The 143,571-nt window shown below is 44.7% G+C and overlaps 2 protein-coding genes across 3 annotated transcripts; both read right to left on the bottom strand.

Annotated features, from left to right (window-relative positions):
- Positions 1–49,350: 49,350 nt before the first annotated feature.
- CHAF1B (chromatin assembly factor 1 subunit B) lies at positions 49,351–78,853 on the bottom strand. 2 transcript variants are annotated; one of them, XM_007967630.3, is made up of 14 exons: positions 78,775–78,853; positions 77,964–78,163; positions 76,504–76,636; positions 72,532–72,649; positions 71,080–71,183; positions 68,216–68,312; positions 66,127–66,211; positions 62,971–63,064; positions 57,329–57,398; positions 56,705–56,796; positions 54,567–54,708; positions 52,856–53,287; positions 50,798–50,892; positions 49,351–49,903 (listed from the first exon to the last, which is right to left on the bottom strand). In XM_007967630.3, exons 2-14 carry the CDS (start codon positions 78,087–78,089, stop codon positions 49,812–49,814), a joined length of 1,680 nt encoding a protein of 559 aa, XP_007965821.2. In that variant the 5' UTR covers positions 78,090–78,163; positions 78,775–78,853; the 3' UTR covers positions 49,351–49,811. The 2 variants fall into 2 exon arrangements, with proteins under 2 accessions (XP_007965821.2, XP_037840705.2); XM_037984777.2 differs by lacking the exons at positions 56,705–56,796; positions 57,329–57,398.
- An 8,681-nt stretch (positions 78,854–87,534) lies between these two features.
- On the bottom strand, positions 87,535–142,466 carry MORC3 (MORC family CW-type zinc finger 3). Its single transcript, XM_007967611.3, has 17 exons — positions 142,339–142,466; positions 129,688–129,760; positions 126,019–126,151; positions 125,074–125,288; positions 124,107–124,254; positions 121,855–122,002; positions 119,692–119,820; positions 119,367–119,486; positions 115,090–115,187; positions 108,116–108,220; positions 104,715–104,837; positions 104,536–104,610; positions 102,586–102,631; positions 100,504–100,670; positions 94,887–95,775; positions 91,620–91,777; positions 87,535–89,030 (listed from the first exon to the last, which is right to left on the bottom strand). Exons 1-17 carry the CDS (start codon positions 142,375–142,377, stop codon positions 88,877–88,879), a joined length of 2,820 nt encoding a protein of 939 aa, XP_007965802.1. The 5' UTR covers positions 142,378–142,466; the 3' UTR covers positions 87,535–88,876.
- Between the last annotated feature and the right edge of the window lie 1,105 nt (positions 142,467–143,571).

The raw sequence follows: 143,571 nt of genomic DNA, 5'->3' as shown, positions 1-143,571 counted from the left end.
CCTCAGTCTCCCAAGTAGCTGAGACTACAGGTGCACGCCACCCCACCTGGCTAATTTTTGTATTTTTAATCGAGATGGGGTTTCACCATGATGTTGGCCAGGCTGGTCTTGAACCCCTGACCTCAAATGATCCTCCTGCCTCAGTCTCCCAAAGTGCTGGGATTACCGGCGTGAGTCACTGCTTCTGGCTTCTTGTCTGTTTTGTATGAACCTCTAGACCCCAGGCAACAGATGATTCTTCTGGAAGGAGTGGGTGCCACACATCTCGGCCTTTATCTGACCACAGAGAAGCTGACGAGGCTGGGATCTGCCATGCTATTTAGGCCAGGCATCGAGATCTGAGAGGTCCTTATTTATTTAGGATAAAACAAGCAGTTGTCATCTATTCTTTAAGTTATAAAAAAGGAATAAATCTGAATCCACAAAGAGGAGAAAAACAATTTTCTACCAGCAGAATGATACTGTCAGTGTTTGCTTGATGGGCACAATCCAGACAGCATTTTATGAAGTTATTCTAGTTAATAGACCTGTTACAAATGAAAGAAAAAATACCTTTTCTTTTTGTTTTGAGATGGAGTCTCGCTCTGTCACCCAGGCTGGAGTACGGTGGTGCAATCTTGGCCCACTGCAACCTCCACCTCCCAGGTTCAAGGCATCCTCCCAGTTCAGCCTCCTGAGTAGCTGAGTTTACAGGCGCCTACCATCATGCCTGGCTAATTTTTGTATTTTTAGTAGAGATGGGGTTTCACCGTGTTGGCCAGGCTGGTTTCAAACTCCTGGCCTCAAGTGATCCAACTGCCTCGGCCTCCCAAAGTGCTGGGATTACAAGAGTGAGCCACCACACCCAGCCATGAAAAAATAACTTTTTCAAACTCTTTCTGAATTCTGTCACTACTAAAATAAAATATGGCTCTCTCTCCTCCTCAGGTGAAAGTCTAGTAATAATGATTACAATTTATTATCACTTACTGTGTATCAGGCATAGTTTTCTTTTCATCTACTAATTTGATCCAATGTGAGATAATTTTTTTTTTTTTTTTTTAGTTTTCTGTTTTGTTTTGGTTTTTTGAGATAGGGTCTTGCTCTGTCACCCAAGCTGGAGTTCAGTGACTCAATCACAGTTCACTGCAGTCCAACCTTCTGAGCTCAAGCAATCCTCCCATCTCAGCCTCCTGAGTAGCTGGGACCACAGGTGTCCACCACCACACACCTGACTTTTTTTTTTTTTTTTTTTTTTTTTTTTTTAGAGACAGAGTCTCACTGTTTTGCCCAGGCTGATCTCCCACTCCTTGGCTGGCTCAAGCAATCCTCCTGCCTCAGCCTCCCAAAGTGCTGGGATTGTAAAGGTGAACCACCGCACTAGCTAAATATTATTCTTAACCTCATTTTACAAAGGAGAAAACTAAAGCACAAAGAAATTAAGTTACTTGCCACAGGGCGAGTGAGTAAAAGACCCAGGATTTGAACCCAGACAGGTAGGCAAGGGGTGAATACATTAACTCAAGAAGACACATGACCTATAGCCTAAGCACATTTATGTCCAGACTATATCCAAATAACACAGGGAATTGCTTCATGGCCATATTCGGCTCTTTGCAGAACCATCACTCGACAGGGCTTGTGTTAACTGGGTCCTCGGTGGATTGGATGAAAGATGCTGTCAGACCCAGAGGTCCAAGATGGAATCCCATGGGAAACAGGAAGTGGCACACAGGAGGGGATTTGCGTGGCTCCATCATCCGAAAGCTGGCCAGCTCAGATAGGAAGTTGATCTTCCTAAGACCTTGGTTCCCACCCTCAGGAAGAAGGTGTAAGAATGCAGCACCCAGCTCTCCCTTCTCTCTGGCTCTCGCCATTCCTCAGGTCCTCTGAGCCCCTCTTAGCCACATTACAACCTTGGCCATGAGAGATGCCTGTATCCACCCAAATCTTTGGGACTAGGATTTCTTAACCAAGGTTGTTTCAACAAAAGCATGTTCTCCTTGTGGAGGTACAATGCACAACCCCACATTTCAGACTGAAAAGAGAACATGAGCCTGACTCGTGTGTTCCAGAAAACCGTTGTTATAGGCAAAAATTTACAGCATGACCCTTATAGATTAAGAAATGCTGCATTTCTTTATTTCTCTAAATCACATCAAATTTGGCTCCAATTTAGAGACATCTAAAGTCATTATGGGGAAAAAATGTATATTAAAGTCAAGCATGTTTTCTGGTCCCCTCTGCCTGCATTGAGGGGGTCTCAGGGGCCCAGCACTAAGGGAGGCCCTAGACTTAGAAGGGATGCGGGGCTCAATCTTCAGTCCTTGGGGTCGCCCTGGTTTCCCACTGATTGCCAGGCCTGATGCCTTCACAGCCTAGGAGCTCCCGGTGCTCCTCATCCCTCCCTTTAAATAGGCACTGGAATCTTCCACCCTGTAGAAGCCTGGAGCAAAAGTAACCTTTTTCCCAGGCAGTCTCTGGGAAGCTGTTTCCTGAGATGGAGCCGCCCCCTCCTACACTGAAAGTACCTGTTTCCCCTCTTGGACAACACGGCCTAATTGGTTTCATGAATTAAGCCTTTTGAAATCAAAGGCTTCTGAAACGTCCCAGAAATCCCACTTTCATGTCAAGCACTGTGGACCTAAACGGAAATAATTTGAAAACGACAGCACAATTTGAAATGTGTATAACAACAATCAATTTCTTGATAGTAATAAACCAAAGATGGCACCAGAATTTGCACCCAAAAATCCTGGCCCCAAAGCCCCACACTTGGCCACAATGCCATCCTGCCTCCCTGCCTTGGTCCCCATGTCCCTCACTGCCAGGCAGAAGGAGCGGCATGGATGGTGATAATGCAGGCACGTAGACTCCATGTGGGTCTGGACTAGGCGGTGGCAGTGGAGAGGTGGGAAGAGGTGGGGATGGGCCTGCCGTAGAGCTGATAGGGTTTCCTGATGGCTGAGCAGGCAGAGTGAAAAAAAAAAATGCTTTAAAGGTGATGCCAAGACTTGGGACTGGATCGACTGGAAGAAGAGCATTACCATTTTCTGAAATGAAGAAGATTCCAGAAAGAATGGTTGTTGATGAGATAGATCAAGTTTGCTTTCATCTATTTGGTCTGAGCTGCCTCGAGTGGAGAAGTTGAGTGGGTACTTAGGTATATAAATCTGGAGTTCAGGGACAGCCCTGAGCTGGGGAGATTGGCCCAGAGATGGAATTTAAACCATGCAGCTTGAAAAGATCACACTGGAAGTGAATATAGATGAGGAACTCAAGAGACTGGGCCGAGCCCCAGAGAGAGTGGCATACAGAAGGTAGCAGAGGCGGGGGATTCAGCACAGGAACCAGGTGAGAAGCGCCCAGGGGGCGAGGGTAACCAAAAGAGGAGCATCCTGGAAGCCAAGGGCAAAGCCCGTTTGGAGGAGGAAGGAACAATCAAGAGCACGGATTTACCACCTTTAATCTTCACAGCCACACGAGAAGTCAGCACTATCCTCACCTTCCTTCCACAGACATTTGCTCACGTGACTTGAAGATGCACGTAAAGCCCCTTCACCATGAGAAAACTTTCATGCAACTGGAAGTTCAAATTTCCTGCTGCATGTAAGCGACGGTTTCGTTCCTAAGAGCTACATGGAGACCCAATAGGACTTCATGTGTGTGGGTCTCAGGGGAGGAGAGGGCAGCAGAACAGGAGGGTGGAGTTGAGCACCTTTCCTGAGGCCAGCAAGCACCTGAGCCCATCTTTCATTCTCAGAGTGAGCCTTCCCCTATTTGTCCTAGAATACAATGCTAAGTTGGCCGTGGTTTTTCATCTGTGCACTGTAAGGGCCATCTCAGTGCCTTGAAGGGAATGAATTGCAATTCCCCCAAAGGCAGTTTTTCCATCTCTGACAAACAGAATGGGTGGCTCCTCACCTGGCATTAGATGCCCCTGGCAGGGCAGGGACCACGGATGTCTTTGCGTGCTCCGCAGACTGGAGACTGAGTTCCTGGGGGAGGCCTTGCTAAACCGATAGGCCAAGCTCAAAGGCAAGCCAACAGCACATTTCTTCTGCCAGAAGCACCAATTTTAGGCAAACAAAATTAGAATTGGCAATGCTCTGTGGCTTAAGGTCACGGCGAGAGGAAGGAGGAGAAAGCAGAGAAGCCCCAGAGAGAGTGACAAATTAGTTTAAGAAGAATTAACTAAGACTTCCACGATTGAAAGAAAAGCCATCTTACATCTCCTAGGGTGAGGACCCGTTTCTTACCTGAGACACAGGGGGATGTGTGTGTGTGTGTGTGTGTGTGTGTGTGTGTGTGTACGAGAGAGACAGACAGTGAGACAAAGACAGAGAGAGACAAACAGAAATATTGAAGCTTAAGATCCTGCATATTTTAAGCCATTTTTTAAAAAATAAAACACACAAAGCCAGTTACTGGGCAACTATCCAAACGAAAACACAGAAATTTCATTCTAGTAAATTATTTTAAAATACTACCAACTGGCTTTCACAGGTGTGTGGCGGGGGAAGGCATTAGTAAACAGCCCATTTCCTGCCTGGGAAAGGCCAGTGGGGGTCACCCCATAAATCAGGGAGGGCCCAGCCCCTGGGGGGCTAATCACCTGCCTCTTCCTCGCCCCACCTCTTGCTCTGCCAGCTTCACCCCAGGAAAGCCCAGCACAATACACACTTTAATTCCTTTCTCCTGAGGGCTTTCTATTTAAAAGCTCACCACCTTCCCCATGCCTGCTGGGTAAATGATTGACTGGCTCAAGCTCTCCCTCCTGCTGGGAGCCCACCAGCCCCTGCCGGGAGCCTCCAAGGCCTCCAGCTCTGGGGAGGTCTCGGATTTGTTTTCTGTCATCCCAGGCATTTTTCCAAAATAAAGCATTTGTGTAGGTTCCCATCCGGCATAAGACAAAGACAGAAGGTAAGACTGAACAGTCCGGAAAATATAGGAGAGCTTTGGTCTAGTGGCCTCGACAGGTATCTGGGGAAGCTGAGGCCTGCCTTAGGTAGGAGCTCATCATGATCTTGCTGACGTGAGTTGGAGGCAGTGAAGGCCCAGGATGGGGAAGAAGTTGTGACAATGGGAACATCCAGTGCTAGACTTGGATGACCTTGAACCTGGATGGCACGTGATTCCCAGGCCCCTCCTGATATGTGTGCACAGTGGTGACATCCCAGACAACCCTCTGAGTGGAAGGGGTATCCTTTTTTTCCATCTATAGCCCCTTAGATACATCTGTTATAAAATTTAGTATTCTGGCCGGGCATGGTGGCTCACGCCTGGAATCCCAGCACTTTGGGAGGCCGAGGCAGGCTGATCATTTGAGGTCAGGAGTTTGAGACCAGCCTGGCCAACATAGTGAAACCCCTTTCCTACTAAAAATACAAAACTTAACTGCGTGTGATGGCGCATGCCTATAATCCCAGCTACTCAGGAGGCTGAAGCAGGAGAATCTCTTGAACCCGGGAGGTGGAGTTTGCAGTGAGCTGAGATCGCGTCACTGCACTCCAGCTTGGGCAACAAGAACAAAACTCCATCTCAAAAAAAAAAAAAAAAAAAAATAGCATTCACCTTGGTAATGACTACAAATTGCTCCACAGTACCCAGGCAGAAGAACATTTCATGCTTTTATTTTTCCAAAATCAAATCTGGTTCCCATTAAAATTACAATGAGCTAGGCACAGTGGCCTGTAATCCCAGCACTTTGGGAGGCCGAAGTGAGAGGATTGCTTGAACCTAGGAGTTCAAGCCCAGCCTGGGCAATGAAACAAGACCTCAGTCTCTACAAATAAAACAATTAGCTGGGCATAGGGGATGTTCATCTACGGTCCCAGCTACTCAGGAGGCTGAGGTGGGAGGACTGCTTGAGCTCAGGAGTTCGAGACTAGTCTGGGCAACATGGCAAAACTCCATCTCTACAAAAAAAAAAAAAAGAAAAAGAAAAAAGAAAAAAGAAAAAAAATTAGCAGGGCATGGTGGAGTGCACTTGTAGTCCCAGCTACTCAGGAGGCCGAAGTGGAAAGATTGCTTGAGCCTGGGAGAGTGAGGCTACAGTAAGCCAAGAGCAGACCACTGCATCCCAGCCTGGGTGACAGAGTGAGACCCTGTCTCAAAACAAACAAACAAACAAACCACACATACACAATGAGATATCACAATACCACCTACCAGAATGGTTAAATAGACTGACAATATCAAGTGCTGGCAAGAAGGTGGAACAACTGTGATAAGGTTTGGCTCTGTGTCCCCACCCAAATCTCATCTTGAATTGTAGCTCCCATAATTCCCACATGTTGTAGGAGGGACCCGCTGGGAGATAACTGAATCATGGTGGGGAGGTGGTGTCCCCCATACTGGTCTCATGATAGAGAATAAATCTCATGGGATCTATTGTTTTTATAAGGGGTTTTTGCTTTCCCTTGGCTCTCATCCTCTCTTGCTGCTGCCACGTAAGAAGTGTCTTTCACCTTCCACCATGATTGTGAGGCCTCCCCAGCCACGTGGAACTGTGAGTCCAATAAACCTCTTTTTCTTCCCAGTCTCAGATATGTCTTTATCAGCAGCATGAAAATGGACTAATACAAACTGCAACTTACATTGCTGGGGAGTGTAAACTGGTAAAATTACATACTTTGGTAGCTGGGACGGAGCATGAGGTAGAGGCAGCTTCTAGGCTGGTGATGTTCCCTCTTTTGACCTGGGAAGTAGTTACACAGGCATATTCATTCTGTGATCATTTATCCAGGTGGACACTTATAATTGGGATTTTTTATTTGTTTTTGTTTTCTTTTTTTTTTGAGAGAGAGAGTGAGTCTCAGTTTGTCTCTCAGGCTGGAGTGCAGTGGTATGATCTCGGCTCACCACAACCTCCACCTCCCGGGTTCAAGCAATTCTCCTGCCTCAGCCTCCCCAGTAGCTGGGATTACAGGTGCCCACCACCATGCCCGGCTAATTTTTGAATTTTTATTAGAGACGGGGTTTTGCCATGTTAACCAGGCTGGTCTCGAACTCCTGACCTCAAGTGATCTGCCTGCCTTGGCCTCCCAAAGTGCTGGGATTACAAGCGTGAGCCACCGCACCGGGCTTGTTTTTGTTTTCTTTACAAGTCACCTGTGCTCATCTTTTACCCCACTGGATTGTGAACGTTGCTGTCCTAGTCACTTCTTTATCCCCATGTATGTGGATGTAGTAGTTGCTGAACAAGTGATGGGTGGCTGAATGCATGGCTCTGTGCTTTACAAATGATTGCCATCATTAAATACCTTCAGATATGTGACTCCTCTAATATATTTGACATATGATTTAATATAACTTAAAAATCCATTTGCACAGAACTTTCCAGGACCATATTGTGTGGAGAACAAGGTCTCTTGGCACCATAGTGGCTGCCACTCCACTGCGAAAAGAAGAAAGAAAAGAAAAGAAAAGAAAAGGGTAAGGCCTTGACCAAAGCTGAAAGAGAAGAAAAAGATGTAAGAGAATGCATTTTGTGCAGGACCCAAGAGCCCATGCCTTTTCCTAAATGGAGGCTGAACCCAGTTTCATCATGAGAGTCAATAATAAATAGCAGAGACAGACACATTCTTCCACCATGCCCAAATATGGTCAAAGCTACAGTCAAATCAGGGTCTTTTGGGAGAAGCTCTGAAGTGTGACATTCAGTGCTGTAAAACAGCACCATCTGATCTTTTGTGCACGAAATTCTTTTAATGAAGGCAAAGCCTTTCTATTCACATTTAAATAAAATAGGACGGGTACAGTGACTCACGCCTGTAATACCAGCACTTGGGGAGGCTGAGGTGGGCAGAGATTGAGACTATTTTGGCCAACGTGGTGAAACCCGGTCTCTGCTAAAAATATAAAAATTAGCTGGGCATGGTGGCACGCACCTGTAGTCCCAGGTACTCAGGAGGCTGAGGTAGGAGAATCACTTGAACCCAGGAGGCAGAGATTGCAGCGAGCTGAGATCGTGCCACTGCACTTCAGCCTGGCAACAAAGCTAGACTCCATCTCAAAAAAAAAAAAAGAAAGAAAGAAAGAAAATAATCTTCCTGCTTCTTATCTCCAAATCCTCAAACTTACTTGTTTCTGTTCCCATCCGCTGCTTCCTTTCTGCTCCTCTCCCAAGTCAAAAGCCAGTCTTTCACACAAAGATGTGTCCCTGCTCTTCCAGACTTCTTCAGACTGCCTCCTTGGCAATTTCTCTCTCTCCTGTGTTGTTTGATTCTTTGGTATCCACCCTGCATTTTTTCCCTTTTTTTCTTAGAGACAGGGTCTTGCTCTATCACCCAAGCTGGAGTACAATGGCATAATCATAGTTCACTGTAACCTCAAACTCCTGGGCTGAAGCAAGTGATCCTTCCACCTCAGCCTCACAAAGTGCTTGGATCACAGGCATGAGCCACTGCTCCCAGTCAAAAATACAATGTTTTTGATACAAATACAAAAATACAGGGTAGCAGGAGGCACAGCTAGGGGTATAAACCTGGAGTACAAGTGGAGAGTCTGCAATTGAGTTAACTAACCTGACAGGCAGACCCTGAGGGGAAGTGGAGCTGAAAATGCAAAATGCCGGGCAACCAGGTATTTACTTGTGTATTGCCTCCCCCTCCCACACATCCCACCACACACATATAGAATATTCTTTTAAAACAACTAAATAGGGCAGGCATGGTGGCTCACACCTGTAATCCCAGCACTTTGGGAGGCCGAGGCAGGCGGATCACCTGAGGTCAGGAGTTCGAGACCAGCCTGGCCAACGTGGTGAAAACCCATCTCTACTAAAAAAAAAAAAACCCAAAAAAAACAAAAAAAAATTAGCCAGGCATGGTTGTGGGCCCCTGTAATGCCAGCTACTTGGGAGGCTGAGGCAGGAGAATCGCTTGAACCTGGGAGGTGGAGGTTGCAGTGAGCCGAGATCACGCCATTGCACTCCAGCCTGCGCAACAGAGCAAGACTCCGTTTCTAAACCAAACAAAAAACAAAACAGAAAAACAAACCATTTGGAAAGAAACTTATGAGGTGGGTAGTACAAGTGCTGGCACCTCCCCATGAAGCTCTCTACTTCTGTCATTTGAGAAGTCCTTGCGGGTAAACCCAGTTTCTCTGGTTAAAGGGAAGCCTCCCTTTTGACAAACCTTGCTTACGTAAGCAACACTCCCCGCCAGCCTCTGTATTGCCTCACATGCCAAAGAGTCATCAGACATTTGAAGAAATACTGCATCACGAAAGGGAGAGAAAAGAACAACAAAGAGAAAACACCTGACACCAGAGGAAACCGCTCATTCAGGGAAGAAAATCTCAATTTAGGCCAGGTGTGATGGTGCATGCCCGTAATCCCAACACTTTGGAAGGCCAAGTTGGGAGTATTGCTTTAAGCCAGGAGTTCCAGACCAGCCTGGGCAATATAGCAAGACCCTCGTCTATACAAAAAATAAATTACTCAGGAGTAGTGACTTGCGCCTGTAGTCCCAGCTACTTGGGATCTGAGGAGGAAGGATCTCTTGAGCCCAGGAGGTCGAGGCTGCAGTGAGCCATGATTGCACTACTGCACTCCAGCCCAAGTGACAGAGACCTTGTCTCAAAAAAAAAAAAAAAAAAAAAAATTCTCTATTCTCAGAAAAATTCAAGTTCACATTTTGTCTGTAAGAATAGAATGCTATGTAATCCCAGCACTTGGGGAGGCCGAGGCAGGCAGATCACTTAAGGCCAGGAGTTTGAGAGCAGCCTGGCCAACATAGCAAAACCCCATTGTTACTAAAAATATAAAAATTAGCCAGGCGTGGTGGCTGTAATCCCAGCTATTTGGGAGGCTGAGGTGGGAGAATTGCTTGAACCTGGGAGGTGGAGGTTGCAGTGAGCTATGAAAAGGTTAGAAAATGGAAACGTCTCTTAAATTTAAAAAATTTAAATAAAATATTTAAAAGTTTAAAATAAAACAAATACATTTTAAAAAAGTAAACAAAAGGGTTGGAATATACAGCAGAGAAAACATTCTAGAGCATAACAGAGATTACAACACAAATAAAAGGGAACCATGCACCAGAAGATGAAGGACACAGAAGTTCTCCGTAGGAAGTCAAGCATCTGACAAGTAGGAGTCCCTGAAAGAAAAGAATACAGAGGCTGGGCGCAGTGGCTCAAGCCTGTAATCCCAGCACTTTAGGAGGCAGAGACGGGCGGATCACGAGGTCAGGAGATCGAGACCATCCTGGCTAACACGGTGAAACCCCGTCTCTACTAAAAATACAAAAAAAAATACAAAAAATTAGCCGGGCGTGGTGGCGGGCACCTGTAGTCCCAGCTACTTGGGAGGCTGAGGCAGGAGAGTGGCATAAACCCGGGAGGCGGAGCTTGCAGTGAGCTGAGATCCGGCCACTGTACTCTAACCTGGGCGACAGAGCGAGACTCCATCTCAAAAAAAAAAAAAAAAAAAGAATACAGAAAACAGATGAGCGAAAATTATCTTTAAAAATGTTGAAATAGGCCAGGTGCAATGACTCACACCTGTAATCCCAGCACTTTGGGAAGCCAAGGCACGTGGATCACCTGAGGTTAGGAGTTCGAGACCAGCCTGACCAACATGGTAAAACCCCATCTCTACCAAAAATACAAAAGTTAGCCAGGCATGGTGGTGCACGCCTATAGTCCCAGCTACTTGGGAGGCTGAGGCAAGAGAATTGCTTGAACCCGGGAGGCAGAGGTTGCAGCGAACTGAGATCACACCACTGCACTCCAGCCTGGGCAATAAGAGCGAGACTCCATCTCAAAAACAACAACAACAAAAAAATTTGAAATAAATTTTCCAGAACTAAAAGGGGACCTGAACTTCCAAATTGAAAGGGCTTAAAAAGCATCAGATAGAATGAATGAACAAAGATCTACATTAAGAACTAAGATACATCCTGGCCAGGCATAGTGGCTCACGCCTGTAATCCCAGCACTTTGAGAGGCCGAGGCGGGCAGATCATGAGGTCAGGAGACAGAGACCATCCTGGCTAACACGTTGAAACCCTGTCTCTACTAAAAGTACAAAAAATTAGCTGGGCGTGGTGGCAGGCATCTGTAGTCCCAGCTACTCGGGAGGCTGAGGCAGGAGAATGGCGTGAACCCGGGAGGCAGAGCTTGCAGTGAGCCACTGACTTGAGCCACTGCACTCCAGCCTGGGCGACAGAGCAAGACTCCGTCTCAAAAAAATAATAATAATAAAATAAAATAAAAGAACTAAGATACATCTTCATGAAATTTCTGAACATAAAAGAAAAAGGACCCGAAAAAGCTCCAGAAGGAAGGATTAAATCCAGATCGTATAGAAGGAGTGACTGGCTCCTTCTCACCCAAAGCAGCCCCCACATCCCTGCGAGTCATTATCTCAGCACACTGTTCATTTCCCACACAGTTTTTCTCAGAATAAAACAATTACATTTTTTTTTATTAATTGGAACACACATTTTTCTGAATCTTCCATTAGACTCTAGGGTCTGAGTTCAGAGACTATGTCCATGTCATTCGTTATTCTACGTGCAGGACGAGACACAGCCCCAGCTAAATTTCAGGTCTGGTTTTTTTTTTTGGTATGTGTGTATGTGTGTGTGTGAGACTGAGTCTCGCTCTGTCGCCCAGGCTGGAGTGCAGGGGTACAATCTTGACTCACTGCAACCTCCACCTCCCTGGCTCAAGCAATTCTCCTGCCTCAGCCTCCTGAGTAGCTGGGACTACAGGCGCCTGCCACCACGCCCAGCTAATTTTTTGTATTTTTAATAGAGACGGGGTTTCATCATGTTGGCCAGGATGGTCTCGGACTTCTGGCCTCAAGCAGTCCACCCACCTCAGCCTCTCAAATGTTGGGATTACAGGCCTGAGCCACTGTACCCGGCCCAGGTCTGAATTTTAATTGGAGGGGGGATGCAAGGAAGGCAGGAGGCAGGAGTTGCTCCTTGGAAAGCTAGCAAACCAGCTTTGACTCCCACTAAGGTATAAAGCCTGTTGCCTCAGCAAGCTCAGGTACCTGAGGGTGGAGGGAAAGGGCACCAAAAGGGACAACCAGGGGCAGGCTCGGAGATGGACTTGAGTCTAGCACCATCTGGCAGCCTACACAACACAAGAACCTTCTTGGGAGAGGCCTCAGCCCAGAAGCTGCCTTTGGAGGTTGGGTTAACTACAAAATGAATCTGGTTTCCTAGAGCATGAAGTCTGGAGGAGGGAGAATGGAGCACAGGGGTGGGGGCAATGGGACCAGAAGGACACTTCGGGTGCCCCAGGAGCAGTGGGCTCCTTAGCTGCCTTGTCCATCTATAATAGACTGCACTCTCTCGCAGGCTCAAGTTCACGCTCTGATTAGCAGCGGACACTCTCATCAGACTCCTCTGCCTGACCCAAGGGCCACAGGTGGTAGCACTGGCCCTCCTTCCCTCACAGGGCTGCTCCGGGTCACTGGTCTTGCAGCAATGACTGATTCTGCTGGCAAAGGAGGGTCCAATGGTAGCTAAAGAATGGCAGCTTTGGCCAAGCGCAGTGGCTCACTCCTGTAATCCCGGCACTTTGGGAGACCAAGGTGGGTGGATTGCCTGAGCTCAGGAATTCGAGACCAGCCTGGGCAACACAGTGAAACCCCATCTCTACTAAAATACAAAAAATTAGCTGGGTGTGGTGGCAGGCACCTATAATCCCAGCTATTCGGGAGGCTGAGGCAGGAGAATCACTTGAACCTGGGAGGCAGAGGTTGCAGCGCGCCCGGATCACACCATTGCACTGCAGCCTGGGCGACAAAGTAGGACTCCATTTAAAAAAAATAAAATAAAGAATGACAGCTTCATCCCATCTCTGTCACCTTCCCCCTTGGCCCCACCACAGCAGCAGAGCACTCTTCCTTTTTTATTGACTCTCTCTATTTCAGTGCAGACCCAGAGCAGTGTGTGAGAGGTCAAGGCCTTCACAACACGCACCTTGGAGTCCATGAGTGGTTCTACGGGAGGCCCTCAGGTAGGTGAAACTAGAGAATTCAGAAAATGTGAAATGATGGACAGGAATCCTTAAAAAGCCACAGACAATGATGCCACCAACACATTTCAGAGGGTAGAGAGTCCTTCTAACTAAAATGCAATAATGACCCTACAATTCCACTCCTAGGAATATATCCAAAACAGGAGAAAGCAGCAGGGACTCAACAAACACTTGTACACAAATGTTCATAGCGGCATTACCCACAATAGCCCAAAGGAAGAAACAACTCAAATGTCCATCAATAGAACAATGGAGGAACACAATGTGGTCTAGCTATACAGAGATAGTATACGCGCCACGTGCATTCTGATACATGCTGCAGTGTGGCTGGACCTCCAAGAAAACACTGTGTTAAACGAAAAAACAACAGATACAAAAGGCCACAAAGTATGTGACTGCATTTATAGGAAGTTGCATAATGTCTAAGATTCATTCATGTCACAGCTCATATCCAAATTACATTTTTTGGTGGGGCTCGGTGGCTAACGCCTGTAAGCCCAGCGCTTTGCGGGGCCGAGGTGGGTGGATCACCTGAGGTCAGCAGGTCGTGACCAGCCTGGCCAATATGGCGAAACCCTGTCTCTACTAAAAATACAAAAAAATTAGCCAGGCCTGGTGGTGGCCACCTGTAATCCCAGCTACTCAGGAGGCTGAGGCAGGAGAAATGCTTGAACCTGGGAGGTAGAGGTTGCAGTGAGCCGAGATCATGCCACTGCACTCCACAAGACTCCATCTCAAAAATGGAGTCTTTTTTTTTTTTTTTTTTTTTTTTGAGACAGGGTCTCACTATGTCACACAGGCTGGAGTACGGTGGCGAGATACGGCTCACTGCAGCCTGGACCTCCCAGGCTCAAGCGATCCTCCCACCCCAGCCCCCCAGGTAGCTGGGACCACAGGCATGCACCACATACTTGGCTGATTTTTTAATTTTTTTGTAGAGATGGGTTCTTTCTATGTTGCTCAGGCTAGTCTCAAACTCCCAGCCTCAAGTGAGTCTCCTTTCTTGGCCTCCCAAAGTGCTGGGATTACAAGCCTGAACGACAGCACTTGGCCCATTTTTTAAACGGTTGAATAATAGTCCAATGTACAGATGTCCCCATGTGCCATGTGTGTGTCCCACTGTATCAGCCCAGTCCCACTGGTGGTTGCCAGGGGCTGCGAGGAGAGGAACAGGCAGTGAATTCCTAATGAAGTATGGCATTTTCTTTGGGGATAATTAAGACATTTTTCAAGAGTAAAATATTTTTCACTAGATAGATGTGGTGATTGTGCAACATTGTGTATGTACTAAATGCTACTGAATTGTACACTATTATGCATTTATTTAGTTTTGAGACCAAGTCTCACTCTGTTGCCCAGGCTGGAGTACAGTCACATGATGTTGGCTCACTGCAACCTCTGCCTCCTGGGTTCAAGCGATTCTCCCACCTCAGCCTCCCAAGTAGCTGGGACTACAGGCGTGCACCACCACACCTGGCTGATTTTTTATATTTCTAGTAGAGACATGGTTTCACTGTGTTGGATGGCTGAATTGTACACTTTTAAATGGTTAATTTTATGTTATGTGAATTTCACTTCAATTTTTTAAACACGTAATAGGAGATGATTTCCCAAGCTGTGACCAGGGAGGAAGACAGGAGCTCCCAGCCCGAGGCTGCAGCCGGGAAGAAGGAGGCAGCAGCCATGTGGGAGGGACACGGACAGCCCCACACTCCTCTCTGACCACTCGCAGAGTGAGAGCGATCTCTAAGGGGTGGCACCCACTGAGGGGTAACCTAGGGGTAACCCACAGAGCAGCATCAAAGGAGGATTTTCCATTGTTTGCGATCGAGTACAAGATGCAACTCCCTGCTGTCTCCATACTAAATCTTCAGTAAAATTTGTGAAACCACAAATGCCTTTGAGCAACTGGAAATGTTTGGAGGGAAACTGCGGAAACATTGAGTTCCACGACTGGGCTGGCACAGCATGGAACACACACATGGAGACTCAGGAGCAAAAGGACAAAGGGACGATGGATAACTGAGTTCCATGAGAAAGAAAAGTCCATTTCATCTGCAAATATGAAGAGCTTCGGCCTCTTGTCATAAACATCAAAGGCCACTGGCTGGGTGTAAGTGAGAAAGGACACACCAGGGACACACACAGACATCGGATTGCGAGCATGGCGAGGGTTGTCACAGGAAGAGAAGGAAGTTCTGAAGGGCTCCCCACAACCCCGAAACCCTGCTGGCCTAGAAGAGCTAAAGGCATGAGTGGGTTCTTTCGAACACTCTTCCCGCCGTAGACCAGCAAGGCGGGAGGAAGAGGCTCCTGGCCAAGCAGCATCAAGCCCCGCAGCCCAGGGCTTCCTTATCTGCTGTTCCCTCTCCCTGAAAAGCTCTTCCCCACAATCTCCAAATGGCTCTTCCCTTTCCTTCATTCAAGTTTCTCCTCAAATGTTGACTCCTCAGAGAGGCCCTCCCTTCCCAACCGGGAAGGTCTGGAGACACACACACTTCACAGCTGCAGACAAGCAGCGACTGTTGGATAAAAATAAGCGCTCACACACAGAAGTCTCCAGGCCAGGCTGCAAGGCACCACTCCAGCTCAAATTCTCAGTGAAGTGACTGCCTCATACCAATGCAGAAAAACAAACTGAAATCCAAAGGTTACCCCCCCATGCACAGAACAGCCAGTTTCCCATGGAGTCAACACATTCAGAGAGAAGCCACAGGGCTGGAGTTTCCAGAAACCACAGCCTCCGTCCTCCTCCCAAACGCTAAGGCAACCACTCAAGCAACTAACGATCTAAAGAGAGAAGAGACGGTGAGATCCCACTTCGCAGAGTAAATGCTAAGGGGAGGATTCCAGCTGTGCTTAGGAAGACAGGAAAGGGAAATTTCTCCCATATTATTTTTGACAATTAAGATAAAGATTTCTATCACCCACAAGCTTAGGCAGTCTCTCCCTCTCTCCACCCCATCCTCAGGTAACTACCAGATGGTTCCATTTACATAAAACTCTATACTTTGTGACTTCCTATGTTTATGTCTTTTCCTTACCTTTGCCGTGTCTGTAACCTCCAGAACCATGGGGAATAGACGTGTTGAAAGTGAGCGGACTTACTGCCAACCTCAGGGGAACACAACCCGCTCTTTCATCATGTGATATGATGCTAGCTGTAGTCAGGTACATTTTAAGGAAGACTGAATGAATGACATAGTTCATAGATTCCTGGCCGTATAATATCTTTCTGTGGACTTGTCACATGAATGACAACTTGGCTGGGTGTGGAAAACTGGGTCATACAACACCCCTCAAACATAGGCCTCAGTAGGCATTACTCCATCTTCTTCTTTCATTTAAAATTGCCAAGAAGGCAAGGCACAGTGGCTCATGCTTGTAATCCCAGCATTTTGGGAGGCTGAGGTAGGAGGCTCACTTGAGCCCAGGAGGTCGAGGCTGCAGTGAGCCAAGATGGTACCACTGTACTCTAGCCTGGGTGACAGACTGAGACCCTGCCTTGAAAAGAAAAGAAAAGAAAAGAAGAAATCTGAGTTAGACTACTTTTCTTGGCATATAACTTTATTTTTGCCATATTCTTTTTAACCTTGTCTTTCAATAATTTCTCTCAGAGTTTATAGTTCTTTATTATAATGAAGGACTTCTTTGATGTGAATATTTATGTCTTCCTTCATTTCAGGGAATTCCATTTTTATTATGCTTTTAATTTTTTTCTGTTCAATTTGTTCTATTGTATTGTTAGGTCTATAAAATTAGTGGTACATTAGATATTTGGGTTGTCCATCCTCCATATAGAGCATTGCTTTTCCTCAGATGGAAATGCCTGTTCTCTTTATTGCAGTGATAGTTTCACAGGTATGTGTGAACCTAAACTGATCCAATTGTACATTTTAGATGCATGCAATTTAGTATACTGCAAGTATACCTCAATAAGATTGAAAAAATCTACTTGAAGACACAATCTATGTTAAAGACAAGATTAAAATAATTAACTTAGGCTGGGTAAGGTTCATGACTGTAATCCCAGCACTCTGGGAGGCTGAGTCAGGAGGGTCGCTTGAGCCTGAGAGTTCAAGACCAGCCTGGGTCTGAGGGCAAGGCAAGGCCTTGTCTCTCTTTTAAAAATAAATAAATAGCCAGGTGCGGTAGCTCATATCTGTAATCCCAGCACTTTGGGAGGCTGAGGTGGGCGGATCACGAGGTCAGGAGATCAAGACCATCCTGGCTAACACGGTGAAATCCCGTCTCTACTAAAAATACAAAAAATTAGCTGGGCGTGGTGGCAGGCGCCTGTAGTCCCAGCTACTCAGGAGGCTGAAGCAGGAGAATGGTGTGAACCCGGGAGGCGGAGCTTGCAGTGAGTGGAGATGGCGCCACTGCACTCCAGCCTGGGCGACAGAGCGAGACTCAAAAAATAAAATAAATAAATAAATAAATAAATAACTCAGAAATGAGGAAGTCATATGATTAAAAATCAGCATGGAGCACTGAATCTATTAACTATAAATTACATCCAAGTAATGCAGAAGCTCTAATTACAAGAATATTATTGCAATTCCTGGGAAAAAAAGGCCTATTTCATTATTTTCAACAGAAAATGGTATAAAGTAGGACAAACACTCCAGAACAAGTACATAAAATTAGGAAATGGAGAAATAGATGCTCCAAGAGTACATTTTCTTCCTCTCTCTCTCTCTCTTTTCTTTTTTTTCTTTTCTTTGAGACAGCCTCTTGCTCTGTCACCTAGGCTGGAGTACAGTGGTGCAATCATAGATGACCGCACCCTTGAGCCCCGGGGCTTAAACGATCCTCCTGCCCCCGCCTCCCAAAGTGCTGGGATTACAGGCGTGAGCCACTGCGCCTGGCCTCACATTACATTTGAAAAGATAACTCTAAATATATGCTGATATATTAAAATAAGGTGGTTCAGAAGAGCTGAAAGTCAAATTACAAGCAAAATAATATGATGGTACCTAAATAAATGATGGTGCCTGAATAAAAAGAAAGCAAGGGAAATGTATAATAGTCATATCTGAGAAAGCTGAATGCAAGGAAAACTCAGTAAGTTATACAAAAAGGTCACTTGATTATGATGAACCTCATGGTCCACAGTGAAAAGATATTTCTGGATCTGCAACAAAGGACAGCAACATATTAGTGTAGGATATTTTAACTCACTTCTCTCAGTCGCCATCATCAAGTAAGGGGGTAAAAAAGATGCAGAGGGTCTGAATAACAAGATGGACAAGGCTGATCTTACACTGTACATGTATATCTAATTCTTTGTCCTGAAAGGAAAGCGAAAATAGAATACACTGTCTTTTCAAAAACAATAGGAGACTTATACAATTTTACAATATATTAGATCACAAAGAAAACCTCAATACATTCTAAGAAGTGAAATAGAAACCACCTTCTCAAGCTACAATAAAACTAAAAATAATAAGGTTGAAGCAAAAAGAAAATTAATACTCAACCTATCGGAAATGTAAAAAAAAAAAAAAATCTTGTTTTTCCTCATTTTAAAGAGGAAATCAAACTACAACTGCAGCCTATCTAGGAAATTACAATAATGAGGATATTATATATCAAAACCTCATGGGACAGGGTCAAAGCCGAAGGCAAAATGATATTTATATTCTTAAATACTTCATGGAAAGCAAAAGTGAATCGAGTATTCCGCAGGGAGGAGGGACTTAGAAACATTAACACAAAACTTAAAGGAGACAGAAGGGGGAAACAGAAGAATTGTTAGCAAATTCGTGATTTATCACTGAGCGCAGTGGCTCACTCCTGAAATCTCAGCACTTTGGGAGGCCAACGCGGACGGATCACCCGAGGTCAGGAGTTCAAGACCAGCCTGGTCAACATGGCGAAACCCCATCTCTACTAAAAACACAAAAATTAGCTTGGTGTGGTGGTGGGCGCCTGCAGTCCCAGCTACTCAGGAGACTGAGGCATGAGAATCGTTTGAACCTGGGAGGCAGAGGTTGCAGTGAGCAGAGATTGTGCCATTGCACTCCAGCCCGGACAACAAGAGTGAAACTCCGTCTCCAAAAAAAAAAAAAAAAAATCACGATTTAGTTCTCTTTGAAAAACAAAGTAGAAAGATCACAAACTCATTTGATCTTTTTTTTAAAGGCAGGGGTCGGGGAACACAAGTAATAAAATTAGGATCAAGTAAGGGAAATAATTACAAGACAATATTTAGGCAATTCTGTGCTAGTTAGTGGTCTTCTAGGAAAGTACGTCTTACTAAAATTGACCAAAGGAAAGATGGAAAGGGTTACTTAGTAATTTTGGAAAATGGAAGAAGTTGTCAATGAACGATTCCCCTACAAAAACTTCACATTCAGATGGTTTCATGGCAATTCTGCCAACTTTTTGTTTTTAATTTCCAACTTTTACTTTAAGTTCCGGGCTACATGTGCGGGATGCAGGTTTGTTACACAGGTAAACGTGTGCCATGGTCGTTTGCTGCACAGATCATCCCATCACCCAGGTATTAAGCCCAACATCCATTAGCTACTCTTCCTGGCCCTCTCCTACCTCTCACCCCTCACCCTCCAACAGGCCCAGTGTTTGCTGTCCCCACCCCCACCCCCACCAGCCCCCGCCATGTGTCCACGTGTTCTCATCATTTAGCTCCCACTTACGAGTGAGAACATGTAGTATTTGGTTTTCTGTTCCTATGTTAGTTTGCTAAGGATAACAGCCTCCAGCTCCATCCATATCCCTGCAAAGGACATGATCTCATTCCTTTTTATGGCTGCATAGTATTCCATGGCGTAAATGTACCACATTTTCTTTATCTAGCATCTATAAGGAATTTAAATAAATTTACAAGAAAAAACAACCCCATTAAAAAGTGGGCAAAGGGCCAGGCATGGTGGCTCACGGCTATAATCCCAGCACTTTGGGAGGCCAAGGTGAGAGGATCATTTGATGGAGTTCGTGACCATCCTGGGCAACATGATGAAACCTCATCTCTACTAAAAATACAAAAATTAGCAGGCATAATGGCGCATGCCTGTAATCCCGGCTACTGAGGAGGCTGAGACAAGAGAATCGCTGGAACCTAGGAGGCAGAGGTTGCAGTGAGCCAAGATCATGAAACTGCACTCCAGCCTGGGTGACAGAGCAAGACCCTGTCTCAAAAAAAAATAAATAAATGTTGAACAAATGCTTAATAAAACATTAGAAAATAGAACCCATAAAGATAAATGTACACCATAAATGAGTTTATTCAAAATCCATCCCAGAGGACTCAGTAGTTCAAAGGAGAAAAATAATACAAGCATCACAAGATGAGCCATTGAGACATTTGATAAACTTCCATTGCCTTTTCTAATCAGAAGGAGAAGGCAATCATGAAGAAGTTCTCACCTTCTACTCCGGTGACACACCCACTTTATCTTCCTGGCACCTTCTATTCCGGTGACACCTACTTTCCCTTCGTGGCACCCGTTTCCCTCTCAGCCCAAGTACTTTGGGTGAAGCTAACTCCACTCTGGCATTGACTCAGGCCTGCCCCAGGATGGGCCTGTGACCCCATTAATGCCAACAGGAACCAGTGGGGTTAACAAAGCACCCAAAGAGAGGCAGTTGGACTTGAACCTGGGAAGAGACAGGCTCTGGCCTAGGTTGGGAACAAGGTTGAGTGACAGCAGTTACAAGTTCTTTATGCTTATACTTGTATAAAGTATCTCTGGAAAGACACACCAGAAACTGGTAAGATTGGCTGCCTCAGGGAAGAAGAGCAGAGGATGACGGTGGGAAGGAGACATTTTATTTATTTTTATTTATTTATTTAATTTTTGAGGCAGGGTAAAACTTTGTCACCCAGGCTAGAGTGCAATGGTACAATCTCAGCTCATCGCACCCTTGACCTCCTGGGCTCAGTGATCTTCCCACCTCAGTTTTTTGAGTAACTCATACTGCAGGCGTGCGCCACCACCCTCAGCTAATTTTATTTTTTGTAGACATGAGGTCTCACTATATTGTCCAGGCTGGTCTCAAACTCCTGGGCTCAAGTGATCCTCCCACTTTGGCCTCCCAGAGTGCTGGGATTATAGGCATGAGCCACCTTGCCTAGCCAGGATTTTTTATATTATACCTTCTTATTATAGCCTTTTGTACCTTCTGAATTCTGAACCACAGGAATGTGTTACATATTCAAAAAAGTTTTTAAAAATTGAGTAAAAAATAAAAATTTTCTAAAAACTAGAAAGATACTTTTTAGTAAACTATGTTTGGGTTAAGATTTCTTTAAAATGGTGATATATTTTATGGACACATGTGGGCACGTTACAACACATGTTAGGAAGGGCACCCACTGCCTCCATTATTGACCATTATTTAGGAAGCATTGTACTATAAAATGGAACAAGAGAGTCAATAAGATAAAAAAAAATGGTCGAAAATAAGAGAAAAAATTATATTTATTTCCTGATAATATAGTTATATGTCTGGAAAATCTAGTTCAATAAGATGACTAGTTACAGGATTAGACAGATAGATGATTGATAGACAGATAGATGGATAGATAGATATAGAGAGATGGTTTTAAAAGTTTCATGTAGCACGCAATGACTATAGTATCAAGATGAAAATCTCCTTCAATAAGATGACTAGTTACAGGATTAGACATAGACAGATAGATAGATAGATAGATAGATAGATAGATAGATAGATAGACAGACAGACAGATAGATAGAGATGGATAGAGAGAGAGAGAGAGAGATGGTTTTAAACGTTTCATGTAACATGCAATAACCATAGTATCAATAGGACCTAGTTAGGAACACAGAAACTACCATAAGAGAGAGTAGTTAATATAAGGAGTTGGTTAAACAGGCATTGGAGAAGTGAAAAGGGAACTGTGGTGGACAAAAGAAAGACCCCCAAAGATGCCCATAGGGCAATGCTCAGAGCCCGTAAATACGTGAAGTTACAGAGTACAGGGGGCTGAGGCGGCAGGCAAAGTTGCAGTTGCTAGTTCCCTGACCTTAAAACAAGCAGGTGCCCCTAGATTATCCAAGGAGGCCCCATGTCTTCACAAGGGTCCTTATAAGTGGAGGAAGGAGGCAGGAGCCAGAGAACCAGACAGATGGCAGCGTGAGAAGGACTTGGGCCAATGTGACTGGCTTTAAGGAGGGGGCGACAAACCGAGGATTGCAGGTGAAACTGGTATACAGGAAATGGATTCTCCTCCAGACCGTCCAGAAAAAACACAGCCTGCCAACACCTTGGTTGGAGCCCAGTGAGATAAATGTTGAACTTCATTTACTTATTTATTTATTTTGACAAGGTCTCCCTCTGTTGCCCAGGTTGGAGTGTGGTAGCACAATCATGGCTCACTGCAGCCTCAACCTCCTGTGCTCAAGCGATCCTCCCGCCTCAGCCTCTTGAGTAGCTGGGATTACAGTTGCATGCTACTACACTTGGCTAATTTTTGTATTTTTAGTAGAGACAGGGTTTCACCATTTTGGCCAGGCTGGTCTCAAACTCCTGACCTCAAGTGATCCGCCTGCCCCGGCCTCCCAAAGTGCTGGGATTACAGGAGTGAGCCACTGCACCCAGCCAGGATCTCTTGAGTCCAAGAGGTTGAGGCTGCAGTGAGCCGAGATCACACCATTGCACTACAGCCTGGGCAACAGAGCAAGGCCTTGTCAAAAAAAAAAAAAAAAGAAAGAAAAGAAAAAAAAAAGGAAAAGAAAAAGAAATAGACTATCAAATAGTCTATTTCTAAGACGAAGAAATAGACAAAGACAGGAAGAAATCTTGCATGCTTATTGCTCAGTGAAAGCAGTTATCTGAAGAGGCTACGTAGTACATAATTCCAACTATGGGACATTTTGGAAAACACAAAAACTATGAAGAAGTAAAATAATCAGTGGTTGCAAGGGGCTCAGAGGAAGGAAGGGAGAGAGGGAGAGAGAGAGGGAGGGTGGGATAAAGGGACCCTGGCATTTCTAGGGCAGTGAAACTGCTCTGTATGATACTGGAAGGATGGATAACTGACATTATACATGTGTCAAAACTTTGAATGCACAGCACAAACAGTGAATCCTACTATAAACTAGAGACTTTAGGTAATAATAATGCATCAATATTGGGGCATGGAATGGTGGCTCAAGCCTGTAATCCCAGCACCTTGAGAGGCCAGACTTGGGCTCAGGAGTTCCAGACCAGCCTGGCCAACAGGGCAAAACCTCATCTCTATTTAAACAAACAAACAAGGTATCAATATTGGCTCATTAATTACAACAAACGTAGCACTTATGCAAGATGTTAATAACAAGGGAGATTGGGTGGAGAGCGGGGCAGAGTGGGAGGTACACAGGAACACTCTGAACTTTCTGCTTAATTTTTCTGTAAACTCAAAACTGTTCAAAAAAATAAAGCCTCTTCATTAAAAAACAAAAAGCCCCAGTAATGAATTTGAGAGAGATGTGGAACCCATATGAAGATTTTAAAGCTCTCCTGAGAGTAATTAAGGAAGACTTGAGGAAATCAAGACATAGCCCATGTGTTTGAATAGGATGACTCAATACACTCAGTACCGTAAGTGCATCCTTTTCCCTGAGAACAGTCTATAAATCCAATGCAATCGAATATAAACTTTCATTTTTCTCTTTTAGAACTTGAAAAAAATTATTTTCTGAATTCAAATATAAGAATTAACACATGAGAAGCCAGGCACGGTGGCTCACATCTGTAATCCCAGCACTTTGGGAGGCCGAGGTGGGCGGATCAGCTGAGGTCAGGAGTTCAAGACCAGCCTGGCCAACATGGTGAAACCCTGTCTCTACTAAAATACAAAAATTAGCCAGGTGTGATGGCAGGCACCTATAATCCCAGCTACTTGGGAGGCTGAGGCAGGAGAATCGCTTGAACCCAGGAGGTGGAGGTTGCAGTGAGCCAAGATTGTGCCACTGCACTATAGCCTGGACAACAAAAGTGAAACTCCACCTCAAAAAAAAAAAAAAAAAAAAAATTTATCACATGAGAATAGCCAGGGAATTTCTGCAAATGAGAAGAAACAAGGTCTGCATGGGGACCAACAGTGATTTACAAATGGAAGACATCCTTTGGTCTCACTGCCCAGCCCCTACTGGCTCTTACCTTCCATTCTGGTGACACTTTCCCTGCGTGGGACCCCATTTTCCCTCTCAGCCCAAGTACTTTGGGTGAAGCTGACTCCACCCTGGCATTGACTCAGGCCTGCCCCAGCATGTGCCTGTGATCCCATTAATGCCAATAAGAGCCAACAGGGCTTGTGCAGCAGCCAGAGAGAGGCAGCTGGACTTGAACCTTCAAAGAGACGGGCTCTGGCCTAGTTTGGGAGCAAAGTCAAGTGACAGAAAAAGAAAGGGTCCTGGTGACTTTCAGCACTCCCAGTCTTTTCATTTATTTGAGCTAATATATTGCCCTGTGTTTAAACCAGTTTAAGATGGATTTTCCAGCACTGGCAACAGAAAGGCTTCCTAACTGACACATAAAGCTACAGCGATTAAAACAGTATGGTACTGATACAACAGCAGACAAATTCATAGGTAGACTCATGGAACAAAAAATAATTCAGAAATAGAGCCACCAATATGTAGAAATTCATTGAATAAGAAGAGTGGCATTTTAAATTGATTGGAGAAAAATAAATTGTTCAAGAAATGGTGTTGAAACAGCTGGCCAACCACTTGGGAAATAAAGCTTGGCTTTCATCCTCTCTTCTGACACCAAAATAATTCTATAAAGATCAAAGCTTCAATCTTAAAAAGAAACTATAAAACATAGAAGAAAATGAATATTTTTATAATATTGGGGTGATGAAGGCGTTTCTAAGCAAAAAAGAACAAAACTGACAAATTTAACTATGTAATAAATACAGAATTTAAAGTTGGCAAGAAAAAACACTTAAAAACCAAACGGTAACCATAAACTGGAAAAAAATTATATATATATTGTGTGTATATATAAATATATGTATATATTATACACATACACACACATTTATATATATATATGCGCTCTGATGAATAAACAAGAAAAAAGAGCCCAGTGTCGTGGCTCACACCTGTAATCCCAGCACTTTGGGAGGCTGAGGCAGGCAGATCACGAGGTCAAGAGATCCAGACCATGCTGGACAACATAGTGAAACCCTGTCTCTACTGAAAAGACAAAAATTACCCGGGCGTGGTGGCACACACCTGTAGTCCCAGCTACTTGGGAGGCTGAGGCAGGAGAATTGCTTGAACTCGGCAGGCGGAGGTTGTAGCGAGCTGAGATGATGCCATTGCACTCCAGCCTGATGAAAGAGTGAGATTTCGTCTCAAAAAAAAAAAAAAAAAAGAAAAGAAAAAAGAATAACTGAAAAAGAAACATGAGGAAAAACAGGGATGCAAATATCCAATGGAAAAAAAAAGAAGTTCAAATGAAATTAACAAGAGTTTTCAACTACCAGATTAGCGAAGATTTAATTTTGTGTTAAACTAAAACTCAAAAACACTGCTGATAGGAATGTAAATCGGTATAACCATTTAGTAGACATCTGACGATGTGGATTACAATTTAACATATGCATACCTTTTGACTCAATGGTTTCTAGACCTTATCCAAAAGAAATATTTTCACAGGTTTGCAAACATATGTGCACAAGACACTCATTGTAGCATTGTCTTCATTAGCAAAAAAGCAGAGAAAAAAGATACAACTCTCAGTCCTATGGGATCTGGGCGTGAAAAAAAGAGAGAGACAAGCCAAGTGTGCATCATTAAGGGAGGGGCTACATCCACCAGCCAGAGAGTAAAAGTTCTTATCAAGGACACGAAGGGCCCGTATTTTGCCAAAACCACCAGTTGGTTTTCTGTCCTCATCTTACTCACAGTCTCAGCAGTCAAGTCAGATATTTGACCACTTTTTCACCTTGGAAACCTTCCTCCTGGGGCTTTGGGAACACTGCAGGTTCTGGTGCAACCTCTTCGTTTGCTCTTCCTCCCTCCAGACCCAGGTCTCTGTACTGTTTTTTTTTTTTTTTTTTTTTTTTTTTTTTTTTTTTTTTTTGAGACAGAGTTTCACTATTATGGCCCAGGCTGGAGTGCAATGGTGTGATCTTGGCTCACTGCAACCTCCATCTCCCAGGTTCAAGTAGCTGGGATTACAAGTAGCTGGGATTACAGGCGCCTGCCACCACGCCCGACTAATTTTTGTATTTTTAGTAGAACCAGAGTTTCGCCATGTTGGTTAGGCTGGTCTCGAACTCCTGACCTCAGGTGATCTGCCCACCTCTGCCTCTCAAAGTGCTGGGATTACAGGCATGAACCACTGCATCCAGCCTGTCCTGGACTGTCTCCTCTCCTCTGCCTGGTGATGTCATCTAGTCCGTAGTTTTAAAATTTCATTCATATGCTGTGCTCTCAAATCTGTATATCCTGGAGCTCCAGGTACGCATGTTCCACTGTCTCCTTGATTTCTCTACTCAGAAATCTCACAGGCATCTCAAACTGAATGTGGCTAAAAGAGAAGTATTGATTCCCCAACCTTATGTTTTCCAAATCAGTAGACAGTGTTATTGGCTTCCCAGTCCCTGAGGCCCAGAGCCCAGATATCATTCTTGTTTCTCTCTTCCCCCAACATCTTACAACAATTAGTCAGTGAGACACTGGGCAGATGCTACTAGTTGTATACTATTATCCCTTCTATCATTTTTTCTTTAAAAAACTCCAGTATTGTTTGGGGTGAGCAAGGTACCCAGATAAAGACATTCATTTTTCCCAATCTCCCTTACAGCTAGATCTTGGCCAGTGAAATATAATTGGAAATTACCAAGGCTTCCAGGAACTCATTTTAGCAGCTTTTTAACAAAGCCTAAAACACATATGTGATGCTGGAGGTGAGCAGCCACATTGTGACCATGAGGCAACAGACATGAAGTAGTTTATGTTTATGTTTACATCTTTCAAGTATCTGGTATTCATATATATATACACACACACACACACACACACACACACACACACATATAGTGGGGTGCCATTTTTAAGCCACAACTTAAAGTTTACTTGATCAATTATTATTTGTCCAGGAGACCAATATTAGCTATCTTCACATTATTGCATTCTAGGTCTAGCTTCTGGCTCCTTCTAATTTTTTTTTTTTTTTTTTTTGACAGTCTTGTTCTGTTGTCTAGGCTGGAGTGCAGTGAGATGACGTTGGCTCACTGCAATCTCCACCTCCCTGGTTCAAGCATTTCTCCTGCCTCAGCCTCCTAACTATGTGGGATTACAGGCATGTGCCACCATACCCAGCTAATGTTTTTTGTATTTTTAGTAGAACAGGGTTTCATCGTGTTGGCCAGGCTGGTCTTGAACTCCTGACCTCAGGTGATCCACCGGCCTTGACCTCCCAAAGTGCCGGGAAAATTAGCAGCAAACAGATTTATAGATGTCCCCAAAGCTCAGCAAGCTGTGAGATCCTCTCCTGTTCCCGTAACCTGTCTGAATTGCTGGTCTGGCAAAGAATTATTTTTTTTTTTTGAGACAGAATCTCATTCTGTTGCCCAGGCTGGAGTACAGTAGTGCCATCTTGGCTCTCAGGTCGCTGCAACCTCCACCTCCTGGGTTCAGGCGATTCTTATGCCTCAGCCTCTCAAGTAGCTGGGACTACAGGTGTGCACCACCATGCCCAGATAATTTTTGTATTTTAGTAGAGATGGGGTTTCACCATGTTGGCCAGGTTGGTCTCGAACTCCTGACCTTTCATGTGATCTGCCCACCTTGGCCTCCCAAAGTGTTGGGACAACAGGTATGAGCCACCACACCTGCCAAGAATGACTTTTAAAAGAAAAATCTTTTTTTTTTTTTTTTTTTTGAGATGGATTCCTGCTCTGTCGCACAGGCTGGAGTGCAGTGGCACAATCTCGGCTCACTGCAACCTCTGCCTCCCAGGTTCAAGCGATTCTCATGTCTCAGCCTCCCGAGTAGCTGGGAATACAGGCACCTGCCACCTCGCCCGGCTAATTTTTGTATTTTTAGTAGAGACAGGGTTTCACCATGTTGGCCAGGCTGGTCTGGAACTCCTGACCTCAGGTGATCCACCCATCTTGGCCTCCCAAAGTGCTGGGATTACAGGTACGAGCCACAGTGCCCGACTGAAAATTCATAATTCTGCATTGCCCCAACCCTCCAACAGATGATACCACCTCTGATCCCCAGGCTAGAAAACGGGGGGCCAACAGCAGATGCATGCAGAAGTCTCAGCTGCAGCTGGCCGGGAAATACAGACACACACACCAGGCCGGGGCGTCTGCCTTCAGAACATCACTGCAGATGGGGCTGCTTGTAAAGACACTTCTCCCTTTGAGCATTAGCACTGCGGCGAGGGGAGTCTCAGTCAATCCATTACGAGAGAACCAAAGAAGAACCCTTTCAAATAGGCATTTTATTGGCTTTTTTTTTTTTTCTTCCTTGAGACAGAGTCTCGCTCTGTTGCCCAGGCTGGAGTGCAATGTTGTGACTTCAGCTCACCATAACCTCTGCCTTCCAGGTTCAAGCAATTCTCCCACCTCAGTCTCCAGAGTAACTGGGATTACAGGCGCCCCCCACCACGCCTGGCTGATTTTTGTATTTTTAGTGGAGACCGGGTTTCACCATGTTGGCCAGGCTGGTATTGAACTCCTGACCTCAAGTGTCCTGCCTGCCTCGGCCTCCCAAAGTGCTGGGATTGCAGGCATGAGTCACCGCGCCTGGCCACATTTTATTGACTTTTAACACATGCTGGCCACTGCCTTTTGTTTTTTTCTGTATTCCCACTGTTATTTCCTCTCTTTACCCCACCTTTTGTCTCCAAAGGTACAGTTTTTCTAAATGGACTAAATAAATAAGTCCGTCAAAAGCCGAATCCATAGCAGAATATGGGGGACTTGGCAGGGTGGCGGGGGCGGAAAATGTACTTGCAGGGCTTTGATAATCTCTCTTTTGAGGTGTGCTTTTGAATTTGGGAAAGTCTGGATTTGTCAGGCAGGAGAAATAACATTCAGAGGCCCCAGTGCTCTGCAGGATGCTTTGGTGCAGGCACAAGTCTCAACAGGACAGCCTAGAAGGTGTGAGTGATACGCGGAGAGGCTGCAGGGAGAGCCCAGGGTTATACATCACGCTCAATTACTGAGGCTGGCCGGGCCCTTAAACCACCTGGCTGATTCTCAGCAACCTCCCTTCCTCGAACTAGGGCTCTGGCTTCCGTCTGACTGCAGACTTTTCCAGAAGGGGCTCTCCAGGGATAAGATAAGCAGTGCAGATTATAACCCCAGACAGCACTGGCGTGACTTCTTCAATAGATGTTAGCACCCTTGTGTTTAAGACACAAAGAATTCCCTAGTCTGTAGCAAGCGTTTAAAATTTTAAGACACAAAGACAGTAACCCTGTTTACTACAGCTAAATGGCATGCAGGCATGGTGATCTCCCAAAGACTATGGAGTCAGAGAAGGGGACATCCCATAAAACAGAATCGCATCCTCTCTGAGGCTATGCTTGGCCTGGCAGGTCCCCCAGAGACTCTGGCTGGACACTGGTAACAGTAGCCCCTGGCCCAGGCTTCCTCCTCTGCAAAGGAGGGATTGGCTGGAGCTGAAGGCCCTGGCAACACTCAACATTCTCAATATGACTCCAAACACTTTCTCTTTCATCTTCTGGTGGCAAGAAAGAAGCAAGGGCTGGCTGGGCATGGTGGCTCATGCCTGTAATCCCGGCACTTTGGGAGGCCAAGGCAGGCAGATCACAAGGTCAGGAGTTTGAGACCAGCCTGACCAACATGACAAAACCCCTACTAAAAATAAAAAAATTAGCTGGGCATGGTGTCGCATGCCTGTAATACCAGCTACTCAGGAGGCTGAGGCGGGAGAATCGCTTGAACACCGGAGGCGGAGGTTACAGTGAGCCAAGATCAAGTTGCGGCACTCCAGCCTGGGTGACAGATTGAGACTCCGTCTCAAAAAAAAAAAAAAAAAAAAGAAGCAAGGGCTGCGTGTGAGAGCAGCGGCGGCCTCGAGGCCCTTTCTGACGCCTTACGACTCTCCCCTTGGGCGGGAGATTGTCAAGCACAAACCACTGGGTCCAGGCAGATACATGCACAGGCTGATCTTTGCAATAACAAAGCCTGCCTCTGTGGCTGGGCCTTCCTGTGTCCCCAAATCACCAGGTCTGGACGGAAATCTCAGTTATCTCTCCTCACTGCTTTATTCACATATAACCTTCATCTTTGGACACTTTGAAAGGGAGCTCCCCTAAGTCAACCACTCCCCCCACTGGTAATACTCAGCCTCCCGTGGGGCCACGCAGCCATGGCCCAGCGCCAGGGATGGGTGGGTGTGTGCTGGCTTCGTGGGTGCTGGAGGGGATGGGAGGTTAGATGGTAGGCAGATGGTGCATGGATGTTGGTTGGAATGGTGGCTGGGTGGGTGGATGCATAGGTGTTAGGTGGATTGTGGGGGTGGCAGTGAATGGTGGGGGGGAGTTGGGGAGATGAATAACTACAAGAAAGAAGTCAGGAGCTGTAAAAACCCATTCTCACAACAGCTTAAGGGAGAAACACCATTGACAATGATTCCAACCCATCCTCTGGTTGAAGTACAATTTGAGAGCCAAACATTCCTCATTGGTTTAATATTTTCCAGCTTGCAAGTCTGCTCTTCGCAGAATGTGGATCTTCAGACAAGTGTTATCAGTTCCCAGCTGTCATCTGTATAGCCACACGACAGTGCCTTTCTTACCATTATGAATAGCTCATTCCTTCAACAGCTATTGATTTGTCATCTAACTTTTGTCAGGCACTGGGCAACATGCTGGTTCCATTCCGTTTCAAACAAAAAACAAATACAGTCTAGAGTAAGCAGACAGAAAGCAGGTAAGCAATGAATTGATCATCTTGAATTCTGATCCATGCTATGAAAAAAATAGGCAAGGAGTAGTGAGAGGGTGACAGGGTAGGTCTCCCCTAGACAGGCATGTTGGCAGAGGCAGCCTGAGAAGGAGACACTGGAGGTGAAACCCGCAGGCCAGGAAAGAGCCAGAAGGGAGAAAAGCAAGAGAACAGCCATCCAGGCTCCGGGGCAGCCTGTGCAAAGGCCCCACACGGGCAAGAGCTGAGACGCTCAAGGACACACTAGGGCCAGTGTGGCTGAGAGCAATGGCCAGGCTGACCTCCCCTCCTGGTGTGCTGAAGACAGTCCCAGTGGATGTCTGTTGTCCTCGTTTATCTTTCAGAAACATCCCCGTGTGCACGCTGTATTCCATGATCGCCCTTGGTCATGAGAGGGAAGAAGTGAAGTGGGTGGGGAGTCGGGGAGCCACCGTGAGGACTGTGTGAGGAATTCAGGTTTATTCTAAGCCCTCTGAGAAGTGACGGGATGGGGCTGCTGTAACGTTCCTACTGAACCGGCTACACTGAATGAAAGCAGTGGGGAAGCCCAAGGCCAGGGCTTCCCACCCACTCATACATCCAAACAGAGTGACTAAGCAAACCAGACAGGGCACTGTACAATGGGGACTTAAATACAAATGAGAGGGAGAGGGGCCGGGCACGGGGGCTCACGCCTGTAATCCCAGCACTCTGAGGGGCCGAGGCGGGTGGATCAAGAGGTCGGGAGATCGAGACCATCCTGGCTAACACAGTGAACCCCCGTCTCTACTAAAAATACAAAAAATTATCTGGGTGTGGTGGCAGGTGCCCGTAGTCCCAGCTACTTGGGAGGCTGAGGCAGGAGAATCACTTGAACCCAGGAGGCGGAGGTTGCATTGAGCTCACGCCACTGCACTCCAGCCTGGGTGACTGAGACTGTCTCAAAAATAATAATAAAAAAAATAAAAAACAAAAGAAGATGTACGGATGGCCAGTGAAGATGCTGAGCACCCCACTCACGAGGGAAATGCAAGTCAAGACACAGTGAGATCCCACTCCATGCCTACTAGGATGGCAATAATTTTTTTTTTTTAAAGGAAGGCTGGGCGCAGTGGCTTATGTCTGTTATCCCGGCACTTGGGAGGCTGAGGCAGGTGGATCACTTCAGGTCAGGAGTTTGAGATCAGCCTGGCCAACATGGCAAAATCCCAATTCTACTAAATATACAAAAATTAGCCAGGCGTGGTGGCACGCGCCTGTAATCCCAGCTACTCAGAGGATGAGGCAGGAGAATCACTTGAACCTGGGAGGCGGAGGATGCAATGAGCCAAGATCGCACCACTGCACTCCAGCCTGGGTGCCACAGCAAGACTCCGTCTCAAACTATAAATGAATGAATGGGTGGATGGATAGATGGATAGATGGATGGATGGATGGATGGAAAATAGCAGGTTTTGATGAGGATGTGGAGAAATTGGCGGCCTCTTACATTGTTGGTGGGAATGAAAGTGGTGCAGCTGTGGAGGGAAGTGATTTGGTAGTTCTTCAAAAACCTAAACAGAATTACAATATGTATTAGTTTCTTAGGACCGCCGTAGCAAAGCACCACAAACTTAGTGACTTAGACAAAGAAATATGTCGTGTCCCAGTTCTGCAGGTGGGAAGTCCAAAATCAAGGTCTTGGCAGGCACAATGGATCATGCCTGTAATCCCATCACTTTGGGAGGCCGAGGCAGGTGGATTATTTGAGGTCAGGAGTTAGAGATGAGCCTGGCCAACATAGTGAAACTCTGTCTCTTCTAAAATTACAAAAAACTACCCAGGTGTGCTAGCAGGTGCCTGTAATCCCAGCTACTCAGAAGGCTGAGGCAGGAGAATCGCTTGAACCTGGGAGGTGGAGGTTGCAGTGAGCTGAGATCACGCCACTGCACTCCAGCCTGGGCAACAGAGCCAGACTCTGTCTTGAGAAACAAAACAAAACTTAAATCAAGGTTTTGGCCGAGGTGGCTCCTTCCACAAAGGAAGGATCTGTTCCAGGCTCTCCCAGCTTTTGGTATCCCTAGCTTGTTGGTGCCACCTTCTCCCTGTGTGTCCACAACGTCGTCTCTCCATACACGTCTATGTGTGTCCAAATCTCCCTGGTTTAGAAGGACACCAGTCAGATTGCTTTAGGGTGTGCCATTTTCAGTTGATTACATCTGTAAAGACCCTCCTTATTTCCAAATAACATTACATGCTGAGGTACTGGTGGTTAGGACTTCAACATATCTTTTTGGGAGTACATAATTCAACCCTTTACATCATTTGATCCAGTAACATAACGAAACCCTGTCTCTACAAAACATACAAAAATTAGCCGGGTGTAGTGGCACATGCCTGTAGTCCCAGCTATTTTTGGGGCTGAGGTGGGAGGATTGCTGGACTCGGGCTGTCGAGGCTGCAGTGAGCTGAGATCGCGCCACTGCACTCCAGCCTGGGTGACAGAGTGAGACTGTCTCAAAAAAAAAAAAAAAAAGAAAAGAAAGTACACACCCAGAGAAACCGACTCCCGCTGCAGGCTTGTGTTACATATTGTGGGCATCTCGACCCAGGCTCCATTTCCCATTCTCTCATCTAGCACAGTATAAAAATCCCACGTTACCTTGGAAAATGAAACTCCGGCTGCACAATTCCCTGCCTCTGAGCAGGGAAGCCCGAGGGCCAGCCTGAAGGCGGAGGCGAAGGCTCCTGCGCCTGTGACTTAGGAGTGCCCAGAGGTGGTTTCTGGTCCCACCCAGCTGCGCTCACTCGGGTAGTCACTCCGCAGGGTCATGAGCTTCACGCAGCCTCCGGGCGGCCAGATTGTGTTTCTTCCACCTGCTTCATCAGCCAGGAAACAGGAGCCCCTGACTAATCTGAAGCCCTGGCCTCAGAAGAAAAAAACGCTAATGACTCAGAGGCCACAGCTGAGACCAGACAGACCCCGTGCAGCCCCTCGGGCCAGGCTGCTCTGTGAAGCTGTTGTTTCCTCTGCTGCCGAAGCGATGTCTTCCACCCAGGGCAGTGCGGTGGTTTGGCGACTTAGAGTTTTGGAGGTCCCCGTCTTCCTGAGAGTTAACTGTCCTGAAAAAGAAAGCTCAAAACAAGAGTGGTATGATCTTAAATCCTGGGGGAGAGGACGCAGGCTGCCTGGAGGGGCCGAGGGCACACCTAGAGCTGGGGTTTTGTTTGTTGGAACCAGGGTCTCGCTCTATTGCCCAGGTTTCAGCACAGTGGTGCGATCTCGGCTCGCTGCAGCCTCGACCTCCCTGGGCTCACATGATCCTCACACCTCAGCCTCCTGAGAAGCTGGGACTACAGGCACACGCCACCACACCCAGCTAATTTTTTGTAATTTGTAGAGACAGGGTTTTGCCATGTTGTCCAGGCTGGTCTTGAACTCCTGGGCTCAAGCAGTCTGCCTGCCTTGGCCTCCCAAAGTGCTGGGATTACAGGCGTGAGCCACCGTGCCTGACCACAGAGCTGAGTTTTGATTCCGTATGTGGAGAAGCTGCCTGCCTAGGGCTGAGCTCACAAAGTGATGAGCTCCCCATTGCCAGAGGGCTTCAAGCTGAGGCTGAGCAAGGTGAAGCACGATGGAGTGAACGGTATCCCTGTGTTGGAAAGAGGGTGGATTATGTGGATACTGTCCCTTGTGGAAAACAGCCCAGCCCTGGGCTCCACTTTCTTGAAAGCGAATTTTGCGTCTGCTCCTTGGACAGACCAACACAAGCACCTACCCTACCCGGGTCTCAGTCCCTTCTTCACCCAGAAGGGAAGTTCAGGGAAATTGGGCAGACCTGGGCAATCCCACTGGGTTGGCTGCTACTGGCTGTAAAATTCAAATCTCTAAGGCCTCCGCAATAACACAGTCCTAGAATTCCACATCAGCAAAGTCATGATTGCCAAAACACCCCTCCAATGCACCTATTGTTTCACCCCGCAAGCCAGCATCTGGCCCAGGCCCGTCCCCGCTGCCTGGACTATTGCAGTAACTGCCTGGCTAGGATTCTGTCCACAGTTCATTGCCCCCCTCCGGCATCCAGACAGCTCTGTCTAAACTGCAGATGAGGAGTCCCCTGTGTGCTGTGAATATACTCAGACTCCCCTCTGTCCTCGGCACACATCCTCTGCCTGCTGCTGCACAAAGCCCCAGCCACACGGGTGTCTGTCTGTCTGTTCCTCAAAAAGGCCAGGCCTTCCCATTTCAGGGCCTGCAGGCTATTTCCTGTGCCTGAAATGCCCACCTCCACTTCTCTTTGGATTTCAAGCCTCTGCTGGCTCAGATGTCATCCCTCAAGCCAGCCTTACATAAACATGCTTTTAAAAATAGGTACGGCCGGGCACGGTGGCTCACACCTGTAACCCGAACACTTTGGAAGGCCAAGGTGGGCAGATCACCTGAAGTCAGGAGTTTAAGACCAGCCTGGCCAAAATGGTGATCCCTACTAAAAATACAAAAATTAGCTGGGTGTGGTGGCACGTGCCTGTAATCCCAGCTATTTGGGGGGCCGAGGCATGAGAATCGCTTGAACCCAGGAGGCGGACATTGCAATGAGCTGAGATTGTGCCATTGCACTCCAGCCTGGGCAACAGAGCAAGACTCCATCTCAAAACATTAAAAAATAAAAATAGATCCACTCTCCTGTGATCCCCTACCCCTATTGTCCATTGCAGCCTTCTGGGACCACCTGCTGCATGGGGTGGGGACCACAGTCAAGCCCAGAAGTCCTTTTCTCTTTCACTGAAGCCTCCACCTCAAAATCCCTCATCTTCCCTTTTACACTAGGGCTCTCTCACCAGCTGTCTCCATGGTCAGAGTGTCCCAGTCCGACCTGTTATGGTAGAGCTGAGCTCAGAAAAGCTAAGCCAGATGCCTGCCACCTTCACTGGACCACCAGGTGGCAAGTCTTCTCATTCTTTTTTTTTTTCTCTTTGAGATGATGTCTTTCTGTGTTGCCCAGGCCGATCTCGAACACCTGGGCCCAAGCAATCCTCCCACCTCACCCCCTCAAAGTGCATCTTTTCACTCTTTTACTAGTGAAAGGAAAATCCGTCCTCGAGGAGGGATGGAGTGAGTTTGGTCCAGCTTCACTTGAGCTCTTGGAGCTTCTCCTACACCCAGGGAAACCCAGGTTCTGGCTCGTTATATGCCCACATTCCCCAGGTAAAGATAGGATTCCAGTCAGGTATCAGAGTGGGTGGGACCACAGGTTTTGGAGCCAGCTAGCTCCCAGCCAGTTACTAACTGCAAGTTTAAGACTATGTGGGACCACAGGTTTTGGAGCCAGCTAGCTCCCAGCCAGTTACTAACTGCAAGTTTAAGACTATGAGCAAGTTTCTTATGCTCCCTGTGCCTCGGTTTCCTCATACCTCCAAGAACTGTGTGAGGATCTGGGAGCTAACGCTGGTGCTGTGAGGCTAACTTCAGCAGCCCCTCTGGCTGCCCACATACCATCGCCTCCTCTCCTCCAGCCAGCACCAGCCAAGGCAAAGGAACCTTCAGAAGGGCCATGCCTAGCCAGCTGAGGACAGTTCCAAGGACATGTTGCATTTCTGCAATGACGGTGGATTCTTCCTGGCTTGGGTTTACCCGCCAGGTGTTGTGAAACTGCTGTCCATCTCCCAGCCAGCCCTCCTCACAGGCTCATCTCATGGTATAGTGTAGATCCTGTCCCTCCAAATTTTGTGTCCACCCGAAACCTAAGAATGTGACCTAATTTGGAAATAACGTCTTTGCAAATATAATTAGTGTATTCATCCATTTTCATACTGCTATGAAGAAATACCTAAGACTGGGTAATTTATAAAGAAAAAGAGGTTTAATGAACTCACAGTTCCACATGGCTGGGGAGGCCTCATAATCATGGCAGAAGGCGAAGGAGAAGCAAAGTCACGTCTTACATCGTAGCGGGTAAGAGGTCATGTGCAGGGGAACTGCCCTTTATAAAACCATCAGATCTCATGAGATCTATTCACTGTCACAAGAACAGCCAGGGAAAAACCCGCCCCCATGATTCAATTACCTCCCACCAGGCCCCTCCCATGAATTATCTTGAGGCCAGGTGCGGTGGCTCACGCCTATAATCCCAGCACTTTGGGAGGCCAGGCAGGCGGATCACCTGAGGTCAGGAGTTTGAGACCAGCCTGGCCAACGTGGTGTAACCCCATCTCTACCAAAAATATAAAAAATTAGCCAGGTGTGGTGGCGAACGCCTGTAATCCCAGCTACTCGGGAGGCTGAGGCAGGAGAAACACTTGAACCCAGGAGGCGGAGGTTGCAGTGAGCTGAGATCGTGCCCTGCACTCCAGGCTGGGCGACAGAGCGAGGCTCCAGCTCAAAAGAAATAAAAAAGAATCTTGAGATATCATCCTGAATTAGGGTGGACTCTAAAGCCAATGGCAGGTGTCCTCAGAAGAGAAGGGAAGAAGAAGACGGGAAGACAGGAGAAGACCATGTGACGACGGAGGCAGAGGTTGCAGTGATGTGGCTGCAAGCCAGGGAGGACCAGAAGCCGGCAGGAGCTGGCAGAGGCAAGGAAGGATTCTCTCCTGCAGCCTTTGGGAGGTGTGGGGTCCTGCCGACCCCCCGACTTAGGACTTCTGGCCTCCAGAACGGACAGAATACATTTCTGTTGTTTCAAGCCACTCTTGACGAAGTATTATGGTGGCCCCAGAAACTAATACACATGAACTCCAGTATTCTGTTTCATGCTGGCTTGGTGGATAGAATCTTGTTCTGTTGTTTGTTTGTTTTTGAGACACAGTCTCACTCTGTTGCCCAGGCTGGATTGCAGTGGCACGATCTCGGCTCACTGCAACCTCTGCCTCCCGGGCTCAAGTGATTCTCCTGCCTCAGCCTCCCAAGTTGCTGGGATTACAGGCGGGTGCCATTGCGCCTGGCTAACTTTTTTGTATTTTTAGTAGAGATGGGGTTTCACCAGGCTGGTCTCGAACTCCTGACCTCAAATGACCCACCCACCCACCTCGGCCTCCCAAAGTGCTGGGATTATAGGCATGAGCCACCGTGCCCAGTCTTGCTCTGTTTTTTAAATGCTTGTTTCTCACATTGGCTGTTTTAAATGCCTTTTTGCAAACGTGTGCGTGAGAGCCTCACTCAGGATTGTCAGCTGTAGAAGCCTTGCCACGCATAGGAGCCTCGTCCGCCTCACATCACCGGACGTTTCTGCAGCTGCCTCTGGTTCACGGCTCCCATCCTGCCTGAGTCAGCTCCCCTGGAGGCTGCTCTGGCCTGGGCTTCTCTGGTGGGTGTCAAAGCCAGCCGTGGAGGGCAAGAGGATGGTGTTATGACTGCAGCTTGAGAATGTGCATCTCACTCATCCCTCAGGGTGGTCCAGGGCCACCAGCCCGCCATGGGTGGCTGCTCCTTTGTTGGTGAACAGTACGAATCCCACCATCCCCCAAAGGGAACTTTCTGCCCAACATCTGCTTCTCAATAGCAAGAAACCCAACGGTAAAGGATTTTTGTGTTTTTTTTAAGAAATGGAGTCTTGCTATGTTGCCCAAGTTTGAGTACAGTGGCATGACCATAGCTCACTGCAGCCTTGAACTCCTGGGCTCAGCCTCCTGAGTAGCTGGGACTACAGGCTCTAGCCACTGCCTCCATGTAGGGCTTTTGAGATGTTAATTTGATAGCTTTCAACAGGGCAAGGGTCCACTAGGAAGAGCAATATGAGCTGGGGCCCAAAAGCATTGGTTTAGACCGAAACCCCTGTAGCACATGTGCCCATGAGGCGGTTAGTGGCGACGGTGATGGGGTCCAGAGAGGAGCAACCCTGGCTGACGGGTTCTGAGACTCACCACAGGGGACACCAACACCAGACACTCCACACAGGGTCTCTCATTTAATCTGCACTGCAAGACCCCGAGCCCAGGGCTCTCTGTCATGTCATTTTACAGATGAAAAAAGCAAGGCTCAGAGAGGTTAAGCAACACAGCCTTGGTCACACAGCAATTGGCAGAGCCAGGATCCAAGCCCAGGCACACTGGCTGGGAGTCTGTAGCCTTTAAACCATGTGATGGCTGAGAACCTGTGTCGTGCTGGGTTCAGCTACGTATTAACTCACAAATGCTTTGGGTTGTTCCTGCTCACAGGGAAGGAACCAGCTTAACCCTGTTTGAGTAGTTCCTGAATTGTCATGAGAGGTTCTGAGAGTATGGTATTTTATTGCTATCCTCAGAGTATTCTCATTTTGTAGATGAGAATATTCGGAGGGAGAGAGGGTATTGTACTAAATGTCTGGGAGGCCAGGTGAGCCATGGATTAAGGATCCAGACCCACGGCTGTTTGGAGTCTAGACTGTTGGTCAGCCCACCAGGCCACACACATTCTCAATTCCCAATTCCTAGTGGTGGCCTGGGTGCGGGCTGATTTTGTGTGTCAACTTGGAGGGTGTTTTGGAGAAATTGACGCTTAGATTCACGAACTCTGAGGAATCGGATTGCCCTTTATCGTGTGGGTGGGCCTCACTCAATCTGTTGAAGGCCTGACTAGAACAAAAGTTGACCTTCCCTGAGCAAGAAGGGACGCTCCAGCAGACGGCCTTGGCCCTCCTCTGCATTGCTGGCTCTCGGGGGTCTCCAGGCTGCCAGTCCACACTGTTGATCTGGACTTGCCAGCCCCGACAATCACATGGGCCCGTTCCTTATAGTGAATCTCTCTACACACGTCCTGTAGAACCGTGACTGACAGTGGGTAAGTATCTCTCCAGAAGTCTACATTTCTCCTGTGAGAAAAATGGAACTCTCAATTTAAGAGGAAGCTAGACGGGGTGCGGTGGCTCATGCCTGTAATCCCAGCACTTTAGGAGGCCGAGGTGTGCGGATCACGAGGTCAGGAGTTCTAGACTAGCCTGGCCAATGTGGTGAAAGCCTGTCTCTACTAAAAACACAAAAATTAGCCAGGAGTGGTGACATGCGTGTGTAATCCCAGCTACTCGGGAGGCTGAGGCAGGAGAATCGCTTGAACCTGGGAGGTGGAGGTTACAGTGAGCTACGATCGAGCCACCGCACTCCAGCCTGGGCAACAGAGTAAGACTCTGTCTCAAAAAAAAAAAGAGGAAGCTACCTGTCTCAGGTAATCCCTTCAAACACTGTCAGGCATATGTTGCATCCCCATTTTACAGAGAGGAAAATGGAGGCCGAGGTCGGTGAAGCGAAATGTGCAAAGACCCACGGCAAAGTATCGCTTAAGACAGAATTAAGCCCCTCTTCTAGCTCCAAAGTGCACGGCTTTCCACTCTCACCTCCCACACCCCCTTTCGCAGCATCCCACACACTCCAGCTGCCCACCTTGGGGGAGAAGCCGACAGTCACTTGGCTCGCTGGCCTAAGGTCCTCTGTCACCATCAAGGACAACTCCCTTGCCAGCCTTCCACCCACCCGCTTGGTTTAAGGTCTAACGCTAATATTAGGTGCTGCCTGGCCTCTAAAACTGGAAGGGCCTTGAACGACTTAACTGCAAGCTCCCCTCCCCACTCTCCTCCCACGGATAAGGTCCCCCCCTCCAGCCGGGCCTTATCATGGCCCCAGACACATCTCCTGTTTATCCCTGAGCAGCGGGCTTCACTCCCCGACCAGCCCAGGAATTAGTCACAGAAGCCATCGCATCTCCTGTGGGAACCAGGGGAACCCCATCCTCTTGTTACTGCAAAGCCCGCTGCCCACCACCCCTGCTGTTCACCCTGCCCTCGAGTGCTGCCCCGTGTGGCCCTGCCTGGCCTGCAGTGCTCCTCCTGCCAAGCTGTGAGTGATGCAGCTAGCACACAGCTGTGCACCTCAGGTGTCCTGTGTTGGGTGCTAGGTTTGACCATCCTGAAACCCCAGTGTGGGAATCCCTCCCTCACCAACAGGGTGGAAAGGAGGCGATCAAAATGCACCTCTGGTGCAGGGGCTGTGGAGAGAGGGCCGCTGCTAGAGGGCGGGCAGGCCACCTGGCCGGCGAGGCAATGTGGCAGAGCAGGGGCCCAGCAACATCAAGGATTAGGAGACAGGCCACGTCTAAGACGGCCTTGAATGTCGAGGATTCTGTAGAAATCAAAAGGACAAACACTCAAATGCCTCTGGTGTCAACGACAACCCACAGACACGTCAGTCCTGGAGGAATGGTCGGGCTCTGGATGGGAAAGTCACGGGGACAGCTGCCTGTCTGAAGAGGGGCCACCAGGGAACTCACAGCAGTTTCCAACAGCGGAGCCCCACGGAGCAGGGACAAGAGAGCTGGGCCTGGGAAGGAGACAGGGACAGGGCTCTTTGGGGCAAGCAGGAGAGAAGGATTAGCAATACCGCCCCCTAGTGGCGTCCGCAAGTGCCCGGCCTGTTAGGAACCCGAGTTCTTTGCTTTGGGGGTGGCTGCAGTCACAAGGCATTTACTCCTTCCTGTAACTGTCACGTGAGAGCAGAATGATGCCAGCCTGGGGGGTGACTTTTCTCCAACACTCAGCCCCTTGGGTCGTGGAATATGGACGCTTGTCATGAAATGGCTGAGCTCAAAGTATTCCATTCCCCTTCAAATTTTCCAGACGTCGCAATTCCCCCGTGGGGGGTTCCCTACACTGAGGGCCTGGAGTCTCCTGAGCTTTGGAAATTGCATGTGCCCAGCTCACCTGCAGAGGCTGACTCGAGATCTGGACAAAGGCCAGGCTTGAGGTGATGTTCTTTTGTTTTGCTTTTGAGCACGGCCAGCTCCACAGACTCGAGGCGCCGGGCGGGGGCCAGGGCCCGGAAGAGACCAGGAGGAACTCGCGGGAAGAGAAGACCTGGAGCAGGAGGGGCTGATGCCAGCCCTCACTTCATCCCAAACTTGCATTTCTCCACAGACCCGCCAAGGGCTTCCACCAGGAACAGAGAGACCAGTGATTTCAAAGAAATAACCTGTGACGACACTTGAAATGGCTTTTTTTTTTTTTTTTTTTTAATTTATTTATTATTCTTAAACTTCAAGTTGTAGGGTACATGTGCACAACGTGCAGGTTTGCTACATATGTATACTTGTGCCATGTTGGTGTGCTGCACCCATCAACTCGTCATTTACATCAGGTATAACTCCCAATGCAATCCCTCCCCCCTCCCCCCTCCCCATGATAGGCCCCGGTGTGTGATGTTCCCCTTCCCAAGTCCAAGTGATCTCATTGTTCAGTTCCCACCTACGAGTGAGAACATGCGGTGTTTGGTTTTCTGTTCTTGTGATAGTTTGCTAAGAATGATGGTTTCCAGCTGCATCCATGTCCCTACAAAGGACACAAACTCATCCTTTTTTATGGCTGCATAGTATTCCATGGTGTATATGTGCCACATTTTCTTAATCCAATCTGTCACTGATGGACATTTGGGTTGATTCCAAGTCTTTGCTATTGTGAATAGTGCTGCAATAAACATACGTGTGCATGTGTCCTTATAGCAGCATAATTTATAATCCTTTGGGTATATACCCAGTAATGGGATGGCTGGGTCATATGGTACATCTAGTTCTAGATCCTTGAGGAATCGCCATACTGTTTTCCATAATGGTTGAACTAGTTTACAATCCCACCAACAGTGTAAAAGTGTTCCTATTTCTCCACATCCTCTCCAGCACCTGTTGTTTCCTGACTTTTGAATGATCGCCATTCTAACTGGTGTGAGATGGTATCTCATTGTGGTTTTGATTTGCATTTCTCTGATGGCCAATGATGATGAGCATTTTTTCATGTGTCTGTTGGCTGTATGAATGTCTTCTTTTGAGAAATGCCTGTTCATATCCTTTGCCCACTTTTGGATGGGGTTGTTTGTTTTTTTCTTGTAAATTTGTTTGAGTTCTTTGTATTGTTCTGGATATTAGCCCTTTGTCAGATGAGTAGATTGCAAAAATTTTCTCCCATTCTGTAGGTTGCCTGTTCACTCTGATGGTAGTTTCTTTTGCTGTGCAGAAGCTCTTTAGTTTGATGAGATCCCATTTGTCAATTTTGGTTTTTGCTGCCGTTGCTTTTGGTGTTTTAGACATGAAGTCTTTGCCCATGCCTATGTCCTGAATGGTACTACCTAGGTTTTCCTCTAGGATTTTTATGGTATTAGGTCTAACATTTAAGTCTCTAATCCATCTTGAATTAATTTTTGTATAAGGAGTAAGGAAAGGATCCAGTTTCAGCTTTCTACTTATGGCTAGCCAGTTTTCCCAGCACCATTTATTAAATAGGGAATCCTTTCCCCATTGAAATGGCTTTTATAGATAATATTCTATGACAGAAGGAGACATCAGGTTGTTCTGGGTAATAAGAAAACAGGGGCTGGCCGGGCGCGTGGCTCACGCCTGTAATCCCAGCACTTTGGGAGGCCAAGGTGGGTGGATCACAAGGTAAGGAGTTCAAGACTAGTCTGGCCAACATGGTGAAACCCCGTCTCTACTAAAAATACAAAAATTAGCTGGGCGCGGTGGCAGGCAACTGTAATCCCAGCTACTTGGGAGGCTGAGGCAGAAGAATCGCCTGAACTCGGAGGGCGGAGGTTGCAGTAAGCTGAGATCAAGCCACTGCACTCCAGCCTGGGCGACAGAGCAAGACTCCGTCTCAAAAAAAAAAAAAAAGAAAAATCCCAGCACTTGGGAGGCTGAGGTGGGTGATCACTTGAAGCCAGGAGTTCAAAACCAGCCTGGGTAACATAATGAGACCCCAGGAGTGAGATCTACAAAAGAAAAAATTTTAAAATGAGCGTGGTGGCACATGGCTATAGTCCCAGATACTCGGGAGGCTGAGGCAGGAGGATTGTTTGACCCTGGAGGCTGCAGTGAGCTGAGATGGTACCACTGCACTTCAGCCTGGGCAACAGTGAACCCTTATCTCAAAAAAAAAAAAAGAAAGAAAAAAAAAAGAAAAAAGGACCAGTCTATTACCCAGTCCATATCACTGCTACAAATTTGTTAGACTCTTTTAAAGGGGCAACACCTGTTGCTTCACACCATCTCTCAGAGCTGAAACTTGAGGGAAAACAGCCCTCTACAGGGGGCCCACATCAGTGGAAATATTTTCCTCTCCATGCTGACCTTGTCTGCACTAAGGCAGGACACAAGGTACAGGGCCAGTGGAAGAGAGCGCCCTCCACAACCACCACCTCTCACAACTGAGAGGTTCAAACCACCACAGAATTTGCTAAAAGCAGAACATGGAAGGTAACAGCTAGATGACATGTGGCTCTGCCTTCGATCTGGGACAAAAGACCTCTGACCAGAGACGGAGGGCCACCCAACAGCATCCCCAGAGGCTGCGCACAAGCAGGCATGGGGTCGACTCCCGAGGCGGGGATAACAGGGAGGCCGGGTGATGGACAGGGCAACTCCAGCCAATCTGGGGATTCATGCCAAGTGGGGAAGCAATAGGGGACCCCAAAACACCCAGGCTGCCCAGAAAACACACCGGGTACCCTAGATGACAACGATATCCTGCTCCTAGAAAAATCTAGAACGCCCCATCCAATCACTTTCCCTTCTCTCTTGTGTTGCCTCTTGACCTTCTCAATTCGGCCCTCCTCACTCCAGGCTGCAACCCAGTCTCCAACCCAGCTCTCCCAGGGCACCTCACCGTTCTGTTTTCCCTGTATTTACTTATGTTGGTCTCCCCGAGCCAGGATGTAGGCCCCACGACGGTGGTGGCTTTTGTCTGGATTGTTCCTGAGGTGTCCTCTGGTACCCAGAGGACATTTGATAGACATTTCTTGAATGAATGAATGAGTGAATGAATGAATGAATGAACGAACGAACGAACAAAGGCATAGCCATGCACATACTGCTTTCACCATCCTCTCCCACCCGTGTCTGCTCAACAATGCTCCACTCCGGGTCTGGCCTCCAGGGGCGGAAGCCGGCGTCTAAGGCTACTCTGTTCCCAAGACTGGACAGGGACACGGATCACTTAGAGGAGGTAGGGCGGAGAGATGGGGCCTTCAGGCCTAGGAGGCACAACTGCTGAGTGGATTCAGTGGGGACAGTGACCCCCAGTGGCCACTGAGAATTTGTGCACGAAAACAAGTGTTACTACTTCCAGCCACGTTATTTCAGTTTCTCGTTTCTGCTTGGGTGACTCCCCTACATTTTCTCTTACTCCTCTCCCCGACCAAAGCAAGCAAAGTCCAAGGTTTTCTAGCTGTAGAGATTTTTCTGGTGAAGAAACAGGCACAGACTCATGAAGTAATTTGTTCAAGGTCTGTCTGTCCTACACACACACCCAAGGTTGAACTGTAGCCAAATAACCAGGGAAGCTGCAGGAGTCCTGGGAGACCCCAGACCAGGAAAGAAGGGCCTGGAGCAGCTCATCCTCCACCTCCTCCTCTCCCTACTTGATGTTTCCAGAGCCAAGGACTCAGACCTATGTTGTTTAAGTGAACGCTGACAACTATTTAGGTAAGGAGGGCCAAGGGCATCGTTACACAGATGTGCTTTCAGCAAAGACGACGGAAGTGGATGTAAGGGAGGAAACTGGAGTAAACGAGGACCCCAGGAGACTTTCTCCCCTGCCCTGTGGCATATCCTCCTGCCTCTCCCTGTTGGAGGACCCTGGCCCTGTGGGCACCTGCCAAGGATGGCTGGGCCCGTTATCCACGATAACCCGAGGCACCACATACCCCTGTCCACCGTATGTGCCTCTGCATGAAATGGAGGCTTCACCCTCTGCTGCCCACCTCCAGCTTTCTTCCTTCAAACGCCCGACCTATCGTCACAATCCCAGATTCCAGGGAACGCAGGTCAAATTCTCCCAAGCAGTCTCCCCAAGCCTGAGCCTGATTTTTTTCTAGGCACCCCCAGCAGCAGGAACTAATATTCAACAGTAGTGTTACTGGAGACATCTGGAAACACTGCTCAAAACAGAAACAAAGACCCCTCCAAGTACAGATCCAGAACGGTGAGAAGCATCTTCAACGCAGCACCCACTGTCAGGCGGAACCCTGCCCAGCCTTCAGGCTGGGCTCCCTTTGCAAAGGCTTTCCCAGTGCACTGCCCAGATGGTAGCAGGCAGTTTTGCACTATGACACTGAGGTGACTTCACTTGGTCTTTTATTGCCAATTTTGATTTATATTTAAGGATGACGGCTGAGAACAGGTGGGCCATCATTCCAATAAATGCGCACTTCAGGCTGAAGGCGCACCCTGCCCCCAACCCGAACCCCCACTATCAATGCATAAGAAAGAGATTTGTAAAACCTAATATTGTTCTTTTCTTTTTTTTTTCAGATAGAGTCTCAAAAAAGGCTGGAGTGCACAGGTGCCATCTCAGCTCATTGCAACCTGTGCCTCCCAGGTTCAAGCGATTCTCGTGCCTCAGTCTCCCCAGTAGCTGGGATTACAAGTGCATGCCACCACGTCTGGCTAAGTTTTGTATTTTTAGTAGAGACAGGGTTCCACCATGTTGGTGAGGCTGGTCTCGAACTCCTGACCTCAAGTGATCCATGCACCTTGGCCTCCCAAAGTGCAAGGATTACAGGCGTGAGCCACCATGCCCAGCAAAACCTAATACTGTTTCTCCCCAGGTGTGGCCAGGAAGCGGGCTGCTCACTAAGGACAGGGGACCCATGGTCACTCATCTGTCTGCACAAGATCAACAACTGCACATCCCACCTCATAGCAGCTGCATGACACTGAAAGCCGCCTCTTTTCACAAGAGCTGATGGTACCTCCTACATACTCTCCTTCAGTCCAGCGGCCCCAGTAAAGGAGGATGTCAATCAGTGACGGGGCAGAGAAAATCAAGAAAATGCTTTCGGCAGGGCACGGTGGCTCACGCCTGTAATCCCAGCACTTTGGGAGGCTGGGGCGGGCAGATCACGAGGTCAGGTGTGGGAGACCAGCCTGACTTAACATGATGAAACCCCGTCTCTACTAAAAATACAAAATTTAGCTGGGCGTGGTGGCATGCGCCTGTAATCCCAGCTACTCGAGAGGCTGAGGCAGGAGAATCACTTGAACCCGGGAGGTGGAGGTTGCAGTGAGCCAAGATGTCACCACTGCACTCCAGTCTGGGTGTCTCAGAAAAATAAAATGCTTTCAGTGGAAATGCATTTAACCAGAACAGACCGTATCCAGGGAAAGTTTTTTCCCTTAGATTTCTCAACCTTGGCTGTGCATCAGAATTACTCCTGGAGCTTTAAGAAATCCTAATGTTCAGACCATGCGCCAGACTGATTAGGCCAGCGGAGCGGGAACCCAGGCACTGGTATGTCAACTCTTAGGTGATTTCAATATGCAGCTACAGTTGAGAACCACCTGTCAAAACAGATACCATTTGACCAGGCATAGTGTCTCACGCCTGTAATCCCAACACTGTGGGAGGCTGGGGAGGGAGGATTACTTGAGCCCCAGGAGTTTGAGACCAGCCTGGGCAACATGACAAGAGCCTCATCCCTAGAAAAAAAGGTTTGAAAAATTAGCCGTGTGCAGTTGTGTGCACCTGTGGTCTCAGGAGGCTGAGGCAGGAGAATCTCTTAAGCCCAGGAGATCAAGGCTGCAGTGAGCCACGTTCAGGCCACTGCATGCCAGCCTGGGCGACAGAGCAAGACGGCATCTCCAAAAACAAACAAACAGGTATCATTTGACATTTTAATACCTTTTCATCTTGAAAGTGAGCCACACCTGCATTACAACTATACATGTGTTCACCTTTCCATTCTCTACAGTGTAAATTATCTCTAGGTTACCACCTTCCATCTAAAACGGAGGCAGACTCTCTGGCTTACTAGGCTGTGGATTAAGCAATAAAGTGATGTTTCTTTCCAATTAATTTCTTTGTTGCTGGTGACCCGCGTTAAAAAGGTGCCTTCTCGCCAGGCGTGGTGGCTCATGCCTGTAATCCCAGCACTTTGGGAGGCCAAGGCGGGCGGATCACCTGAGGTCAGGAGTTTGAGACCAGCCTGACCAATATGATGAAACCCTGTCTCTACTAAAAATACAAAAGTTAGCCAGGTGTGGTGGCGGGCACCTGTAGTCTCAGCTACTCGGGAGGCTGAGACAGAAGAATTGCTTAAACCCGGGAGGCAGAGGTTGTAGTGAGCCAAGATCGCACCACTGCACTCCAGCCTGGGCAACAAGAGCAAAACTCTGTCTCAAAAAAAAAAAAAAACCCAAAAGTGCCTCCTCAAGTCCTCAGCACAATTTCCATCAGATTGAACTGCAGATACTGAACTCTCTGGCCAGCCTCAGACTGTGAAGATGGCCCTGAGGTTAGTGCCTTCCTATGTCACAGCGACAGCATCGCACATTAGGAAATTCAACTGTGACAACGTCTCTCAAGGGGAGGTAGCAGCACTAGCTTCTAGAGGCCTCAACCCTCTCATCCACGCAGCCAGGGGTCTCCTGAGCTAAGACAACACTCCAATGTATGTGACTGCCACCTTCGGTCGACAGCATCACTTTGTACATTGAGCCCACAACTCTCATGCTTACTTCTAATAAAGAGAACACATGATCATCCCGGCCTAGAGAAAGCAAAGGCAGACATAAATTGCTAAGTAAAGATACTTTGTTTGGTCCGGGTACAGTGGCTCATACCTGTAATCCCAGCACTTTGTGAGGCTAAAGTGAGAGGATCGCTTGAGCCCAGGAGTTCGAGACCAGCCTGGTCAACATGACAAAACCCTGTCTCCCCTAAATATATAATAATTAGGCCAGGTGCAGTAGTTCACACTTGTAATCCCAGCACTTTGGGAGACCAAGGCAGGCAGATCACCGGAGGTCAGGAGTTAAGATACTAGCCTGGCCAACATGGCAAAACCCCATCTCTACTAAAAATACAAAAATTAGCTGGATATGGTGGCACACGCCTGTAATCCTAGCTACTTGAGAGGCAGAGGCAGGAGAATCGTTTGAACCCAGGAGGCGGAGGTTATAGTGAGCCGAGATCATGCCACTGCATTCCAGCCTGAAAGACAGAGCAAGACTCCATCTCAAAAAATAAAAACAAAAGAAAAGAAAAAAATATACATATATAATATGTGTGTGTGTGTGTACATATATATGATATATATATATATCGTGTGTGTGTGTGTGTGTGTGTGTGAAATTAGCACGGCATGATGGCACATGCCTGTGGTCCCAGCTACTCAGGAAACTGAGGTGGAAGGATGGCTTGAGCCCAGGAGGTCGAGGCTACAGTGAGCCGAGACAGTGCCACTGCACTCCAGCATGGGCAACAGAGCAAGACCCTGTCTCAAAAAACAAAAAAGATACTTTTTTTGCTTTGAAAAACCAATCTAAAAAACTAACCTATTTAGATACCAAATTGTATATGAAATAAAATCTCAACTCTCTCTTTAGAATAAATAGATCCACAAAAATGCTAAGGAAATATACTACAACATTAACGAGGGTTACTTCTGGTGGGTAGATGATGGGTGATTCCCATCTTTTTCACTTCACTTCATTACTAATAGAATAAGCACCCTTACCTTTAAAATCAGAAAACAAACACAACTACCTTCCAAAGTTTAATCAATAAACTCCTTAGAAGTGAAATCTAACAATCACTTCAAATACTCTAAAATTCAACAGAGTAAAATCTCAAATTACTTTCTCATCTTCCTAATTCTTATTTAAAAGGATCCCTCCATGAAGTGTGTGCACTTTCACGAGGATGCCAGGGAGGACTCACGGATTTTCACACGGGATAACGCTGAACCGCTCCAGTTTCAGAAACTCATCAAAAAGAGGATTTACAATGTTAAGATGTTCATGTCCCCAGGTTAAAAATGGATACTGAATACAACGGCATCCATATTTCTGGAGAAACATCAGTACACGTGTCACTTGTTACAGAAATCCATTTACAGCGTCTGTCCCACTCCACGGAAGCCCTGGTCTCAGGCACCGCCAGCTTCACCGTCTCCCTGCACACACCGGGGGCCTGGTAGGCGTCAAGCAGAAGCTGAGGTCCCATCAAGGGTCCAGACTCTCCGTGCCTCCTTTGTTTTCATCGAGTCTGGGCCGCTTTAGCTCTGGGGGACTGCCCTGAGTGTCTCCAGGCGTCTCTGCAACATTAACAAACATAAGGTTGGCAAGTAAATGAAGAATTCTGGAAGTCAAGGGCTGACATTTACAGAATACAGAGCCAAGACATGGAACTGAGCTGCCTGGCAAGATCCTATACTGATGTAAGGGAAGGGTCTATAGAGTGGTTCTCAACCAGGGGCGATTTTGCCTCTCAAGGGACAGTGGGCAATGCCTAGTGGCATTTTAGAATGTCATGGGCAAGCCGGGCACGGTGGCTCACGCCTGTAATCCCAGCACTTTGGGAGGCTGAGGCGGGTGGATCATTTGAGGTCAGGAGTTGAAGACCAGCCTGGCCAATATGGTGAAACCCTGTCTCTACTAAAAATGCAAAAATTACCCGGGTGTGGTGGTGCACGCCTGTAGTCCCAGCTACTCGGGAGGCCAAGGCAGGAGAATTGCTTGAACCCGGGAGGTGGAGGTTGCAGTGAGCCGAAATCGTGTCACTGCATTCCAACCTGGGCGACAGAGCGAGACTCCATCTCAAAAAAAAAGAAAAAAGAAAAAAAAAAAAAAAAGAATGTCATGGGCAAGAAGTAGCACCCAGGGATGCTGCTAAACATCCTGTAATACACAGGACAGTCCCCCACAACTAAGAATTACCTGGCCCAGGTCAATAGCCGTCAGGTGGAGACACTTGATCTAAACGATCTCCTACTGAACCCACTCCCTGGCTCACCAGGATGCTCTCACTGGCCAGCTGCCTCCCTGCTGAGGGGTCAACACGCAGCCAGTGGGTTTAAACAATGGTTCCAATAAGATGCATCCTTGCTGTCTCAGAACTGACTTAAAATTAGATGGCATTAATTTCCAAAAGAACAAAAGAAAAGATATTGCACCTTTAATTATATTAAACCAGTAACAATATTACGTACCTGACTGAATTTCTTCTGTAGAAGGGGTGGAAATCACACTGGTTGGTACAGAATTTGGTGGAGTGTCTGTCTTTAAGGGTGTTAAGTTTATTCTCCTTCATTTAACAAAAAAAAAAAAAAAAAAAAAAAGTAGAGGGGTGCATGGTTCATTAGTATCACAGAAATTGTTTATGTACCATACCAACCTTCAAAACTACCAAAGGAAATACTTAGATTTTCAGCTGAACATATGGTTTAAGGCATTAAATAGTAAGATGTGACCACTTGTTTAACAACTGAGGGTTACATTCATGTATTAAGTTAAACCATCACATTTATAATAGTCAACTTAAACCATAACCAGTCATGTAAAAGTTTCAAAACCTGTGTTCTGTTCATTATCCATGGTTTTGTGAACACTCTGCTGGCTGCTGTAAAAGGCAGTCAGATATGGTTTCTACACATGGAAAGCGCCAAAACACAGATAACACTTTTTACAAATCCAGAGTGTTGGGCTGGGCAAGGTGGCTCATGCTTGTAATCCCAGCAGTTTGGGAGGCCAAGGCGGGTAGATCACTTGAGCTCAGGAGTTTTTGACCAGCCTGACCAACATAGCGAAACCCCATCTCTACTAAAAATACAAAAAGTCAGCCAGGCGTGGTGGCACATGCCTGTAATCCCAGCTACCTGAGAGGCTGAGGTAGGAGAATCACTTGAACCCAGAAGGCGGAGGTTGCAGTGAGCAGAGAGCATGCCATCGCACTCCAGCCTGGGCAACAGAGCAAGACCCTGTCTCACATGAATAAATAAATAAATAAAAACCCAGAGTCTTAATTTTCAACAACTATTCTTGTTTGTAAAAGATTACACCTTCAAGAAGCTTGGTAAATAATTCAGAAGAAATCAAGAGGGGGAAAATAATTTAATACCAAAAATAGTTCAAGGAATACCTTCCGTCACAGAAAAACAAATAGAAAAATTGTAAAATACACTGCTAATCTGCAGAAAGAAATGAGAGATTTTAAGAGGGCGGTAAAGCCAGCAACCCATACACATATTATGAACTTGCCAAAGAAGACCTATGGCCACAGGAGAGGCTGAGAGACACAGGGCGCTCTGTCCAGCTCGCCGTCCCCACCACTCCCCTCTGCATGCCACTCCCCAGCCCTCCTCCTGACTCAGTTTATGGGCAGGCTGGGAGGCAGAGGGCCTGGTGGAGAAGGAACTACACAGGATCAGAGGAGTAATTGGATATCAGCTGCAGGGAAGGATGGAAACAGGAGGCTGTGCTGCCTGATGGCGAAGGATGTGCTAAGTGGCTCTGTATCCAGTAGGAGTGGCAGACACAGGCGTGCGTGCCAGCCACAGACGTAAGCAGGGAAGACATGACTGTACCTCCCTGGGGATTATTTATCAGATCAGGACCCCCGTTTCTCACGGACCAGGCTGCTGGAGACATCAAACGGAGTCTCAGGAAGTCACTCCTGGAATTGCCTACATCCTGGGCAGGAGAGCATAAATAAAACACAGGACCTGCTTCCATGCTTGGGGGCTCACAACCAGCAGGGGAAACTGAAGCATCAAAGCACCTGCTACGGAATCTGATGTGTGGTGACAAGGAAAGGCTGAAGGGCCACAGAGCCTGCAAACAGAGAAGCTACATTCACATGGGTCTTTCAGAAGACTCCTGGCGTCACCAAGAGGAAGAGAGGTACGGGGTTTCCCCAGAGAAGGGAAGGACAGAAGCCTCAAAGGGCAGAGTGTGCTCTGGGAAGATGACATTCAGGACCGGGCTAGAGATGAAGGCCACGGACTCAGGAGAGAGAGTGGCCACAGTCCTGGATGACAGGCTGCAGCCAAATCACAAGCCTGGGCTTTATCTGACAGGCAGGAACTGGAGGAACAAACGGGCCCATATGCAAGAAATGACACTCTCGGATTTGAAGTTAAGAATCTCTCTGGCAACCTACGGGCATGAAGTATTCGCCGCCTGGAATTTCACCTGCAGCAGGGTGGCAGTGTTCTGTTTGCATTTCACGTTTCATTTTGCAATGACATCTTGTTCCAACAAGGTCTTACCGGGGCGTTGTCTTGCTCCAGGCTTGCAGTGTGTTCAGAGTGACCCTCCGGGATGGGTGGCCTTTTGTGTTTTGACTACTGGGCTGCAGGGTCTTCTCCTCTGAAGGCCCCGGCAAGGGGCTTTTGACAGCAGGAGTGACAGAGGGAGGGTCTCTGATGGCTGTTGGGGCTGGGGCCTGTCTGGCTTGAGGGGGGGTTGTGCCGGGGCTGCTGGGGTCTTGGCTTCTGCTGGCAGGGGCTCCCTCTACCGGTCTGGGTCCTGGCGAAGACCCTCGATGTGTCTGACTCTTGGTTTTCTTTGCTGTATCAGGAGTTCTCATGCTCAAAACTGGCTTCTCTTTCAAAGGAATTCCAAGTTCATCTTTCTCAAATGTCACAAACGAGCAGTAACCGTCCGTGGAAGAAATGGCCAAGAAGGCGCCATCGCTGGACCTTCATCCCCAAAATAGGGAAAAGTTACAGACCTTACCAACACTCTCACATCTAGTTAGAAGAGGGAAGTTCAAGCAAAATCACAAGCTTGTCTGAAGGCAAAAACCAGGGAAAAGATACAACTGGAAAAGAGTGTGTGATAGTGACTCACTCATGCAGTTTCATCACGATTTGCTAAGTCGCTGCAACCTATCTGTGCTACTAGCAACTTGCACTTGAATAGGCCGGGCACAGTGGCTCACACCTGTAATCCCAGCACTTTGAGAGGCCAAGACAGGTGGATCATTTGAGGTCAGGAGTTCAAGACCAGCCTGGCCAACCTGGTGAAACCCTATCTCTACTACAAATACAAAAAAATTAGCCAGGCATGGTGGCGGGCGCCTATAATCCCAGCTACTCGGGAGGCTGAGGCAGGAGAATCGCTTGAACCCAGGAAGCAGAGGTTGTAGTGAGCCAAGACTGTGCCACTGCACTCCAGCCTGGGTGACAGACTGAGACTCCGTTTCAAAAAAAAACTCACACTGGGCCAAGCAAGCCGCAGGGGCTGAATTGGGGACCCAAAGGTGGTGGAAGGGCAGTGCTGAGTGACATTCTCTAGACAGGCCCAGCTCGGGGCACTTCCCTGTCCTGGGCAGCAGGGACATGCAGGGGAGGGCTTCTTCCCAGAGGGCCTCAGGAATCCCCAGATGGCCAGGGAGTCTACAGGGCCTCCGCTCAGTTTATCAGAGTCCAGTTAACCCCACAAGGCAATCTGAATGCCATCAAAACCTACCAGTGTGAAAATAAGAAGCAAGTATTATGGCAAACTAGAAATGGCTTTTTCTTTTAATGTTGATTCCTTTAAAAAATAAAATTGGGCCAGGTGCAGTAGCTCATTCCTGTAATCCCAGCACTTTGGGAGGCTGAGGCAGGAGGATCGCTTGAGCCCAGGAGTTTGAACCAGCCTGGCCAACATGGCGAAACCCTATCTCTACTAAACCACAAGAATTAGCCAGGTGTAGTGGTGCACACCTGTAATCCCAGCTACTTGGGAAGCTGAGGCATGAAAATCACTTGAACCTGGGAGGTGGAGGTTGCAGTGAAATGAGATCACACCACTGCACTCCAGCCTGGGCGACAAGAGTGATACTTGGTCTCAAAAAAGTAAATAAGAAACAAAATTGGTGAATATGTCCCCCAAAGCCATCTTTAGTAACGAAATGCTCCCTAACCCCAGGGTTTCTTCCAGGGTACGGCCATGGGCTCCTTCACTCACTCTCCCTCATTAGCAGCCACTCACCATGAAATGTCACTGAGGGTGTGGTAATGTATATTAGACACGTAACCGAAAGGGAAGGACTGCTGGGTGTCATACAGGAGCACGGAGTCCTCCGAGGCCACAGCAAACACGAGGCGGTAGGGCAGAGTCATCAGCTCCACACCTGGGGGTCGGGGACAGAGACAAAGTAAAACCACAGAAACAAGGCTTCTGACCAGGCGCAATGGCTCACGCCCAGAATCCCAGCACTTTGGGAGGCCGAGCTGGGTGGATCACTTGAGCTCAGGAGTTTGAGACCAGCCTAAGCAACATGGCAAAACCCCGTCTCTATCAAAAATACAAAAATTAGCCAGGCATGCGGGTGTGTGCCTGTAGTCCCAACCACTCAGGAGGCTGAGACAGGAGAATCGCTTGTACCCAGGAGGCGGAGGTTGCAGTGAGCTGAGATTGTGCCACTGCACTCCAGCCTTGGCAGCAGAGGAAGACTCTATCTCAAAGAAAAAAAAGAGAATATTTATAGGAATAAAATACATCCAGCATCCACTAAGGTCAAATTCAGTGTCTGGTATCTAATCAAAAACTACCAGGACAAAGAAACAGGGAGATATGACCCACAAGGAGAAGAAAAAAATCAAAACCAACCTGTATACAAGGACATTAAAAGAGCTATTATAACTGTATTCTATAGGCTTAAGAAGCAAGAGGAAACTGAGGTGGGCAGATCACCTGAGGTCAGGAGTTCGAAACCAGCCTGGCCAACATGGCAAAACCCTGTCTCTACTAAAAATAAAAAAATTAGCTGGGTGTGGTGGCACCCACCTGTAATCCCAGCTACTCGGGAGGCTGAGGTGGGAGATTCACTTGAACCTGGGAGGTGGAGGTTGCAGTGAGCTGAGATTATACCATTGCACTCCAGCCTGGGCAACAGAGAGAGACTCCTTCTCAAAAAAAAAAAAAAAGAAAAGAAAGAAAGCAGCAAGAGGAAAGATGGAGCATGGAGAGGCACAGAATATATAAGGAAAACCCAAAGTGAACCTCTAGAGATGAGAACCACAACAACGAAAAACACACCAGATGGGACCAAGGGCAGAGCATGCAGAAGAAAGGGTTAACAAACTCAAAACACAGCTATACAGACTTCCAAAATCAAACACTGGAAGAAGAAGAAGCCAAAAAAAGTAAGCAGTATCAAAGGCCAGGAACGAATTTCAAAGGACCTAATATAATACATGTGCAATGGAGAGTATTTGAATAAGAGAAGGGGATGACAGAAATAATATTTGAAGGAAAAATGGCTGAAACTTCCCAAATGTAATAAAAACTATAAACTGATAGGTCTATGAAGTTCAGTGAACCCCAAGCACAAGAAAACATAAAGAAAATGGCTGGGCGTGGTGGCTCACGCCTATAATCCCAGTACTTTGGGAGACCGAGGTGGGTGGATCACCTGAGGTCAGGAGTTCGAGACCAGCCTGGCCAACAAGGCAAAACCCTGTCTCTACTAAAAATACAAAAATTAGCTGGGTGTGGTGGCATGTGCGAGTAATCCCAGCTACTCTGGAGGATAGGTTGGGAGGCAGAGGTTGCAGGGAGCTGAGATTGCACCACTGCACTCCAGCCTGGGCGACAGAGCAAGATTCCATCTCAAAAAAAAAAAAAAAAAGAAAAGAAAAGTGATAATGAGAGACAGACAAACAAAAGGAGTATGTCTATTCCTTTTAAAGTACCTTAAGTAAGAAAATAAATCCTGAAAAAAGAAAAAAAAAAAAACTGATATGTATTTTGATAACCTCAGTCTTTGCTCCAGCTTTTAAGAATAACTAAACCGGGCCAGGCACGGGGGCTCACACCTGTAATCCCAGCACTTTGGGAGGCCGAGGCAGGTGGATCACTTGAGTCCAGGAGCTCAAGACCAGCCTTGGTAACATGCTGAAACTCTGTCGCTACCAAAAATACAAAAATTAACCAGTCTCATAACCTGGTCTCAAAATAAATAAATAAATAGATTTAAATGTAAAAATAAAATATTTTAAAAATAACTGAACTGAACCAAACCCGCATACCCACCTTTCCCTATAAGACAGAATCCGAATCTCCACCCCACTCTGGTGACCCGTTTTGGAGAGAAAACATAATGCACCCTGAGGCACTGAGGATACCTGTTTCCACCACTGGCCTCAGTTCAAAGTAGACCGGACAGCAGCGAACAGCAAGAGTGGCTTTTCCAGGACACGGAAGATGAGCGATGGGCCTAATGGATTAATTGCAGTGTTAGGAAAAGGCACTGTGACTCAGCAAAAGCAAAAATAAAAGGTAAACATTTCGGCGGGGCACGGTGGCTCACGCCTATAATCCCAGCACTTTGGGAGGAGGAGGCAGGCAGATCACCTGAGGTCAAGAGTTCGAGACCAGCCTGACCAACATGACAAAACCCCATCTCTACTAAAAAAAAAAATACAGGCCGGGTGCAGTGACTCATGCCTGTATTCCCAGCACTTTGGGAGGCTGAGGCAAGCGGATCACTTGAGGTCAGGAGTTTGAAACCAGCCTGGCCAACATGGTGAAACTTCATCTCTACTAAAAATAGAAAAATTAGCTGGGGGTGGTGGCGGGCACCTGTAATCCCAGCTACTCGGGAGGCTGAGGCAGGAGAATTGCTTGAACCCGGGAGGCAGAGGTTGCAGTGAGCAGAGATCACACCACTGCACTCCAGCATGTGCAACAAGAGCAAAACTCCGTCTAAAAAAAAGGTAAATATTTCAAACATTTCCTTGACTGCATACCTTTTAAGATTCTTCCTGGAGAAAACATAAGTGGTATTCATTACATTTTCACCAGATTCCACACATCCAGCTGGGGAGCAGGGAAGGGAGGGAGAGGAAAGAAAAGTCACTGTTTCAGCAAACTGTTCTGTTCTGTTCACCAACGGAAACTCAAGAGCCTTCAGTTCCGGTTTGCAAAACAGCTCCCCCTGAAGTTATATTCTCTAGACAATGTTGTGACTGAGCACAGTCTGGTCTCGGCCTTTACTCCAGTTCTACCTACCTGTCATCTCCATCTTCCTGTGGGCAGTCCCCGGGGACCTGGTTCTGATCTTGGGCCGGAAGAACATAGTGAGCCTTTGCCACAGGGTACCTTTGAGCCTCCAGGCAATTCCTCGATTGACGAACCATGACTAGATTCAGCTGCCCAGGCTCCTTTCTCCCTAAGACCCTCATCTCTATTCCCTGGATTCCAGCCTTGGATGCCATCCAAACGCTGAGACTAGCCTTTCCCCAACTTCCCTATCCAGCCATGAGGCTGCCAGGAGACCTTGCCCTCTGCTGAAACCTCCAGCCTCCTTCAGAACCTGACTTTGCTCTGGGGAACAGTCTCCATCTAAGAGCTCTTCTCCACTCACCCCGTGCTGTACTTAAAACAGTTCAGCCCTGTCAGAGTGACCATCATACACTGCTGCTCTTGGAAACATCTCCCTGTTTTATGTTATTTCTTGATACACATACACACACATAACTTTACATATGACCGTTTCATATCTACCAGGGAGGGCAGTAGACAGTATCGATAGTCTTTTTTTTTATTATTATTAATATATTCTACATAGCTGCCCTCTTTTCTTTTGAGACAGAGTCTTGCTCTGTCACCCAGGCTGGAGTGCAGTGGCGTGATCTTGGCTCACTGCAACCTCCACCTCCAGGGTTCAAGCAATTCTCCTGCCTCAGCCTCCTGACTAGCTGGGATCACAGGCGCCTGCCACGATGTCCAGCTAATTTTTGTATTTTTAATAGAGATGGGGTTTCACCATGTTGGCCAGAGTGGTCTCGAACTCCTGACCTCAAGTGATCTGCCCTTCTCGGCCTCCCAAAGTTCTGGGATTACAGGCATGAGCCACTGCACCCAGGCCCCTCTTTTCATCCCACTCCATTCTTCCATCCCCAAGAAATCCATTTTAACATTCAACAAACCATTATGTCATCTGTATATTTCCCCCATGCTCACAAAATCATTACAATCAGTTACAACTCAATCACATATATACCTCTATGATTTTTTTTTTTTTTTTGAGATGGAGTCTAGCTCTGTCGCCCAGGCTGGAGTGCAGTGGCACGATCTCGGCTCACTGCAAGCTCCACCTCCCGGGTTCACGCCATTCTTCTGCCTCAGCCTCCCGAGTAGCTGGGACTACAGGCGCCCACCACCACACCTGGCGAATCTTTTTGTATTTTTAGTAGAGACGGGATTTCACTGTGTTTGCCAGGATGGTCTTGATCTCCTGACCTCATGATCCGCCCGCCTTGGCCTCCCAAAGTGCTGGGATTACAGGCATGAGCCACCACACCCGGCGGAGGATTTCTTTTTATTTAGTCCATTTGTTTTACAAAGCAGGGTATTATTGACGCTTCTCCTTATTTTGCTTGTTTCAATCCACTACTCATGAAAATTAACTTGCATAGCACTGATGCATTATTTTTTTGTAGCTGCATAATATTTACTGCAAGATTCATTCACCCAACCTCTGTTAATGAGTATTTATTTGCTTTTGGTTTTTTGCCGCTAAAAACAATGCTTGCAATAAGCATACTTGAACATACGCTTTTTTTTTTTTTTTTTTTTTTGAGACAGAGTCTCACTCTGTTGCCCAGGCTGGAGTACATTGGCGCAATCTTGGCTCACTGCAACCTCTGCCTCCTGGGTTGGAGCAATATTCCTGCCTCAGCCTCCTGAGTAGCTGGGACTACAGGTGTGCATCACCACGCCTGGCTAATTTTTGTATTTTCAGTAGAGACAGGGTTTTGCCATGTTGGCCAGGCTGGTCTTGAACTCCAGACCTCAGGTGATCCACCCACCTTGGCCTCCCAGAGTGCTGGGATCACAGGCTTGAGCCACCACGCCTGGCCAGTTTCCAGTCTTAATTGGGTCTTCTCCATTCCTAGAATGTCCTCCTATATTTCCTTACAAGAGTTTTCTATTTTTACCTTTTGTGTTTAAGTACTGAATTCACGTGGAATTTATTTTTTATATCTAGGCAAGGGGTCCAATTTTATCTTCTTCCACATATCTGGCTACCCCAGCACTACTCATTCAATAATAGAGTCCTCCCTTTGCAAGATCCATCTCTTGTACAACATGGTGATTATGGTTCATAACAATGTACTATATTCCTGAAAAATGCTGAGAGTAGACAAAGTGTTCAAACCACAGAAATCCTAATTATGTGAGATCATGTTATGCTAATTAGCTAGATTTAGTCATTCCACAACATATATATACTTCAAAACATGTCATACACAACTACATACAATTTCATCTGTCAATTAAAAAAAAAAAGAGGAGGCTAGGTGCGGTGGCTCATGCCTGTACTCCCAGCACTTTGGGAGGCTGAGGCAGGTGGATCGCCTGAGGTCAGGAGTTCGAGACCACCCTGGCCAACATGGTGAAACCTTGTCCCTACTGAAAATACAAAAATTAGCTGGGCGTGGTGGCAGGCGCCTGTAATCCCAGCTACTCGGGAGGCTGAGGCAGAAGAATCGCTTGAACCCCGGAGATGGAGGTTGCAGTGAGCCAAGATCACGCCAATGCACTCAAGCCTGGGCGACAAGGGTGAAACTCTGTCTCAAAAAAAAGAGGAATAGGTCTTTGTCCAATCTCAACACTTCCCAGCCTTCTTAATGACATATTCCTGTCCTATTTGCCTTCAGTGTCTAATTCTCTTGAGAATTATTTAAGTAACATACAATTAATTACAAATAAATAACAGATTTTTTTTCCACTGGAACAGTACCTGAGGTCATATATTAAATTGCCTTATATCCTGAGATCTTCTTCTGGACTCTGTTCTGGTCCACTAATCTATTTGTTTGGTCCTCTAGCAACACCATATTGATTGGATAAAAGCAGTGTTATCGTATCTTCTGACATGTGGCGAGGCAAATGCCCTCCAACCAAGTATCACTGGGTTTTTTTCATACTTCCTTGGCTGTTCTTCAGCATTTATTCCACTAAACAAAGCTGAGATTTCATCCAATTAAAAAAAAAAAAAACTTTAATGCAATTCTAATTGGAAATGAAATTGGTATGTTAATTGTTAGAACATGATATATCTTTCCATTTGTTCAGAGCTTGTTTTATAACCTTCAATAAGACCTTCTAGGCTTCTCCATAAAGGTCCTGCCCCTTCCTTATTAAATTTACTTCTGCCGGGGTGTGGTGGCTCACACCTGTAATCCCAGCTCTTTGGGAGGCTGAGATGGGAGGGCTGCTTGAGCCCAGGAGTTTAAGACCAGCCTGGGCAACACAGCAAGACCCTGTCTCTACAAAAAAATAAGAAAATTAGCCGGGCATGGTGCTACATGCCCATGGTCCCAGCTACTAGGGAGGCTGAGATGGGAGGATTCCCTGAACTCAGGAGATCAGGGCTGCAGTGATGCAGTGGGCCATGATCACACCACTATACTCCAGCCTGGGTGACAGAGTGAGACCCTGTCTCAAAATAAATAAATAAATAAATAAATACATTTACTCCATGTATTTTGCAGGCTTTGCACTACAATGAATAAAATATTTCTCCTCCTTCCATTTCTAAGTACTCACTGCCAATATAGATGAAAGATCACAGATTTTCATATATTTTACACTATCCAGCCATCTTATCAAATTCTTTTAAAAATCCTAATAGTATTTTTAAAATCTCTTGGATTTTCTAGAAATACATTCCTATTGCAGTTTTTTATCTCTTCTTTTCCGATCTTTGTAATTTCATTTTCCTGTTTTTCCCACACTAACACCACAAAGAATAATAATGTTGATAACAGACATCCACTTGCCGCTTGATTTTAATTGAAAATATTTTTAGAGTAGCCACTTAGTAAAGGATTTGATACTGGGGCCGGGCACGGTGGCTCACAGACCTGTAACCTGTAATCCCAGCACTTTGGGAGGCCAAGGTGGGCAAATCACCTGAGATAAGGAGTTTGGGACCAGTCTGGCCAACATGGCGAAACCCCATCTCTACTAAAAACACAAAAATCATCTAGTCATGGTGGCAGGCGCCTGTAATCTCAGCTACTCAGGAGGCTGAAGTAGGAGAATCGCTTGAACCCAGGAGGCGGAGGTTGCAGTGGTGAGCGGAGATCGCACCACTGCACTCCAGCCTGGGCAACACAGCGAGACTCCATCTCAAAAAGAAAAATGATTTATTACTGGGTTTAGTGAATAACTTCTAATAAATGTTTAGTAACTAACTTTGGTAAATATAACCTAAACAATTACTTATTCTTGGGCCTGAGACTTTTTGAGCCAAAGTGTCGTTCCCACATGTTCTGTAGTGTTCTTTAAAGCTCCACCCACACAGCTGCATGTGTGATTCACACCCTTCTCAGGCACTCCCTGGCTCAGCTGGGATGGCACTCAGTGGCAAAGCTGGCCGGTGCCCTCCCGTTTGGCCCAACCCTGGGCTCTGTTGTCATCTTTATGCACAGGATGGTCCTGGAGTCACAGCAATGAGCAGACATTCTCCTCTGAGAACACTGTGGCCACAACACTGCCTAGCCTTACTTGCTGGGCTGAGCTCCTTTCCTTCCTAGGGACAATAAACCTATCTTGTCCTTGCTACTTGACTGACCTTTTGATTTTGACCACTGCTGCTTTACAAGTTTGTCCATGAGTCTAATGCTGTCACAAATGTGCTTCTTTATTGCGGAGAATAAAAACAATAAAGGAGCTTTATTTTTGGCTTTAGCATTATGACTTCCATATACATGTTAATGAATGGAAAAGCATTCATTAAAAGGTTTACATAGTAAAGTTTATTTTATTTTATTTTATTTTTTTTGAGATAAGTTATCACTCTGTTTCCCAGGCTGGAGTAGAGTGGTGCGACCTCGGCTCATCGCACTGCCCGCCTCCCGGGTTCAAGCGATTCTCCTGCCTCGGTCTCCCAAGTAGCTGGGATTACAGGTATGCGCCACCAAACCCAGTTAATTTTTGTATTTTTAGTAGACAGGGGGTTTCACCAAGTTGGCCAGGCTGGTCATGAACTCTTGACCTCAAGTGATCCACCCACCTCAGCCTCCCAAAGTGCTGGGATTAGAGGTGTGAACCACTATGCCCGGCCAAAAGTTAAATTTATCTAAGAGAAAATGCCTATCATTTTAATCTCATAACTCTCAAACTTTTCTGCACGTTAGAATCACTTGGAAATCTTCTTAAAATTCCAAAAGCCACGCCACTCAGACCAATTACACTATAATCTCTGGCGGTGGGACATAGGAGCCAGCTTTTTTTTTTAAGCTCTCCTGGAGGTTCCAATGGGCAGGTAAGTCGGGGACCCTCACATTAACCAGCATTCACTGAACCAATAAGCAGCAGCGTAAAACGGGAGCAGACGTCCCCGCTCGGCCCTCATTCCCTTAAGTCCAAAACACACCTGGCGTGAGGAGCAAAGATCCATCGGGAGTGAAACTCAGTCTACGGAAGAAAGACTTCATGCTGTCGTCGTGGAACATCCGGTAGCTTCTTGCCTGTCGCACACAACATTTATTTTTATTATTTTTTTTTTATTATTTTGTTTCTTTCTTTTCTACACACAAAGTTTAAACATTTTTCCAAATCTTTACACTCACAATAATGGCTTCCCAACTGCTGTACGTGCCTATGGTTTTCTTTACATAGTGTCATTTATTGTTGACATAATCATAAATGAAACTGAAACATTACAAATCAGATAATTGTACAACACCGCAAGGGTAAACATTCATGAAAACTGACCACACGTTTTTGTTAGGTAAAGTTATATGCATATATGTGTGTTTTATGTGTTCTAAAATTATTTTTAAAAACTTTTTTTTTTTTTTTTGAGACGGAGTCTCGCTCTGTCGCCCAGGCTGGAGTGCAGTGGCCGGATCTCAGCTCACTGCAAGCTCCGCCTCCCGGGTTTACGCCATTCTCCTGCCTCAGCCTCCCGAGTAGCTGGGACTACAGGCGCCCGCCACCTTAAGAACACAAACCACAGGGTCAACAGTGGCATGGCTGGGGCGTGAGACTGGGAGATAGTGGGAAGATGACCAGGAGACCTCTGCTTTCTATCTGTGCAGATTCATTTCGAATTTCCAACTGAACGCACTCTTTAGAGACAGTCTCATTCTGTCACCCAGGCTCAAATGCAGTGGCGCAATCATAGGTCACTGCAACCTAGAACTTCTGGGCTCAAAGCAATCCTCCCTTCCCAGCCTCCTGAGTAGCTGGGACTATAGGCACATGTCACCACATCCAGCTATTAATAAATGCACCCTTTAAAGAAAGAAAATTGTGGATTATTAAACTGGTAACCATTAATCTTTTAAAACAACATTTCTTGAACACCTGTCTGGGACAGTTTTTACTACTATTTATTGACATTTTATAAACATCAAGCACTTGCCAGACATGGCGGTTCACACCTGTAATCCCAGCACTTTGGGAGGCCGAGGTAGGCAGATCACTTGAGTCCAGGAGTTGAGACCAGCCTGGCCAACATAGCAAAACCCCATCTCTACTAAAAATACAAAAATTATCCGAGTGTGGTGGCACACACCTGTAATCCCAGCTACTCGGGAGGCTGAAGCAGGAGAACCGCTTGAACCCAGGAATTGAAGGTTGCAGTGAGCCAAGATCATGTCACTGCAGTCCAGCCTGGGTGACAGAGCCAGACACTGTCTCAACAAACAAGCATTTAATTCTTAAGACTACAAGGAAGCAGGCATTACTATTCATATATATTGAATATATATATTCAAATATATGTAATATATATTTATTTATATGTAATATAAAATATATAAATATGTTATAAAATACAAAAATATAAAAATATATCATATATAATATATAAAATATATTATATATACTATACAAAAATATATATTTTTTATATATATATTTTTTGAAACAGAGCTTCGCTCTTGTTGCCCAGGCTGGAGTGCAATGGCATAATCTCGGCTCACTGCAAACTCCACCTCCCAGGTTCAAGTGATTCTCCTGTCTTAGCCTCCAGAGTAGCTGGGACTACAGGCATGCGCCACTATGCCCAGCTAATTTCTGTATTTTTAGTAGAGACAGGGTTTCACCATGTCAGCCAGGCTAGTCTCGAACTCCAGACCTCAGGTGATCTGCCCACCTCTGCCTCCCAAAGTGCTAGGATTACAGGCGTGAGCCACCGTGCCCGGCCAGCATTACTATTCTTACTTCACAGGTGTGACCTCTCAGTGCCTGTCAGCACCCAGCCCACACTGCCTTACCCTGGTTCCTTGGGTGCATTTGCACCTTGTCCCCATGTGGAGCCAGTAACTAGCTTGCTCCCCTGTGCCTCGCTGCCTGCCTCAGTAGCCTTGATTCCTTTAGAAATAGGGTCTTATTTTCATTTGCCAATTCTTTCAAAGTCAAAATCCTTCCTATTCCTAAATACCAGTGTTTTGGCTGGGTCTCCGCTGTCTGCTAGCAAAGCTCTCTACCTACCTGCCAAGACAGTAAACTGCCTGCTGCCAGACAGATCCAATGCTCGACCTGCCTGTCTTCTGTTGCCTCGTGTAGGGATCCTCCCAGACCAGTAGTAACCAGCCCTTGCTACACCTGAGAATCATGGAGGCCCTGCTTAGCTCCAGCCAAGTGAATCACGCCACTGAGGCTGGGGCCATGGCATCTATATTTTTATTTTTATTTTATTTTTAAAAATTTATTTAGAGACTGAGTTTCGCTCTTGTCACCCAGGCTGGAGTGCAATGGCACGATCTCAGCTCACTGCAACCTCTACCTCCCAGGTTCAAGCAATTATCCTGCCTCAGCCTCCTGGGTAGCTGGCATTACAGGCATGTGCCCGGCTAATTTTATATTTTTTGTAGAGATGGGGTTTCACCATGTTGGCTAGGCTGGTCCCAAATTCCTGACCTCAGGTGATCTGCCCACCTCAGCCTCCCAAAGTGCTGGGATTATAGGCATGGGCCATCATGCCCAGCCTTATTTCATTTTATTTTTGAAATAGAGTCTCGCTCTGTCACCCAGGCCAGAGTGCAGTGGCATGATCTCAGCTCACTGCTGAGACCTCCACCTCCCAGGTTCAAGTGATTCTCATGCCTCGGCCTCCCTAGTAGCTGGGATCACAGGCCTGCACCACCACACTTGGCTAATTTTTGTAATTCATTGAGATGGGGTTTGGCCATATTGGCCAGGTTGGTCTCAAACTCCTGACCTCAAGTGATCCACCCGCCTCAGTCTCCCAAAGTGCTGGGATTCCAGTCATGAGCCACCACACCCGGCCAGCACCCATATTTGTAATTCTTCCCAGGTGATTCCACGGTGCAGCCAGGGTGGAAAACCACTGTCCTATCCTCCATCAGTGGCTCTCCCCTGGTCTCCAGATGTCCCCATTTCCATACAGACTAGCCCACCACAGTAACTGAGCCTTGACTGTCCAAAAGGAAACCTTATTGTAGTTCAGGAATTGGCTCCTTGAGACCAGGGATTTGGCCGCAAGGGTATGGGAGGAGCTCAAGACTTCCTAAGTCTCAGTTAAAGCGCTGCTGAAAACGAATAGCAAAATATTTTATACCTCTCCTTCAGCACCTATTCCAGACAGCATCTTCGAAACATTAAAAGCCACACGCTTCTTCTGCATACTGTACACTCGCAGCACCCTGAAGAAGGAACATGTCTGATTTACCACTTCTAGTAAATGAATTATGCTTCACACAGAAACAACTTATTACCAACAGCCTATTACCACCTCAACAACTCTCAGTCTGCAAAAGCCTTTACCCATGATATTCACAACTGGGTAATAAAGAAGGAAGCAAGCATTAACAACCTAAAGGATATTATAGGCTGGGCGCAGTGGCTCACGCCTGTAATCCCTTCACTTTGGGAGGCAGAGGCAGGTGGATCACTTGAGGTCAGGAGTTTGAGACCAGCCTGGCCAATATGGTGAAACCCCATCTCTACCAAAAATACAAAAAAGTAGCCGGGTGTGGTGGTGGGTGCCTGTAATCCCCACTACTCGGGAGGCTGAGGCAGGAGAATCACTTGAACCCAGGAGGCAGAGGTTGCAGTGAGCCGAGATCATGCCACTGCACTCCAGTCTGGGCAGCAGAGCGAGACTCTGTCTCAAAAAAAAAAAAAAAAAAAAATTTGGTAAGTCACATTACTCCCACTAGCTAATCAGATTGTTTTACTGATGACTGTCTGAATAAAACATACTTAACAGAAAATAAATGGTATTTAGAATACAGCACGAAATTCTATGAAAAATAAACACTAACTCCTCCCTATCACTTTTATTCCAAGGCCATCTTATATTCAATTTGTTTTAATTAAAAGTAGTTAGATAAATATTCAAAAGGACTATTAAGTAATATAGGAGGCAGTCCTCATTTTTAAAAAATATTTGTTCCAACAATACAATTAAATGCAATGATGCCAGTAAACACAGCAACGAGACTTCTTTTCAGAAAGGACAAAAATAGTTTATTTTTATATCGATTTAAATGGAGTCATTAAAATCACTGGGCTTGGTGAGGTGGCTCACGCCTGTAATCCCAGTGCTTTGGGAGGCCGAAACGGGCAGGTCACCTGAGGTCAGGAGTTTGAGACCATCATGGTCAATATGGTGAAACTCTGTCTCTACTAAAAATACAAAAATTAGCCAGGCATGGTGGCACACGCTTGTAATCCCAGCTACTCAGGAGGCTGAGGCAGGAGAATTGCTTGAATCTGGGAGGTGGAGGTTACAGTGAGCCGAGATCGCACCCCTGCACTCCAGCCTGAGTGACAGAGTGATACTCTGTCTCAAAAAACAATTAAAAATAAATAAAAATAAAAATCACTGTAGCACACCTGTAATCTTAGCACTTTGGGTGGCCAAGGCAGACAGATGGCTTGAGCTCAACAGTTCAGGAACAGCCTCGGCAACATGGCAAAATCCCATCTTTACAAAAAATATACAAATTAGCCTGGTGTGGTGGTACACACCTGTAGTCCCAGTTACTTGGGGGGCTGAAGTACAAGGATTGCTTGAGTCCAGGAGGTCAAGGCTGCAGTGAGCTGTGATTGCACCACTGCACTCCAGCCTGGGTGACAGAGTGAGCCTCTCTCTCAAAAAGAAAAATAGTAATAATAATAAAGATTTACTAAGTTCAGGGCCGGGCGTGACGGCTCATGCCTGTAATCCCAGCACATTGGCAAAGGCAGACAGATCATTTGAGGTTAGGAGTTTGAGACTAGCCTGACCAACATGGTGAAACCCTGTCTCTACTAAAAATACAAAAATTAACTGGGCATGGTGGCGTGTGCCTGTAATCCCAGCTACTAGGGAAGCTGAGACAGGAGAATCGCTTGAAACCAGGAGGCAGAGGTTGCAGTGAGCTGAGATTATGAGATTGTGCCACAACACCTGCCTGGGTGACAGAGTGAGACTCTGTCTTAAAAAAAAAAAAAAGATTTACTAAGTACAAACTTCGTGGAAGGCACTTGTCCTAATTAATTTCCAATTTCTGATTATGTTGTAAGAATGAGTATGAAAACAAGAACAAAAGAATCAAAGTTAGACTATGATAAATCTTGGTTAAGTGGCAATAAATACCTCTCTTCAGAAAATTACAAGTAAATACAAAGAAATTCCAAGTAAATGCTAAAGCTGAATTTACCTGTCACAGCTCAGAGTAGCAACATATTGACCCAAAGGGTCCCAGGTTACTCCTTGGACATAACTTTTATGTTCATTAAAAATTGATATCTTTTGTCCTACAAAAAAACACACACACCGAAACAGCATTATCAAAACCTATTTGAGCCCAAATAGTATAAACTATGACTTAATATTATTCCCTTTACCATGCATCACTCAGCAGGCAGTGAGAGACTCCGTACTGAAGCCTGTGTCAGGCTCTGGGGCCACAAAGATGACTTCATGCAGTCCCCACCCTCAGGGAGCTCACAGATCAGACAGACCCATCAACAGGCAAGCATCACACACGTGGACCCGGGGAGGGGAGCTGACAGCATAGGGCAGAGGGTCTGAGAAGATCTAAGTTCAGTTCCCCAGGTCAGGCAGGATGAAAAGGAGATGAAGGGTGGAAGAAGGTATCGTCAGGGAATCCCTGGGTTAAGACAACTTAGTGAAGAGAATATGGAGCAGTGAGAGGCAGCTGAGAACTGCTAATGGGCACACAGGAGGGCCAAGAACAGAAGATAAGGAGGAAACGAGAAGTGTTACAGAGACCTTGTGTGTAAGGAAAAGGCTGTGGGCATTCGAGCTGAGGAGTCACCTGCATTTTAAAGGTGAAATAGGTTTAGAAGATGACAAAGAGGGTTGCTAGTTAGGAGGTGACAGAGTAGATCAAGAGAGAGATGAGGAGGGCCCTCCTCATCACAGAGCAGACAATGTGAATAGGGATGAACAAGGGACTTTGGGGAAAATATTTAGCACACAGAGATTGCCTGCATAAAAAGACAAGGGAGTTACAAAAAGACAAGGGAGTTATGAAGCCTTGGCGATTCCTTTTTGTTTTTCTTTTCTTTTTTTTTTTGAAACAGGGTCTGGTTCTGTTGCTCAGGCTGGAGTGCAGTGGCGCCATCAGAGTTCACTGCAGCCTCAACTTCCCGGCTCAAGAGACTCAGCAGCCCTAGTAGCTGGGACTACAGGCATGTACTACCACATCCAGCTAATTTTTGCATTTTTTTTTTTTGGTAGAGAGAGGTTTTTGCCATGTTGCCCATGCTGGTCTTAACTCCTAGGCTTCAGTAGTCCTCCCAAAGTGCTGGGATTATAGGCGTGAGCCACTGTGCCTGACAAGTCATTCTTTTTTTGTGAGGTTTTTGGTGAGGTTCAGTAACAATCCATCACACTTATGGTAAAACCAAAAATCCTGGCTCACGCCTGTAATCCCAGCACTTTGGGAGGCTGACGCAGGCAAATCACTTGAAGTCAGGAGTTCGAGACCAGCCTGGCCAACATGGGGAAACCCCATTTCTACCAAAAATACAAAAATTAGCTTGGGTGGCGGGTGGGGGGGGGCGCCTGTAATCCCAGCTACTTTGAGGGCTGAGGCAGGAGAATTGTTGAACCTGGGAGGCGGAGGTTGCAGTGAGCCGAGATCGCACCACTGCACTCCAGCCTGGGCGACTGAGGGAGACTCCATCTCAAAAAAAAAAAACAACATGAAACAAGACAGAATGGAGGATAGAGGATGGCTTGGCTGGACAGCATGGAACTAGAAAGAGCAACAATTTTTATAGACCGAATGAGAACTGGGCTGACACACTGCTGCAGGGGCAGCCAATAACTCCCTAGCCAGCTACTTGAGTTGTAGAATTGGCAGGAAGAGGTTTGGGAGAAAACAAAGTTTGAGTAAAGGATGGCGGGAGATAAAAATGGTTAGGAGTTAGCCACTACTTGCTTTTGGCATTTCACAGCTATTTTTACACCACTATAACTTTTCACATGTCCACTGTCTCCCCAACTAGAGAACAGAATGTCCCTGGCTTTCCTTGATCTTCTAAAATGGAAACCTGATCCCACCTACCCCATCAACTAGCATGCAATGCCCTATAAATTGTAAGTGACTTGTTAATCTTCCCGAGATCCTAACCTCCATAAAGGCAGGGCTCGGGCCTGTCATCTTATCTGCTGGCCCCACCATGTGGGATTTGCCTGGCCTCAGTATCAGTAACTTGCAGCACCACTACTAAGCCTCTTGCCCTCTGACAATCCATGGCATATGGTACTAAACCCTATCCTGTTGAGCCAACCACCTACTCTAGTTCACTAAAACAATTTTTTGTGTTGCTTTTAAAGTTAAAGCAAGTAGGCCGGGTGTGGTGGCTCATGCCTGTAATCCCAGCACTTTGGGAGGCCGAGGCAGGTAGATCACCTGAGGTCAGGAGACTGAGACCAGACTGGCCAATGGTGAAATCCCGTCTCTATTAATGATACAAAAATTAGCCGGGCCTAGGGACAGACACCTGTAGTCCCAGCTACTCGGGATGCTGAGGCAGGAGAATTGCTTGAATCCAGGAGGTGGAGGTTTCAGTGAGCCAAGATTATGCCACTGCACTCCAGCCTGGACAACAAGAGCGAAACTCTGTTTCCAAAAAAATAAAAATAAAAAATAAAGTTAAGGCAAGTTAGGCCCAGGGGCGGTGGGTCATGCCTGTAATCCCAGCACTTTGGGAGGCTGATGCAGGCAGATCACCTGAGGTTAGGAGTTTGAGACCAGCCTGGCCAACATGATGAAACCCTGTCTCTACTAAAAATACAAAAATTAGCTGGGTGTGGTGGTACGTGCCTGTAGTCCCAGCTACTTGGGAGACTGAGGCAGGAGGATCGCTTGAACCTAGTAAGTGGAGGCTGCAGTGAACCGAGATCATACCACTGCACTCCAGCCTGGGCGGCAAAGCGAGACCCTGCCTCAAAAAAAAAAAAAAAAAAGGTTAAAGCAAGTTAGGCTTTTAGGCTTTTATAGATGCTTAGAATATTTCTTCCTGCTAATAACAAAAACATATCATTTACCTTTATTGACATCCCATATGATGGCTGTGTTATCCACAGAGGCAGAAGCCATTAAATTCCCGTCAGTTGCCCAGCAAATATCATACACATCTTCTAAGTGGCCCCTTGAATCCAAAAACAAAGAGGAAAAAAGCAATTACTCCCCAGGTATAGCAGCTTACAACTGTAATCCCAGCACTTTGGGAGGCCGAGGTAGGCAGACTGCCTGTGGTCAGGAGTTCAGGGCCAGCCTGGCTAACACGGTAAAACCCCATCTCTACTCCAAATACAAAAATCAGCCAGGTGTGCTGGCTCACGCCTGTAATCCCAGCACTTTGGGAGGCCGAGGCAGACAGATCACGAGGTCAGGAGATCGAGACCATCCTGGCCAACATGGTGAAACCCCATCTCTACTAAAATATAAAAAATTAGCTGGGTGCGGTGGTGCACACCTGTAGACACAGCTACTCGGGAGGTTGAGGCAGGGGAATCACTTGAACCTCGGAGGCGGAGATTGCAGTGAGCTGAGACTGTGCCACTACACTCCAGCCTGGCAACAGAGTGAGACTCTGTCTCAAAAAAAAAAAAATTAGCCAAAAAAAAAGCCAGGCATGGTGGCGCACACCCGTAGTAGTCCCTGCTACTTGGGGGCTAAGGCAGGAGAATCCCCTGAAACCAGGAGGTGGAGATTGCAGTGAGCCGAGATCATGCCACTGCACTCCAGCCCACATGACAGAGCGAGACTCCATCTAAAAAACAAAACAAAAGAAGCAATTATTAACTCAAAAAAGGACAAGTTATCAAAAATATAAGGGCAAGCTCCAGAACTATGCATAAAATGAGATTCCAAAATTTCCACTGTCACTATATTAGCTATAAAAAACTACTTTCAAGGATCACTGTATCTTGCCGGGTGTGGTGGCTCACGCCTGTAATCCCAGCACTTTGGGAGGCTGAGCTGGGTGGATCACCGGAGGTCAGGAGTTTGAGACCAGCCTGAACAACAAGAGCAAAACTCCATCTTAAAAAAAAAAAAAAAAAAAAAAGGATAGCTGTATCTTTAAAATTGAATCCTTTTTACTGAGAAAAATTCATAGGAGAAACTAAGAAAATCCATTTTAATTATGCTTTCATCCTTTAAAACTATTGTCTTAGGACTGTTTCACATAAATAAAACTTCTAAATTAGACCAGCCCGGGCAACACAGTGAGACCCCGTCTCTACAAAATATGTAAAAATTAGCAGGGTGTGGTGGCATGTGCCTGTAGTCCCAGCTATTTGGGAGGTGAGAGGATCACTTGAGCCCGGGAAGTCAAGGCTGCAGGGTACTGTGATCACAGTACAGCACTCCAGCCTGGGTGACAATGAGACCCTATCTCAAAAGAAACAAACCAAAAAAAAAGTCAAAATGTATATTCCATTTAATGCGCTCGGCGTAAAGAGAGATCACTGCCAGGGTGCCTCCCAAGTTACCGCAGAGTCTTCACAACTGTCCAGTTCTCCTTGTTCAGCTGGGCCTCGTCCTCATCCTGAAAAGCGATCTGCTCCGGCTCCTTGTTATCATTCACCTTCCACAACAGGATGACGGCATCTGCGGGGCGATTCAATTACAGTGATCCACGCTTCACCCACACTCCTTCACGTCAGGATTTTTATTTATTTATGTATTTATTTTTGAGACGGAGTCTCGCTCTGTTGCCCAGGCTGGAGTGCAGTGGCGTGATCTTGGCTCACTGCAACCTCCGCCTCCCAGGACCATCCTGGATAACTGTCTCTACTAAAAATACAAAAAAAAATGAGCCACACATCAGGATGTTCAGGGTATTAAAACAACATTTATGTTGTTCAGTGGACACTATGGCCACGATGATTTCCTTCCAAGCATTTCAACAGGGAAAGCAGGTTTGCCTTCTCAGCTAAAACTCCAAAATCAAATTCATAATAGATCAGAGCCATACAAAATCACCTTAAACAGAAGGCTCCCTAGGCCAGCAAAATGCCACTGCAAAATGACACTGGCTACATTAACAAAACTGAAGGCATAACCTATAAATAGCTGAACAGAAAAACAAAACAGCAAAGAACCCCTAGTGCAGGGCTTGGCAAATGTTCCTGCTGAGAGACCTTCAGCAAGTCACTTAGCATCTTGATGTCTCAGTTTCCTCACCTGTAAATGGGGATAACAGGCAGGGTGGGGTGGCTCACGCCTGTAATGCCAGCACTTTGGGAGGCTGAGACGGAATGGCTGTTTTAGCCCAGGAGCTCAAGACCAGCCTGGGCAAGACAGCAAGACCTTGTCTCTACAAAAAACCAAAAACATTAGCCAGGTGTGGCGGCACACACCTGTGGTCCCACTACACAGGAGGCTGAGGTGGGAGGATCACTTGAGTCCGGGAGGTAGAGGCTGCAGTGAGTCCTGATCTTGCCACTGTGCTCTAGCCTGAGTGACAGAGCAAGACCCTGTCTCAAAAATGGGGAAAACAATATATCTACCTGACAGGCTGTTGTGAGGATTAAATTGGTCAATGTGTATAACACACTTACAACACAACGGCTGGCAAATAGTAAGCCCCATGGAAGTGTCAGCTATTAATATCATTATAGACATATCAGGTACTTTAGCCTGAGGTCACCCATTGTCTGAGTACGATGACTCCCCACATTCTGACTCCACGATTACCACGTAACCTTCTGACCATCCCTTGGCTTCCTTTAGAAATGTGCACAGCAGGAGAGTGAATGAATGAGGTTGTGAGGACATGCGCATTCCCATTCTTTTTTTTTTTTTTTTTGAGATGGAGTTTCACACTTGTTGCCCAGGCTGGAGTGCAATGGCACAATCTCAGCTCATTGCCACCTTCGCCTCCCAGGTTCAAGCGATTCTCCTGCCTCAGCCTCCTGAATAGCTGGGACTACAGGCATGCACCACCATACCCAGCTAATTTTGTATTTTTAGTAGAGACGAGGTTTCTCCATGTTGGTCAGGCTGGTCTCGAACTTCTGACCTCAGGTGATCTGCCCACCTCAGCCTCCCAAAGTGCTGGGATTATAGGCGTGAGCCACCGCACCCCGCCTGCATTTCCATGCTAAGTTAACCGGAATCCTGGTTGCACACATTAGTCTGGGAGCTTGGTTAAGACGCCATTGGCCCTGATGGATGAACACTCTCCACGTGCTGACAACAGCAGGTTTCTGGGCCTCCAAGGCCAAGGGACTTTGGAAAATGGGGGCTGCCATGTGCAACCTCAGGGCAGACAGTAGGCAGCCACCCCTAGGTGACGCTCCTGCTCCCCACCTTTCCCTCTACAAATCAGGGTGCGTGCGTGCTCGCGCACACACATACACACACACACACACACACACACACACACCCCCACCGTCATGCGCTCTGGGCATCATGGCACTGAACTCAACCAGGTCTCTTTTCCTCCTGCAAAAATAAAACTTTAGATTTCTGTTTTATTTTGTAATAGTTTCTAGATTGTTTTAAAGTATGGTAAAAAGGAAGGTTTACTTTTTGTTTTTTTTTTGAGACAGAGTCTCATTCTGTTGCCCAGACTGGAGTGCAATGATCCTATCTTGGCTCAGTGCAACCTCCACCTCCCAGGTTCCAGCGATTCTCCGCCTCAGCCTCCTGGGTAGCTAGGATTATAGGAGTGCACCACCATGCCCAGCTAATTTTTGTATTTTTAGTACAGACAAAGTCTCACTATATTGGCCAGGCTGGTCTTGAACTCCTGACCCCAATGATCCACCTGCCTCGGTCTCCCAAAGTGCTGGGATTACGACAAGTGTGAGCGACCGCACCCAGCCTGGTTTACTTTTTCCATATAGTTTTATCCCATTTAAGCACAGGCAGAAAACAAGAATCAATCTATTCCCACCAAACAAGTAAGCACAAATCACAAGGTCATTCATTAACGACACTCCCAGTATGCTCCCTCCCCAGCACCCTCCAGCAGCCCGGCACTGCAGACACCAGGACTCCAAAGCAGCATCAGGCACAGCAGGGAATGGGAGAAAACGCATGGATGTCAGAGCAGAGGAGCTGCCAAGCTGGGTACCGATGTGGGATCTTACCCCGACGGGCACTGCTGGAGCGTTTCAGAGGCTACTATGGGTATTACAACAAGTATGTCACTGTGAGGAAAGGGAGCATCGCGGGGCTTTCCACAGTGCTGGCAGCTTATGTGCTTTTCAGCTACTACTTTTCTTACAGGGAGACCAAACACGAGCAGCTACTCAGAGCCCATTGAAGAGGGGCCAGTGGGAGGGCATGCTGCGCTTCTGAGCGCGGCACCCCTCCATGAGGAACTTGGCCATTGCTGAATTCTTTCATATCCCACTTTAGAATTCATGCCCAAATGGCCCAGGCACGGTGGCTCAAGCCTATAATCCTAGCACTTTGGGAGGCCGAGGCAGGCAGATTGCCTGAGCTCAGGAGTTCAAGACCAGCCTGGCCGACATGGCAAAACCCCATCTCTACTAAAAATACAAAAATTAGCCCGGGGTGGTGGCAGGCGCCTGTAATCCCAGCTACTTGGGAGGCTGAGGCAGAAGAATCGCTTGAACCTGGGAGGTGGAGGTTTCAGTAAGCCAAGATCGTGGCACTGCACTCTATCCTGGGTGACAGAGTGAGACTCTCTCAAAAAAAAAAAAAAAAAAATCCAAATAAAAGATAACTGGTTAAAAAAAAATCTCCCAAAGCCAATTAATTAATAACACAGTCCTAATGCCAATTAATTAATTATACAGAGACACTGAACTGACTCTGATCACCGCAGATATTAAACTAACAATCAAACAAAACCAGAACAGCCGCCTTGCTTGGGATGTGATGGAAAGGTAAGTGCCTCTCCATCTTGTCTCGGAACAGCCCAGTGGGAGCTAGCAGGAAAGCAGCTGTTTTCAAACAGGTGTTCCCGGTGTCATCTTGCTGTCCTCCCTCTCTGACTCTACCGCACTCCCTAGAACATTATTTTACTGAACTACCTAAATGACAGATTGAGAAGGTCGGCCATATCTGAAATAAAAAGCATATCCAGGCCAGGCGCGGTGGCTCATGCCTGTAATCCCAGCAATTTGGGAGGCTGAGGCAGGTGGATTACCTGAGGTCAGGAGTTCGAGATCAGCCTGGCCAACATGATGAAACCCCATCTCTACTAAAAATACAACAACAAAAAAAAGAAATTAGCCGGGCGTGGTGGCAGGTGCCTATTATCCCAGCTACTCGGGAGGCTGAGGCAGGAGAATCGCCTGAACCCGGGAGGCTGAGGTTGCAGTGAGTCGAGATTGCGCCACTGCACTCCAGCCTGGGGAATAAGAGCGACACTCTATCCCACCCCTCCTAAAAAAGCATATTCGGCTCAAATCTCACTATCTGACACGAGACACACAGGTATCTATCTGGTTCCTAAAGAATCTCTGAAGAATAGCAATACTCACCATCTCCTCCCGATGCTAAAATTTCCCCAGTTGGAGAAAAACGCACGACATTGACGGCTTTGGTATGACGAGCAAGATTGGACAAAAATTCCACAATGGCTTTTCCATCTGGTCCCTTTTCTACCTTCCAGATCTGTCGATACCAAAACATTCATTTGAAAAACATAGAATGGGCATATATTATACTGTTTGTATTAAAACAATACTATGGGCTGGGTGCAGTGGCTCACAACTGTAATCCTAGCAGTTTAGGAGGCCAAGGTGGGTAAATCACTTGAGGCCAGGAGTTCAAGACCAGCCTGGAAACATAGTGAGACCTGGTCTCTACAGAAAATTTAAAAAATTAGCCAAGTGTGATGGCACATGCCTGTAGTTCCAGTTACCCGGGAGGCTGAGGTGGGAGGATCACTTGAGCCCTGGAGGTCAGGGCTGCAATGAGCCGAGATCAGGCCACTACATTCCAGCCTGGGCGACACAGTAAGACCCTGTCTCAAAAAAAAAAAAAAAAAACAAACAAAAAAAAACTATGCTTATTTTCAGAAAGAAATCCCTATCTAAAACATAAAAAAACATAAATGTCTACTGTTCCCCTCCCCCTTCTTTCTAGAGCAACTTGTTACCCAATAGGAACCAGGATCAGAATCCCAAAACAATGAACATCCAGTTACAATAATCTAGGGAAAATGAATCAAATAAGAAAGCAGAGCCGGGCATGGTGGCTCAGGCCTGTAATCCCAGCACTTTGGGAGGCCAAGGTGGGTGGATTACCTGAGGTCAGGAGTTCGAGTCCAGCCTGGCCAACATGGTGAAACCCCATCTCTACTTTATACAAAAATTAGCCGGGTGTGGTGATGCGTGGCTGTAGTCGCAGTTACTTGGGAGGCTGAGGCAGGAGAATAGCTTGAACCTGGGAGGCAGAGGTTGCAGTAAGTCGAGATTGCACCACTGCACTCCTGCCTGGGGAACAGAGCGAGAGTCCATCTCACCAAAAAAAAAAAAAAAAAAGCAGCTCTCTTTTGCTTTCATTGTTCACCGCAGGCCCTGGGAATTTAGCATTCTGGGCTAGATGACAGAGTAGTTTGAATTTGTTGACATATGTTCAATTCATTCATTCATTTACTTAAGAGAAGGGTCTGGCTCTGTCACCCAGGCTAGAGTGCAGTGGAGTGATCGTTGCTCGCTTCAAACTCCAAGGCTCAAGCGATCCTCTCACCTCAGCCTCCCAAGTAGCTGGGCCTACAGCTGCACACCGCCACGTCCTGCTACTTTTTCATTTCTGGCTATTTTGCCCAGGCTGGTCTCGCACTCCTGGACCTAAGTGATCTTCTTACCTCAGCCTCCCAAAGCACTGGGATTGCAGGCGTGAGCCACCGCGCCCAGCCGACATTGGTTTTAAATAAAAGAATGAAAACTATTGCTTCAAGCAGTGTTCCCAGATGGCTCTCTCTGCCCCAGTTTACCCTGACAGCGGTGTCCACGCCCGCAGACGCTAGTCTGTGGATCCTCCCGGCCGCCCCATGCTGGAAGTCCAGGCTGTACACGGGCTCCTTGTTGTGCCAGGCTATTTCACAAGTGATGACTTTCATCCTCCTGAGTCTTGAAGGGGCAAAACGTTTCTCAGGCACTGTTCTACTTCAAGACAGAGGAAAGCTGCAAAATGCTGGTGATGGATTAAACAACAGTGTTAGCAGCAGCGAAGGGTTACTGAGCGCTGAATAGGGCAGGAGCCATTTAAAATGCACACTGCATTGGGAAAGGATGTTAACGTTGCCGTCTGACAAGAACACCTTGCTAGCTCCACCTAAAATGCTTCGCTGGGTCCTGACATCCACAAGTTTATGATACGCCGCTACGTCCAGAAAAGCAAAACCAAACATCCAGGTAGAGGCTACCTAGGGGCCCCGGCCATCTGCACGGCCTGTCCCCGCTTAGTAGGGTCTAGGGGCGCGCCCTGAGAGCCCAGGTAGGGGCCCGCCCCGGGAGGGGCCTCCCGGAAGAGGGGGGCAAACGGGGTAGGGGACCGGGGCGGCGGGGCGAGAGCAGAACCCCGCCCTTCCCAGGGACCGGGCGCTGGGCCCGGGAAGCTGGGACGGAGGCCGCCGGGAGGAGGCCGCGCGGGGCCGGGGGTGGACGTGGCCCCGCCGCCCGAACGCGCGCCCTCCGGAGCTATCCCGGGCCCCAGGGGCCCGTCCTAGGCGAGGGCCTCTGGCCCCAGATCGACCCTACCAAAAGAGCCGCGGAGCCGCCCGGGCCAGCCCCGGGAAGCCGTACCTGCAGGGACCCGGACGGTCGGAGGCGCCGTCACCTCCCGCGCAGCGCGCGCCGCTTCCCGCGCGCCGCAGGCCCCGCCTCCCGCGTGGGTGGGACCTCATGGACGCCCCGCCCCTCAAGCGCCCCTCAGGTCCCGCCCGACGTGGGCGGCACCCCAGGGAAGCCCCGCCCCCTCCTAGGCGCCGAGGCGGGTCCCGCTCTGTCCCTGGGGTCGGAATCCGGGCCGGAATTTATTCCCGCCAGACCCACGACTGCCGGAAGAATGGATTCATTATTATTTATTATTATTATCCATTATTTATTCCTTGCTGATTCGTTCTTTTAACGAACGTTTACAGAGCCTAGGCTGTGTGTTAGACCGACCCTACGCTGGCGCTGTGCACTTGGGAGGGCGAACACGACCGGTTCTCTTGCCCCTTCTGCAAACAAAACCTGAGATCTCTGGGTCTCTATATTGGCTTCTAGAACATTTAGGAGAGTTCAAAGCTATGAAATTCTTCAGTACCTAGCGCAAGGTTGCTTACATTTTATTATTATAGTAGATGCAGTTATAAACCCTTTCTAAGAACAGACTCACATTTTAAAGTGAGGCGGTAAATTGATCGGTAGGCACAGATACCGCAGGTCTTTTGAAATGGGACGTTTCCAGATGAGACCTAATTTATCTGTGGGCTTCGCAGAAGGCCAGGAAACAAGTACCTCTGGATGCGCTGCTTTTACTGGATAAAAGAAACACACAGGTTTATCTGAGGAACCAACTGCTCTAGTATTTTTGGAAAAAAAGAACAGACATGGATTCTTATATAAATACTGGCTGATGCTTTTAGCCAGCTTTATGAAAGGTACAGATATTGCCTAAAAATCAGTGTCTCATGTTGATGAGAATGGCTGTATGCTCCTTGAAGCCTGATTTCTACAGGAAGCTAGAATAACATAATCCGAATATGCCGTTTTTAGATTTTTTCTCTCCAGAATTTACAGAGTTTGGACTACTTTAGATAATTTGGCTGTTATGAAAGTACAGACTCCTGGCCCTACCAGCCCCATGATTCCGAACATCCAGCAGAGGCCCCTGCTCCAGGAGCTTGTATTTTCATTCAGTCTGTTTTGGAAAGCTCGGGATTCTTCGTGTCTCTCCAACATCAAATTTCTCCAAATTTCTCATAAATGCTGTTCATTCACAAATGAATAATCTGCCCACCTCTTGAAGTGTCACGATGCTGAACGTGGATTTAAAAGATTTAAAAGACACATGCTTTAAGTACTAAAAGTACACGAAGGAGTTGGCTTTCTTGGTGAACATTTTAGAGATCCAACTTCAGTGCCAACTTGATAAGCCAACACGGGCAGGGGATGCGGCTCCAGAGAAAGGCCCTGGGCTATCTCAAATATTTTCTCAAAAAAAAGAAAAAGAAAGAAAGAAAGAAGTTATTTGCTCAAAACCTCAAAGTTTGCACCACAAATGTTGGACTAAAGAATTCCTGCCGGGCGCGGTGGCTCACGCCTGTAATCCCAGCACTTTAGGCCGAGGCAGGTGGATCACGAGGTCAGCAGATCAAGACCATCCTGGCTAACACGGCGAAACCTTGTCTCTACTGAAAATACAAAAAATTAGCCGGGCATGGTGGCGGGCACCTGTAGTCCCAGCTACTGGGGAGGCTGAGGCAGGAGAATGGTGTGAACCTGGGAGGCGGAGCTTGCAGTGAGCCAAGATGCTGCCCCTGTGCTCCAGCCTGGGTGACAGAGCTAGACTCCATCTCAAAAAAAAAAAAAAAAAAAAGAAAAAGAAAGGAATTCCTCTAACGCAATTCTAACTAGATTCCTCAACAACCACTGGCCTTCAGCTTGGGCCCCAAGCATCCATTTTGGGCAGAACTGCCTCAATTTAAGGGGACCAATGTTATTTGGTTCCTGAGAACTTTTTAATAATGAATATTGATATAGAAGCACTAACTCTTAACTCAGCTTCAAAAAAAACTTCTCAACACACTTTAATTTCCATTTGTAAGTGTGAACATTCTAAAATCAAAATCTGAGCCAGTCATGGTGGCTCACGTCTGTAATCCCAACACTTTGGGAGGCCAAAGCAGGCAGACTGCTTGAGGCTAGGAGTTCCAGACCAACCTGGCCAACATGGCAAAACTCCTTCTCTACTAAAAATACAAAAACTATCCAGAGTGGTGGTGTGTGCCTGTAATTCCAGCTACTCGGGAGGCTGAGGCAAGAGAATCGCTGGAAGCCGGGAGGTGGAGGTTGCAGTGAGCTGAGATAGCACCACTGCTCTCCAGCCTGGGTGACAGAGTGAGACTCTGTCTCAAAAAAAAAAAAAGTTTTGATAACAGAAATAAAAAGTTCAGTAAAGGGTTGGAAAAAAATGTTGAGGAAATATCAGAGTAAGAAAAATAGGGAGAAGCCAGGCATGGTGGCTCATGCCTGTAATTCCAGCACTCTGGGAGGCTGAAGTGGGTGGATCACTTGACGTCAGGAATTCGAGACCAGCTTGACCAACATAGTGAAACCCTATCTCTACTAAAAATGCAAAAAATAGGTCGGGCGCGGTGGCAGGCGCCTGTAATCCCAGCTACTCAGGAGGCTGAGGCCAGAGAATCGTTTGAACCTGGGAGGCGGAGACTGCAGTGAGCCGAGATTGCGCCATTGCACTCCAGCCTGGGCAACAAGAGCAGAACTCCATCTCAAAATAATAATAATAATAATAATAATAATAATAATAGCCAGGCATGGTAGCGGCGCCTGTAATCCCAGCTACTCGGGAGGCTGAGGCACTAGAATCACTTGAACCCAGGAGGCGGAGGTTGCAGTGAGCCAAGATCATGCCACTGCACTCCAGTCTGGGTGATAGAAACAGACTCAGTCTCAAAAAAGAAAAAAAGAAAAAAGAAAAAAGAAAAATAGGAGAAATGACAGAAATCAGTACAGGAGAATGGCAACAACAGGACCTCTGGCACACTACTGGTAGAAGTATAAACTGACGTAAATACTTTAGAAAACTGTTCAGCAGTGTCTAATAAAGTTAATGATATGCCTACCCCATGACTCAGCAATTCCACTCCTTGGCATATGTTTTAGGAAAACAAAAGCAAACTCATACAAGAATCATTATTCATAATAGCCCCAAACTGGAAAGACACCAAATGTCCACCCACAGGAGAAAAGGTAATCAGACTGTGCCATATTCATACCACAGCATTCTACTCAGTAATCCAAAAGAAATACTGTGATAGTTAATTTTATGTGTCAGTTTGCCCAGGCTAAGACATACCCGATAGGTGGTCAACATTATTTCTGACTATGAGGGTGTTTCCGGAAGACCTTAGCATTTGAATCAGTAGACTGAGTACAGAAGATCTGCCCTCACCAACCTGGGCAGTATCTGGGGCATCATCTAACCTGTTGAGTCTGAAAAGAACAAAAAGTGGAGGAAGGGCGAATTCTGTCTCTTCTTGAGTTGGGGACATCCATCTTCCACCATCAGATGTCAGAGCTCCTGACTCTCAGGCCTTCCGACTCCAGGACTTAGGCCATTGGTGTCCCTGGTTCTCAGGGCTTAGGAGTGGGACTGTTATACCACTGGCTTTCTCAGGTCTTCATCTTGCAGACAGTAGATCATGTGACCTCTCAGCCTCCATAACCACTTAAGCCACTCCTCCTGATCAATCTCTTGCATCTATCATATTGGCTCTGTTTTTCTGGAGAACTCTACACTGACTGACACAGGCAGCAGCATGGATGAAGAAACATTGTGATGCACACAAGGAGTTATTATTTCAAGTGACTGGCACACACAGAAATTTTATGCTACCCCAAAGAAAATTTACCTCCAGTCATGCTATGGCTAGAAAATACTGGTATTGTTACATATATGCATACATATGTATTTATGTATACATTGGGAAGAGCAAATAATTATGTGGTTAGGAACCAATATTTTTAGCAAAAGAGACTATAGTCTCTTTTAGTTCAGTCCACTAAAAAGGCCTAGAAATGCCCAAACTAGGCCAGGCACAGTGGCTTATGCCTGTAATACCAACACTTTGGGAGGCTGAAGCAGCCCAGGAGTTCAAGACCAGCGTGAGCAATGTAGCAAGACCCTGTATCTAGAAAAAAAAAAAAATCAGCCAGGCATGGTGGGATGCACCTATAGTCCCAGGTACTTGGGAGGCTGAGGAAAGTGGAGCACTTGAGCCCAGGAGTTTGAGGCTGTAGTGAGCTATGATTATGCCATTGTACTCCAGCCTGGACAACAGAGCAAGACCTTGTCTTTAAAAAAAAAAAAAAAAGCAAAAAGAAGAAGAAAAAAAAGAAAAAGAAAAAGAAATGGCCTAACTAAAAACAATGACTATATCTGTGCCTAGATTATGGTCTTCATATAGCATTTCCCACAAAACGAAGCAGAGCTCTTGGAGAAATGGCTGTCACCAAGTCTAGACCAGGAAATTTATTAGATGTATTGAAATACCTTACATCTGAAATACCCTGGAGTATACAGAGTACAGAAAAACAACAACAACAAAAAAACAAAACCATAAATTAGGGCTCATTCCTGTAATCCTCGCACTTTGAGAGATTAAGAGGTGGGGGACTGCATCGCTTGAGCCCAGGAGTTTGAGACCAGCCTGGGCAACAAGGCAAAAATCTGTCTCTACAAAAAAATACAACAATTAGCTGGGCATAGTGGCGTCTGCCTGTGGTCCTGGCTACTCAGGAGGCTGAGGTGGGAGGATCACCTGAGCCCGGGAGGTTACGACTGTAGTGAGCCGTGATCGCGCCACTGCTACTCCAGCCTGGATGACAAAGCAAGAGCCTGTCTCAAAAATATGTATCTTTTAAGGCCGGAAGCAGTGGTTCACACCTGTAATCCCAACACTTTGGGAGGCCACAGTGAGCAGATCCCTTGAGCCCAGAATTTCTTGAGACCAGCCTGGGGAAAAAAAAAACCCAAAACAAAACAACTAAGCAAGGTGGGTTGGACAAGCTTGCTGGTACCTCAATTGCCTCCATGAATATCACATTTTGAGAGAGATTCCCACCAAGGGAGTCACAAAATAAGGGACAATTGCCTAGGAAAAAAAAAAAAAATTATATACTCAAATTACCTTGAGTCTTGGTTCAGATCACAGCACAAACCAAGAGCCTCACTTCCAAAAGGAACCCCATGGGAGATTGGGAAGACTTGACTCCTTTGTGAATATAAAACACCATTACATTTTATTATGAAGATACAGCCAGCTGGGCATGGTGGCTCACGCCTGTAATCTCAGCACTTTGGGAGGCCAAGGCAGGCAGATTGCTTCAGACCAGAAGTTGCAGCAGCCTGGGCAACATGGCAAACCATCTCTACAAAATATTCAAAAATTAGTTGGGTGCAGTGGCATGTGCCTGTAGTTCCTGCTACTCATGTAAGGGCTGAGGTGGGAGGATCACTTGAGCCTGAGAGGTTGAGGCTGCAGTGAACTGTGATCATGCCACTGCACTCCAGCCTGGGCAACAGAGTGATACTTTGTCTCCAAGAAAAGAAAAAAAAAAATCCACACACACAAAAAACAAAACTACAGCCAAATTCTAGATATTCACATATCAAGCACACACATAACCTAAATATTATTAGCCAGGTTGGGGTAAAAATCCTTTATATTCAAATTTAAATTTATTCTGTCTTGTTACCAAGATATTGAGTCCTGATGACTCTCTAAGAAATTGTGGCTCTAAAAGGTCTCTTAACTCTTAACCAGACTTTCTTCCTACAGGCTAGTATATGAAAATTAACTCTGTGATCAAGAAACAATTCTAAAAAGCAACACATTTATTTTTTTTTCCTCTACACCAATCAGGTATTAATAGCATTCACTTTGTGAGCTGTGACCAACATTCAACAGACAAATATGCAAAGATAGGATTCTGTCTAGATTTTCAAGCCACTTCAGTGAGTCCCTGTTTATGAGACACTGCACAAAATAGGACTTAACCAGTCAGGTGCAGTGGCTCAAATGCCTGTAATCACACTTTGGGAGGCCCAGAAGGGTGGATTGCTTGAGTCCAGGAGCTTGAGACCAGTCTGGGCAACACGGTGAAACTGTTTCTACAAAAAACAGAAAAATTAGGTGGGCATGGTGGTGCACACCTCTAATGCCAGCTACTCGGGAGGCTGAGGCAGGAGAAGCATTTGGGCCTCTGAGGTTGAGGCTGCAGTTGGCCATGATCACACCACTGCACTCTAGCCTGGGCAACAAAATGAAACCCTGTCTCAAAAATAAGAAGAAGAAGAAAGAGACAACCGTGAATTTTCTGAAATAGGAAGAAATGGGTAGTGTCTGGGTAGTTTTTGGGTGATGTGTGGCCAAATTAAGGCAAGCTTTCAGCTTCTTTACAGTAAGATGAACCCAGTAGAAAAGAATAGGCGAAGAACATGTATAGAACACAGAAAATTAAAATGGCCAATATAAGGACTGAGACAAATGTCAGCTGTCATATTTTCACATATCAAATTAAGTTTGAGAGATTTTGAGGAAAAGTCGTATTTATTACTCATCTTAAGTATAAATTCCTGCAACCTTTTTTGGATGGCAATATTTATTTAAATGTACATGGCATACATTCTTTGACCTATTATATTCACTGTTAACAATTTACACTCTGGATGTAATCGGAAAATCATGTGTGGTATGTATTAATTTTCACAGTATATTCTTTTTTGAGATGGAGTCTCGCTGTCGCTAGTCTGGAGTGCAGCGGTGCGATCTCGGCTCACCGCAACCTCTGCCTCCTGGGTTTAAGTGATTCTCCTGCCTCAGCCTCCCAAGTAGCTGAGATTACAGGAGCCCGCCACCACGCCCGGCTAATTTTTGTATTTTTAGTAGAGACGGGGTTTCACCATGTTGGCCAGGATGGTCTCAATCTCCTGACCTCGTGATCCACTCACCTCGGCCTCCCAAAGTGTTGAGATTACAGGTGTGAGCCACCATGCCCAGCCAGTATATTTTTTCTAACGAAAAGCAACCATTAGGAGCATATTCCTGTGATGAAATGTTACTTAAGCTTTTTCAAAGAATGGTATGGAAATGTTTAGTTATCAATTATATGGCATAATCCCATTGTGTAAATTTTGATACAAATACATGCAGTTTAATGTAAATAAAATACATACACATGAATGTGTGCATGTATGCACACAAAAGCCAATAGCGGTTACCTTTAGAGGCCATGGAGAAAGTCTTTTCACTGTTCATTTACATCTCTAACAGGGGCACCGCTCTGCTTCCCCTCCCTCTCCCTGCTTGCCCCAGTGAAAAAGTGGATATGCTGATCCCGTTTGTTTCATGAACCACTCAAGTTCAACATTTATAAATACTCAACAGAAGACACAGATCAACAGTGCTCGGTTCTGATGGTACACTGGAATTAACCCGGGAGGCCCTGAAAAAGAGTTATCTGGGTCTAACCCCAAGGACACTGACCTAATTAACGTGAAGTGCAGCCTGACTTTGGGAGTTTAAAACACTCCCCAAGTGACTCTACTATGCAGCCAGAGGTGAGAGCTTAAATGATTTCTCAGTGACGTATGACCCAATCTTAAAAGGTCTATGTGACAGCAAGAATCAAGTGTCTAAGATCACAGGCAGCATCATCAACTGGACCTGCCACATGAAGAATTTGAGGCCCAAAGGAAGCACACAGGGACATGCTATGCCCTCCTGCTCTGTGTGCTCACTCAGCCTTCACTGATCTTGCCACCCTAGGTCCTGTTTGAAGACTGTGGACTGTTTTGGCTTACTTCCTCATACCTTTTGTGTTTTAAAGTAATAAACGTTAGTTGAAGCAATACTGTTCCGCACACACAACAAAAGAGAAAGGTACATACATCATGAAAGCCCACATTGTTCCATTAAACAACAGTTGTTCTGTCTGAAACTGTTAGCCACATTTTTGAAGTCTCATATCTTGGCAATACTTCAATATCTTCATAAAGAGCAAAAAATATCTAAGTGCTTCCAAAGAATCAATTTAGCAAGCAAGTTTCTCTTACTAATCCCATGATTAATTTTCCCATCAAGCCAGATAGCCACAGGAAATATTTTTGCAAGAATACATACAGAAGCTGGCCAAAAGGAAGGGAAAAATAGCAAATTCCAAAAAGAACCACTGCATGAATTAGATATTCACAAAACTTACACATGATTTACATAGCTGCTATTATTTAGGCAACGTTTCTCTAGAGTAAATGACTTACACAATGAAAAGTCTTTTTTTTTTTTTTTTTTAAGACGGAGTTTCGCTTTTGTTGCCCAGGCTGGAGTGCAATGGTGCAATCTTGGCTCACCGCAACCTCCACCTCCCGGGTTCAAGTGATTCTCCTGCCTCAGCCTCCTGAGTAGCTGGGAGTACAAGCATGTGCCACCATGTCTGGCTAATTTTTGTATTTTTAGCAGAGACAGGATTTCTCCATGTTAGTCCGGCTGGTCTCGAACTCCCGACCTCAGGTGATCCGACCGCCTCAGCCTCCCAAAGTCATGGGATTACAGGCGTGAGTCACCGCGCCGGGCTGAGAAAAGGCTTTTGAAAACAGAATACACATACTCTGAGGAAAGAGCAGCTCAGCCTCAGTCTTAATAGAAACAGTCTTCAAAAAATAACCTGCAATTAAAGTAGTTAAAATGAGCTCCAGTTGAGGGTCTAATGAATACATTTTTAGTTTTAAAATAATTTAAGGTTAATATTAATTCTTTAAAAGTAGTATCTGAACAGTTAGCCATCATATATTTTTATTTTATTACAAGATATTTTAAAATTTGGGAAATTACAATTGTGACAGAAAACCAGCTTCATACCAAAAATACACTTTCAATTACTTTATCAGGCAAATAAAAACAATCTTCATTTATTTGCTCTTTCCAGAATTACTATACAGTAAAAATTCAGTATTGTATATGACAGACATGTATTAAGCATACATACAAAATGAATGGATTGAATGTTCAAAAACAAAGGTAAAAATAAATAGCAATGATAAAACTTTGGAAAAAATAATGCACATTTTAGTTGTGGAAAATATGGTTCTTATATATACACAGTTTATACTTAATAGAAAGCCATCTCTTTAAAATTGCACAAAACATGGGACCAATAAAGCATAGTATTTTATGGCATGTAATACTATAATCCTAAGGAAATTTGTTCCTTGACTCCAGGATATAAAACACTTAGGTTTGTAATATAATAAAAGGTATGTAGTATTGTTCGAGAAAGACTCTCTTCCTCAACTCACATTAACCTGTAGTAATCCTACAAAAGGCTGTACAGGAAATTTCACAAAAAGAAATATTAAAAAATTATCATGCCCACTTCACGCTGACTAAACAGCCAAAAATGGGCTTCAAAGTAAACTTGGTGGCCATTTAATATTTCAATACCTTTTTTCTGTTAAAGACTGTTTCTTTGTTCCATAAAAACACTTTGTGTTTAACCGTGATCGGCAATCTCAGCACAAGAAAATTCTGGCAAAATGGAGTTGGTTTTTGCTTACCTTATTTCCATGAATAAAATATTTCAGGATAGGAATTTATACAAAAGAAACATTAATGCTCAATTCACTTATAACCAGAGTTGTATCAGGAGTGTTACTACATTATTTAAAAATCCTATTTAATAAACTCCTTTATAAGAAAATCAAAGGTAACATTTCCATTTGTATTATGGCATAGCCCTCGACTTAGAGAAAAATACACTTTGGGGAACCAGAAAAAATTGCACAAAGCTTAGGGGCAACCTGAAAAGCTCTTGGTGAAAAACACTTCAGTACTGTAGGGCAATAAAAAAATATGTGCAGGCTTAATTACAAATATTTACATTCCAAACAGAGTCATGACTTAGCTTCAGCTGCTCAATGCCAACAATTCACAGGTATTTCAAAACATCTGATAATGTGTCCACAACATCTGTGACCACATTTGAATGCATAGAATACAGTAAAGATTATGGTTTGCAGTCTGTTGCCTATCATATCTATAAAACAAACATACTTATATTTTAAAAGCTGTACAACCAAAAGAATTGAGCAAATATCTTCTTATCTTACATAATATATACTTTAAGTACTACTGATTTCACTCATTTGTTCAACAACTTGTCCTAAAATCTCATCAACTACATCAACATCGTAATTCACTTGCTGAAGATCAAGATCAGGCACAATCATGGCCAGCAGTTGTCCTACGTTAACTCGAAGAGATCGGAGTTTGAGGCTGCAAATATAAATATGTAACTTATTAGATGAGCATTACAAGTTAATATTCATGTAGACCTTAAAAAGTAAAATACCAAAATCAAATCTCTGTAGAATAATATACAATTAAACAAAAAGAAAAGCAAAACCTCCCCTAGAGAACTCAATTTACTTTTATCAGCCAGGTGCACTTGCTCATGCCTGTATTCCCAGCACTTTGTGAAGCCAAGGAGGGAGATCGCTGGAGCCCAGGAGTTTGAGGCCAGCCTGGCCAACATGGTGAAACCCTGACTCTACTAAAAACACAAAGTATTAGCTGGGCTTGGTGGTGGCACCTATAGTCCCAGCTTCTCAAGAGGGTAAGGTGGGGGATCACCTGAGCCCAGGAGGTCAAGGCTGCAGTGAGCTGCAATGGCACCACTGCTCTCCAGGGTTCGTGCAATTATCCCACCTCAGCCTCCCGAGTAGCGGGAAGCACAGGCCCACACCACCACGCCCGGCTAATTTTTTTAAATTATTATTTGTAGTAATGGGGTTTCACTATATTGCCCAGGCTGGTCTCAAACTCCTGGGCTCAATCAAGCATTCTGCCCACCTCAGAGTGCTGGGATTACAGGTATGAACCACCATGCTAAGCCGCAATTATCTAAAACATGTTCTATAAGATATTCATAGTTGTATAAGAGATTCTGTGGTCAAACAAGCTTGCAAAACGTTGTGTTAAACAATGTGAAAGAAGTTTTTTTTAGGCTAAGCACAGTGGCTCACGTCTGTAATCCCAGCACTTTGGGAGGCTGAGGCGGGCAGATCACCTGAGGTCAGGAGTTCAAGACCAGCCTGACCAAAATGGTGAAACCCCATCTCCCACTAAAAATACAAAATGTAGCTGGGCGTGGTGGCGCACACCTGTAGTCCCAGCTACTGGTGAGGCTGAGGCAGGAGAATTTGCTTGAACCTGGGAGGCAGAGGTTGCAGTAAGCCGAGATTATGCAACTGCATTCCAGCCTGGGCGACAGATCAGGACTCTGTCTCCAAAAAAAAAATAATAATAATAATTGCAGGACTGCTCTGATCCTATTACATTAAGTTACTATGCATTTACAGAGAACAATGGTTTTCTGAAAACAGTCCAGAAGCCCTAGATTAAGATACTTATGCCTTCCAAGTTTATGAATATCAGCATTCTAGACTTTTATTAAAATGCCCAAAAGTATTTAAGCAATAAACACCTAAACTGTAAGGCAGCTTTTGTTTCAAATATTATGGCGAACACATAAAATGAGTGTTACAGTTGTTCTTGTTCCCCATCCCACTACAATATAGTAAGTCCATATTTAATTTAGATACTGATTTTTCTCAAGTGCAAATCTATGAAGGGATCAAGATGTTCTGCCTTAAGCTGACAATGCAGAAAATGCGATTTTGAGCATGTTCGTTTTGTGAGCTTTTGCGGTAAGAGTCCACTAGACCTTTGAAAATACTTTAATCGTTCCCATGCCAGCTTTTATTTTTTTTTTTTGAGATGGAGTTTTGCTCTTGTTGCCAAGGTCAGAGTGTGGTGGCGCGATCTTGGCTCACTGCAACCTCCTTCTCCCAGGTTCAAGTGATTCTCCTGCCTCAGCCTCCCAAGTAGCTGGGATTACAGGTGTGCACCACCATGCCAAGCTAATTTTTTTAGTAGAGACAGGGTTTCACCATGTTGGTCAGGCTGGTCTCGAACTCCTGACCTCAAGTGACCCACCCACCTTGGCCTCCCAAAGTGCTGGGATTACAGGCATGAGGCACCGTGCCTGGTTTTGAGACGGAGTCTTGCTCTGTCACCCAGGCTGGACTGCAGTGGTGCAATCTTGGCTCACTGCAACCTCCACCTCCTGGGTTCAAGTGATTCTCCTGCCTGAGCCTCCCAAGTAGCTGGGACTACAGGCACCTGCCACCACGCCCAGCTAAATTTTGTACTTTTAGTAGAGACAGAGTTTCACCATGTTGGCCAGGCTGGTCTTGAACTCCTGACCTCAGGTAATCCGCCCAACTCAGCCTCCCAAAGTGCTGAGTTTATAGGTGTGAGCCACCACACCTGGCCTACTTGTTTTAATAGGACTTCTTCCTAATATCATCTGTACTATGGCAATTTTTAGTAATTTTGTGATTTCCTAAAAGATTACAGAGAGCATATCGTGAAATAAGGACAGCAAGCCATAAAGAAATGGTACCAAGTACGACAATAAAAGAAAAATAGGTTGAAGGAGTGAATTTCAGTAACAGTCTCGTGTCTTCTACTCATGGCCAAATTCCCCCTATTCTTCAATATCGTGCCCATTTTTATTTTCCTTCAAAAAACATTCTAAAACCACTCTGACCAATCAAATGCTTTATTCCTTCTAAATTCCTACTCCACTTAAATAGAACCTAAACAGTCAGAAACTGGAAAGGAAAGATAATGAAGTGTCACTTCTTTTGTATCTATCATATAACACCAGGGTCACAGCAGACAATCAATAATTTCTTCTGACAGAACAGTATCTATCTGACTGACGGGTGCTAGCAGATAAAAGTAAATAGTATCCTAACCATAATTGCAGCCCCACAAAAACGCCTCATTTAATATTACCTTTCCCCATCCATATAATTTACAGACTCCTCAATGTTACTTGATGTTGAAACATCTGTTGCTGTCTGTTGATTTGTAGATTTTAACTGTTCAACTTCAGTTTTGAGTTCTTCACACTGTGAACGGATTTGTGATTTTTCCATTTCCAGCAATTCAACCTAACAAAAAATATAAATGAACTTTATCTGCAAAACTTAAAAATGCTAATGGCAAAGTGAAATTTCAAGCTAAGAAATATAAAGAACCTGCTTGATAACATTATCAACTATCAAAAAACAAATACACAAAGAAAAACCAGTAGTTTTCTATAAACAAAGCTTCATTCGTTTACAGCTTCACTTCTCCATCTTTTTACATGGACAGAATACAACATATTACCACTTGATTTAAAAAAAAGTGATACCTAGAAAATGAAAAACCAGCCAGCACGGTGGCTCACACCTGTAATCCCAGCACTTTGGGAGGCTGACATGGGCGGATCACCTGAGGTCAGGAGTTTAAGACCAGCCTGACTAACGAGGAGAAACTCCATCTCTACAAAAAATACAAAATTAGCCAGGTGTGGTGGCAGGCACCTGTAATCCCAGTTACTCGGGAGGCTGAGACAGGAAAATTGCTTGAACCCAGGAGGTAGAGGTTGCAGTGAGCTGAGATCACACCACTGCACTTCAGCCTGGGCAACAAGAGCAAAGCTCCGCCTCAAAAAAAAAAACCAAAAAACAAAAAACAGAAAAACCAAGACACTAATGCCTAAATTATGTTAATGTCACAGTGGCTTTTATTTCTTGCACACTCATCAACTTATAATTAAGTTACAATAGCGAGTTTATGCTTTTTATAAACAGATGGTCCCTGACTTACAACGGTTTGACTTTATGATTTTCCAACTTTATGATGGTGTAAAAGTTACACGCATTCTATAGAAACCGCACTTTGCATACCAATACAACCATTCTGTTTCTCGTTTTCAGACAGATTCAATACATTACATGAAATACTCAGTATGTTGTGATAAATCAGACTTTGTGTTAAGATGATTTTGCCCAAATGTAGGCTAATACAAGTGTTCTGAGCACTTTAAAGGTAGGTTAGACTAGGCTAAGATTTTGGGAGCTTGGCTGTCATTAAATGAATTTTGGAGTTAATGCTATTTCCAACCTATGATGGGTTTTCCAGGACTGACACCATAAGTTGAGGAGCATCTGCATTTTGTCATTCAGCTCCTGAGCCAAGGCATCAAGATTAGTGTTTGCATGAGCAGCACTAGTACCAAGGAAAAGACAGCACAGCACCACATCATGGTTCCCAAACTCTTTAGCAGGAAAATCCTCTCTTTTCTTTTTTTGAGGCAGAGTTTCGTTCTTGTTGCCCAGGCTGGAGTGCAATGGCACGATTTTGGCTGACCACAACCTCCGCCTCCCGGGTTCCAGCGATTCTCCTGCTTCAGCCTCTTGAGTAGCTGGGATTACAGGCATGTGCCACCATATCCGGCTAATTTTGTATTTTTAGTACAGACAGGGTTTCTCCATGTTGGTCAGCTGGTCTCGAACTCCTGACCTCAGGTGATCTGCCCGCCTCAGCCTCCTAAAGTGCTGGGATTACAGGTGTGAGCCAGTGCACCTGGCCGGAAAATCCTTTCAAAAGCCTCACACACGGCCGGGCGTGGTAGCTCACACCTGTAATCCCAGCACTTTGGGAGGCCAAGGAGGGCAGATCACGAAGTCAGATAGAGACCATCCTGGTTAACACGGCGAAACCCCGTCTCTACTAAAAAATACAAAACAAAATTAGCTGGGCGTGGTGGTGGGCGCCTATAGTCCCGGCTACTTGGGAGGCTGAGGCAGGAGAATGGCATGAACCCGGGAGGCGGAGCTTGCAGTGAGCCGAGATCACGCCACTGCATTCCAGCCTGGGCGACAGAGCAAGACTCTGTCTCAAAAAAAAAAAGCCTCACACACAAAAATGTATAAAATAGATTAAAAGGAGCTACCTGAATTTGAAGTGGGGGCATATGAAGAGGCTACTGACACTTATCATTTGTCTATCGGTATTTTTCGTTTTTCTCCTCCTTTCTTCAGTAAAAGAACCCACACATAAAGACTGCATTTCCCAGGCACCCTTTAGCCAGATGACTCAGCACTGATAGTCAGAACATAAGCAATTCAGGCCAGACACGGGGGCTCATGCCTGTCATCCCAACACTTTGGGAGGCCAATGTGGGTGGATCACTTGACGTCAGGAGTTCGAGATCAGCCTGGCCAGCATGGTGAAACCCTGTCTCTACTAAAAATACAAAAATTAGCCAGGCATGGTTGCATGCGCTGTAATCTCAGCTACTGGGGACGCTGAGGCAGAATTGCCTGAACTCGGGAGGTGGAGGCTGCAGTGACTCGAGATCGGGCCACTGCACTCCAGCCTGGGCAACAGAGTGACACCTTGTCTCAAAAAAAAAAAAATATATATATATATATATACACACACACACACACACACACGTATATATCAATCAAGATTTTAAAAGGGATAAGTCAATTTCTCTCAGGAATCTTGAAAGACATAATCTAGAAAAATGAATGACTCCATAACTAAAATATTAACTATACTTAAAAGTAGAATTGATGCCCAAAAAAGAAAGAACATGATTAACTGTATTAATGAGATATTAAGTTAATATTGGTATTCTGAACAGGATATTTACCATACCTGGCTACCCCCATTATTTTTCAGGAATGCACATCTCAAGACATTGAAAGAACCAAAAATGCCCCTAACACATTTCCATATGCCTCCAGGAAACCCTCTCCTCAGGTGAGAACCAGTAGAATAACAGACACTCAATAAAAACATAATTATTTTTAAGTGAAAGTATTCCAATCTAGCAATTGGTAGTTGTTTTTTTTTTTCTTTTTTTCTTTTTGGAGACAGAGTCTCGCTCTGTTGCCCAGGCTGGAGTGTGGTCGTGCAATCTTGGCTCATGGCAGCCTCTGCCTCCCAGGTTCAAGTGATTCTCCTGCCTCGGCTTCCCAAGCAGTTGGGACTATAGGCGCCTGCCACCACGCCTGGCTAATTTTTGTATTTTAGTAGAGACAGGGTTTCACCACGTTGTCTAGGCTGGTCTCGAACTCCTGTTATCAAGTGACCCACCCGCCTTGGCCTCCCCAAGTGGTGGGATTACAGGCATGAGCCACCGCCCCCAGCCAACTGGCAGCTTCTTAAGGTTTAAATGGCCCTGGACTCCACGACTACATGTTGGATGATATAACTTACCTCATTTTTATACTGGTCCCTCTCAATACTGCATTTGTCCAGTTGTCTAAACACATCGTCAAGCTGCACGGCCATCTCATCCATTTCACTTTTACTCTCATTATTGGAACACTGGCTGCATTCAGCCTTTACATGTTGCAAAGCACTACATTGTTTTTTCAGCCTTTCTATTTCTTCCAAAGCTTGCTGATACTGAGATACCATATGGTCTGGACTTTCAGATTTGCCATTAATACTTTCAAGTAAAAATACAGCATCGGTTTCAGTGGACTGATGGCAAGTTTCTTTCTTAACATACTTGTCATTCATTTCTAGTATCCTCTGTTGTAACATTTTGACTTGATCAGTAAACATATGACACTGTCTTTTATAATTCTCTTTCTCCTCGGTGACAAGGAGTAGCTGGTTTCTCAGTTCTTGTAATTGGCAGCCTGCATCATCTGCAGATTTATCAGCAGTTTCCTGGGTTTCATGTATCTTTGCTTCAGCTTCTACACAGGAGGGCTGAATCACTGCATCATTTCTTACGTCTATCTCGTCTTCAACGGTTTCTTCTTTTTTAACAACTAAACTCGGTACTTCAGTCTGGGTAGCTGCAGTATTTCCTTGGTCGCATCGGGATGACGAGGTGCTGGTTGAACCAGTCTGGCCACAAGGTTCACTGTCACCCACAAGCTCGACCTGAACACCACCTTGCTCAACATGACTCTGTTCTGATTTCATATCAATATCATGATCTACTGCAGGTTTGGGGGTACTGTTTTCTTCTAAGATGATGACATCTTCGTCATCGTCATCACCTTTATAAACTGAATTTTCAAACTGACTACTCAATTTCCGATTCTTTGCATTCAAAATTGAGGAACGAGTAGAAAGTCTCCGTTTCAGGCTGAAAAAAATTTTATATATAAAATATAAGATTATAAAATACGGACAAAATAGATGACCTTGAAGTAATCATTCTAATAAATGCAGTATTACAACAATTTTTTTGTTTGTTTTTTGAGATGGAGCTTCACTCTATCGCCCAGGCTAGAGTGCAATGGCATAGTTTCGGCTCACTGCAACCTCTGCCTCCCAGGTTCAAGTGACTCTCCTGCCTCAGTCTCCTAAGGAGCTGGGATTACAGGCACCCGCCACCATGTCCAGCTAATTTTTATATTTTTAATAGAGACGGGGTTTCCCCATGTTGGCCAGGCTGATCTCAAGTCAAGCAATCAGTCCACCTCAGCCTCCCAAAGTGCTGGGATTAGACGCATGAGCCACTGCGCCCAGCTTGTAAGTTTTGAAATACTAAGAAATATCCAGGCTCATTTTTTAAAGTGACACATTGTATAGTAGCAACCACTGATTTAATGAAGTAGAGATTATTTTCTCCTTTTACAGATGAAGACAATGGACTACTGAGATCTTTTTGAAGTACCAGATCTATTTACTGCCAAACATCTCTGCATCTGACGACCTCCAGGCATTTCAATGTATACATTTTCAGAACAGAACGCTACCCACCCCACAGCCCCTTCTTTGTGTTCTTCAGCGCGGGGAATGGCATCACCATTTTCATTTGCCCATAATAATTTTTATCAGTAAAATTTTATCAGTTTGTTTTAAGCCATAAAACAAACCAGTATTTATCCTTCCATATGAAACAATTTTATCTGAATTAAAAATTGTCCCAGTTTCCTCATTTGCATCATTTCCTGTTCATTCATGTTAATATGTGCACTGTTCACATTTATTTATCACCATTTGATTGCCTTTTTCCACACTTGGAAGAATATTTGTACTGGTTTGCTATTTGGGCCTTTTATGAGACCTCCTAGATCTCAGGAAGGATTTCCTCCTCTTTAGACTGTCTCACAAGGAGCACAGCCTGCAACAGCATCTTAATGAAGGGTACACAGAACATAACAAATGCCAAGTTTTGCATGATGAAAACATCTTTATTTCCCTCTCAAGTCTATTGCTAGCTTAACTGTTATACAGGCTTCCAAGTTGAAAAATTATTTTCTCAGAAATTTAAAAGCATCATTCCATTTTCATCTGCCATTCAAGTGTTTCTGCCTAATTCCTTATCTCTTGCACGTATATAATCTGTTTCTTTCTGAAAAAATCTTTTATTCCCTGTGTTAAAAAATGTCATGATCCTATGTCTCTGAGTGGCTCTCTTTCTAGACATTATGCTCTGTAGCTAGTGGAAATGCAGTTTTTCTGGTATGATTTCCCATTCTGGAAGGCAGCTATGTTTACTACACCATACCACCACCACCAGTGCCTACTTCCCATTCTGAAACTCCCTTATTCATATAGTGGCTTTCTAGCACAGATACTGTATCTTTTCTTCTTTCTCTGTCTTCCAACTGTTAAGCTTCGTTCTAAATGATTTATTTATTCAAGTCCACACCACTTTCTGCCAATACATTTCACAATGTTTTCTTCTGTTCCCTTTGTTTCCGTTTGCTGTCCCATGTGACAGCAAACGGCTATCTGTGTATACCTAAGAGTGAAACTGACTAGCAGCAGTGAGGGCTGAGCTTGTGATTCAAAGGGTGCTCAAACTGCCATCATCATTTAGGGCTTCTCTCTTGGAGCACAGTGAGGAGGGGGGGTGAATTTCTCACCATTCAGTATCCAAACTTTCCCTTACTTACTCTGTTTTAAAACAATGGCTCATCTACATCTTCAGCAGTAAAAAATGCTCCATAAAGTAAATCCCCTATCTTCTGACAGAGGCAGAAAAAGAGCACTCGCCAGACTTCACAGGTTGGGAAGAAGTCTCGACTTTAAATTTCCAACCAAGCCTCTGGTTCTCGCCCCTATCTATCTTCCACCTTCAGCAGTCCCCAGTGCTTCCAAGTTAGGAGACTTTCTAGAGACCTGTGGAGTAAACTGGTTTCTACCATCCTCCAGTAGCCTTAGGTTTCAGCTTCCGCTGGTTTGCTGTATCAACTACTTTTTGCTTACTCTGCCCTGTTTAATTTGGAGTTACTCTATTATTTTTCTTACCAAGCTAATTCCTATTTGTATTTCCTAAGACTTAGTTTAGATACACCCTTTCCACAAACTTTGGTTTCTAAATTTGAGAATAAATATGGCTTTGAAAACTGTTTAATAGGTCGGGCACAGTGGCTCACGCCTGTAATCCCAGCACTTTGGGAGGCCAAGGCGGGCAGACTGCCTGAGCTCAGGAGTTTGAGACCAGCCTGGGCAATACGGTGAAACCCCATCTCTACTAAAATACAAAAAATTAGCAGGGCGTGGTGGTGTACATTTGTAGTCCCAGCTACTTGGGAGGCTGAGGCAGGGGAATTGCTTGAACCCAAGAGGCAGAGGTTGCAGTAAACTGAGATTATGCCACTGCACTCCAGGCTGGGTGACACAGCAAGACTCTGCTTCAAAAAAAAAAAAAAAAAAAAAAATTGTTTAATCAAAAATTTCCCTCTTTACTCTTGTCTTCCATTTCGATGACAGCCAACTTTTAAAAAATTTTCTTTGCAGCCATAAAAAAGAATGAAATAATGTCCTTTGCCACAACATGGATGCAGCTGGAGGTCTTTATCCTAAGCGAATTAATGCAGGAACAGAAAACCAAATACTGCATGTTCTCACTTGCAAGTGGGTGCTAAGTGCTAGGTACACATGGACATAAAGATGGGAACCACAGACACTAGGAACTACTAGAGTTGGGAGAGAGGAAGGGAAGTGGGCAGGGCTAAAAAACTACACATTGGGTACTATGCTCAATAGCGGGGTGATGGTATCATTCATACTCCAAACCTCAGGATCATGCCATACACTCATGTAACAAACCTGCATGTGCCCTGAATCTAAAAGTTAAAATCATTAAAAATACTTTTAATCTCTTATCTGTAAACTATAAAACCATCCTTACAAAGAAAAACCAAAAATATTAAGGAGACCTGTAAAATATGAGTTCTTAATAAAGTAGCAATCCAGCTCCAAAATGAGTGTCCAATACACAGGTTATAAAGAGCAAACTGGCCAGGTGCTGTGGTTCACACCTGTAATCCTAGCACTTTGGGAGGCCAAGGCGGGCGGATCACCTGAGGTCAGGAGTTCGAGACTATCCTGGCTAACATGGTGAGACCCTGTCTCTACTAAAAATACAAAAAATTAGCTGGGCATGGTGGCATGTGCCTGTAATGTCAGCTACTCAGGAGGCTGAGGCAGGACAATCGCTTGAACCAGGAGTCAGAGGTTGCAGTGAGTTGAGATGGCACCACTGCACTCCAGCTTGGGCAACAAAAGCGAAACTCTGACTCAAAAAAATAAATAAAGAGCAAACTATTCTAGAATATGCCCTTTTTGATTTATACATGCATAAAGGCAGTTAGTTATTTATAATCTTCCTTGGGGTCAAAAATTCCTTTGAGAATTTGATAAAAGCTACAAAACATCTCAAAAAAATCTGCCCCCATTAGAGAAGCTTGTTTCAATGTTCCTCTTTGAATAACAAACACCAGTATAGTGTCAGTCTGATCCACTAGTTTGTAGACATCATGTTCATTCTTCTTCACTTTTCTTCATTCTATTAACTTGGAAGAGGCCATCTACAAGACTACTGTTTTCAGAACTTCAGGAACCAACCTAAGTACCACCTCATCACAAAGCCTTCGCTGATCAATCCAGTCAAGATGGCTGACTATTCAATTCATGTATCACTTTCTTTTTGTCCTTTCCTTCTCCTTCCACTCCTCCAACAAATTAAGTGCCTACAGTGTGCCACAGGTGTTGCAAAGGACTTCCAGGTCACTATAGTGTCGTACTATTAATTGCTTCACTTTTTTTCTTTTTTTTTTTTTTTTGAGACAGTCTCTCGCTCTGTCACCCAGGCTGGAGTGCACTGGCTTGATCTCGGCTCACTACAACCCCCGCCTCCCAGGTTCAAGCGATTCTCCTGCCTCAGGCTCTCAAGTAACTAGAATTACAGGCATGTACCACCATGCCCATCTAATTTTTGTATTTTTAGCAGAGACGGGGTTTCACCATGTTGGCCAGGCTGGTCTTGAACTCCTGACCTCAAATGATCCACCTGCCTCGGCCTCCCAAAGTGCTGGGATTACAGGCGTGAACCACTGCGCCTGGCCTGCTTCACTTTTTTTTTTTAAGTCCTGATCATCTTAAAAGCAGGAATTGTCATACTATATAGAAGTTCAAAGAGGTGACAATCTGATCAAGCTCTACAATCAATACAATTAATACTTTTTTTTTTTTTGAGGCGGAGTTTCCCTCTTGTTACCCAGGCTGGAGTACAGCCTCAGCCTCCACCTCAGCCTCTGGAGTAGCTGGGATTACAGGAGCCCGCCACCATGCCTGGTTAATTTTTTTGTATTTTTAGTAGAGACAGGGTTTCACCATGTTGGCCAGGCTGGTCAATTAATACTTTTTAACTCATTTAACAGGTGGCAGAAGTAGGGTTTAGCTTAAGTTTAGACAATAAAAGCAAGACAATTTGTCCTTAAGATTTTCACATTCATGGAACCTACAATTCACAATGTAACCTACAATGATCCTGAACTGCATCACTGTCATAGAAGTGTCAAGTAAAGGTTCTGTTTAATATTCCCCAAATGGAAAACCAATCTTAGCCACTGACCTGTTGCTCTCAGGTTCAGACTGGGGTGAAACTTGATGATTATTTAGAAGTCTTGTCGCATAAGAATTTGTTCCTTCTGAAAGATGTCTTCTTGGAACACTTTCCTTAGGAGAAGAAAAGCTTGGAGTTGAAAGAGCAGTTGGCCGAAACAACAGTTCAGCATTAATCTGTTGGAGGGAAAAATCATCATCTCAAAGGAACTATTTCTAGTGTGACATGCCCAAAACACAAGATATAATCTTCCTTTTCCCCTTTATCCCAGAAGACAGAAAAACAATTCTAAACATGTAAATTCCTTGTGCTATATAACAGGACTCAACAAGTCAACCCATGAACTAAATCCAGCCTGCCAGTAGGCTAAGAATGGCTTTGTATTTTTAAAAGATGTGAAGAAACAAAGCAACAAAACAAAAAAGATGCAACAGAGACTTTATGTGGCCCACAAAGCCAAAAAGATTTACCATGTGGTGACCTCTTTGCTGCTGGACTTATCAAGACCCAAACTTCTCAAGCAAGAAGCACAACCGCCTACTTGTATTCAGATGGCCCGATTTACAATGGCATCAACTTTATGATGGTGCAAAAGCAATACCCATTCAGCAGAAACTGTACTTTGAGTACTCAAGCAATCATTTTGGTTTTGTTTTTCACTTTCAGTATTCAATAAAGTTCATGAGATACTCAACACTTTATGATAAAACAGACTGTTAGATGACGGTCCAATGTAGGCTAATATAAGAGTTCTGAGCACAATTAAGGTAGGCTAGGCGAAGCTATGATATTCAATAGGTTAAACGTATTAAATACATTTTGGATAACAATATTTTCTGTGTTTTTGGGGTGTGTTTTTTGTTTTTTTGAGGCAGAGTCTCAGTCTGTTCCCCAGGATGGAGTGCAGTGGTGCAATCTTGGCTCATTGAAACCTCCACCACCCGGGTTTAAGCAATTCTTATGCTTCAGCCTCCTGAGCAGCTGGGATTACAAGCGCCTGCCACCATGCTCAGTTATTTTTTATATTTTTAGTAGAGACAGGGTATTGCCATACTGCCCAGGCTGGTCTCTAACTTCTGGCCTCAAGTGATCCGCCCACCTCGCCCTCCAAAAGTGCTGGGAACACAGGCATGAGCCACCACGGCTGGCCAAAAACATTTTCAACTTATAAGAAGCTTATTAGGATATAACTCTATGGTAAGCCTAGGAGCATCTATACTCAACCAAAGCTCTTTAACACAGTAAGTATTAAGACAGAAGACAGAAGCCAGGCACAGAAGTCGACACTGGGAAAAACACTATGGTTTTTGTCCAGGTTAGGACTAGAATATGGCTTCCTGGGTGTTCCTGGGACGTTTTCCTTAACTGCTTATCTAACAGTACAATTTTTAAAAGTTTGTTTCCCTTTCCTCAGAAGATACCCAACTAAACAATAAAACTAATGGTTTGAATGATGTTGGATTAGAAAGAGTTGGAAAGGTGGGCAAGGAGAAGTACAAGAGAAGAGAAGAAAATGAACTAAATAAACCAAATCCCTTTGATATGTATTAAACTTTAACATTCACTACTGATTAAACTAAGCATCACACAGTATAAGACACAGCTACAAAATGGAAAGTTTGGACAAGTGTGGTGGCTCACACCTGTAAGCCCAGCACTCTGGGAGGCTGAGATGGGAGGATTACTCGAGGCCAGGAGTTCAAGACCAGCCTGGTCAACATAGTGAGACTCCATCTCTATTTTATGTATTTTATTTTTTGAGATGGAGTCTCGCTCTGTGGCCCAGGCTAGAGTGCAATGGCACCAATCTCTCTCACTGCAACCTCCGCCTCCCAGGTTCAAGCAATTCTCCTGTGTCAGCCTCCCAAGTAGCTGGAACTACAGGCATGTGCTACCACATCCAGCTAATTTTTGTATTTTTAGTAGAGACAGGGTTTCACCATGTTGGCCGGGCTGGTCTTGAATCCTGACCTCAGGTGATCCACCTGCCTCAGCCTCCCAAAATGCTGGGATTACAGGTGTCAGCCACGACACCCAGTCCCAATCACTATTTAAAAAAAAAAAAAAAAAAAAAAATGAAGGCTTAATTACCCGAGGGATCATTTCCGGTTGTCTGATCCTGAATTTTTCCTTGTTGCTTTAAAATAAAGATGAAAAACATGTTGTTATTTCTTAATCCCATTTCCCAACGATATACCTGACATTTATGTAGTTACTAAGGTACTCTGAACTCTGCATCTATTTCAATATAATCAGCAGTAAGCCCTTTGGGAAATATTTTCTACCTTTTATCTCGGTAGCACCCTAATTTCAGCCTGAATTTTTCCATCCTCATGGGTATAAACTGCAGATCTTTGGTGTTTTTTTCTCCACTAAGACCAGATAACTCAGTCCAGAATCACAGACTTTTGAACTAGAACATCACATAGGTTATTTATTTATTTATTTTTGAGAGGGAGTCTTCCCCAGGCTGGTGTGCAGTGGTGCAATCTCAGCTCACTGCAACCTCTGCCTTCCAGGTTCAAGCGATTCTCCTGCCTCAGCCTCCCAAGTAGCTGGGATTACAGGCACCCACCACCACACTCAGGTAATTTTTGTATTTTTAGTAGAGACAGGGTTTCACCATGTTGGCCAGGCTGGTGTTGAACTACTGATCCACCCACCTCGGCCTCCCAAAGTGCTGGGATTACAGAGGTGAGCCACCATGCCTGGCTTTTTTTTTTTTTTTTTTGAGACAGAGTTTCGCTCGGTCGCCCAGGCTGGAGTGCAATGGTATGCTCAACTCACTGCAACCTCTGCCTCCTGGGTTCAAGCGATTCTCCTGCCTCAGCCTCCTGAGTAGCTGGGATTACAGCACATGCCACCACACCCAGCTAATTTTTGTATTTTTACTAGAGACGGATGTCACCATGTTGGCCAGACTGGTCTCAAACTCCTGACCTCAAGTGATCCACCCACCTCAGTCTCCCAAAGTATTGGGATTACAGGTGTGAGCCACCACACCGGGCCCACATGGGTTTCTATACTTCTAATACTATTGCTGGATTTCATTAAAGAATAGTACACTACAAATCAAAGCCATCTGAAAGGCTCAGTAACTTGGCCTTCTGTGTGTGGTAGATTAGCATGAAGTCTCCACTGGCTGACTATCCTTATTCAGCATCTGTCCCGCCTCCATTTTCTTTCTTTTTTTTTTAAGATGGAGTCTCACTCTTGTTGCCCAAACTGGAGTGCAGTGGCATGATCTTGGCTCACTGCAACCTCTGCCCCCCAGGGTTCAAACAATTCTCCTGCCTCAGCCTCCCAAGTAGCTAGGATTATAGGCACCCGCCACCACACTCGGCTTGTATTTTTGGTAGAGACGGGGTTTTGGTAGAGATTTGTATTTTTGGTAGAGATGGGGTTTCACCATGTTGGCCAGGCTGGTCTCGAACTCCTGACCTCAGCTGATCCACCCGCCTCAACCTCCCAAAGTACCACATTCATTTTCCATTATTCCCATTCACATACTGTAGCTAAACTGAGCAAATGTTTGTTCCCTGTACATTCTCATCGTTCCCATCCTTCAAGGCCTATTACAAAAATGACCTCCTTCGTGAAGTTTCCTGATCTATTTCTGCTCTCCCACCCACCAGACAGAACCACTCTCCCTATGAGCTTCCTTACAGGACTGGACCAGAGCTTCTATAGCACTCACCAACACCTAACTGGTAAAATTCACGTCTCACCTCTTCTGTTAAACCTTCTCTATAAGCTTGAATGGGGCGGTATTCACTAATGATTCCTCTGTGTACAGCTCAAAACAGCAGACTGCTCTTACACAAAACATCTGGCACATATGGCGGCAATAAGCATGAAAGAAACAGCAGGTATTCAGAGCATAAGTTTTTGTTTTTAAAGCCCTTGATATTACACACTCCACATTATAAACTTTTTCCGTTACACGAGCTTTACCTTGGAGAAGCATCAACTAATGTTGCCAAGGCATCAATGTTCATGATCTGGGCATTATTACCCACCATACATCACTACAACACTCACGTCTTTTTGTAGGTTTTTTCATAAGTGGGATGTACCAAATCCTCATCTTCAGGTTCTTCTGGAACCTCACAATTTCTATTCAGAAAAATCACATAGGAATAACATGTCACCAGCGCCTATCCATACATTGTGAACAACTTTCCATCTTTCCAAAAAGGGTACTACCAACTCTATGGTACCTGAACTGTGGGTCAGGGTTATTGGAGCAATACCATTTTTCAGGAAGTTGATCCATGCCATCAGGTAATTTCCGCCACTTTAAACAGGCATCACACTGAACCCATGTCTGATCAGGACGCTTCCTGTCCCAAAACAAGAACAAAATATTAACACAGAAATATGGACTTTAAATACTGCATCAGATGTTCCATGTCATTTCTACCACAAGATGCCGTTATTGAATTCCTTTCCTAAAAATTATGACATTAACTCTTTCAAAATTACGCTGGGTGCAATGGCTCATTCCTATAATCCCAGGAGTTAGAGACCAGCCTGGACAACATGGTAAAACCCTGTCTCTACAAAAAACACAAAAATTAACTGGGCGTGGTAATGTGCACCTACTACTCAAGAGGCTGAGGTTGGAGGATTGCTTGAGCCCAGGAGGCAGAGTTTGCAATCACACTACTGTACTCCAGCCTAGGCTACAGGGTGATCAAAAAAAAAAAAAAAAAAAAAAAGCAAGGCACAGTGGCTCATGCCTGTAATTTGTATTTTGGGAGGCCAAAGCAGGAGGGTTGCTTGGGCCCAAGAGTTTGGGACCAGCCTAGGCAACACAGTGAGACCCTGTCTCTACAAGATTTCTTTTAGAAATAAATTTTAAAAACAACTATTTTGAGTCAGGTGTGGTGGCATACACCTTAGTCTCTGATACTCAGGAGGCTGAGGTTGGAGGACTGCTTCAGCACAGGAGTATGAGGACTGCTTGAGCACAGGAGTATGAGGCCAACCTGGGCAACATAGTAAGACCCTATCTCTCAAAAAATAAAACACAACCATTTTGGTTACCTTCAAAAGATTAAAAGTCACAAGCCAATTTGAACAATGTGACTTAAATGTCTTAATAGCATTAAATTTTTTCCATAATAACTTAATATTCCAAATGCCTTGCCCTGAACTTTGTTGTTTAGTGTCTACAATGTCTGTACACACTATACTGTATTTATTAGCATAATAAATCACTGAAGTCCAGAAAACAGAATTCTGTGGTTATAATTTAAGTAACTTTCAATCAGACACTTTTGACCTCTATATTTCTAAATAACTAAAAATTAGTATACTTCTAGTTTATAAAATGCTTTCATATTTTTCTCATTTAAAAGTCACAGCTGGGCACGGTGGCTCACGCCTGTAATCCCAGCACCTTGGGAGGCCAAGGCGGGTGGATCACAAGGTCAGAAGATCGAGACTATCCTGGCTAACATGGTGAAACTCCGTCTCTCCTAAAAATACAAAAAATTAGCCAGGCGTGGTGGCGGGTGCCTGTAGTCCCAGCTACTCGGAGAGACTGAGGCAGGAGAATGGCATGAACCCAGGAGGTGGAGTTTGCAGTGAGCTAGATCGCGCCACTGCACTCCAGCCTGGGCGACAAGAGAGAGATTCCGTCTAAAAAAAAAAAAAAAAATTAAAATAATTCCTGTAAAGAACTTGTATATATTCTTCTTCTTCTTTTTTTTTTTTTTTTGCTTCTACTTTATTATTATTATTATTTTTTTTTAAGAGATAGGTCTTACCACATTGCCCAGGCTGGTCTCCAATTCCTGGGTTCAAGTAATCATTCTGCCTTAGGATTACAGGCATGACCCACTGGATCCAGCCTATGTAGACTTATTTTACATACGAAAACTTCACCTTAATGTCAATAGCTTTTTAAATCTAGTTTTATTGCATTTTATTTATTTATTTTTTTTGAGACAGAGTTTCACTCTTTTTGCCCAGGCCGGAGTGCAATGGTGCAATCTCGGCTCATTGCAAGCTCTGCCTCCCGGGTTCAAGCTATTCTCCTGCCTCAGCCTCCCAAGTAGCTGGGACTAGTGGTGTGCACCACCACGCCCGGCTAATTTTTGTATTTTTAGTAGAGGCGGGGTTTTACCATGTTGGTCAGGATGGTCTCAAACTCCAGACCTCAAGTGAGCCGCCCACCTCAGCCTCCCAAAGTGCTGGGATTACAGGTGTGAGCCACCGCACCTGGCCTGCTTTTTAAAATCTAGCTTTGAAAAAAGTATTTAGATATTCATAAAAAACTTCAAAACAGGCTGAGTGCAGTGGCTCACACCTGTAATCCCAGCACTTTGGGAGGCCAAGGCGGGCGGATCACCTGAGGTCAGGTGTTCTAGACCAGCCTGGACAACATGGTGAAACCCCATCTCTACTAAAAATACAAAAATTAGCCGGGCGTGGTGTTGCACGCCTGTTGTCCTAGCTCCTCAGGAAGCTGAAGCAGAATTGCTTGAACCCAGGAGGTGCAGGTTGCAGTGAGCTGAGATTACACCACTGCACTTCAGCCTAGGTGACAGAGTGAGGCTCCATTTCAAAAAACAAAAAACAAGAAACCAAAAAAAAATCCAACCAACCAACCAACCAACCCAACCCAAAACTTCAAAACAATCCAGAGATTTATAAAGCATAACTTTATACTTTATAAACTCCTTGTCTCAGGAGATTACCACTGTTAATTTTTAAAATACTGGCAGAAATTTTCTATGCTTATAAAGTATGCATGTGTATACTGACACATTAAAAAAATACAAGCTGGGCACGGCGGCTCATGCCTATAATCCCAGTACTTTGGGTGTGAGGCACCTGAACCCAGGACATTGAGACCAGCTTGGGAAACACAGTGAGATCCCATCTGTATAAAACTTTTTTAAATATAAAAAAATTGAAAAGTACAATGGGAAGCCTATAAACTGAGCTGCATCTTTTCTTGTTTTTCATTATATATCTTGGTTATCTTTGTAATAATGTATAAATTATGAGTAATATACACAATGTATAAATTATGTATAATAATGTATAAAGAATACACAGATAAAGAACACATAGATATTGTTCATTCATTCATTTATAGGACTATTATCACATGATGTGTTACTAAGTACCTGTCAGGCATATTATTTAATTCACATAATTCAAGGAGGCAAATGCTCTTAATGTTCCCATTTTATACACAAGAAAATGGAGGCTTACAAGAGGCCAAGTAATATGTTGAATGTCACATGGCTACTTAAGTGGAATGAGAATATGAATTCAAGATGGGTTTCAGTCCCCTCATTCTAATGATACACTACACCAGTGTTTTTCAAACTATTATATAATCCATTCATAGCATCTTAAAATGAAATAACATTAACATGCATCACATATGGGTAAACATTGTTTTATGAATGTTTTGTGTACATGTATACATGTTTACATTCTATTCACTGATTTTGCAGTGTGCTAATTCATGTTGCAGAATTTATTCCTTACTATGAGTTACAATCCTAAGTTTGTGAAACATTGTACAATCCCTTTACTCTCTCATACCACATCTTGATATCTAAGTGAGTTGATTGATATTTTTAAAAAATGTACTTACTGTATATCTTCAACTGGCAAATTTAGAGGATATTCTGTATTTTTCTTCACTTTCATTTCATTCCAGTAATCATTCAGCTTTTCTCCTAGTGCTGTTATTGTAAGTCTTAAAAAGTAAATCATAAAATCAATTTAAGAAAAATATTCTTTTCAAACATAAATCATAAATAATCTAGTAATGAGTAAAAAAACTCCAAAATATATAGTTAATAAAGAACATTCAAGGTACAGGTGACCCTTGAACAACACAGGTTTGAACTGCACTTATATAAAATTTTCTTTCAATAAATCAGAAAATTTTTTAGAAAGTTATAACAATTTGAAAAAAACTTGCACAATCTGCATTGCCCAGAAATATCCAAAAACTTAAGAATAAGTTAGATATGTCATGAATGCATAAAACATGCAAATACTAGTCTATTTTATAATTTACTACCATAAAATATACACAAAGCTATTTAAAAAGTTAAAATTCATCAAGACTTAAGCATATACAGACTGTAGGTGGTTTCATTTGCAGTCAGAAATGTAAACAAAGATGCAGTCTTAGAATTATAACTGCATAAGATTAATTATAGTACACACAGTACTATTATAATAATTTCATAGCCACCTCCTGTTGCTATTTTGGTGAGCTGAAGTGTTTTATTTGCTTCAAGTGCCTTATGACATGCTTATCTCCACGTAAGCATCTCCAAGAAATTTTGTATTGCAGTAAAAATCATTTAGTGCAATCCTGTAAACCTTGAATAACACCACAGGATCCACACAAACTGCCACTAGTGATGCTAGCTGTTTTCCAAGAAGCAAAGTCATAATACAAGAAAAAGTCTAAATTGCTTGATATGTAGGTTGAGCCTCCTGAATAGCTGGGGCTACAGGCACTTGCCACCTCACCTAATTTTTTTATTTTTTATTTTTTTGTAGAGACAGGGTCTTATTTTTTTGCCCAGGCTGCTCTCGAATTCCTGGCCTCAAGCTATTTTTTTGTCTCAGCCTCCCAAAGTGCTGGGATTACAGGGATGAGCCACCATGCCCAGCCTGTTTGAACAGGTGTTTAATGTAGACAAAAGTACTCTATTCTGGGAAAAAATGCCACAAAGAACACTTATTAGCAAAAAAGAGGAGCATAAACCAGGATTTAAGTCCAAGAAGGGACAGGCTAACCCTACTGCTTTGTGCAAATGTAGTCAGGTTTATGATCAGGACTGCCGTTATCTATAAAGATGCTAACCCTCAAGCCTTGAAGAGAAAAGACAAACACCAGCTGCCAGTCTTTTGGTTGCACAAACAGAAGGCCTACATGAGAAACCCTTTTTCTGACTGCTTCCATTGATGCTTTGTTCCTGAAGTCAGGAATTAACTTGCCAGTAAAGGACTGCCTTTTACAGTTCTTTTGATATTGGACAAGGTACCCTGGCCACCCATAACCCCATGAGTTCAACACCAAAGGCATCCAAGTGGTCTACTTGTCCCAAAACACATCTCTAATTCTGCCTCTAGATCATAAGAGGGTGTAAGGGGGGGTCATAAGACCTTTAAGGCTCACTACACACAGCAAGTCTATGGAAAAGGTTGTTAACGCTGTGAAAGACAACTCCGACAGAGAAAACATCATGAAAGTCTAGAGTAACGACACCACTGAAGATGCCATTATTAGTACAGAAAAGGCTGTGAAAGAAATCAAGTTCAAAACAAATTCCTGCTGTTCACATGTTGTGCATGACTTCACAGCATTTACAAGAGAGCCAACTGAGGAAATCATCAGAGAGATTGTGGATATACAGGAAAAAAAAGGTAGAGGGCAAAAAGTTTCAAGATATGGATACTGCAGGAATTCAAGAGCGAACAGACACCACACCTGAGGAAATCAACTGAAGCCGACTTGATGGAGATGAGTGTTTCTGAACCAGTGTTAGACAGTGAGGAAGAAGACAGAAGAAGCAGTGCCCAGACAACAAATTGACATTAGACAATCCAGCAGTTGGGTTCCAATTATTCAAGACTGCTTTTGACTTCTTTTACAATATGGACACTTCTATGATACAGGCACTGAAACTGAAGCAGACAGTGGAAGAAGGATTGGTACTGTACAGAGATATTTTTAGTAAAATAAAAATGCACTGGGCATGGTGGCTCATGCCTGTAATCCCAGCACTTTGGGAGGCCGAGGCAGGCAGATCTCAAGGTCAGGAGTTCAAGACCAGCCTGGCCAATATGGGGAAACCCCATCTCTACTAAAAATACAAAAATGAGCCGGGTGTGGTGGCACGGGCCTGTAGTCCTAGCTACTCAGGAGGCTGAGGCAGAAGAATTGCTTGAACCCGGGAGGCGGAGGTTGCAGCAAGCCGAGATCTGGACAACAGAGCGAGGCTCTGTCTCAAAAAAAAAAAAAAAAGAAAGAAAATAAAACTGTTAAAAAGTCAGACAGAAATTACAATGTGTAAAAATTAAACTGAGTGTGCCTGCCTTGCCTTCCACCTCTTCCCGTGCCATGGCAAAACCAATCTCCCTTCTTCCTCAGCCTACTCAACATGAAGACTACAAGGATGAAGACATATGAACCACTTCCACTTAATAAATAGTAAATATATTTTCTCTTATGATTTTCTTTGTTTTTGGTTTTCTTTTCTTTTTTCTTTGGAGACAGGGTCTCGCTCTGTCACCCAGTCTAGGGCACAATGGCGTGATTTAGGCTCACTGCCGCCTCCACCTTCCAAGTTCAAGCGGTTCTCCCAAGGAGCTGGGATTACAGGTGCCCACTCCCATGCCTGGATAATTTTTGTATTTTCAGTAGAGATGGGACCGGGAGTGGTGGCTCACACCCGTAATTCCAGCACTTTGGGAGGCCAAGGTGACCGGATCACCTAAGGTCATGAGTTAGAGACCACCCTGGCCAACATGGCAAAACTCTATCTTCACTAAAAAAATATATATATATATATAGATATAGATATACAAAATTTAGCCGGGCTTGGTGGCAAGAGCCTGTAATCTCAGCTACTTGGGAGGCTGAGATAGGGAGAACTGCTTGAACCCGGGAGGCTGTGCCACTGCACTCCAGACTGGATGACAGAGACTCCATCTCAGAAAAAAATAAATAAAATAGTAGAGATGGGGTTTCACCATGTTAGCCAGTCTGGTCTCGAACTCCTGATCTCAAGTGATCTACCTGCCTCAGCCTCCCAAAGTGCTGGGATTGTGGTTCCCTGGTGGTCTAGTGGCTAGGATTCAGTGCTTTCCAAAGTGCTAGGATTACAGGTGTGAGCCACCGCACCGGCCTGAGCCACAGCACCTGGTCATGGTTTTCTTAATAACGTTTTTTTCCATTAGCTTATTTTAAGAATACAGTATATATTTAACATATGAAATACATGTTAATAGATCGTTTTCCTTTTTTTTTAAGAGACAAGGTCTTGCTCTGTCGCCCTGGCTGGAAAGCAGTGGCACTATCACAGCTCACTGCAGCTTCAAACTCCTAGGCTCACATGATCATTCTGCCTCGAGCATCCTGGGTAGCTGGGACTATAGATGGGTGCCACCATCCCCAGCTCAATCAATTATTTATGCTATCAGTAAGGCTTCCATTCAACAGCAGGTTAAGGTTCTGGGGAATTATGTGTAGATCTTTGACTGAGGGGTAGTCAGTCCCCCTAACCACTGTGCTGTTCAAGGGTCAATGGTACTTAACGTTGTCACCTACGGGTACAAGTTGAACATCCCAAATCCAAAAATCCAAACTGCTCCAAATCTGAAACTTTTTGAGTACCAACCTGATACTCAAAGGAAATGCTCATCAAAGCACTTCGGATTTCATATTTTCAGATCTGCGATGCTCAACCAGTAGTTATAATGCAAACATTGCAAAATACAAAAAATCCAAACCAAAACACTTCCGGTCCCAAAGATTTCAGATAAGGATACTCAACCTGTAACAGAGCTTTATGTCTTCCTTTTCAACACCCCCTTTTTTCCTGGCCTTATTACATTAGTTATTTCCTCAAGAGCATTAGTGAATAGCTGATATCCTTAACTCTTTGCCACCCTTCCAGGGAAAGCTATCAATTGTTCCCCATTAGTAATGTTGCTTGATATGTGTGTGTGTAAATACTCTGTTGTTATGCCCTTTGAGTCACAGTTTTTGTAAGTGTTCCTTTTAAAAATAATCGCAAGTGCTTTTTCTCTACGTAGATGACCATAAGAGCTTTCTCTTATTTAACATCAATATGATGACTATACTCATTTCTTACATTAAAACCACCCATGTTGTCTTAGAACACAGCCCACTTGGTTTTAATGGTATTATTCTTTTAGCGTGTACTGGATGGTATTTACCAATATTTTAATTAAGACTTTTAATTCTATGATAAGAGATTGACATAAATTTCCTTTCCTGTACTCTTGAGCTTATCATCAAGGTTATGTGGCTTCATAAAACCTTTGACTATTGTGAACAGTGCTGCAATAAACATGAGTGCAGGTATCTCTTCGAATATGCTGATTTCCTTTCTTTTGGATATTTATCCAGCCATGTGATTACTCAGTCATATGGTAAGTCTATTATTAGTTTTCTTGAGGAACCTCCATCCTATTCTCCAAAGCAACTATACTAATTTACTTTCCCACTAATAGTGTACAAGGGTTCCCCTTTCTCCACATCCTTGTCAGCATCCATTAACGAATAAATGAATAAAGAAACTATGGTACATACACACAATGGAATATTATTCAACCACAAAAATGCTTCATTTGTAATGACATGGATGTAAATGGATATACCTGAAGGACATTCCGTTAAGTGAAGTCAGTCAGGTATAGAAAGCCAAATATCTCATATTCTCATTCATATATGAGAGCTAAAAAATACTGACCTCAGGACATAGAGAGTAGAATGAGGGTTACCAGAGGCTGGGACAGGTAGTGAGGAGAGGGAAATAAAGATGGGTTGGCTAATGAGTATAAAAATACAGTTAATAGAAGGAATAAGATCCAGTATTTGGTAGCACAATAGGACAACTGGGCCAGGCGCGGTGGCTGACACCTGTAATCCCAGCATTTTGGGAGGCCAAGGCAGGAGGATCATGAGGTCAAGAAATCAAGACCATTCTGATCAACATGGTAAACCCGGTCTCTACTAAAAATACAGGAAATTAGCTGGGCATGGTGGTGCGTGCCTATAGTCTCAGCTACTCGGGAGGATGAGGAAGGAGAATCACTTGAATCCAAGAGGCGGAGGTTGCAATGAGCTGAGAGGCCACTGCACTCCAGCCTGGTGACAGAGTGAGACTCAGTCTCCAAAAAAAAAAAAAAAAGGACAACTGTAGTTAACAATAACATCTTATACATATATTTCAAAGTAACTAGAAGAGTAAAATTGGCATGTTCCTAACACAAAACATGGCAACTGCCTGAAGTGATGGATATCCCAGTAACCCTGACTTGATCATTACATGTTGTAAGCTTGTACCAAAATATCACATGTATTCCATACAAATGAACTATTATATATTGTTTTAAATAGTTTTTTTTTTTTTTTTAATAAAAAGACTGATGCCACTTCTTCCTTAAATGTTTGAATTTAATATGTGGGACGTTTTCTAAAAACTGATTCAATTTCAAAGGAATGTCTCCATGTCATCTAAAATGGAGAAAATGTATTTGTGCTATCTGCTTAATGTTTCATGTCTGGAGGCTCTGTAGTAATTTCTTCTTTTTCATTTCTAATATTGATGATTTGTATCTTCTACTCTTTTTCCTTAATCAGTCTTGCCAAATGCTTATAGACTTTATTAGTCCTACCAAAGAACAACTTTTTGGATTTTTTTTTTTTTTTAGGCAGGGTGTGTAGATTTTTTTTTTCACCCAGGCGGGAATGCAGAGACACAATCACAGCTCACTGCAGCCTCAATCTCCCAAGCTCAAGTGATCCTCCCACCTCATTTTTTTATTTTCTGTAGAGATAAGCTCTCACTATGTTGCCCAGGCTGGTCTCAAACTCCTCAGCTCAAGCGATCCTCCTGCACTGGCCTACTAAAGTGCTGAGATTACAGATGTGAGTCACTGTACCTGGCCTTTCTCTTCCTAAGATGGGATCGATCTTTGTCATCTGCGTAGGAGTACAGTGGCACCATCTCGGCTCACTGCACACTCCACCTCCCCAGGCTCAAACAACCCTCCCACCTCAGCCTCCTGAGTAGCTGGGACCATAGGCACATGCCACCACACCTGGCTAATTTTTTGGTAGAGAGAGGGTTTTGCCATGTTGCTCAGCTGGTCTCAAACTTCTGAGCTCAAGCAATTTGCCCACCTTTGGACCCCCTTGGTGCTAGGATTACAGGCATGAGCCACCACACCCGGCTGACTTTTTTGATTGAGTCAGTTACCAATTTAGTATCTCTAGGCTCCAAATCTAGCCCAAGTTCTGGTACTCTGTTACTATTTTGCTAGGGCCCAGTGACCTCCCAGAGGAGCTTCAGCTGTGCCCACCAGGCCATGCTCTGCCCACCAGCAGTCTTCTGCTAGCTCCAACAACATAAGGCACCCTCTACAGACCAGCTCCAGCCTATCCACACACCCTATGTCAACCAGAGACCATGTCAATAGGCCAGCATTGGCCAGGCCCTCTATTTACCTATTTAAATTATTGACTTCTTTTTAAAGTTTATTTTCAAAACACCTGCATAACTTCTCTTAAATGTTTTGCCACCTTGTGGATTTTTTATTTTAATTACAAAATTATAATTACATTATCAAACTTTAAGAAAATGGGTAGGTAAGGGACTTACATAGAAAACTAATATAACCATCTTCCATTCTAGGAATTGTAACCTACACCATCACAAGTAGCATATGCATATTCAAACCTTTCTTTACTAATAAGGTATTTCTGAGATTCGCAGAAAATAGCGTAGTTCCTGCTTTCTTGGTAATCCATTTCCTAGGAACCTCAGTCAATAATTTAAATAGGTAACATACCTGTACTCATTAGTATAGTCGAAATCTTGTTTATTATGAGTTGGCTTAAGGAAATTACACTCTATAATTCCAACCACTCCAACACCCATGTTGTTTGCCTGAAAAAATAAAATGAAATCAGCATTTTAAGCATAAGACATGATGTTCAAATTACCTTTAAAGAATTATAATTTGAGTATTTTCCTGTATTTTATCTTGCATGATTCTCATCACATTTATGTATTTTTATTTTTATTTCTATTTTTATTTTTTGAGACAGAGTCTCATTCGGCCACGCAGGCTGGAGTGCAGTGGCATGATCTTGGGTCACTGTAAAAGCCAAGAGGCCTCCCAAGCTCAGGTGACTCTCGTTGCCTCAGCCTCCTGAGTAGCTGGAAGTACAGGCACGCACCACCAAACCCAGCTAATTTTTCTATTTTTTGTAGAGACAGGGTTTCACCATGGCTAGTCTCAAGCAATCCACCAGCCTCGGCCTCCCAAAGTGCTGGCATTACAGGAATGAGCCACCGTGCCCAGCCAATTCTCATCAAATTTAGACTGAAAAAAACACTGGTAGGTGATTTATTTTCCTGGGAGTTAATTTCTAAATACACTAGAGCCTTCCTCAAAAACCCTTTGATTGTCGACAAGTATCCATTTAGACAAGTATTATCATCCCCAATTTATACAAGAGAAAAAGGACTACCTGCCGGGCGTGATGGTTCACGCCTGTAATCCCAGCACTTTGGGAGGCCGAGGTGGGCAGATCACCTGAGGTCAGGAGTTCGAGAACAACCTGGCCAACATGGTGAAATCCCATCTCTACTAAAAATACAAAAAATTAGCCAGGCATGGTGGCGCGCACCTGTAATCCCAGCTACTGAGGAGGCTGAGGCAGGAGAATCGCTTCAACCTGGGAGGTGGAGGTTGCAGTGAGCCGAGATCGTGCCACTGCACTCCAGCCTGGGCAACAAGAGCAAAACTCCATCTCTCAAAAAGAAAAAAAGGAAAAGAGAACTACTTTTACTAGGGTACAATTTCTTAGAGAACAGAAACCACAAATAATTCATCTTGATTTGTAGTGACTAGCTAAGACTCTGAAAGGCAATATTCCATAAGTTTGTGAGATAAAAATTCAAAGTAAGGTATCCAGTTGCTAATGATGAAATAAAAACCTAGGTTGGTTAAATTAGTTATTTTTTAAAATCTGCTAGCTAAAATGTTGAACTCAAAGTATATGAGTCATCTTCTGATTATCTACATGTGACTAACCAGTATATTTTGTTCATGATTGTCGCTATACTTCTTAGCCTATGAAGAAAAAAGTAAAATAATGTGTAACTCATGAAATGAACATTTTTATAAACACAACTATAAGCCAAACCATACAACTAATCCTAATTCTGCTCTATTAAAAACCATCAGGTTCACCATTTCAGACTATTTGTAAACTACAGTAATAACAAGATCCTTCTATCTGTGGTTCTTATCCATCTTCCTTCCAGCCTTATCCTGTCTCTCTCATTCCTCTGTTCTCCCCTTAAAATTATGGTCTAGCCACAGCAAATTACTCCCTTTATGATGTCATACTCTCAGACGCCTCTTTCTCTGCCTTTGCGCATGCTGTCTCTCCCTGGAAAGCCCTTCCAGACTTTGCAGCACAGTGAAGTCAACTGAGACTCATCTCAATCAACACTTTCTCTAAGAAGCCTTTTCTGATGCTTCCAAGGATGTTCCACAGTCCCCTCACAAAACTGAGCTTTGAGGGCATGCTCTGTATTTTATCAACTTTTTATGCTGAGCACCCAGCACAGCAAATCACGATGGGTATCTGATACTTATTTAATGCTTACTGAATCCACAGAATGCAAATACCAGGCCCAGTCCATCATCTGGTAAAGACTAACATTGTAATTTAGCTGTAACAGCCTATTTTTACAAGGTCAAGCTTAACTAGGAAATACACACAGTGCAAATTTAACTCGGTTGGGAAAATGGGCTATGTATCTTGGTTAAGTCAGATTCATAAGTGATAAAAGAAAAAAATTTACATTCTGCAGTAGATATAAAGTTCATTTACTTCTGCAAATATGCTATATTTGGGCTCATGCCATATAAAGTAGGTGAAGCAGAGTCAGAACCCCTGTTAAGTGATATTCAAGGTGAATCCACATTGTTATACCGTGTAGAGCTCACATCATTCTACAAAAAACTCAGAATAAAGATAAAGAATTATCACCAAAATCTTAAAAATATACACTGGATCCATATCCAAACGCAGCTAAATGATGTGTTTCTGTCTGAGATCCAGGCTGTTATGTCTTAGACAAGTTGCTTCATCTATTTATTATTAGCCCCAATTTCTTTTCTTTTCTTTTTTTTTTTTAATTTAAGAGACAGGGCCTCACTCTGCTGCCCAGGCTGAAGTACAGGGGCAAAATCATAGCTCAGTGCAGCCTCAAACTCCAGGGCTCAAGCACTCTCCCACCTCAGCCTCCCAAATAACCGGGACTACAAGGACGTACAACCACACATGGCTAATTTGTTTTTGTTGTTTTGTAGAGACAGTGTTTTTGTGTGTGTTTGTTTGTGATAGGGTCTCACCCTGTTGCCTAGACTGAAAAGCAGAGGCACAATTTTGGCTCACTACAGCCTCAACTTCTTGGGCTCAAGCAATCCTCCCACCTCAGCCTCCTGAGTAGCTGGGACCCACCAGGCCCAGCTAATTTTTGTATTTTTTTGTACAGACAGGGTTTTGCCCCATTGCCCAGGCTGGTCTTGAACTCCTGGGCTCAAGCAATCCCCTGGCCTTGATCTCTCAAATGTGCTAGGATTACAGGTGTGAAGCACCATACTCAGCTGAGATAGAGACTTGGTATGTTGCCCAAGCTGGTCTTGAAGTACTGACCTCAAGCAATCCTCCTACCTCAGCCACATGAAGTGCTAGGATTACAGGAAAGAGTCACTGTGTCTGGTCCTCAACTTTCTTATGCATCAAATAGGGATAAAAGAAATATTCTGTCCCCACCTCAGGGCTGTTCAGTATCAAATACGAAATTAATGTAATAGGCCAGGCACAAGGGCTCAGGCCTGTAATCTGAGCACACTGAAAGCCTGAGGTGGGTGGATCACTTGAGGTCAGGAGTTTGAGGCCAGCCTGGTCAACAATTTGTCTCTACTAAAAATACAAAATTTGGCCAGGAGTGGTGGCACACGCTGGTAGTCCCATCTACTTGGGAGGCTGAGGCCCGAGAATAGCTTGAACCAGGGAGGCAGAGGTTGCAGTGAGCTGACATCACACCACTGCACTCCAGCCTGGGTGACAGAGTAAGACTCCATCTCAAAAAACAAATAAATAAATAAACAAAAGAAATTAAGGTGCTGACATGAACCTGTAGTCACAGCTACTCAGGAGGCTAAGGTGCAAGGATCACTTGAACCTGGGAGTCGGAGGTTGCAGTGAGCCAAAATTGTGCCACTGCACTCCAGCCAGGCACAGAGTCTCTCAAGAAATAAAAATAAAGCCGGGCATGGGGGCTCACGCCTGTAATCTCAGCACTTTAGGAGGCCAAGAGGGGTGGATCATCTGAAGTCAGGAGTTTGGGACAAGCCTGGCCAACATGGTGAAATCCCGTCTCTACTAAAAACACAAAACAATTGGCTGAGTGCGGTGGCTCACACTTGTAATCCCAGAACTTTGGTAGGCCAAGATGGGCGGATCACCAGGTCAGGAGATCAAGACCACGTTGGCTGACATAGTGAAACCCCGTCTCTACTAAAAATACAAAAATTAGCCAGGCGTGGCGGTACCTGCCTGTAGTCCCAGTTACTTGGAAGGCTCAGGCAGGAGAATTCCTTGAACCTGGAAGACGGAGGCTGCAGTGAGTCGAGATCTCACCACTGCACTCCAGCCTGGGCGACAGAGCGAGACTGTCTAAATGAAAAAACAAAACAAAACAAAACAAAAAACAGGCATGGTGGCATGCGCCTGTAGTCCCAGCTACTTGGGAGGCTGAGGCAGGAGAATCGCTTTAACCCAGAAGGTGAACATGGCAGTGAGTTGAGCCAAGATTGCACCACTGCACTGAAGCCTGGGCAAGAGTGAGACCCTGTCTCAAAAAAAAAAAAAGAAAAGAAAGTTCACATACCATACTAACGTTATTTTTTACAAATGTACATTAAAAAGCCATAGGCAAAAAGGTACAATAAAATTATTTAACATTTGACCCAAGAGTGTATATTATCCTAACTTTTGTGGAAAATAAACATTTTCTTTTCAAATAAAAAATAAAGCTTACCCTTAACTGACATCCAACTTTTTCATAAGCTTTGATGAGTCTATTTCTGTGATACATCATTATCCCATAATGATCTTTATTTCTGCAGTTGAATCCAAAAGTAATTCTCACTGTTTTAGACTTAAGATATTAAGGTAAATTTTGAACACAATACCTCACTCAATTCAAATCATCCTATTTCATTATTTAATAAGTCCAAAAGCACAAAAGGAGGGCAAAGCTAGAGCAGACTAGAATCCCTATCAGCATATAAGGTGAAAGGGGCAAAAGAGAATACACCTGACTAACGTATCTCTATAAGGAATCATAAAAAGAAAAAGGATACTAAAAATTTGGGTCGATAAACATCACGTTCGATATAGGCAAGACTCTTCGAAACCAGCTGCGTCTTCACTTTCTGTCCACGTAGGATGATCTGCATTCTTGGCTTTAGATATAATATACTGCAATAAGCCTGTAAAATAACATAACAAGAAGCTAGTATCTACAGATTTGCTCACCATTACTTAGACACGGATTTACACAGAAGCTCTCCTATTAACTTGATAAAAGACCAATTGACTCTTCAATAAAATAGACTAAGGCTGTATGTTATTCTGATTTGGTTGTTTTTCATTAAAAATAAGCTCAATATACCGCAGCCAGTAAAAATGACTTGCAGAATACAATCAACTGATCTACATAGACACTGATATAGTTAATATTACTGAGTGAAAAAGATTACAAAACGGCACATATGGTATGACATTTTAATTTTAAAAAATGTATATATGTACAAAAAAGTACATTTTCTGATTTTTCTGTAAAGTACGGAGGTGGAGGCTGCAGTGAGCCGAGATCACACCACTGCACTCCAGTGTGGGCGACAGAGGGAGACCTACACCTCAAAAAAAAAAAAAAAAAAAGATTCAACACGGAACTAAAACTTAAACATTTCTCTTACTTTTCCTGACTCTTGATTTCAAAAGAAGTGGTGCTTTGTGTCATTTAAAAAGCATTGTATTTTGTAGTGTACTAAAACCATACCATCTTCTCTGGCTGCCTCTGAACTTGTTTTGTACTTGAGTAAGACTTTCAACACTAGGAACACATTAGGATACATCAAGGAATAGTAAATATCTGCTATTTACTATTTTAGTAAATAGTAAAATTACTATTTACTATTACTATTACTAATACTGTAATTGCTAAGACCTTAGCAAAAATTACATGGAAAATCTGTAAATGTCAAATACATCCACAACTTGGGATTAGAGAATTATATTAACACAAGAAATAAAGCAAAAAGTGGCCAGGCTAGGTGGCTCAAGCCTGTAATCCCAGAACTTTGGGAGGCCAAGGCAGGCGGATAACGAGGTCAGGAGTTCAGGACAAGCCTGGCTAACATAGTGAAACCCCATCTCTACTAAAAATACAAAAATTGGCCAGGCAGGGTGGCGCATGCTTGTAGTCCTGGCTACACAGGGAGCTGTGCCAGAAGAAGCGCTTGAACCCAGGAGCTGGAGGCCATGGTGAGCCAAGATCACGCCACTGCACTTCAGCCTGGGTAACAGAGTGAGACTGTCTCAAAAAAAAAAAGAAAGAAAGAAATCAAGCATAAAGTTAGTATCATAAAGTTAGTGCCAAGATCGCACTGCTGCCCTCCAGCCTGGCTGAGAGAGTGACACCCAAAGACCTAATCTCCAAAAAGAAAAACAACAAAAACCTCATTTCTAAAGGGAAAATCCTAGAGGCATTTATCACAAAATTATATTAATGTGCCTTATCTATCTATAGTCTATAATTTATTGCTTTAGGAGGACAATTAAGGTACATATTCTAGAACACGTTAAATTTTTTTGTGTGAGTGATGGAGTCTCACTCTGTCACCCAGGCTGGAGTGCAGTGGTGCAATCTCGGCTCACTGCAACCTCCGCCCCCTCTTGCCCCACCTCCAGGTTCAAGCGATTTTCCTGCCGAGTAGCTGGGATTACAAGTGTCTGCCACCGCGCCCGACTAATTTTTGTATTTTTAGTAGAGACGGGGTTTCAGAATCCTGGCCAGGCTGGTCTTGAACTCCTGACCTTGTGATCCACCCATCTTGGCCTCCCAAAGTGGTGGGATTACAGGTGTGAACCACCGCGCACAGGCAAATACGTTAAATTTAATAAGATTTTGAATTTGTTGTCTGTTGAATTAATTAGTCTGGCCACCATACACTGATTAATATAATAATAATATACTGATTCTAATATGATAATAATGTCAGCATATAGTAAAAACTACAAGCATTGTTAGGCCTGACGACTTTACAATTTAAAAAGGGTTTCTAAGCAAATAAATCAACCAGTGTGCTAATGAAAAGTTTAACTAAGCTGGTTCATGTCTGAGATACTTTCATTCAGAGAGCACTGGTAGCCTTTATATCACAAGTAGGTAACATGAGCATTCCTAATACTACCATGATTCAATGATTTTCTCACTTCTACAAAGAGAGTTGAATACATACCCTCAGGGAATAGTCACTCTCAGGGGCAATCTGGTCCATCCTTTCCTGCTTCTTATACCCCTTCTTCCCTGTTATCTCATCTAAATCCTCAGGAATTCTGATATCATATTTATCCTTTTCAAAATCGAACTCCGTTGCATTTTTGTAGCTGCAAAAAAATTTTTTAGAAAGAACCAAAACTTAACTTCACAGCAAGATAAGAAAGCAAACACTGTAAGCCATTAAAAAGGTAAGCAAATAAATAAACCTACACATGGTGCATGTCAGTGGGGGACTGGGGGTGCAAAGGCAAGAGAAAAAAAAAGAAAACGGATCCTGGAAGATGTGGAGAAACTGTATCACGTGTACATTGCTAGTAGGAAAACACTCAGTAAAACAGTCTGGCATTTCTTAGAAAATAAAACTCAAGTACTATATGATACAGCAATTACATGCCGGGTATTTATTTCAGAAAAATGAAGACTATATTCCCACAAAACCATGTACACAAATGTTTACAGCTTTATTTGTAATATCCCAAAACTATAAATCCAGATGTCTTGAATAGGTAAACACACTGGGTTCCACACATACAATGAAATACTACTCAACAAGAAAAAGGTGCAAACTGGCTGGGTGTGGTGGCTCACACCTGTAATCCCAGCACTTTGGGAGGCTGAGGCACGTGGATCACCTGAGGTCAGAAGTTCAAGACCAGCCTGGCCAATATGGCAAAACCCTGTCTCTACTAAAAATACAAAAATCAGCTGGGCATGATGGCGGGTGCCTATAATCCCAGCTACTCAAGAGGCTGAGGCAGCACAATCACTTGAACCCAGTGGGCGGAGGTTGCAGTGAGCCGAGATGGTGCTACTTCACTCCACCCTGGGGGAAGAGCAAAACTCCATCCCAAAAAAAAGAAAGAAAAGAAAAAGGTGTCTATACATACAAGAACCTGGAAAATATCAAAAAGTTATGCTAAGTGAAAAAAGTCAATCCCGAAAGGTTTCCATGTTGTTTATGTAATATTCTTAAAATGGCAAAATTATAGAAATAGAGAACAGATTAGAGGTTGCCAGGGATTAAGGAAGGAGTGGGGTTAGGAGGGAAGTGGGTATGGCCATAAAATGGCAACATGAGGGATTCCTGTGATGACTAAAGTGTCCTGCATCCTGACTGTATCAATGTCAAAATCCTGTCGATATCAATAGCACTAGCACTACTGTACTACAGTTTTGTTAGATGTTACCACCAGGGGAAACTGGATAAAGTGTACATGAGATCTCTGTATTACTTCTTACAACTACACATGAATCTACAATTAGAAAGTATAACTGAAAAAATCCTCCAGAAGAAGGAGGGGTAGGGAAGTGAAAGCATGAAAAATGAATTCAGGTATCAGAATAGCACAAGTTTTTTCAGTTCTTTAGTCTTATCACTACCCTGTGCTTTATTCCTGTGATTCGGTATGTCTTAGATTTTTCAATATTAGACATTAGTCTTAAATTTTAAAATTTATTTGTGAAGGATTTTATCCTCACAAAGATAAAGGATTAATTTTAGCAACGCAAAAATCTCACCTATATTACTTTTCTCATCAGGTGTTACATCACTTTTAGCTTTAAGTAATGGACACAATGAAGAAAGATTTATCCTCCTAAATTTCTCTTCTCATTGCTTTTTTTCTCTTTTCTTTTTTTGAGAAGACAGGGTGGAATAAATGAGACAGAATGGAGTGCTAACAGAGACTGAATGGCAGGGATAGAAAATTTTATTTTTTTTGGCTGAGTGCAGTGGCTCATGCCTGTGATCCCAGCATTTTGGGAGGCCGAGGCAGGTGGATCACCTGAGGTCAGGAGTTCTAGATCAGCCTGGCCAACGTGGAGAAACCCCGTCTCAACTAAAAATGCAAAAATTAGCTGGACGTGGTGGCAGGCGCCTGTAATCCCAGCTGCTTTGGGGGGATGAGGCAGGAAAATCGCTTAAACCTGGGAGGCAGACGTTGCAGTGCGCTGAGATCGTGCCATCGCACTCCAGCCTGGGGGACAAGGGCGAGACTTCATCTCAAAAAAAAAAAAAAAAAAAAAAAAAAGAAAGAAAAAAATTTTTTTAACAATATGAAAATATCCTGGGCAAAGACAAATCAGTAACTACACCAAAAAATGAGTACCTTTCCATGTATTTCTACCGTGTGTAACAAGAGATGAATGTAGGGACACCACCCTGCACAAGCACTTTACTCCCAAACGGTCAACATCTATGTCCACATTTACCTTCTGAGATTCCAAATGATGATCCTTGTCCCCTTCTTGCCTATAATAGCATCAAGTTCTGCCAGTAACTTCTGTTCCGTAGAAAACAGGGAATGTTCCAGAATTGCAGCAAGGCTGGCTTTTGATTCTGCTAAATTAATCATCTGTCGTATATCGTAAGTTAAAGACTCAGACTGCCAACATATTTTTCAAATTACAATATGAAAACCAACTCTGTAAACTTAAATAACAGAAAAACTATTTATACATAATTTTCCAAGGTTTTTTTTTTTTTTTGAGATAGGGTCTCACTATTGCTCAGGCTAGAGTGCAGTAACGTGATCAGGGCTAACTGCAGCCTAGCTGGGACCACAGGCACCCACCAACATGACCGAGTAATTTTTAAATTTTTGGTAGAGACAGGGTCTCCCTATGTTGCTTGAGCTGGTCTCGAAATTCTGGACTCAAGCAATCCTTCTGCATTGGCCTCCCAAAGTGATGGAATTTCAGGCATCAGCCACCAAGCTCAGCCTATTTTCTAAGTTTTACCATGGCGGCTTGATTTCAAACAAACATCAAGAAGAATAAAAAATGAGCAGGTTATTATTCCTAACTAACTTAATACTTTCCAATATTTCAATGTGTTCATACAAAAGGCATTTTCCTAAAGTTATCCTGCCTTTCGTGGTCACTAGTCAAATTTTCAAGCCAGACCATAAAGTCTTACTAGTCTACAATAACCCTGAACTAAACAGAAGAGGTATAGGAAGTTTAACATAAAATGTTGAGTATTTCCATAGTAGGAGTCCAACAGAGAAGAGAAAAGAACAAACCCTTAGCCTCAGGTGTATGATAAATGCAGAGGACAGAGGTAAGAAATGGAACAGGTGTTATTCAAAGGAAATAATCTGGAAGAAGGCAAAAATATGGAATGTTTCCGAATTATTTCTTCAGTTTCTCCACAGCTTTTGCACAACCAAAAGGATATGGTGCTTGTTGAATGCCACTATTGGAACAACAACATGCTCCGCTTTTATGACTTCCAAGTAGGTCTGAGACAAAAGGCCCACACTCATGCTTTCTCCATTTTTGGTAAAAACAATTGCATCTTTACCCAAACGCATAGAACCTGACTTGAAGCCATTCCCATATAATCCAACTGGCACATGACCATTCATGGTGACTTTGTCACTGAAGCCAAAGCTAAGAAGAAAAGAAAGATTTTAAAAAATAAATACCTATAATCAAAAATAAATAAATAAATACCTACAATTTTTTTTAATTCATTAATTGTAATACCAAGTAAAAAGCCTGGGTTTAAATGCTGGCCTCACCCTTCCTAGCTGTATAATCTTGGGCAGATTACTTTTTGGTGGTGGTTGTTGATTTTTTATATACTGGGCAGATTACTTTTAATGTATCTTGATGTGTTTTCCCAGCTCTGAAATGAAGGAAACCAAATCTATGTCACAGGGGAGAGAAAGGATCACAAGTACTAACATGGAAACTCATTGCTGGCACACCCTGACTAAATAGCTGAGTATAACCCATGCTCCTGGGACTGTGAGATTTCACCCCATGAATCTCTTCCTCTAAAAGTTACTCCCAACAAAGTGGTAAGTTTTATTACAAATACTGGTTAAACCTAATTTACACTAAAGTTATCAGTAATTGATATAAATATACTACAACTCTAAAGGAATGGTGGACTTTTAGGGAGTTGGAGGTAGGGTGGAGTAGGTGATGAGAATGGTGAGGACGGACTAATCATCTACCAGGAGTAGAAAATCATGGGAAGACTCTTAGAGAACAGCTCACACTGTACATACAGCATTTCATTTCAAAAAACAAAAACCAAGAATAGTCAGTATGGCACAGGAAACCCATTAGGCAAAAGCAACAATTTTAAGAAGTGTGGCACATTTTTACCTACCTTAGCATTTTATGTAATTTATCAGAAGTCATACCATTCCCATTGTCAGTGAATGTCAAGCATATATGGTCATTTATTACTGTTTTGTCAATCCATATTTGTTTAGCGTTCACATCAGGATCGTAAGCATTATCTGGGAAACACAAGTTTGAAGAAATTCTGATTTTCCACTTTAAAAAAGAGCAATTAGTTCAGAACAATCCTATAAGAAGCAATAGAAGACTAATTTTTTTTTTTTTTTTTTTTTTTGAGACGGAGTCTCGCTCTGTCGCCCAGGCTGGAGTGCAGTGGCGCGATCTCCACTCACTGCAAGCTCCGCCTCCCGGGTTCATGCCATTCTCCTGCCTCAGCCTCCCGAGTAGCTGGGACTACAGGCGCCCGCCACCTCGCCCGGCTAGTTTTTCTTTTTTTGTATTTTTTAGTAGAGACGGTGTTTCACCGTGTTAGCCAGGATAGTCTCGATCTCCTGACCTCGTGATCCGCCCATCTCGGCCTCCCAAAGTGCTGGGATTACAGGCTTGAGCCACCGCGCCCGGCCAAGACTATGTTTTAAGACAACTTTAAAAGCTGCAATTTTTAGCAACTCCTAAGATTTAAGAACATGAAAATAAACTGCATCCTGGTATATTTTAATTGACTATTACAGAATTAACACCTTCCATGTTAAAGAGACAGCAAAGACTGGTACCCAGCACACCAAAGAAGTACAAAGGAAGAAAAATCACTACACTGCAGAGATGATTAAAAGAGGGACTAAGGCTGTGTGCGGTGGCTTACGCCTATAATCCGAGCACTTTGGGAGGCTGAGGCGGGCAGATTATCTGAAGTTAGTTCGAGACCAGCCTGGCCAACATGGTGAAACCCCACCTCTACTAAAAATACAAAAATCCGCCAGGCATGGTGGCACATGCCTGTAGTCCCAGCTAATCCAGAGGCTGAGACAGGAGAATTGCTCGAGCCTGGGAGGCAGAGGTTGCAGTGAGCAGAGATCATGCCACTGCACTCTAGCCTGGGCAACACAGCAAGACTCTGTCTCAAATATATATTTTTAAAAAAAAAAAAAGGATGACTACGGTGGCTCACGCCTGTAACCCCAGCACTCTGGGAGGCTGAGGTGGGTAGAACACCTGAGGTCAGGAATTTGAGACCAGCCTGGCCGACAGGGTGAAATCCCATCTGTATTTAAAAAAAAAAAAAAAAAAAGTTAGCTGGGCATGGTAGCTGGCATCTGTAATCCCAGCTACTCGGGACGCTGAGAAAGGAGAATTTTTTGAACCCAGGAGGTGAGGTTGCAGTGAGCCGAGATAGCGCCATTGCACTCCAGCCTGGGCGACAAGAGTGAAATTCCGTCTCAAAAAAGGAAAAAGAAAAAAAAAAAAAGAGGGACTAACCTGGCTATCATAGGGGAAAGAGACCTGATTGTCAATGGAAGGTACACACTAATCGATGAATAAATGAGAAGGCAGCAACATTTTCTGCTAAGCTACATACAAGGATGGCATATTCACTTTCTACTATTTCTTTAAATTGTGGCACTTCTCAGTTTCACCAAGTTAAATCAAGTTTCTGGCGGCTTTTACATTATTTCTGTATACCTCTCCATTTAACATCCTTGTTTAACATACTCATTTCTCTCAGAATAGGTGTACAAAGAAATATATTAAAAAATGAAAACTAGAGCTGGGCGCAGTGGCTCATGCCTGTAATCCCAGCACTTTGGGAGGAGGTAGGTGGATCACCTGAGGTCAGGAGTTTGAGACCAGTCTGACCAAAAGGGTGAAACCCTCTCTCTACTAAAAATACAAAAATTAGCCGGGAGTGATGGTGGGTGCCTGTAGTCCCAGTTACTCAGGAGGCTGAGAGACAAGTGCTTGAACCCAGGAGGTAGAGGAGGTTCCAGTGAGCCGAGACTGAGCCACTGCACTCCAGCCTGGGTGACACAGCAAGACTCTGTCTCAAAAAAAAAAAAAAAAAAGTTTCTTTTATTTTTTCTTCCATCTAAGATAGAACTCTTCCTTGATAAAAATTCTAAAATATATCTAAGAATTCCTAAGAATACAATTTCCCTTTATTATCTGTTTCTTAAACATATGCCTAAATTTTTCAACTAGGCATATGTTTGTGTGCATGACTTTTTCTTTTCTTTGTCTTTTCCTTTTTGTTGGAGACAGGGTCTTATGTAGCCCAGGCTGGAGCAAGACTTACTCCACTGAAGCCTTGACTTCCTTGGCTCAAGTGATCCTCCTACCTCAGATTCCCGAGGAAGTAGGACTACATGCATGCACCACCACCCTGGCGAATCTTTGTATTTTTTGTAGAGATGGGGTCCCCACTATGTTTCTCAGGGTGGTCCCCAACTCCTGGGCTGTGATCCTCCTGGCTTAGCCTCCCAAAGTGTTGGGATTACAGGTGTGAACAACTGTGAACCCAGCCTATGCATGAATTTTTCCCAAGAAAAAAATCATGATCCATAAATGCAAATCTGACCGCAACCTTGCCGCTTTCTCATGTTCATTGAAATGCTGTTAAAATACAATCCTAAACCTTAAACTTCTCATTTATTGAAAGAAGCAAGAATTTATCACAAATCTAACACAATACTAATCCTCCTACTGATACCAGAAAAATGAATCCATGCTGTATGTTACACATACTTTTGTGCTACTAATAAACATAATTCTGCCAGATACTGTGGTGCACACTTGTAATCCCAGATACTCCTGAGGCTGAGGTGGGAGGATCCCCTGAGCCCAGGAGTTTTAGACCAGCCTGGACAACATGGTGAGATCTGGTCTCAAAATAAACTCCTTATAATTATGTTTACTTTTATAACAAAAATAAAAATATTTTCAATATAAACACTTGAGGAAGTTAGCAAAGTAAATCCTAAAAACTATGAAATCCTTGGGTAGTATTAAAGAGAAAGCTGAACAGTGACTAACCTGACATCCATGTGAATAGCTGTTATGCTATGTAATTTTTATCATTAATGTTATCATTCAAGGTATTTGCTTTTGTTTTTTTTCTTGCTCTGTCGCCTGCCCAGGTTGGAATGCAATAGCACAATCACGGCTCATTGCAGCCTCAACTTCCCGGGCTCACGTGATCCTCCCACCTCAGTCTCCTGAGTAGCTGGGACCACAGGCATGCACCATCATACCCAGCTGAGTTTTAAATATTTTTGTAATGACTGGATCTCACTATGTTGCCCAGGCTGGTCTTGAACTCCTAGCCTCAAGTGCCTGGCCAACACACTTTTTTTTTTTTAAAGGACACTTGTACTTAAGTTTTCAATAAAAGGTTTTTAAAATTACAATTGTAGGCCACGAGCTGTGGCTCATGCCTACAATCCCAGCACTTTGGGAGGCTGATGCAGGTGGATCACGGTCAGGAAATCGAGATCATCCTGGCTAACACGGTGAAACCCCGTCTCTACTAAAAAAATACAAAAAAATTAGCCAGGCATGGTGGCAGGCGCCTGCAGTCCCAGTTACTCAGGAGGATGAGGCAGGAGAATGGAGTGAACCCAGGAGGCGGAGCTTGCAGTGAGCCAAGATCGCGGCACTGCACTCCAGCCTGGGCGACACAGCAAGACTCTGCCTCAAAAAAAAAAAAAACAAACCTACAATTGTAAGCAACAAATGGCATATGAAATGTCAAACTACATACCTATTAATTCAGCAACTGCACTGAATGGCCAGGTGTGACTAGTAGAATTTGTATGTAAAAACTTCGGGCAAAGCTGAAACAAATAAAAGGTTCATGTAAATTAATTCAGGTCTTACTTTTGAAAATAAAAACCAGTATTTTTATCCCCATGTTAAACAACACTGAGACCAAACAAAAGGGACTTAGCTGCTTGTTCCAGGATACATCTGGAAGATACAATCTAGAATATTTGATTCTTGGGAGATAACATTGGGAACCAACTAAATAGCTTACTCACCAAGACTTGGTTCAAAACACTGCCCTCTTTAAGTCTACAATGTCATAATTGTCCAATCCCAAATAGGGACCTACCTTGCCAAGACCTACCTTAAAATGATCCAGCCAAGGCCCTAAAATCCTATAAACACCATTTCCTAATTTCTCTATTTTGAGACACAACTAAGACTTTGTCAAGGAGGCATTTTCTCCTACGTGTATCAGGCCTAATAAACTTAACTTGGCTTGATCAGTAAGTTTTTCTGGCACTGTGACTTGATTATTTACTCCAAGTTCATTATAGCTGAACTTGTAGCAGTGGAGTAGTATACAACTACAAACTCTTCAAAGAATTCAAGTAAGAGTTCCAATTGTTGGCCGGGCACGGTGGCTCACACCTGTAATCCCAGCACTTTGGGAGGCTGAGGTGGGCAGATCACGAGGTCAGGAAATCGAGATCATCCTGGCTAACATGGTGAAACCCGTCTCTACTAAAAATACAAAAAAAAATTAGCCGGGCTTGGTGGCAGGCGCCTATAATCCCAGTTACTCAGGAGGCTGAGGCAGGAGAATGGCGTGAACCCAAGAGGCGGAGCTTGCAGTGAGCTGAGATCGCGCCACTGCACTCCAGCCTGGGTGACAGAGCGAGACTCCATATCAAAAAAAAAAAAGGGTTCCAATTGTTAAACTAAACTTGGCCTGAGAATGCCTCCATAGTCCAGTCAGTATATAAGGAATTACAACCTAACAGTATGAAAACTAACTGAATGCCTAACAGGAGAATTTGTACTCCAGTAACAAACATCTGAGTCTCAATTACAGAAGCCCATCTTCAGACAATCACAGGTCACCAGATGATTTAAATAAGGCAAAATGCCAAGCTGCAACCAATTAAACTATTTCTGTACTTTACTTTTGTGTTGTCCACAAATATTGCCTGATCACGTTGCAGGTCAGAGTGCTTAGAACCTGTTCTGGTTCTGATGCCTGTCCTATTTTTTTCTGAGACAGAATTGTGCTCTGTCACTTAGGCTGTATGTAGTACAGTGGCACAATTTCGGCTGACCGCAACCTCCGCCTCCTGGGTTCAAGTGATTCTCTTGCCTCAGACTCCCGAGTAGCTGGGATTACAGATGTGCACAACCACACATGGCTAATTCTTTGTATTTTTAGTAGAGACGGGGTTTCGCCATGTTGACCAGGCTGGTCTCGAACTCCTGGCCTCAAGTGATTCACCCACTTCGGTTTCCCAAAGTGCTGGGATTACAGGTGTAAGCCACTGCACCCAGCCTCTTAGTTTTTTAGAGGCAGAGTCAGTCTCTGCTGCCCAGGCTGCAGTGCAGTAGTGTAATCATAGCTCACCGCAGCCTTGAACTTCTGAGTTCAAGTGATTCTCCTCCCTCAGCCTCCCGAGTAGCTGGGACCACAGGCATGCACCTCTATGCCTGGCTAACTTTACACTATTTTATAGAGTCAGGAGTCTCACTACGTTGCCCGGGCTGGTCTCCAACTCCTGGCCTCAAGTGATCCTCCCACATCAGCCTCCCAAAGTACTGGGATTGCAGTAGGGGGCCACTATGCCCAATACTGAATTATTCTTAGCTCAATAAAACTTTAACTTGTGTAAGGTTTTTCGTTTGAACACAATGCAACAAATTTGCATTGAGTCTTAATTCCCAAAGCTTTATGTCTGATTTTACTCACAATTCTTTATGGAAGAATATGCCAGTCAACCTCATGCTATTGGGAATTCTCTAAATTCCTGAATAGTGCTATGTACAAGTGTATAAAAACACACATGTAGTTCTTTTTTTTTTTTTTTTTTTTTGAGACAGATTCTCACTGTCACCCAGGCTGCAGTGCAGTGTTGTGATCTAGGCTCACTGAAAGCTCTGTCTCCCGGATTTACTTACACCATTCTCCTGCCTCAGCCTCCTGAGCTGAGGACTACAGGTGCCTGCCACCATGCCCAGCTAATTCTTGTATTTTCAGTAGAGACAGGGTTTCACCGTGTTAGCCAGGATGATCTCGATCTCCTGACCACGTGATCCACCCGCCTCGGCCTCCCAAAGTGCTGGGATTACAGGCGTGAGCCACTGTACCTGGCCAAAAACACACAAGTAGTTTTAAAAGGCAGAGCCTTAAAAATTTCAGTATCCAGAGAATTTTCATGCAATTTTTTTGTTCATTCTGAACAGATTCTCTCCTAATTAGGGGGAAAAAAGGTGGAAAGCACTTTGCAGTGTGAAGACCCCTAAAAATATGATTAGACTGTAGATCAAGCCAACTACATCTGTAGTTCTCAGGTGCTGCCACAAGGTGTCAGAAAGGTCTACTTCTCCTCTGTCCACACTTGCTTCCGGACAATTCCCAAACCTTCATTTACCATTAAGTTGAAGCACACAAGTGAGAAACAGTATCCTGAAGAAGACTTTTCAAACTAGTATATATGCAATTCAGACTTTCTCTGGCAGACATCATATAATACAGCATACATCCATGAAATATGGAGTATAGGTAACTCAGACTTTCTAAAGCACACATCACAAACAGTTCTTAATGAAACTAAATTTCCAGCTCTTCATCTTGCACAAGAAGTCTTTTCTCAAAACTGAGGCATCAGGAAAACCTTCCTGTCCCACCTCCTCCCCTGTACAAATATCATTCTACCATTGATAAAAGAATGATACACTCCTCCCCCAATCTACAACTTAACCATGGGGCATGGCCCTGGGGTGTAAAACCTCTGGCTACTGTCGACGAAAAAGAGTCAAACTTTGTAAAATATTTGAAGACATTTATTCTGAACCAAATATGAGTGACCATGGCCCATGACACAGCCCTCAAGTGGTCCTGAGAACATGTGCCCAAGGTGGTCGGGGTACAGCCTGCTTTTACATATTTTAGGGTGGTATGAGATATCAATGAAACACGTTTAAGATGTATATTGGTTTGGTTCAGAAAGGTGAGACAAGTCAAAGTGGGGACTTCCAGGCTCTAGGTAAATTTAAACATTTTCTGGTTGATGATTGGTTGAGTTTGTCTAAGGACCTGGGATCAACAGACAGGAAATGTTTGGGTTAAGACAAAGGATTGTGGAGACCAAAGTTTCACTATGCAGAGGAAGCTCTTAGCTAGCAGGCTTAAGACAGAAGAGGCTGTAAAATGTTTTCTTATGAGACTGAAAAGGGTGCCTGACTCTTAGTTAATTATCTCCTGGATCTGGAAACAAAAAAAAAAAAAACGGAATGGCCAGGTGCGGTGGCTCAGGACAGGTCTGGTGGCTCACACCTGTAATCCTAGCACTCTGGGAGGCCGAGGCTGGTGGATCACCTGAGGTCAGCAGTTCAACACCAGCCTAACCAACACGATGAAACCCCACCTTTACTAAAAATACAAAATTAGCCGAGCCTGGTGGCTCATGCCTGTAATCTCACCTACTTGGGAGACTAAGGCAGGAGAATTGCTTGAACCCAGAAGGCAGAGGTTACAGTGAGCTGAGATTGGGTCATTGCACCCCAGCCTGGGCAATAAGAGCGAAACTACATCTCAAAAACAACAACAAAAAAAAGAAAGAAAAAGAAAAAAAAAAGGGAAAAGGGGATTCTCTACACAACGTACATTTTTTTCCACAAGAGACAAACTTTGTAGGGCAACTTCAAGATACGACAAGGAAATCTATTTAGAATTATTTTGATTTCTTTCCTTGTTATGTGATGTTACACCAGAGAGTAATGAAGCAGGTATGACCCCAACTTTCTGTCATGGCCTGAACTAGTCTTTCAGATTAAATGTTTAGAGTGCTCTGGCTGAGAAGGAAGTCCACTCAGATGGCTGGAAGAGCCTTAGAATTTTATTTTTGGTTTATACTACCAAACAAGAAGAAAATTATTAGTCAACTACCATAAACCCTTAGAGCTTCCTGTAATTCTGACAGACCAACCATAAATTGGGTGTTCATATGATTCCCTCTTTATGTTTGATAATGTGCTATAATGCTCACAAAACTCAAAAAAACACTGATTCATTGTAAAGCAAGCCTGTTTAGCCCTCAGCCCGCGGGATGCACGTGGCCCAGGACAGCTTTGAATGCAGCCCAACACAAACTTGTAAACTTTCTTTTTTTTTTTTTTGAGATGGAGTCTCGCGCTCTGTTGCCCAGGCTGGAGTGCAATGGCATGATCTCAGCTCACTGCAACCTCTGCCTCCCAGGTTCAAGCGATTCTCCTGCCACAGCTTCCCAAGTAGCTGGGATTACAGACACCTGCCACCACGCCTGGCTAATTTTTTTGTGTTTTTGGTAGAGACGGGATTTCACCATGCTGGCCGGGCTGGCCTCAAACTCCCAACCTCAGGCGATCCGCCCACCTCGACCTCCCAAAGTGCTGGGATTACAGGCATGAGCCACCGTGCCCGGCCTGTAAACTTTCTTAAAACATGAAGTTTCTTTCGTGATTTTTTTTTTTTTTTTTTGTAGCTCATCAGCTATCACTACAATTTTTTTTTTAACCTCATCAGCTATTGTTAGTGTACTTTATGTGTGTGGCCCAAGACAATTCTTCTTCCAATGTGGCCCAGGGAGGCTAAAAGTTACAATGTAAAGGATATTACAGGCTGGGCCCAGTGGTTCATGCCTGTAACCCCAGCACTTCGGGAGGTTGAGGCAAGTGGATCACCTGAGGTCAGGAGTATGAGACCAGCCTTGTCAACATGGTGAAACCCTGTCTCTATTAAAAATACAAAAAATTGGCCAGGCGCGGTGGCTCATGCCTGTAATCCCAACACTTTGGGAGACCGAGGTGAGTAAACCACCTAAAGTCAGGAGTTCGAGACCAGCCTGGCCAACATGGCAAAACTTCATCTCTACTAAAAATACAAAAAATAGCCAGGTGTGATGGTGTGCACCTTTGTCCCAGCTACTGGGGAGGGTGAGGCGGAAGAATCACTTGAACCCAGTAGGTGGAGGCTGCAGTGAACTGAGATCGCATCACTGCACTCCAGCCTGGGCGACAGAGGGGGGGACTCCATCTCCAAAAAAAAAAAAAAAAGAAGTCAGCTAATTAGCATAAACTCAGATGTGCTTAAAAAAAAAGGGCGGGGGCTTATTACTATAAATAACAAAAGATGTTCTTCTCATGGTTATCAGGAAATACCAAAGATTTCAAGAGCTCCAGTGCCAAGAACCAGGACAAAAACAAATCTACTTTTTGATCATATCAACTGTATATGAATGTGAAATTAAAAATAGAGGAAGACAGCTGGGTGTAGTGGCTCACACCTATAATCCCAGGACTTTGGGAGGCCGAGGCGGGTGGATCACTTGACATCAGGTGTTCAAGACCAGCCTGGCCAACATGGTGAAACCCCGCCTCTACTAAAAATACAAAAATTAGCTAGGCACAGTGGCACACACCTGTAATCCCAGCTACTTGGGAGGCTGAGGCACAAGAATTGCTTAAACCCGGGAAGCAGAGGTAGGAGTGAGCTGAGATCGTGCCACTGCACTCCAGCCTGGGCAACAGAGTGAGACTCATCTCAAAAAAAAAGAAAAAAAATTAAATTTATAATGTTGTCTTCTGACATACAATAAAATATTAACCTTAAGCAAAGAAGGAAATCCTAATGCACACTACAACATGGATGAACCGTGAAGACATTAATGAAAAAAAGCAGTCGGCCGGGTGCAGTGGCTCAAGCCTGTAATCCCAGCACTTTGGGAGGCCAAGACGGGCAGATCGCGAGGTCAGGAGATCGAGACCATCCTGGCTAATACGGTTAAACCCCGTCTCTACTAAAAAAAAAAAAAATACAAAAATTAGCCGGGCGCGGTGGCAGACGCCTGTAGTCCCAGCTACACAGGAGGCTGAGGCAGGAGAATGGCGTGAACCCGGGAGGCGGAGCTTGCAGTGAGCTGAGATCTGGCAACTGCACTCCAGCCTGGGCGACAGAGCGAGACTCCGTCTCAAAAAAAAAAAAAGAAATAAGGCAGTCACAAGTCAAATACTGTATAATTCCACTGATATGAGTACAGCAGTCTGCCTTTATCCTCAGACTCAGAGAATGCATTCTAAGACCCTCAGTGGATTCCTAAAACTGCAGATGGTACCAAACCATATATACGATTTGTTCCTGTATGTACTTATGATAGAGTTCAATTTATAAATAAGGCACAGTAAGAATTTAACATTGTATTATTTATTTATATAGAGATGGAGTCTTGCTCTGTTGTCCAGGCTGGAGTCCAGTGGCGTGGCTCACTGCAACCTTCGTCTTCAGGTTCAAGCGATTTTCCTGCCTCAGTCTCCTGAGTAGCTGGGACCACAGGTGTGTGCCACTATGCCCAGCTAATTTTTTCGGATTTTTGGTAAAGTTGGGGTTTCACCATTTGTCCAGGCTGGTCTCAAACTCCTGATCTCAAGTGATGTGCCCGCCTCAGTCTCCCAAAGCTGGGATTACAGGCATGAGCCACCGAGCCTGGCCAAATTAACAATAATTTATTCTATTTTATTTTTTTGAGAAGTTTCGCTCTCGTCACCCAGGCTAGAGTGCAATGGCAAGATCTCAGCTCACTGCAACTTCCACCTCTCGGGTTCAAGCGATTCTCCCGCCTCAGCCTCCCGAGTAGCTGGGATTACAGGCACCCGCCACCACGCCCAGGTAATTTTTGTATTTTCAGTACAGACAGGGTTTTACCACATTGGCCAGGCTGGTCTCGAACTCCTGACCTCAAGTGATCCCCCTGCCTTGGTCTCCCAAAGTGCTGAGGTGTGCGTCACTGCGCCCAGCCAAATTAACAACAATTTCATAATAAAATAAAATGACACAACGACAGCGAATCTGAAAACTCACAGCTACTAAGTGACTAATAGGTTGTCAGCACATATCCACAGTGCAGATATAATGGACAAAGGGATGATTCACATGCCAGGCACTACTCAGATGGGGGCACAGTTTAGAATTTATGCACTGCTTCTACAATTTTCCATTTAATACTTTCGGACCATGGTTGACTTTGGGTAACTGAAACTGAAGAAAGCAAAACTGCAGTTAAGTGGGGACTACTGTAGTCAAATTCCTAGACAGAAAGTAGAATGGTGTTTGTCAGGTGCTGGAAAAGTGACTATTTAATGGGTACAGGGTTTTAGTTTCGCAACAAGAAGAGCTCTGGAGAGACTGATCATTACACAACAACGTGACTGTACTTAGCAGTACTGAACTGAAACTTTAAAATGGTTAGCATGATAAATTGTATGCTACATGTGTTTTATTACAATAATAAACAAATAAACAGCAAGTTAGCAAACTGAACAATGTGATATGCCTTTCTTCCTTTCATGCCAATTTCCAAGAGCTAGCAGCCAGGATTATGCCATGGCAGGAGACTACATACAGCAGAATTCCTCCTTGGGAAGCTGATTTCTTAAAGTTCTATTTGGTTCCTTAACAATTGCAACTGGCCTTTCTGGATAGCATCTTGTTTAATTTTTGTTCTCGTTTTTTAAAATTACTTTTTAAAATTTTCAGTTTTTAAAAATATACTTTTCTTATTGTCCAACAGTTCCCATTTTTTATAGTCTACAGACACCAACATAAAGCACCCCCAACAAAATGACTCCTTCCTATGTGATCACCCAACAGTGAAACCCACCAAACTAGCTCTATTCACATATGAAAATCTTGCAGTTTTTAGTGTCTCACTTAAAAATGTGAGAAGGCTGCCAGCTGTGGTGGCTCACGCCTGTAATCCCAGTACTTTGGGAGGCCGAGGCGGGTGGATCACTTGAGGTCAGGAGTTCAAGACCAGCCGGGCCAACACGGTAAAACCCTGTCTCTATTAAAAACACAAAAAATTAGCCAGGAATGGTGGCACATGTCTGTAATCCCAGCTACTTGGGAGGCTGAGGCAAGAGAACTGCTTGAACATGGGAGGCGGAGGCTGCAGTGAGCTGAGATCGTGCCACCACACTCCAGCCTGGGCAACAAGAGTGAAACTCTTGTCTTTAAAAAAAAAAAAGTAAGAAGGCTGTTTCCAGACATTTGAGAGTGTTTAAAATTAGAAACCAAAAACAATACACAGTAAAAGAAACATGAAGAAAATAGAGATAATGCAGTGAGCAAAAGAAAACTTCAAAAATACTACGGTTAGGCCAGGCACGGTGGCTCATGCCTATAATCCCAGCACTTTGGGAGGCCAAGGCGGGTGGATCATGAGGTCAGGAGATCGAGACTATCCTGGCTAACACAGTGAAACCCCCGTCTCTACTAAAAATACAAAAAATTAGCCGGGCGTGGTGGCAGGCGCCTGTGGTCCCAGCTACTCGGGAGGCTGAGGCAGAAGAATGGCATGAACCTAGGAGGCGGAGCTTGCAGTGAGACGAGATTGCGTCACTGCACTCCAGCCTGGGGGACAGATGGAGACTTGTCTCAGAAAAAATAATAATAATAATAATACAGTTAATGTATCTAGCAATAAGAATGAACATTTTGTCCAGGGAGAATTCAAAAAGACATTCAAAAACCAAGACATTATTTGTAACAATTAAAAGCGTTGTGGCTGGGAGTGGGCTCAGGCTTGTCATCCCAGCACTTTGGGAGATCGGGGTGGGCAGATCACCTGAGGTTGGGAGTTCAAGACCAGCCTGACCAACATTGGAGAAACCCCGTCTCTACTAAAAACACAAAATCAGCCGGACGTGGTGGTATATGCCTGCAATCCCAGCTACTTGGGAGGCTGAGGCAGGAGAATCGCTTGGACCCGGCAGGCAGAGGTTGGGTAGGCAGAGGTTGCGGTGAGCCTTGCACTTCAGTCTGGACAACAAGAGAGAAACTCCATCTCAAAAACAAACAAACAACAAACAAGAAAAACACTACAGTAGCACGGGAGGAGATAAGTGGAGGAAATCCCGCAAGAGGAAAAACAATGAGAAGACAGTAAACAAAAAAGAGGAAGAAAATTGGTGGGAAGAAAATTGTCAAAATAAATAAGAACATTTTCCAGATGTTAAGGACTTGAGCTTCCAGGCTAAGTGCCCAATAAAATGCACAGCCTCTATTAAACAATCAAGCATATTTTTAAAATTCGGAAAGAATTTCCAATCCAGAATGCAAATCTAGCCAAATTATAATTCAAGAAAGAGCAAGGGTAGCATAAATTTATTTTCCAGAAATGACAAAATTTTTTTCTTCCCATGAACCCTTTTTTCAGGAAGCTACACCTGTTTCTGGAAATGGTTTTATTGTTAGTGGTGGATATTCTCCACCACTAACAGTAACAAAAATAGCAAACATTACTGTGCACCTACAGCACGTACAGCCCTTTTATTTATCTATTTGCTCATGTAATTTTTAAAACAACACTTTGAGGTGGGTAACATTATTATTGTCATCATTCAGATTGGAAACTCTGGCACAAAGAGGTTAAATGACTTGGCCAAGGACACACATCTGGTCAGGATTTGAACCGGAGAGAGTAGGCTTCAGAATGTCAGTCACTAAGCTACATATCAGACAGAAGGATATGTGAGATGGAGACACATGAAAAGAGGAAGGAAATTTCCAGACAGATGTTAAAGGGAAGTCCCCAAATTACGACTGAGCTGATGACTCCCAACTGACTTCCAAATGACAAAACACTGGGTGTGTCTGAATCCATCTGGAAAAGAGCTCCCAGTTCTCTGGATGTCTGGATGATCAGTACAGAGAAAAACTAAACAAACAAAATATAAATCAATGAACTTCAGGGAAAACAAAAGGTTTGTATAAGAAAGAAAATGCAATCATACTATACACTGGTTAGCTCATTTGCAAGAGTAATAACAAACCATATAGTAATTCAACCAAAAAAAGTGATAAAAGCATTGAAGTATGGGAGGTGGTGACGAGTGTGCATCAGCTAAATCCACAGCAGGATTTCTGAAAAAAATCAACAACAAAAACCAAAGTATATGCATCTCACTTCACTAGAATTACAGGCGTAAAAAGCAAAAAATTTAAAAACTTTTTGTCACTCTGCATTTCATCCTGGTATCTCTGATCTCCTAAATGACTGTTTAAAATGTGTATACATTGGGCCGGGCACAATTTGAGACCAGCCTGGCCAACATGGTGAAACCCTATATATACTAAAAATACCAAAATTAGCGGGTGTGGTGGCCCACATGTGTAAACGCAGCTACTCAGGAGGCTGAGGCAGGAGAAGTGCTTGAATCCAGGAGGTGGAGGTTGCAGTGAACCGAGATCGAGATCGTATCACTGCACTGCAGCCTGGAGACAGGGTGAAACTCTAACCCACCCCCCCAAAAAAAGTGTATACACTAAGGGTTCACCCTTTGTGCCTTTAAAATGTAGGACTTTTGACAAATGCATAAGCTCATTAACTTGTATCTCTATTAATGCACACATTTGAGAACTATAAGCAAATAACGTTTATGGCTATATTCCAATAAAATTTTATGGGAACTGAAATTTGTATTTCGCATTATTTTTTACCTCACTAAACATTCTTCTTTCTTTCCTCAACCGTTTACAAATGTATAAATCACTCTTAGCCTTCAGGCCCTATAAAAACAGGTGCTGGGCTGGATTTGGCCCATGAGCTGTAGTTTGCCAACTCCTGACCTAAAGCAAAAGCAAAGAGGCTGCAGATGGGAGATTTCTGTCAGTAAGGTTCCCAACAGCCCATATTACCCACAAAACAAAGACCCAGCACATGGACAGCAGCAACACCCAGAGGGCCCGCTAACAATGCTGGTGTCTAAACGCTGTTTGACCATTATCTCTGCTTCCTTTCTCCCCTCAATCTTGAAGAGCCAGAGTCTACAAGAGTCCGGGGGCCGGGAAGGGAGAAGAGAATCAAAGGACAGAAACAGTTAGGAAATCAACTCACTGCATTTCTCCCCTACAGGTTTCTGGGCCTGAACAAGACTCAACCTCGAAAGGGGAAGGAGAGAGAAGCCAGGAAAGAAGAGAGGGGGAAAAGGGAGGCAGAGAGAATAGAGATTTTAAACTAGATAAAGCCAGACTTTACAATACTTTAAGCTAATGGGAAAGCGTTAGTCAACCCAGATTCACACAAGTGGGGAATAACTAATGTTTACAGCCAATGGTTAAAAAAAAAAAAAAAAGAATAAAATTGTCCTCTATTTTCAAACTACCAAAGCCTAGCTGGCTCAATAAGCCAGTTACATAACGAAAGGATGGACCTTTATCTAGAATACGTAAAAAACTCTTACAAATCAATAAAGATCCTCCCAAAAGAAAAATAGAAAATGGGCAAAGGATAGGAATAGGCAATTCAAAAAAAAAACCAAAACAAAAAACCACAAAGACTAATACATGCGAAGAGCTCAACCACACAAAATAGTCAAGGAAATGCAAGGAAATGCAAGTAAAAGCAGATATCATTTCACAAAGATCGGACTAGAAAAAATTTAAAGTCCGTCAAAACCAGGTGTTAGAATCTGCCTAAACGAATGAAAGAAGTCGTAGAGCAATGTACCAAGTACTCTCTACATGTTCGTACCCCAAGCAGTCACTACCCATTCGAATGTTAAAATTAGTGGCACTAGGGCAGTCATTCTTCGGCAAGAATCAACAACCTCCAGAAAAGAGGAACGTTTCAGCATAACAACAACTGCGCTCACAAGGAAGTAAAGTTTTTTAGGATAATCAGGTGGGGAAGCCACGCCCACATTTCCTGGACGTGAGATTTCAAGTTATCTTGTGTGACCGCTCCCTACAATTTAAGATACATGAAATGTTCGCAGGGCTTCCAAGAACTCGAAACGCCCCAAAACAGACGCAACGTGGGATACAGGAGAGCTCCAGCTCGGCGATCTAGGGTCTGGGCCCCAGGGCTTCCACTGCCAAGGAAGCTGCGGGCACTGACAGGTATCAGGCACACTCATCCCGACTCCACTCGCCCGCGGGCAGGCCCGGAGCCCAGTCCCCGCCCCCGGGAGGTCGAGGCCGCCGGCGTTTCTGGACGCGGAACCCGCTCCTTTCCCACCACAGCGCCCAGCGGACAGAAAAGTCAGGGGCCCCGCGGCCCCGGGAGCAGTCCGGTCTCCCGCCGAGGCCTCGTCCGCGGACGACAGCTGCGGGTAGACTAGAAGGGAGCTGGGAAGAGGGCCGCGACCCTCGCCCTCCCCGAAGCAAAACAGAAACACAACGCAGAGGCGACGGAACATAGCCCGTCCCGCGCCGCCCCAGCCCGACCCGCAACCGAGCCACTCCGCCGACGGGAGCGAGATGGCCGCCCCCTCCCCCGGCCCCGCCGCAGCCCCCGCCGCCTCGCCGGCCCCACAAGCCGCCACCGCCCACTGCCGGCCCACCCTCGCTTGCCCGCCTGCCCGCCCTCCTGGGATACGGCCCGCTCCACCCCTCGCGGCTGCTCACCGCGCTGAGGCGTATCCCGCGGGGTGGCTGCGCCGCCATCTTGAGCTAGCTACAAAGCCAGGACCGGCCTCCGCCGCAACCCGACTGGGCGGCGGCGGAACGACTGTGGAGCCCTTGGGTCCGCCCACTTCCGGGGCGGGGCTCGTGTCTGGCCCCTCCCACCCACTTCCGCCTCCAGGCAATGCTGAATTGGGAGCTTCGGGAAGGAAGGTGAATTGGCTGGCTGGTTAAAGCAGGGTACACTGGGAGCTGAGCTTCGAGCGCGGGGCCCTGCGGGCCTAGGGCGCATGCGCGAGGCGCGGCGGGCACGTACCCGTCTCCACGCCCAGCTGGACCTGGAGACTCGGGGATCTAGCTTCTGAAGCCTGGCGCGAGGTGCGGTATACCCGAGACAGGTGAACTCCAGTCACTTGACCTGGTAGGATGTGAATTTTTGCGCTGAAAAAAGCCATTGCATATCCTCCAGTGTTCATGTGAAACCTTAACGAAATAAAGACAGACATTAATGGAGACTCTTTGGATTTGCCCTGAAAATTATCAGCCTAACTCATGATTTAAAAAAAAAAAAAAAAAAAAAAGAGAGTTCTAGGGCCGGGCGCGGTGGCTCACGCCTGTAATCCCAGCACTTTGGGAGGGCGAGGCGGGCGGATCACCTGAACTCAGAAGTTGGAGACCAGCCTGACCAACATGAAGAAACCCCATCTCTATTAAAAATATAAAATTAGTCGGGCGTGGTGGCGCATGCCTGTGATCCCAGCTACTCGGGAGGCTGAGGCAGGAGAATGTTTGAACCCAGGAGGCGGAGGTTACAATGAGCCGAGATTGCACCATTGCACTCCAGCCTGGGCAACAAGAGTGAAACTCCGTCTCAAAATAAATAAATAAGAGTCCTAAAGGCATAAGGCCAGTCGCAGTGGCTCACGCCTATAATCCCAACACATTGGGAGGTCAAGGCTAGGGGTTTACTTGATAGGGTTCAAAACCAATCTGGCCAACATGGTGAAACCCCATCTCTACTAAAAATACAAAAATTAGCTGGGCATGGTGGTGGGCGCCTGTAATCCCAGCTACTAGGGAGGCTGAGGCAGGAGAATTGTGTGAACCCAGGACAGAGAGGTTGCAGTGAGCCCAGGTCGCGCCACTGTACTCCAGCCTGGGAGACAGAGCGAGACTATCTCAAAAACATTATTTATTTTTAAAAAGAGAAATCGGCTGGGTGCAGTGGCTCATGCC

Source organism: Chlorocebus sabaeus, chromosome 2 (assembly GCF_047675955.1).
Source record: "Chlorocebus sabaeus isolate Y175 chromosome 2, mChlSab1.0.hap1, whole genome shotgun sequence".
Lineage (NCBI taxonomy): Eukaryota > Metazoa > Chordata > Mammalia > Primates > Cercopithecidae > Chlorocebus > Chlorocebus sabaeus.
This window is presented reverse-complemented; position numbering and strand designations above follow the sequence as displayed.

Bases quoted from the DNA above. Each gene is read 5' to 3' on its own strand.
- CHAF1B (XM_007967630.3), bottom strand. From the start codon at position 78,089: ATGAAAGTCATCACTTGTGAAATAGCCTGGCACAACAAGGAGCCCGTG. The intron at 54,709-56,704 runs GTATCCTCAGTG...CCCGACCCCCAG, and splicing joins GAGGCCAGTGGTGGAAACAG to GTGTGGAGCTGATGACTCTG. The intron at 53,288-54,566 runs GTGAGTGGCTGC...TTGGGGATGAAG, and splicing joins ACCCTCAGTGACATTTCATG to GTCCAGCGATGGCGCCTTCT.
- MORC3 (XM_007967611.3), bottom strand. From the start codon at position 142,377: ATGGCGGCGCAGCCACCCCGCGGGATACGCCTCAGCGCG. The intron at 126,152-129,687 runs GTATGTAGTTTG...TGTGTTTCCCAG, and splicing joins TGCAGTTGCTGAATTAATAG to ATAATGCTTACGATCCTGAT. The intron at 125,289-126,018 runs GTAGGTAAAAAT...TTTTCTTCTTAG, and splicing joins AAATTACATAAAATGCTAAG to CTTTGGCTTCAGTGACAAAG.